At 41.9% G+C, this 144,179-nt stretch overlaps 2 protein-coding genes across 4 annotated transcripts; one reads left to right on the forward strand and one right to left on the reverse strand.

Moving 5' to 3' along the window:
• The first annotated feature begins 7,925 nt into the window (after window positions 1-7,925).
• LOC144269231 (guanylate cyclase soluble subunit beta-2-like) lies at window positions 7,926-45,438 on the forward strand. Its single transcript, XM_077825160.1, has 16 exons — window positions 7,926-7,982; window positions 8,668-8,741; window positions 12,437-12,531; window positions 15,159-15,319; window positions 16,106-16,205; window positions 19,428-19,624; window positions 20,183-20,297; window positions 22,890-22,993; window positions 23,923-24,139; window positions 26,846-27,166; window positions 28,251-28,399; window positions 28,920-29,066; window positions 30,576-30,730; window positions 32,864-33,027; window positions 38,047-38,142; window positions 45,317-45,438. The coding sequence occupies exons 1-16, from the start codon at window positions 7,926-7,928 to the stop codon at window positions 45,436-45,438; spliced, it is 2,274 nt and encodes a 757-aa protein (XP_077681286.1).
• Window positions 45,439-65,712: 20,274 nt separating this feature from the next.
• On the reverse strand, window positions 65,713-111,185 carry RNASEH2B (ribonuclease H2 subunit B). Of its 3 annotated transcripts, none has more exons than XM_077810976.1 (11): window positions 111,144-111,185; window positions 97,619-97,690; window positions 95,434-95,541; window positions 92,260-92,336; window positions 87,276-87,393; window positions 80,070-80,134; window positions 78,162-78,267; window positions 74,716-74,797; window positions 71,777-71,819; window positions 69,310-69,390; window positions 65,713-66,177 (listed from the first exon to the last, which is right to left on the reverse strand). In XM_077810976.1, the coding sequence occupies exons 2-11, from the start codon at window positions 97,668-97,670 to the stop codon at window positions 66,070-66,072; spliced, it is 840 nt and encodes a 279-aa protein (XP_077667102.1). In that variant the 5' UTR covers window positions 97,671-97,690; window positions 111,144-111,185; the 3' UTR covers window positions 65,713-66,069. The 3 variants fall into 3 exon arrangements, with proteins under 3 accessions (XP_077667102.1, XP_077667085.1, XP_077667094.1); XM_077810959.1 differs by lacking the exon at window positions 111,144-111,185 and adding an exon at window positions 110,816-111,067; XM_077810968.1 differs by lacking the exon at window positions 111,144-111,185 and adding an exon at window positions 107,241-107,428.
• Between the last annotated feature and the right edge of the window lie 32,994 nt (window positions 111,186-144,179).

Raw genomic sequence — 144,179 nt, forward strand, 5'->3', positions numbered from 1 at the left:
GCCTCCCCAGTTTATAACAAAAATTCTAGTTGTTAGTCCCTACTTATATGACCTTGCACTTTGCACTATTAAATTTCATCCCATTTCTTTTACTCCAGTTTTAAAGGTCATCCGTATCTTCTTGTATGATATTCCAGTCATCCTCCATATTGGCAATACCTCTCAACTTTGTGTCATCTGTACATTTTATTAGCACTCTCCCACTTTTTGTGCCAAGGACTGTAATAAAAATGTTAAATAAGATTGGTTCCAAGATTGATCCTTGAGGAACTCGTCTAGTAACCTCCCTCAAGACTGACAGTTCACCTTTCAGCATGACCTGTTGTAGTGTGTCCTTTATCCACCTTTTAATTCTCATATTAATCCCCATTTTCTATAATTGGATAATTTCCCATGTGGAACTGTATCAACTGCTTTACTAAAATTCAGGCAGATTAGACCTACTGCATTTCCTTTGTCTAGAAAATCAGTTATCTTCTCAAAGAAAGAGATCAGGTTGGTCTGGCACGATCTACCTTTTGTAAAACCATGTTGTATTCAATCCCAATTACTGTTAACCTCTGTCTTTAACGACTTTCGCTTTCAAAATTGGTTCTAATACAACTGAGGTTAAACTAACAGGCTTGTAGTTTCCCAGATCACTATTTTTTTTTCCTTTTAAAAATATAGATACTAGATTTGGAATTCTCTAGTCATAGGGTACAATCTCCAGGTTTACGGAGTCATTAAAAAATCCTTGCTAGTGGGCTTACAATGTCATGTGCCTTTAATATTCTTGGATGGAGATTATTCAGGATCCCCAATTTGGTCCCATTAAGCAGTTTGAATTTGGCTTCAGCCTGGGATGTGGTAATTTTTACTTCCACATCCTTGTTCCTATTAGCCACCCTGCCATTGCCCCCAAGCTCCTCATTAACCTCATTAAAAACTGAGCCAAAGCATTCATGTAGGTTTTGGGCCATGCCTAGATTATCTTTGATCTCCACCCCATCCTCAGTGTTTAGTGGTCCCACTTCTTATTTCCTTAGATTTATATATTGGTTTTAATTTCCTTTGCAAGGTCCAACTCTGGTCAGCTTTTGGAAGTTCTTATCTTTTCCCTACACTTCCTGACCTCCAAGAAGTAGCTTTCCTTGCTGAACCATTCCTTCTACCATTCCTTTTAGGCTTTCTGCTTTTTCTTAATAACATATTTGAGATGCTCGTTCATCCAGTTTGGTCTGCAACACTTTCCTATGAATTTTTCCCCTTGCTTGGGATGTAGGTAGTTTCTGCAACTTTGACTTAAAGTAATTCCAAACCTCCTCCATATTCAGATCCTTGAGGTTTTCAGTCAGGTCCACTTCCCTAACTCATTCCCTTAATTTCTTTAAAGTTTACATTTTTGAAATCAAGAACCCTAGTTGCAGATCTGTTTTTGTTTATCCTTCCATTTAGTTAAAACCAAATTAACTCATGATCACTCAAACCAAGGTGGTCCTCTACAGCCAGTTCTTCTATGAGATCATTGTTACTTACCTGCCCCACCACGTTGGCACCTCCCATATTGTGGCCCTGCCCACTCTTTAGAGAAGGATAAAACTGCTTCAGGGCCGCTCTAACATCAGCTCAGCTGCAATGGTTTCCTAGGCACCATTCAGCAACCAAGAAGAGGTGGAGCACAGGATGCTTCTGCCACACACCCTCTCTTCGCAGACATAGCCCTTATGCTGGGGGTCTGGGAGGGTAGCATAAAGTCACTTTGGCAGCTCTATGCCGTCCCAGGAACCTGCAGGAGGCTATTCCCTGGGGGCCATTTCCACTGGGCTTCTGACCACCTCAAGCTGCTAGGGTGTGTTTAGGAGGCAGAGCGTGATGGAAAAGCCAACCCATAATCTTTCTGAAGAACAGTAATTAAAGTACATTATGAGACACACACACACATTGGTAACATGGATCATAAAAAGGCTTTTAAACAATATTCAACTCCTCTGTATTGGCTTCAGTGCCAATTTCAGAGATTTTACTCATATACTGGTCATTTTGCTTTTATTTTAAAGATGCACATGGGTGGGCAAAACCAGACCAGTTGAACACTTCCCACTCATACCATCTTCTCTCTCCTTGAAAGGCTACCATGTCATTTTGTTGCCACTGTGCTGTGGAGGTGCTCCCACTGCTGGGCAGCACATAGTCCCTTGTGTGATATACGGGCTTTAGTTTGATGACTAAGAGAACAAAAAGGCATCCTAACAATTCTTTGGACTAATTTTCTTAGCCTTTACTTTAAATCCCCCCTTCATTAAACTTAGGGAAATTTAAACTAAACAAAAAAGCAGCTTCCCTAATTAAAGCCCCTTTCAAAGTTTAAGATAAGGTCTGAGTGCCTCATTTCCATATTTAATGGATCACTTCATTAACCTGATTGCAAGGTGCTGCCTTTCATACTTTCACTCCCAGAACTTTTCTGTGGGGCAAGTGCCCTTCAGTACCAGTGCTGTTAGCATGAGCTTGGTCATGCACACAACATACAGCTGTCACGGAGTCCCTGGGCGATGCTCTGGAACTGCTCCCCATGAAGCTAGTCAGGACTCTGGGGAAGTCTCCTCTCTGGCAGCAGACTGTCTTCAGGACACAAAGCTCACACAGCTTCCACCTTCCTGGGTCTGACCTCGGAGCATTCAGCATCCTCTGCCCCTCCGTGCGCTTCCCACAGCGAGTCCGCTCAGGCGGGGTCCTGGGGAAGCCAGAGGGTCCTGCAGCCCAACTTCACAGTCAGATGTGACTCTCAGCCAGCCAGTAAAACAGAGGTTTATTAAATGACAGGAACATGGTCTAAAACAGAGCTTGTAGGTGCAGAGAACAGGACCCCTCAGCTGGGTCCATTTTGGGGGGCAGTGAGCCAGACAACCACATCTGTCCTTCACTCCATGTCCCAGCCAGCCCCAAACTGAAAACTCCCTCCAGCCCCTCCTCCTCTGGGCTTTGTTCCTTTCCCGGGCCAGGACGTCATCTGATTCCTTTGTTTTCCAACCCTTTCTCTCTCACCTTGCAGGGGGGAAGGGCCCAGGCCATCAGTGGCCAGGAAACAGGGTGTCGGCCATTCTCTGTGTCCAGACTCCTGCACACACCTGCCCTCTAGGGCTCTGCAGTGATCATACACCCTTATCCCACCACCTAGATACTTAAGAACTGCATAGGGGAAACTGAGGCACCCCCACACTATTCAGAGGAAACATTAAGAACAGTCCCACTTCGTCACAACAGCATTAGGGTTTGAGCTTGCACCATTGACTTCAATGGGTGTGTTAGCAGTGACCTTAGTAGGTGCAAGATCAGACTTTTCGTGTCTATTGCTAATATCATGAAAGAACTGTGCACATGCAAAAGAGCTCCTTCATACTACTGCTGAGTACCAGAGCCCTGGAAGAGTTTACTGATGCGCTCCTTTAATCAAACCAGTGAGACCCAATAGCAAGGTAAAAAATGAGGAGCTTTATTGATCGTATCTGCACTATATGAGTATTCACACAACACTGATCTCCCAAAGCCCTGTCCCAGCATGCATTCGGCTCAGTAAAACCTGGGACAGATTCTCAGGAGAGAGTCTCTTCTTTTGTTGTTTCAAAGTCCCAATATTCCCGAGGCTCACTCCGAGTGACTAGCACTTGTGACACTGTTGGGCCATAGTATCACAGGGATTCTTTGTATTAATTGCTCTCACACATACACACCCCTTGGCTGCTGTGAAATGAAAGAAATAATACACTAAAAATCAAATAACTTCAGGGGGGAAGAAGTCTTCTGAAGAAATCAAGCCTATGGGACGTAAAACCACTTTGTTTAGATCATCATTCTGCATAAATCATTGGCAGATGCAGAAGTAGTTCAGATGGTGGGTGTGTAATGGAAGTTGGCAGCTGGACAAGATGTCCACTCCAATTTGAATATTTCAGTGCTGTACAGTTACAGTTAAGACAGAAGGTGTCAGCACAGCCATTGTAAAAGCATGTCTAGGAGAAGTCCTACGCACAAGGAAATACGTTATTAGTTTACTGGGCTAGCAACTTTATATGTTTATAGGAATACATTTATACCAGTACAACTTCCCCCCTCCACACCCCACTCCTGTGAAGGGGAAGAGGTACATGAATTTAACTGTATCCTTTTTTCAACTATTACATTATTTGATACATGATGGAACAGCTTCAACAGGAGAGGCTGGGAGAGCTCCCCCATACCAAAATATCCCATATCCCAGTGGGTAGGACACTCACCTGCAGTGAAGGACACCTCAGTTAAAATCTTTGCTTCCCATCAGACCGAGGGGGAAATTGGCCCTGGGTGAGTGCACTGACAGTTATAAGGTTGGCACCACCTCCTCCAGCTGTCTTGTGACGTTTTTTTCTGGACTTTTATTTTAAAGAGTGCCCTAAAATAAAATGAGGCAGAATTTTCAGTTCAGGACAAACTGATTTTTGTGCCCGAGTTTTTGGAACTGCCAGCCAACCAAACGATAAAATAAAATAATTGGCTATTCACCCAGCTCTACTCTGCACCTCTGAATAAGTCAGGACACTATTTAAAGCGCAGTGAATGCAGCCCACAGAGCCAGGGCACAGGTCATTCCCAGAGCCACTACTTCAGAGCCTGCCATATAGCCGTAGGAGAGACGAGGGAGTTGGAAGAAGGAGCAAGAGCATGTGAAAAGCAAGAAGCTGGCAACATGAGAAGACAAACTCTCAGACATCAAGAAATGCCCAAAGTTCAGGAGTGAAAGTTGTTCCAGTAACATTAATGCAGCTGCACAGTGCATCCTCTTTTTAAGGCTATGTTAATAAGGAGATGTAAGGGACAAACATTTATGTACAACAAGAGAAAGAGGAATGAAAAATACTCCATGTACGCAATGTCACTGAGTTAGTTGCCAGAAAAACTTTCATTTTAGGGATTTCCTTTGTGGCACTTGATCCTGAACCCTTGAGATTGCATTAAGGTTAGTTTCTTTACATTTAATTTCCTAGGGGTGTGTGTGTGTGAATGCAAGAGAAAGACAGGTGCGAACTCAAAAAGAAAAGGAGTACTTGTGGCACCTTAGCGACTAACCAATTTATCTGAGCATGAGCAAAATCTCTCACTAATTGATTTGTCCAATTTACAAGCTCTGTTGTGTTGTGAATTCCTTGCTTCACAGTTGTGTATTTTTCACAGTCTACAAACTCTCAAGATGTGGGCTGAAGTCAGTGGGGTTGATCCAGCTTTTTACTGAGTATAATATGAACAGTATCTTCTTGAGCAATGGGCAGCACAAAAGATATTGCCCATGTTGCTTGATTCTTTCAGATTGGCATGACACAGCAGATAAGGTCTATTACCAGATTAGTACTGGTTTCTTTTGTGGTGGGCAAACTCATTCATAATCTATTAACAGGTAGCTCCACCATACACTCTTCCACTGATAAGTAGTTTTAATACAGTAACTACAATTCATCATTACTTTTATCATAAAAATGTGGCACGTTTCAAGACTAGAATAGAGAAACATCCTTTAGGGATAACTCAGGAATAGTTATAAGACCCTGGTACAGGGCAATAGACAAGAGGACCCATTAGAGATGCCTTAAAACCAAACGGAGTCTATGGAATCAAAGTTTTAAGTTATATTGTTTTCTTTAAAGTGAGATTGACGGACCTTACTAAAAGCCTGCGCTCATTGAAAGTGACACTGCACAGCAAGGACAGATAGAATGAAATGCGTGAATGAGCTTTAATAGCCAATGCTATTAGCTGACAGCACCCTGACCCGCTAGACATGATCTCATAGCAGCTCTTGCGGGAGGTTTCTAGAACTGCAGCTTGAACTGTCCCTCGGCCACACGGTGGCACTTAATTCCTAGCAATTCCGCAGTCGTCATATTTCTATGATCAGCAAAAGAAAAGGGAAATTGAAGTGTTTTGTCCTACTTGGTCAACAGACATTCAGTGTGTGTGTGTGTGTGTGTATAGATGCATAAACACATACACTACTCATTTTTAATGTCCTTAATTCATAAACGTTTATTTGGCAGTTTCCAATTTACTTTAGTTCTTTAAGTGAGTTTCCTCATTCTTCCACGGAGATTTCCCTTTGAAATGAATGCCTGCGACACCACAGGAAAAACTGGAGACATCAGCAAATCCTGTCTGAGCTGCTGACCAGGCACCTCACCACTCACTTTGCTGGGGAAGTGCACTGGACATAGTAAAGGCATTTTTAAAAGTGATTTTGTGTTCTCAGGGAAGAGAGTTGGATTAAAAATAGGGAACCGAGGAAGGATTAAATCCTCAGAGTTTAATGTCGAGATGAGACTCAGCCACAAGATTCATCCCTGGCTCTGCAGTTCCCCGAAGTCCAGAGCCAGAGTTTTAATTGAGACAGTTATTTTGATATGGGAGAGGCCTAGTTAGCTTAAGAGCCAAACTTCCCAAAAGTTTTGGGGCTGTTCAAATCCAGGGTTTCAGTCTGGGCTTCCTTCTAATTTAATATATGAAGAATTATGTCCTTGTTAAAAAACAAAAAAATTACTATTGTCTGCAACTCTTGTGCCATGGGGAATGACAAAACGGAGAAGGGGATTGATGGCAAATAAAATACCCAGTTTTATTTACAAGACAGCTGTAGCTTAAGCATCCGGTTAGTTATTTAGACTGATCCATCACATTAAAGTAAAAATGTGGTAGATCAATCCAAATACCTAACTGATGCATCACTTTTAATGCAGTTTCAAAGATACAGGGCTGGTTTTTGTCCTCAGTTCCAGTGGGCTAAATCTGGAGTAATTTAATTGTGTCAAGGGAATGGAACAAATGGAATACATCCAGCAAGAGCAGAATTTAGCCAACAGTTTCAGCCATTCAGTGCATTGACATTACACATTTAGGGCCTGATTTTCAAAGATATTTAGGTGGCCAGTGGGAGTTTCCAAAAGTGAGTAAGCAGGTTAGATGTCTATCTGCATCTTTAGGTATCTAAATACCTTTGAAAAGCTGAACTGTAAGACCAAATCTAGAGCTAGCGGAGACAGATGCAATTGCATTTATACCCATGGGATTACACTCACTGACAACAGGTTTGATTCAGGCCAGAGCTTCAATTGTCAAGATGGCAAATGCAAGTTATGTGAGCAACATAATGCTAACAACAGCCTATCCTGCAGCCTTGTAAGATTTCTACTCTCTTTGCACAAGGTTCCTGCTGATCACCCCATCCCTGTAGGGCAGCTATTTCTTACTGATGCGCCCAAACAATAGGGACACCTCAGGATAAGCAACACTTCTTGGAATGACACGGCAATATTAGAAATGCTGCTGCTGTGACATTCTCAAAAGTGCCTCTGGCTGCATCTGTTCATCATTCATAAACTGTATTGTCGGACAGGGGGTGCCTGTACATGGCAGCATGGCATTTTCGATGGACATTTCCCTGTGATAAGATCTCATCACTCATCTCTTCCCTCGTGGTAAGATTTCAAACTTGTTATTTCACATCCAAGTATGATTTAAGGGGCCAGAGTCTGATCTCTGTTACGCCAGTGTAGGTCTGGAGTTATTCCATTGATATGGTGAGATGAGACAGAGTCGAAGGAAGAAGTAGACCCAGCGTGGACCAGAGTAAGGGGAGACTGAACATACTGTCTTTGCAGGCACACACTCACTGCTACCTTTGGTTATTGCATGGTACTTGGATATTAGGGTGACAGGCATTTCTAGGGCACCTAAGACAAATACAAACAGATAGCACTGATCCCTATCTGGAGAGGGCTTAAACGAGTGATCAACAAACTCCCTGAATCTGTAGTTCAAGTGCATTGTATGAGAGGCTGAGCCCGTGGAACAGTTTCAGAATTTTACATTAAAATAGTCATTTCCACCTCAGCCTAAGCACCACTTTTCCTCTGATTACCTCCATGCTGGACTTTCTGCGCTATAATGCAAAGCTCTGTTTGGAGAGGATCCATGGCCAGGTAAATGATTAGTTTCTGATTTCCCTGTGGATCTTTCTGTTTTGTGTGCGATGGGCTCTTGACAGTCCAAGTTGATCTGTTAAAAGAACCAGGCTCTCACTGCTGGTGTGATGAAACAACTCACTCACTCCAGCACAACCTAGAGCACCTGCCCTGCACACTCAGCAAGCAGACAGCAGCACCATGGTAAGTGTCTTTCAGCATTACTCTTCTTTTTATGTTCAATACCTAGTTTCTCAGATCAGATTTAGACACTAACTATACTGTATTTTACAACTAAAATATATTTGCCTTTCAATCAAGTCTTGAGGCTGACATAAGCGCTGTTAATTTCCTGCTTTCATCTATCCTTTAACCATATCAGTGCTGCATGATCCAAAAGAATTCAGCGTAACTGAAAACAACGTTCTGTAACCATTCTTAATTGCATGCTGGCTTTAAAGTTTAGTTAATATGTTTTCTCTATGGAAACCAGAACTACTGCTGTGTAGAGAACAAGTCTCAGGGAGTTTTGCATGAAGGCAGGAATGAGCAGTGCTATTAAATAAACAAACTTAACAAGAAATGGGGGAAAGACATAATTGTTTCCCCAAAGGGGTTGTCATTTCATTTTACTTAACCAGCCCATTAAGGGATCTTTTCCCACGTTCCATTAGGCATAATGCTAATGTCTTCTCTCCCATAGTACGGATTTATCAACACCTGCCTGAAATCTCTAATTATAGAGAAATTTGGTGAAGAGACATGGGAAACACTCAAGTAAGTATTTGATCCTTTAAAAAGAGCAGTACTGATGACTTGGGGCTTCCATCATGGGAGCCAAAGAGGATTAAAATTTGATTGTGTCCTGTTGACCATTATAAATACAATTCAGGCCCACACAGCTCTATGTTTCACTGCTACAATTAAGTATGAGCCGAGCGTGCCAAATTCTGGGCTGAGTTACATCCCCGCTGCAGCTGAGGGAGTGGTGTTCAGCATAAATCAGAACAGAGCCCATGAGAGGCAAATTCATCCAAAATGTTATTTACTAACGCCAGTGGAGTTACACCAGAGAGCGATTTGTCCCTGAGACTCAGAATGCCCTTACCTTCTGCCACCTTAACCTTCTCCCTCCGGTAGTTCATTTCTAGTATATCATAATGTCATTTATCACATATTGTAAAACTAGCCCCACGTAATTTCAATGGAAGCACGAGACTTGGTTTTTTACCTGTTGGATTAGGCAACAATAAAGAAGAACATAAGAATGGCCATACTGGGTCAGACCAAAGGTCCATCTAGCCCAGTATCCTGTCTTCTGACAGTGGCCAATGCCAGGTGCCCAGAGGGAATGAACAGACCAGGTAATCATCAAGTGATCCATCCCCCTGTCGCCCATTCCCAGCTTTTGGCAAACAGAGGCTAGGCACACCATTCCTGTCCATCGTGGCTAACAGCCATTGATGGACCTATCCTCCATGTATTTATCTAGTTCTTTTTTGAACCCTCTTATAGGCTTGGCCTTCACAAGATCCTCTGGCAAAGAGTTTCGCAGACTGACTGTGTGTTGGGTGAAGAAGTACTTCCCTTTGTTTGTATTAAACCTGCTGCCTATTCATTTCATTTGGTGACCCCTAGTTCTTGTGTTATGAGAAGGAGTAAATAACACTTCCTAATTTACTTTCTCCACCCCAGTCATGATTTTATAGACCTCTATCATACCCCCCTTTTTTATAGCTTAAAGTGAGCCACTTTTCATGTTGTTTTATGGACTTTCCACGGCCTTTCCTCTTTTGTGTGGAGGAGGAGCGCCAGAGGCGCCAGAGTGGTGGACAGGGGCAACTCTTGGAGCATCAGACCACTAGAGTTGTGTGGCCATGGGGTAGGGAGCGAGGAGCCAGGACTTCTTGGAGCCAGTGCAGAGACACAGGGTCTCCATGCAAATGGTCCTGCTGTGCTGGGCCTCTAGCAGATCTCCCAAGGTCTAAGCAGATGCTGGGATATTTGTGACTAGGGAGTGGTGATCACATCTTCCCCAATGGAATGAATGGGAAAGCCTCCATAATGGAAATCTCATGCAGGTTACCTCCATACAGCCCTATTTCATAGCTAGGAGGAATGGTCGTGCTATGAGATTACAAAGAATAAATGTATAATAAGGGAGAAACACTCACAAGCTTTACAGCATATTATTAAGAGAGCTCATTACCTTGTCTTTGGAAGTGGTCGTGTTCATGAGGAGTACTAAATTATAAAATACCACAGCAATGAGCACCATAGAAATGCCTATACTAATGGAAACATTAATAGTGAGGTCTCACACTTGTAGTTTCAGAAATGATAGATCAGGTGGTTGTTTGTTAGGTGGTTTGCATGGCATGCACTTCCATTCCCTTGAAAAACATTCACATTGACCTGAAGTGCTGCTTAACCTAATATTAAGATGAGACACACAGCCAAATTAACTTAGTTACATAGGTGTAAATCTGGAGTTATTTATACTGGTGTAAGTGGGAGCAGAAGTTGATCTGAAATAATAGACAGGGCTCTTGATGCAAGTTTGAACTATCACAATTTGCACAAAGATCCAAGAATCAACTTCTTGGCCTCTGATGCCTGCTCTAGCAAAGCAGAGTGTACTGTGACATTTGCAGAGTTTTTTTGGCTCTCTTCAGCACACACACATGCTTATGTTGGGTCTCACATACATCATTGTCTAAATCTGGCAACTCCTCTTATGTTGGGCTGATAACAGTTTTATCGTTCAGAATTTACTTGCATTCTGCCTGCAGGCCTGCCAGAAATACCCAAGTTAGTCAGACTGTTCTCCAATTTTCCACTATTAGCTACTAAAATGGTTTTGCTTTAAAAGTTCGCCACACAGGGCTCATATACAATAATGCTAATGCATCCTGTGAAGTGATACAATGCTCTAGAGATCTCCCAGTGCAGTGGATTACTGTATAGCAGTCCACAGAATAGAGGACCGGAGACATGCTTAACACTCTGGAGAATGAGCAGAAAGAGGCGGAACTAGCGTGAACACTAATCCATGATCCCAAATAAAGCACTGGAGAAGCTTGAAAGACCATTAGGACAGGGACTGTCTCTTTCTCTATTGTTTGCATAGAGCTGAGCACATGTATGGTGCTCACTAAACCAACAGTAAAAGTCAGAAACGCAAATTAAACCAACCCTTGGTGGCTGGGTGGGGAAGAACATTGAATGCACTGGGCATGTCACCAAATCTGACTGATATCATAACTAGAAAGACAAGTCGGGTGTGGGAATATCTTTTACTGACCAATTTCTGTTGGTGAGACAGACAAGCTTTCAAACTGCACAGAGCTCTTCTTCAGGGCTGGGAAAGGTACTCCCAGTGCCTACTGCTACTGGCTGATTTATGGAGGGGAGTGATGTTAGGTCCTGTTTACACAGGGAGCTTTCCCTAAGAGAGAAAGGCTTGTTGTGTGGGCTAGGATTGAGTAGACACAGGTTCAAATCTCATCCTCTACCAGAGGCTTCTTATGTGACTATAGTCAAATCACTTAAGCCAAGAGCTTCCAAAAGGCACTAGCGATTTTCAGTGTGCAACCTGAGACACCTGAAAATCAGGCCCCTTTGAAGTGTCTTTAAATTCGGCACCCAGAGTGTAGAATTCCTGAAAATCTTGTCCTTAATCTGTGCCTGAGTTCCCCACCTATAAAATAAACAGGATTATTATCTTCTTCTCACTCTTTGTCTATGCAGGCTGCAAGGTTTTCAGGCCAGGCACTCTCTCTTACTATGTGCTTGTACAGTGCCTGGAACAATGGGGCCCTGATCTTACTTAGGGCCACTAGCTGCTACTGTGATACAAACAGTCCCTAATCATGGTAGCTAATAACATATTTTGAATATAGTAATTGTTTGTTGGTTTCTGCATTGTTTTCTTAACCAGAGCGGCCAGGGATTGCCCTCTCCTCTTGTCTCCCCCCACCCGAAGAACAAGCATCTAGCTCTGCACTGGTGAGGAGAGGGCCTAGGATGAACTGGCTTGAAGCCCCTTCTCTAAAATATTAAGCATTAATAAAGTTTCCTTCCTCACTGAGCATGTGATTATCTTCTTCCACCCGCTTTCAAGTTTTAATAACCAGACTTCTTATGGCCAGCACAGAGGAACTCTTCCCTTGCATTCAGGTTCCCCTCTGTGCTCCTTCAGACCCTGCTCCAGGAAATTCTAGGCTCACGTGCCAAGGAACAATTGGGAGCATTCAGTGACTTTCTGCTTTGCTGTTGCAGTTTCTTCTTGGGGACTTGCTCACATAACCATATGGAGATTTGGAATATGCTGGAACCTGCTTTCTCGGTAACTCTGGCCTAGTTTCACTGTATTCAGTTCTGTTGATGGATGGATTGGTTTCAGGCAGTGACCAGTCTGAGTGGTTTCCCTTCTGTGTTATCATAAATCTTAATTTTCTGGGTTTTTTCAGAACACAGGCAGAGGTCCAAGACACCTTCATGACTTACACTGTGTATGATGACGTTATTACTCTGAAGCTGATCCAAGAAGCCTGCAAAATCGTGGGTAAGGACTGCTCATTACCTGATTGCTGGCTTATTGAGCACTGACCATTTACTCAGTGCTCTTCACACTGACACTGTCCCTGGCTGGCCAAGAGGCCAGATCATGGCAGTAACACAATGCGCCCCCCACTGGATGCACTGTGGAGCTGCACTATACAAGGGGAAGCTCTGGTAGGGCTCATGCAACATCTCCTGGGGGCTGCATAGCATGAGGAGTGTGCAAGGTGTGTGGTCGAGAAGGATGAGGCAGCGGGTGCTCCCTTCTTGCCCAGCTAGCTCTGGTCCATGGCCCAGCCCCCTCCCTTTGGAGTGCCTGGCTAGGGGTGGTAGGAGCCCTGCAAGTCTGGTAGCTTTTGCGCTGAGCCTGCCTGCTGCACATTGCTGCATTTGCCAGCACTTTGGAGCTGATTGTCTCCGAGCACTGAGTGCTCCCAAGAGCAGCTGCGTTAGGGGCCAGCCAGGGAGCAGCCAGTCCTGTGGAGCTTTTCCACTGCGCTGGGGCTGAGAGAGATCTGCAGCAGTTTGTTTACAAAGGGCTTCCCAAACTGAACCTTGCTATTTGTTTGTAGAAGCGGGAAATGACCCCATAAATGCACTTGGAGGCTGGAGATCAGTGACCTCCAGGAATCCCCAGAGCTGGCCCCTTGTTATCTCCAGCCTCCCACAGAGGATACCCCAGTACAACCCTCCTGCTTACATTAGAGGGCCTTGGAGATGTCCCTGTGGCTTCTCCAGAGAGAGGCCGTTGTTGGGGATGGAGGGGAGAGAGGACAACTGGAGGAAAGAGGGCCACTGGCTTGTCAGGTCTAAACACAAAGCTTTACCCCCATCTGCCCAAACCTTCACGAGAGCTGTGACTCCGAGGTTCTCGCCAAGTGAATTTGTGATGAGATGTGAGGCTTTCACACGTCTAAGTTTTGCAAGCTTTGTTGTCATGAGACACTGATCAGATGGTACACTATTCTCTTGGCATTTGGATAAGAGGTGCTATAGAACAGGGTGGGCCTAGCTGGCCGGTTACTGAACACTACAGTTCCAAAAGAGAGTCATCTCTCTCTCTCTCTTTTTTTTTAAATGTAGAAAAATTCACTGCGATCCCTGGTCTAAAGCATGGCTGTTGCAGGCAGCTGTATTGGGATGTAGGATTTGTAGCATGGTATTAACCCCAGGAGTCAACATGGTCTTAAATTACTCCATCCTGATACCTCTTATCTGTTTTCCTTGTCCACAAAAGAGCTGTTTTACTCTTGGGGATTAGGGAATCCACAGCTCTGTTTAGTACCAGCCTTGACAGTACGGCTTAATCAACATGGCAACAAACACAGGGATATTAAGGAAACAGTGGCCTGATAAAGTGGAGCGCAAGCAGCATAAATTAAATGAACTAGATTCTAGAGCCTGATTTCAAACTCATTTACCCTAGTGTAAACCAGGGTTAACCCCACTGAAGGTAATGGATTCCACCAACATACACTGCAGCCAACATTTTCTGCTGTGGGTGTGGCCATAATGCCTCTTTGCTAGCTTCATTAAGGTCTGGTTTATTTAAAGTCAAAAATAGACATAGCTCTGAAAACTGTTCCCACCAGTAGATCTGGGTGCATAATGGATCTTTTGGTTCACTGACGTCTCAGAGTAGGTTGAACCAAATATGAGAATTTTGAAAATTTCTGATGAATTGAAATGTTGGAAAAAATGTCAAAAGCCCAATTCAACATTTTTTGTTTCAGTTGCAGGTATTTTAACAAATGCAAAGGCAGATTAGATCCACAAACTAGCTAGCGGAAGAGGAGGCAGTGGTCTCCTTACAAGCTTTAGCCCAGGAGTAAAGGCACTTTCCCGGGATGTGGGGAAACCTGTCTTCAATTCCCCCTCTTCCTAATGTGGAGAAGGGATTTGTAGTCGGGAGTCCTGCATTGCAGGAGTAGCTCCCTAACCATCAAGCTATAGAGTCCTTCTCTTTCCCTGGCCCAATGGCTATTTATTGTCATTCACAGTGGCAAGTCATAGTTACTTATGAATAGTCATTGGGCCAGGGAAAGAGAATGACTCTTTAGCTTGGTGGTTAGGATAGTCACCTAGGATTTGGGACAACCAAGCTGCAGTCCCTGCTCTGTTGATTATTTACAAAAAGTGGAACAGGAACGACAGGGAGACCCATAACAGTGTAACCCACCGCCTAGGGTACTCTCTTACAATGTGGGAGATACAAGTTCAAATCTCTTCTTCATATCAGGCAGGGGAAGGAATTGAAGCCACATCCAGAAGAGAGCCCTAAGCACTAGGCCATAGCTTCTAAGGAGAAGCCAACCACTTCTTCCTCCATCCGTTCTGTGACTCCAGTCGGAAACATTTTTTCAATTTTTGGTTCCATCGAAACAATCTGGCAAACTCGACACAAATTTGCAAATATCTTTGGGTTGGCCAAAATGGCATTTATCAGCAAATAAACTTGTTGCCAGAAACATTTTCATCCAGCTCTACCCACCAGATCATAACAATTTTTGTAATAGGTCACGTGGGGGCCTTGGCCATTTGCCTGTGTCCGTTTCAGACCTTAAAGCTTGGGTCAGGTCACAGGGTATAGATAGCATTGCACAGTTGTAAATCCGAATATCTTTTACACAGATGTTTCAGAAGACGTAGTGCTGAAACTTTTTGGAGAATATTTCTTTACTTTCTGTAAGATGTCTGGCTATGATCGAATGCTACGGACTTTGGGAGGGAATCTAACCGAATTTATCGAGAATCTAGATGCCCTTCATAGTTACCTTGCATTGTCTTATCAGGTACTGTCTTCTTTCTGTGGATGTAAATTGCTCCGCTCCCTGGCAATTTTTCTAGTTCTGTGCTTTATGGAAGAAATCCTCTCCCTACCATCCTGCTACTGTAAGAAGATGGGGAATCCTCCCCATCAGCCCACGTGCTGGCAGTGGAATTGAAAGTCTCAAGCTATTCCACCCTAAAGGGTTTTACAAACCCATCTCTGCATGGCATTGCCAGATCCTCCAGCTTTGCCCTTCTCGTGTCCACTCTGGTCCATCCCAAGTCCCCTTGGAGGTAGCCACCCTGGAAGCCCCAAGGGAGCTGTACACCCCTCTCTATGTTGCTTTCCCAAGGCTTACCTCTCCCCTTTGCAACAGCATTGCAGTGGTTCCTCTGCCAAAGGAGTGTGCTTCTATGTGTTGGAAGGATTTGCCCCTAAATGCCTAACAGCAGATTTGCAGGTACAATTGAGAGAGTTCAAAACATCCTGTGGCCACCTCTGGTTCTTGTGTTCACTAAAATGGCATGGCAATGATGGAACGTGCCGAACCTACCCCAGCATCCCATGAACAAATACTCAGAGTGCAAAACCAAAAATCCCTCAAGCAAACAAGAGACAATGCCCTAGTCCAACAGGTTAGATTTTTTTTCATGCCAGTTTTCAGTTTGCTGATAAGTCTTTATGTCTTTGAAGTAATTGATGAAATAGTGGGCCAGACCCTCAACTGGTGTAAATCAGCATAGTTCAGTGACATCTCTAGGACAGATGACTATGCAGGTGTACTGAGGTCTCTCGTATCCTTACTTAGGAAATGAATGCACCATCATTTCGCGTGGAAAAGAGGACCGACGGGGCAATGTTACTTCACTACTATTCTGACAGGAGAGGCCTGTGTCATATTGTCCCAGGTAAAACCAATATTATTTCATACTAGGCCATAGTGTGCTCTCAGATATCTGTCACTCAGGGCTCCCTGGGACTTCAGCACTTTGAGTCCTCACCTTCAAGGCCATGTTCAGCTTAGTTCCTGCATCTCTCTGCTCCTTTCTCTTTTCCCTTTTGAAAAGTTAGCCCCTTCATGCTTTTCTCCATCTGCACGTTCCTCTTCTCCTCCTTGAAACCCTTCCTTAAGACACGCTTCTTCCAAAAGGCCCATGACTCTTAGTACTCCCGTACAATGAAGCATTAACAAAAGGATGCTGGAATATTTAGTTTAAAAGGGAATTAGACAAAAATGGTGGGACCAACAGGACATGTATTGAATGCCACCAGTCACTTTGTTTTCCATGTTGCTTTAGCAGTACATTGTCTGTCTAGATTGTAAGGTGTTTGGGGCAGGGACCTGTCTTCTTGTTTGTAAAGTGCCTTATTCTGTTGTGTGCAATTGCTTACTTACCTCGTCCAACATCAGATACAGCCGTGCCTCAGTTTCCCCTCAGCAACTGGATAGTTAATGTGGTTTAGCCTGCTGGCCAAACTACAAGGGCTTCTACAAGAAGATTACAAAAGTCCAAAACAAAGGGTGTGTGTGTGTGGAAATTGTCACATGGTTCCTGGCCTACAAATGAATGAATTAACTTAATTATGGGCTGAACCAGAACCAGGTCCTTACTTAGTCTGTAGGCTCCCCTAAAGGGCCAGCATATCTAATGACAGTGCTCTATAAATAATAAGAAGAAAACATTTCAGTGCTCAGCCTCAGCTTCTGAATTCAGATGAAGCAGCTTCCTTTCCTTCTGCTTTAGCAGATCATCTCCAGTGCAAGTTGGTGGATCCATATTTGGCTGCTTAATATGGGAGGGAGGAGACTAATGTGGGACTGAGGTGGGCTGGAGATACAAACTTCAGCTGTGAATCCATCTCCAAATTTCCCTAGTCTCCAGGTGCTCAGATTGAGGATTTTGGTCTAGAATCATCTCTATTTTGTGAGAGTGGAGATGGTCAGAAAATAGGTTTTCTCCCATAGAAATGCTGACGTGGTTTCTCATGCCCCTAGTTTCTTCAATGGGCCAGGCTCCCTGGCTGGACTAAATCTCCCATGATACACCATGGTCTCTCTTCTTGCAGTCACCTCAGTGCATCATGGGAGATGTCCACCCGATAGAGTAGAAAAGAACCATGAGGCATCCAAACTACAACTCCCATGAGGCACTAACGTGGCATGGAGCCCCATCCAGTCTGCCTGACTCCAGTCCTAGGCTTTATTGCTGAGACCACCCTTCTTGGCTTATTTGGTGCCCTTCAAAGACAGTATTTGGACCCTCCAGGGTTTTTATGTACTGTTTTGAGTTGGGTTAAACCTTGTTCCAGGTTGCATTAAAACTGATGTCTGAATGCACCCTTCACTTGAGACGGTGGAAAGAGACAATTAAGGCAGGTGGGTTGGGGACACCTAAAACAAGGCCTAATAGAGTCTGCCCAGAAACTAGCCCCAGCTGGGTGGAAGCAGCGCTTAATTTGTAATGAAAGAGGTGCTGGGGCTCAAGCAATTAGGTGCGAGGGCTCAAGCAATTTTTTTACATTCAAAACTGATGCAGCAAGCCCAGAGGTGCCAGGGCTATGAACTGTCAAGCCTAGAGGTGCCATGGCCCTGGCACAAATTAAGCACTGGGTGGAATGTTCCACTGGATAATAGTTCCAATCAGATGAGTATGTGAAATAGACAAGCTGGGGTACAGACACAGAACAAAGTGACAGACTATGAGGCAAAAAGCACAAAAGCAACAGCCAGTTGTGTGTATGACCTGGGAAAAAGCTAGAGACGAGTGTTTTAGATCTGGTGTTGGCTAGGGAGGCTTGGAGCTGTAAGTTAAGAAACTATTCTTTTGTTTCTGGTTCACCCTGCATTTGGAAGAGCAGGACCTTTCCCATTGCTTGTAAATAAGCAAGTTTGCATCAAAGAAAATACCAGACTCCATCATCAGTTTCTGCCCCCAACTGGCACATCCCCATGCCTCTGAACTTTGATTAGGTGCTTGGGTAGAAAATTGACAAGAACCTTAAGCTGTTTCTCCCCACAGAGAAGAAAAGCACAAATGCTTGAGGGATGACAATTTTATGAGTTGGAGCATTCCCTAAGCTTCCTGTCAGGAGATCCTTTCAGAGCAGCTGTGGGGCTCCCTTCCTCTCATGGAAGGGAATTGATGGGGGCCATAGAGTGTGTGCAGGACTTTAGGTTTGATCTATGTGCAAAGTTGCACTGGTTTAACTAAAGGTATATTTTTAAACTGATTTAGTTAAACCAGTGCAAACCCCTGTATGGACACACTTAATTTGATTTAAATCTGGTTTATAACTGGTTCAGCTTGCATTGGTAAATTGAAAAACACCTCTTTAGTTAAACCACTGCAATGTCTGTATTTAGGCCAGACCTGAAGTACAGGGTCTTATGAAGTGTGTAAGTCCCATGTCCCACCCACTTTTGAAGAGACAGTAGTAATGAGATACTGGGGTTTTAAAGGGCAACATTGTTTCCACATGTAGGAATCAACATGGGCACATATGATTATTAGTTTGTGTGTGTATGTGTGGCTTTGTTAACTTGATAAAATCCAAATTGTTGCAGGGTCACACAACTGGTGCCCAGCGACTACTAGGATGGGGACTCTATAAATACCACAGACAGACAGACAGAAATCTGAATAGATCTAACACGTCAGCTGAACATTATGCTCATTGGTTTACATTGGGGTAGGACACCCATTTTGCTTTTTCCTTCTAGAAACAGAACAATAAAAGTTACCTTTACCTACAAGGTGCACTTTATGAACAATTTTAACTCCAGAATTAATTTTAAATTCAGAGTCAGAGACTGATCTCAGTTACAATGGTGTAAATTTGGAGGAATTCTGCCTACACTGAAGTTCTTTAGGATTTATGCTGATATAACAGATTCAAGAATATGGTTTTCAGAATCACTGATGTCAGTGGGTTTGCAGCAGTGAAAGTCAATGTAGAATCAGGTTATAATGTTATGTTGTATGGCATCTTTCATACCAATATATTAGAGTATAAATAATACAATTGTGGAGATTGCTGAGAGGTACAGCTTAGGCAAGGAAGAAAAGAGATACGGAGCCGAAGAAGTTTTGCTAACACGAATAGGTCACCATATAAATCTTCTGATTCAGGTATCATAGAATCCGTTGCCAGAGACTTCTTCAACAGTGAAGTGACAATGGAAATTCTTACTCAGAGTGAAGAAAAGGAGCACACTGGGGAAAAGGAGCATGTGATATTTCTTGTTCTGCAGAAGGCAAAAAGGCCAAAGAGAAAAACCAAAAAGACAACAAATCCAGAAAGCGGAGACTCCCACAAAGATAAAGAGGTGCAGTAAATCATGTATGGAAATGAGGGAGGTTTACTTCCAGTTTTCTGTGCCTGTCCGGTTTCTCTTAATTTACAAGAGATATTTTTAAGGCAAACAATCCACACATTCTCCCTTTCAGTTTAGAGCTGGATTGAGGATGGTGAGTCTGAGTCTATCTTGCTCCTATGTAAAATGAGGGCAAAGTGGATGTATTTCACGGAGGAGTAAGGTCTACACCAGGTGCAAGGCAGTGGGGCATCAGGCCTGTAAAGCTCTGGATAAGTCACAGGTTAGAGTTCACGTCTGAGACTGAATAATCAATTCAATAAATAATAATTTAAAATGATGTGATATATTGTATTTGAGAAAGAGCACGTGATCATGTAATTAAAGACGGCCTGTGCACAATGAAGCAAAGTGAAGGTTATATGTGCAACCTTAGCTTTAGCATTTCCTGTCTTTTAAGTGCTTAACAATTCAGCCTTAATGTTGTCTTAATATAGAGTGTTAAAATGGACTGTCTGTATGAATCGTTCACACACAAACATTCTCCTCTCTTTGACTGCTGCTCTCCAGAAGGCACTAGACGTAGCTTTTCAGACAACGAAGGAGAACTATTCTGCTCTCTTGTGCTGCCCAGAAAAGAAATCCCACTGGGATATTGTGAAAAGTGTTGTGAAATTTGGGAAAGGTGAGTGTACTAACCTCCGTTACAGTGATCATAATGAGATATGGGGCTCAGCTGTGCAGACAAATGGACACATTCCCAGGAGGATGGCAGCCTGTTGGATATAAATACTGGAGGCAGTAAAACAGTCCAGATGATATCACTGATTTATGTACAGATAGCAGAGTTTGGACTTGGTGAGAGGTTTTCTTCTTTAAATATGATCAGACCATAATTTGCAATTACTTTATTTGCCCCAGACACTTTTCTTCATTTTCATTGATGTGACTTGATGCCTGGGTCTCTGTACTCATTGTGGGACTTTTATGATGTTTTTTTCCTGTTTAAATTATTTTAAAAATACTATAGTGCAATGGGACTGGCCACTCAGCCATAGGGGCTGGACCTAGAGGTACCGGGGGTGCTACCACACCCCCTGGCTTGAAGTGGTTTCCATTATAGACAGGCTTTACAGTTTGCTTCACTGGTTCTCAGCACCCCCAAAAATTTTTTGAGCACCTCTGCACGCAGGAGACTGATAGAAGCATGGAAAGGCTTTCACTTATAGGGGTGTTTTTGCGGCCAATGTGAAGAGACTTGATCCCAGTCTACTGTCCCGGTGTGAAGTGGCCACACCACAACAACCACCGGCACAACCTTGCAGGCAGGCTCTGAAGAGAAGTCAAGGACTGGAATAAACAGGAAGAATTAATTATCTTCCTACTTTGGCAGGGTCCCACCCAGGTCAGCTCTGAGGTACTGTTGGGTAGATTATTTTACTGCTGCCCACGCTGTACCTGTTCCGTGGATAAACAGAGGCCCTCGTTCTCGAGGACTGTGAATATGGCACCTTACAGCATGTCCAAATTCATACGCACTGAAAGCATTGTGAATGAATTTAATGACCATGGCAGTGAGGCAGTAATGCCGCTTTAGCCAGGCACAGTAGGGGCAAGGGCTGTGCACACTCTCCGTATACCGCTCTGCCAGCACACCACTCTCCTGGCCTGTAACACATTGATACTCCAGTCTAGCTACTCTCATAAGTCAAGCCAGCTAATTGTGCAGCAATTTTTAAAATGTGCACTGCTGGTAACTAGGATGAAACTGCCCATCTTGTTCGCCTTTAAGTCAGGATTTGAAGAGGTGAAAGGCTAATGTGCTAACCTGCTCCCCCGCCTCCCCCCTCCACTCCTGCTCCATTCCCAGCTGTGTGGCGGTTATAAATGTCTGGGAGAAGCTGTGTGGTTCCAGTCTGAGCTCTTTCACTGACAACTAGAAAAACAGGCCATTTAGTCACACTTCGTCATCTGCAGGATTCTAAGCACCCCTTCCAATTGCTGCTGCTGCTAGCTGGCCAAATGCATTGTTGACAATGTTTCTCTGTGCTATCCAAAAGGTTTTGTTATGAAAAAATGTTGTATCAAAAATGACTGAAGTAGCCTTCAGCATTACACAGTGCAGCTTTGTATAGCAACGGTAAGGGTAGTTATGGTACTGTGGCCAAGCGCTTTGTCAGCATTTTCTTCACAGACGCTAGTTCAGGGGGTTAATATATTGTCCATAAAACACTGCTGTGGGCAGAAACTTGGCCTCTGAGGTGACTTTTCCGTTTGATAGCGACTTTTTTTCTTTAATTTGGGAAATTAAAATCCATTTGGCCAGTGTTCATTTATAAGTGACTGTGAGGCAGTGAAGAAGCTCAAGCAACACACTTAGACACTCAATTCTCCTGTTCCAGCGAGCGAGGGCTTATGTTTTAGTCAAGGAAAACAAAGCACAACAGACAGTTTGGCTCACATTCTCAAAGGTATTTTGGTTCCTAATTTCCACTGATATCAATGGACACTGAGAGCCTAAATACCTTTGGGGCTCTGGGCCTTTTTGTCTAGATGCAAGGACCTGCTTTCTCTCAGGCAGTCTCTGACTTCCTCTTCATGCAGATGCCTTTTTTGGTTTGTGCCTGGAGCACCTATGTAAGACTGTTGCCAGGATCTCTGTATTTGCAAGGGACAAGGTAAAATTTATGCTTATTGTCACAGGGATTAAGTAATGAAGTTCAGCCTATTTCAGGCGATAATGAAAACCTCATCATTAGACTGTGCTTCTCTCCATATTAAAATAGATTAGAGCTGGTCGAAAGATCTTGGATAACATTTTTTGATGAAAAATGTCTTTTTGATCAAAAAAACTGTGAAAAAATTTCCATGTTTGTTGAAATCTTTCAGGGTTGTTGAAAGTCTGACAACATAAATATTTCTGTTTTTTTGACCAAAAAAAAAAATCCACAATAAACGTTGATGAAACATAAAAAATATGTTCATCAAGGCTTTTCACAGAAAATAAAGATACGTTTTTGACCAACTGTACAGCAGAGTATGATGGACTGAGGGCAGTGCTTAATTTATGCCAGGGCTGAGCACCTCTCGGCTTGCTGCATCAGTTATGAATGTAAAAAATTAGCAAATTAAGCACTGACTGAAGGGGAGTTTTCCAAAGGCAGAAAAGGCATGTATGCTCCCAACTCCTGTTAACATTCCATGGAATTTTGGTGCCCAGATTCCATTTGTGCCTTTGAAAGTCTCCCCCTTATTCCTTGTGTTTGTTTTTTTGCAGGGAACCTGTCACATACTTTTGACCCAGTTTATCCAGAGAGGCTTTGGGTGGAAGAGAGAACATTCTGCAATGCTTTTCCTTTCCACATTGTGTTTGATGAAGAAGTAAGACAGCCTCCCTGGTCGGAAGCTTGTAGCTAAAGATGTTATGGCAGAGAAAACAATCTAAGGCCTGGATCCTCAGCTGCCATGGACGTCATGGAAGCTGGCGTTAGACTGATGTACAGCAGTGGAGAATCTGACCTTAATTGTTCTCTCTCTTGCCTTATGTTGGAAATGAAGGAACATCACATTTTGTCTTGATATTTGCGTGTGTATAATTAAAATTAGAATTGACAAACACCTGCCGTCCTCGTCAGCGTTCCCACTGGCCAATGGTACGTCAGGACGGTGTGTCTGGTACCCTAGGGGCACCCATTGTTAACCACCACGAATCTCTGTGTTGGGCTCTCCTGTGCCATTGCTGCCTGCCTCCCACGTAACTGTGCAAGAAGTACTACTTAAACTGGGCTAAATACTGCTGAAGTTACATCATTTTACCCCATTGAAATCTATGGATCTGGGCATACGGATGAGTTCAGATCTGCTCCCAATGACACCTGTGAAAAGATCTGACTTTATCTGTATGCCCAGATCCATAGACTTTGCCCCCCCCTCAGCAGCTGTGGAAATGCTAAGACTGCACATTTCTTGAGCTCCTGTCATCTCACCTTGAGTCCTCCCAGCCCTAGGTCTCTATCCCCTCCTTGAACTCCCTAAGTTAGTTTCTACTGGGCAGGGGTGGGGAGTGGGCTCAGACAGACTCAGGCTAGAAGCTTGGACTCTGAATGTGTGACTCCGGATGCTACCCTGAGCAGTCTTTCTTGAGATATCAAAGCGGTAGCCCTGGTCTCAGACTAGTGAGGAGCTGGACACATATTTACTCAATCCAAAATTAAACAGGTTTTAAAATACCTTCTCCCCTCCACATTCCTTTGTTTTTGAAAGAGTTTTTAGCTTTAACCCAGGTTTATGATTTTCCTTCCTGTCCTTAGCTAAGGATCAAGCAGGCAGGTGTGAACGTTCAAAAGTTTGTGCCAGGACTACGGCGACCAGGGGGCAGAGTGGATAAATACTTTACTGTCATCCATCCACAAGTTACCTTCACCATTTTCAGCATAAGGAAATTTATCAACAGTCAATTTGTCCTCAGAGCACACAGAGAAATGTTGCCTGACTCACGGAGAAACCAACCCATGCTGAAGCTCCGAGGTACTAACTTATAGCTGCTTTTTACTGCTGCCCAGCGTGTGTGTGGGATACTTAGGCAGAGAGGAGTAGCTGAAAAGCCTGGAGGTTGAATTTTCTTAACTATACGTTTACTTTTGGAAAACTGGGCTACATGTCCCTCAACTAATGGCTAGAGCATGGTTTATCAAATCGGTCATAGTGTGGAGCAAACCTTAGGGAGAGTTTCTCTCGTAGGCCACTTTCTGTCCCAATCAAGCTCCCAGTCAATTTGGGACTATTTAGAAAAGCTGGACGAGCACAAGTCCATGGGGCCGGATGCGCTGCATCCGAGAGTGCTAAAGGAGTTGGCGGATGTGATTGCAGAGCCATTGGCCATTATCTTTGAAAACTCATGGTGCTTGGGGGAAGTCCCGGACGACTGGAAAAAGGCTAATGTAGTGCCCATCTTTAAAAAAGGGAAGAAGGAGGATCCTGGGAACTACAGGCCAGTCAGCCTCACCTCAGTCCCTGGAAAAATCATGGAGCAGGTCCTCAAGGAATCAATTCTGAAGCACTTAGAGGAGAGGAAAGTGATCAGGAACAGTCAGCATGGATTCACCAAGGACAAGTCATGCCTGACTAATCTAATTGCCTTCTATGACAAGATAACTGGCTCTGTGGATGAGGGGAAAGCAGTGGACATGTTGTTCCTTGACTTTAGCAAAGCTTTTGACACGTTCTCCCACAGTATTCTTGCCAGCAAGTTAAAGAAGTATGGGCTGGATGAATTGACTATAAGGTGGATAGAAAGTTGGCTAGATTGTCGGGCTCAACGCGTAGTGATCAATGGCTCCATGTCTAGTTGGCAGCCGGTGTCAAGTGGAGTGCCCCAAGGGTCGGTCCTCAGGCCGGTTTTGTTCAATATCTTCATAAATGATCTGGAGGATGGCGTGGATTGCACTCTCAGCAAGTTTGCAGAGGACACTAAACTGGGAGGAGATGTAGATATGCTGGAGGATAGGGATAGGATACAGAGGTCCCTAGACAAATTAGAGGACTGGGCCAAAAGAAATCTGTTGAGGTTCAACAAGGACAAGTGCAGAGTCCTGCACTTAGGACCGAAGAATCCCATGCACCGCTACAGACTAGGGACCGAATGGCTAGGCAGCAGTTCTGCAGAAAAGGACCTAGGGGTTACAGTGGATGAGAAGCTGGATATGAGTCAACAGTGTGCCCTTGTTGCCAAGAAGGCCAATGGCATTTTGGGATGTATAAGTAGGGGCATTGCCAGCAGATCGAGGGACGTGATCGTTCCTCTCTATTCGACATTGGTGAGGCCTCATCTGGAGTACTGAGTCCAGTTTTGGGCCCCATACTACAAGAAGGATGTGGAAAAATTGGAAAATGTCCAGCGGAGGGCAACAAAAATGATTAGAGGACTGGAACACATGACTTATGAGGAGAGGCTGAGGGAACTGGGATTGTTTAGTTTGCGGAAGAGAAGAATGAGGGGGGATTTGATAGCTGCTTTCAACTACCTGAAAGGGGGTTCTAAAGGGGATGGAGCTAGACTGTTCTCAGTGGTAGCAGATGACAGAACAAGGAGTAATGGTCTCAAGTTGCAATGGGAGAGGTTTAGGTTGGATATTAGGAAAAACTTTTTCACTAGGAGGGTGGTGAAGCACTGGAATGGGTTACCTAGGGAGGTGGTGGAATCTCCTTCCTTCGAGGTTTTTAAGGTCAGGCTTGACAAAGCCCTGGCTGGGATGATTTAGTTGGGGATTGGTCCTGCTTTGAGCAGGGGGTTGGACTAGATGACCTCCTGAGGTCCCTTCCAACCCTGATATTCTATGATTCTATGACCTTTCTAAGGCAATATGCAAGGCTGGGATTTTTGTAAGCACTGGCCTAACTCTGCTCCCATTGAAGTTTTACTGTAGAGATTAAGTGTTTTTTTTAAAATCCTGCCCCTAATGCTTATTTACAGCTAGGGTGGCTTCTTTTTGATTCCAGCAGTTTTTACTGGCATCCAGGCTCATATGTCTATGAAGACCCTGGATGCTTGTAAAAACTCCTGGCAAAAAAGGGAAGAAGAGCCAAAAGCATTTGACCAGCCTGCTCTCCATGGATCACCAGCAAGTGCTGTGCTGGCCACCAGTGTTCTACAGCTCATGAGCCACTCAGCTAGAGGTCACAATGAGAGCAATTTTTTAGGAATATCCTTTTGTTTCTTTTTGCTTCATGCCCAACCATTGTATATTCCACAATCACATACTAACCCTGGCTTGTGCATGCAGACTCTATGTTAGTTTATAAAAATGCCAAGTATTTCAGGATTTCACTAGGATTTTTCACTAGGAGGGTGGTGAAACACTGGAATGCGTTGCCTAGGGAGGTGGTGGAATCTCCTTCCTCAGAAGTTTTTAAGGTCAGGCTTGACAAAACCCTGGCTGGGATGATTTAATTGGGGATGGGTCCTGCTTTTGAGCAGGGGGTTGGACTAGATGACCTCCTGAGGTCCCTTCCAACCCTGATATTCTATGATTCTATCATTCTATGATTTCCCTCAAAGTGTCTCAGTGTTTTGGGGAAAGTAATACTGCACGTGTCTGAAAAATTAACCTTAGCTGAATTGTTTGTTAATTTTATCGTAGACTCATGTATAGGTTGGGAAAGCTTTCAGGCAGGGAATATGTAGGGAAGTAAATCAAAATGTGTTGGAACTGCTTCATGCCTTTCTATTCAAAGGACAAATGATCTGGATGGAGTCCATACAGTGCATGATGTACCTGTGTTCACCAAAGCTCCGCAGTTTAGAGGAGCTGGAGGAACAAAAGATGCACATTTCTGACATTGCACAACATGACACAACAAGGGACCTCATTCTCCTGAACCAGCAGCGTCTGGCAGAGATAGAGCTGTCCAACCAGCTGGAGCGAAAGAAGGAAGAGCTCAGGATCCTCTCAAAGAACTTAGAGGCTGAAAAGAAGAAAACAGAAACCTTGCTGTATTCCATGCTGCCGAAACATGTAGCCAATCTGCTCAAGGAGGGCAAAAAGGTGGAAGCAGGTACTGGACTTTCATTATCACTTACACTCTTCAGGTTCAACTAGTGTGGCTGGCCTTAAAAACTTTTCAGTTGCCTTTATAATTGAGTATTCCATGGGCATTCCCTTCCCCAGTCACTGAATAAGAAGCTGCTGGTGATACCACCACTACCATTCTCTAATCCCAAAGGCAAAATTGTGCAGTTCTGAGAGGGTGAATACTCCATCACCAACCAAGAGCAGGGCTGGTTTCATGTGAGGGTAAGATGTGCACTTGTGGATTATATGTTCTTTTGATTTTAACCTGGTAACTGCTAAAACAAGAAAGGTTGATTTCATAAGCCCCATGTAGCAAAACACTTAAGCAGGTGCTTAAATTTAAGCAGGTGGTCAAACATTTGCCGCTGTATGAGCAAAAAACATTTGCCCATGCAAATCAAATAGCCATCTAACACTGCCTTTAACTTCTGGCATCTGCCTAATTTACATGCACCAGTTTAGTCTGTGCCTCTAAAGCTGAACTTCTGAACTTTACTGCACAAAACTGCGAACTTGAATTTAGAGTTACTTAAACTCTTCACTGAAAAATGGATATTTTTAAAAACAAGGCGTAAAAGACATTCTGGGTCCAGTCCAGCAGTCTTAACGGGAGAGGGCTGTTCACAGTCACTGGGGTATTTGCATGGCTTTATAAGAGTACATTATAGGAACCATATTTTTTTAAAACACAGCTAATGGATTAGAAGAATGTTGCAAACAGATAGAAGATACAGCTGAAATGTGGCCAGCTATGACAGTATAGCTTTAAATATTAAAATATTCAGGCTGGGATTTCAGTGGAGCCTTCTGAAGTGAGGTGCCCACATCCCATGGAAATTCAATGCAATTTGGGCATTTTAGGTTCTTAATTTTAGGCCTGATCTGATGCCCATTGAAGTCAGTGGGAGTCTTTCCATTGAGTTCTGTGTGCTTTGGCTCAAACTAGTCAATAGGATTTTGGTTGGCAGATTACAGAAATCTATTGTCAACTTTTATTATTGACGTAGTCAATAACAGTGGATGCTTTTATAAAGAAATATGCATCTCATATCTGCTTTCTCTTTCAGGGGAATTTAATTCCTGCACGATTCTCTTCAGTGATATAGTGACATTCACAAATATCTGCTCAGCCTGTGAGCCTATCCAAATCGTGAACATGCTGAATTCAATGTATTCAAAGTTTGATAGATTAACCAGTGTTCACAACGTGTATAAAGTAAGTGTTTCTGTTACTTGTGTTCAGTGCTGTTCTTTACTGCATTTTTGTTTCCCACATTTGCTTTTGTTTGCTTTTGTTTCCCACATTTTGTTTCCCACTTTTGTTTCTCACAATTCTAAAGAGAGGCTAAAATGTAGAAGAATGGCTATCACCACAACATGCAATTTGACTTATTGTCAAACTTTTGAATTGAAAATTTGGGGGAGCATCCCACCTCCCTACTCTCCCCACCATGAAGATTCAGGAACTGAGAGTTTGTCACTGGAGAGTTTATAAAGTATATAAAACTAATGAAAAAAGATTTCATACACAGCTAGGCCCTAGATTCATCCCCAGTCCTGTGACATGATGAATGAATCCAACCCCCAGTTACTTCAATGGGAGAGCAAGGCACTCAGCACCTTACAGAACTGGGCGTTTTGCTTTCCAGTGAACTCAACAGGAGCCTTTCCATTGACTTCAATGGGCTTTGAATCAGGCCCTTTCTGACTACTGCATTCTTTCCCTTGTCTGTCAGGTTGAAACAATAGGCGATGCATACATGGTAGTTGGAGGAGTCCCAGTGCCTATTGCCAGTCATGCGATAAGAGTGGCCAATTTTGCATTGGGTATGAGAACTGCTGCCAGAGAGGTGATGAACCCAATCACTGGAGAGCCTATTCAGGTATGAAACAGATGAACTCAGTTTGATACAAAGTACTGCACTTAAGTGCTTTGCTGAATCACAGCCTAAGTGTACGAGTAGCTTTAAGCAAGAGTTTAAGTCCCATGCTGTGTTTGTACAGTGCCTGGCTCAATGGGGGCCTGGTCCGTCACTTGCATTCTGAGGTGCTACGGTAATACAAATAATAATGCATTTATGTGCTTTGCTGAATTTGGGCCTTTAGGCCTCAATCCTGCATGGTGCCGAGCACTAATCTGGACTTTAACAAAGCACTTAGGCACATGTTCATTGAGCAAGTCCATTGGGATCTGCTGTATCTTTATTGGCATCTGTGTCTGTACATAATTAGCAAGTCAGTTAATGGCTCCAGAACAAGAACAAAAGTAGTTGACCCTGATTTATTCCAACCTTGCCTCTCCTTTGTCTGAGCTGCTTAACACAGGGCAGGGCTGTGGCTTTTTTCCTGTTAGCTGAGAAAGTATAAGCCATTTTACAAATCATTACTGCACAACTATAAAAATGCAGTGTGAACTATTACCAAAAAGGACCAATTCCTAATCTAGAGGAGGGAATAGTATTGCAGAAAGAAGAATGCAGGGCGTTGTCTATAACCAGTTTTTATTAGCATTTTCTTTGACAATAATTTACAGCAAAGTAGTGAGATAACAGCCAGTTTACAGAGGACAAAGCTAAGTGTGGGTAGATTGAATGACGTATGTCGTATACGTAGAGGTAAGGTTTATTCTGAGACACTGATGCAACTTCCATTAGGCAATGGGCTACTGTCCATTGGTGAAATTTAGCCCTTTGCATGGGATGAATTTCACCCTAGTTGAGCAGCGTGCATCTGTTCTCTGGTGGAAGAGTGCTCTGGTTTGTTTTCTTGTTTCAAGTCTTATTACAGACCACAAATGCTGGTAAAAAGCTACACCTTTTACACTGGTCAATGGTTAAATCCCTTTGGGTATATTTTCAATATGATGCTACTGATGGGAGTTGTACCAGTTTAATTGCCACATGGCAGGTTCAGGCTTTACCTAGTAAGATGCAAGATAAAGTTCAGCCCTGGTGTGAACAGGTGCCAATTTCCCACTGAAATCAACAGGATCCTGTGCCCACTGTATGCCTGGATGGAACTTGCCCAGCTATCCACCCAGTCTGGCAGTGCCGGAAATAGAAGCGTGCTATATAGAGAACAGCAGAAGATGCGGCCAGTCCTCCTTCCATTTCATTGTTTGCTGAATTGTAATATCAGCTCCTTTTTCTGGAAACCCGTAAGACAATTTTTTAGACTTGCTGTACCTTAAAAGCAGAGTTTCCAAAATATACTACACATATTGTCTTCAATGGTCTTTCTAGCACAGCTACTTAGTTCCCCGAATGGGGGAGAGACTGCTCAGTACTATCCAATGGGGCGGTGGATGGGGATGGGCTGCTGACATCTTACTGATGATCGCAATGAAGAGCCAATATGATTTTCAAAATATCATGTTGGGTTTAAACTGACAGATCAGAGTTGGGATCCACACAGGACCAGTTCTGGCTGGAGTGGTTGGTGAGAAGATGCCCAGGTATTGCTTGTTTGGAGACACTGTCAACACAGCTTCTCGGATGGAAAGTCATGGACTTCCTAACAAAATCCATCTCAGCCCAACAGCGTTCAGGTAGTGTCAAAAGGTTAAATAATAATGAGACCCCCAAACAACCCAGAATTCTTTTCCTCCTTCTCTTCTGCTTATAGCATTAATAACACAAATAGTTTCTCTCTTGGATGAGAGCCAATGTAGGCATAGAGCACCACTCCACTTAGCTCACAGTACTTTTCAATCTGGAAACACACATGATAAAGTTTCATTTTCACACTTACTAATAATCTCAGAACAACACTGAGGGATACAGTTTAAATCTGAGTGCCTAAACTGTGACGCAGCAGTGCCTGTTGCTCAAGCAACACCCACACAAAGTGCCTGTTTACAAGCACTTTGCACATACAAGGTTTGATTGTGGCATATAGTCACAGCTCTGCAATGACAGCGTGAAGAAGGTGCAGTTCCCAACTAGGAGCTTCTTTTCAGCCACACTGCCTCTCAGAGCAACAAGTAATTTACATGAATAGCTTTTTAACATGGCAACGCTTCCTGCCCCAAAATAATAAATAAAGTGTCTTACCTTTCATTGCTACCCCCAGCAAAATTCTTGTGGTATTTAATGACAGCTTTTTCTGAGTAAGAGTTGAAGGATTGGGTTGACAGTCAACATAAATGTGATGTTATGGACCATAATCATAATCCAGTCTACTCTCTTCTATGCATGAAAACCAAAGAGGTTCACAATCAAATAAATATCTGAAGTCCCAATCCACTTGCATTACCCAAATACCCATCAGGATTTTTATGCATTCAATCCAAGAAGATTTTCCTGCCAGAAACCAACAACAAGCAATTTTGTGGGATGAAGATATTTGCTTGTTTTAATGTAACACAGGAGAGATGCTATCAAATAAGCTAAACAACTAGGGGATGTTTAACTCTGCATTCTGCATTCCTGATACAAATTCATGTGTGGCTTCTAATTAAATATGGAACTTTGGAAACTCTCGTGATGAACATTCTCCATTTGAAAGACTCAAAACGTCCCACCCTGTCAATAATTACTGTAAAGAACAGTTATAATCTGAAATGTAACTTTATACAAATGGCACTGTCTTAACTAAACAGAACTGCTCCCTCTACAGTACATCCTCAGGAACTCACTTGCTAACTGTACTAACCAAGTATATTCTATTCCTTTTCATACTGGAGAGCTAACCAGTTTCGGTAGTGGGAGCTGGATTCCTTTCTGACTCATGCATCATCAACAGATTCGTTACATTTCAGCTTCCAAATCTTTATTACTGGTGATGATGCATGAGCCAGAAGAGCAGAGGCTAAGTATGCAGGATTTGCCCGGAGGGAAAAGATTTACTTGTGAAGTGAGCACAGTTGATTTCGAGCCACAAATATTGACTCTCACATTATTTTCACAGGGTCACTTTTCTGTGTTTAACTGCACGTTATGTTAACAGGGAACTTTGCCCACCATGGCCAAAGATGCAACTGAAGACAGACTGGTTAGGTCCCAATCCTGTGACATGTGCAGTGGATGGGCAGGCTGCTGCCCCTGGGTGGAAGTCAGGTGGGGTTCTACCCATTGAAGTCAGTGGCGTTTTCTGGGATGCAGCTGGCTACTCAGGCACTACCCATTGCAGGACTGGGGCTTGAGTACCTTCCTGTTCGGAGAAATGTCTTGAGTAATTTTGAACACTTGTGTAACATTTAAACAGCGCCTTTTCTGTTCTCTACTTTCCCAGTGTAAACAGCCTTTACAGAAGAGCGTCTAAGTTAGGCTCTGATTGCGAATATTCATGTGTATAAAGTTAAGCATGTGCGTATATATTTGCAGGACAGGGGTCTAAGCTTGATGCTCCTATGTAAAGGCCAGGGGAAAGCACAAGATGTAAGAGAGGCTGTTCACATGATAAATATCTGCTCATTGTGACATCAATGAGACTAATAGTCTGTGTCAAGCTAAGCATGTGCAAAAGTGATTGCAGGTCAGAAGCTTAGCCTCTAGGCCAACCCTAATTAGAACAATGAACTTGTGCTTTGATAGTGTTGTTCTGTTTACAAAAACAGCACTAAAAATGCATCCAACCCTACAAATATTGTTCTGCAAAATGTTTCCTTCATCCTACTCACCCCAAATCCCCGCCTGGACTTCTTTGTCCTAATGGTTGTCCCATGTCTTCCATTGTGCAGATATCTACAAAATCAAGGCTTCGAAATAGTTGAAAGGGGAGAAATTGAGGTGAAAGGCAAAGGAAAAATGACCACCTATATCTTGAGGCAAAATCTATATGCAACTGAGAATGAAATCATGGGGAGAGCAGAAAAGCAGCACTCCAGTCACACGGATCAGATGGGTAAGCTAAGAGAAATGTCTTAATCCAGATATAGGATGCACAATGACATTTCTCTCTGATCAACATAAAGCTCATACTTCACAGAGAACACCTTTGCCTCCTACAGTACACATACATCACATACTTATATCCTTGCCTTAGGTTAGAAATCTATGTCCTCAAACTAACATTTAATACAGCATCTCAAACAGTTATTTAGTCCCATAGGGCCTGATTTTCAGAGGTGCTGGGTACTTGCAGTTCCACTGATGTAAATGACAGTTTTGGTGCTTAGTATCTCTGACAATCAGGCTTAAGGTCAGCACAAACTACATTTTCTAGGGAATAACTTTAAACTGACAATACGTATATGACTAAAATACAATTATTTGTAACCAAATGTAATGGACGTTGTCTTTATATTCTTGAAAATTATATTATAACCTGCTCAATTCAACTATGAAACAAATAATCCAAATTTTCTTCATTAGAAGCCCAAAGGAAAGAACCTCAAAAAATTCAGTAATTTACATCATTATGGCCCAGTATCTTTTTTTTTTTTCCGTGTGTGTGTGGCTGCTAATGAGGACTTCAGACTTAAGATTCTTGCCACTTGGAAGTGAGATACTAGGGCAGGGGTGGGCAAACTACGGTCCGGGGGCCACATCTGGCCCTCCGGATGTTTTAATCCAGCCCTCGAGCTTCCACTGGGCAGCGGGATCTAGGGCTTGCCCTCACTCTGGCACTCCAGCTAAGGAGCGGGGTCGGGGGCTTGCCGCACTCCGCATGGATCCCGGAAGCAGTGGCATGTCCCCCCTCTGGCTCCTACATGTAGGGGCAGCCAGGTGGCTCTGCATGCTGCCCTTGCCCCAAGCGCTGCCTCCACAGCTCCCATTGGCCGGGAACTACAGCCAATAGGAACTTCAGCGGCGGTGCCTGAGGATGGGGCAGTGTGCAGAGTCGCCTGGCCACACCTCCATGTAGGAGCTGGAGGGGGAACATGCCGCTGCTTCTGGGAGCTGCTTGAGGTAAGTGCCACCCAGAGGCTGCACCCCTGAGGCCCTCCCATGCCCTAACCCCCTTCCCCAGCCCTGATCCCCCTCCTCCCCTCTGAACCCCTCTGTCCCAGCCTGAAGCAACCTCCTGCACCCCCAACCCCTCACCCCAGCCCCACCCCAGGAACTGCACCCCCAGCCGGAGCTCTCCTCCCTCTCCCCCTCACTCTAACCCCATGCCCCAGCCCAGAGCCCCCTCACACACCCTGAACTCCTCATTTATGGCCCCACCCCAGAGCCCGCACCCCCAGCCAGAGCCCTCACCCCCCCTGCACCCTGACCCCCAATTTTGTGAGATACAATTTCCATACCCGATGTGGCCCAAAAAAAAGTTTGCCTACCCCTGTAATAGGGTGACTTTTAAAAAATAACGTTTAGATGCTATAATAGTGATGGGAACCAAGAGTTAATTTAATCATGAAACAAGCAGCAAAGAATAATAATAGAAATAGAGGAGTTACAGATGGCAAATACCTAGAGGTTAGAGATGGACCTAGATCTAGACCTTAGCTCTAAAAGACTGAGTAGTTAGAAATGGAAACGCAGTCCCTGTCCTGAAGAGTTTGCAACCTAAATAGACAAGACAGACAACTAGGGTGACCAGACAGTAAGTGTGAAAAATCGGGACAGGAGGCGGGGGGTAATAGGAACCTTTATAAGAAAAAACCCCAAATATTGGGACTGCCCCTATAAAATCGGGAAATCTGGTCACACTACAGACAACGGACTTGGGGATAAAGGTGTAACCTATAAGCAGAGGGATTAAGGTGATGGCTGGCAAATGGTACAAGTTCTTTTTAATCATTTGGGGTTTTTTTAAGTGAATATAGAAGGGTGTGGTGTGAGGGCAAAGGGGAGAGTTAATAGTTGCAGAGGAATAAGAGACCAAAGAAAGGGGAGGGTGGGAAGGGGAAATGGGCAGCATAGAGACAAGGAAAAGTGGGGAACAGGGATTACAGAGATGGAAGCTACAGCAGAGAATTGGAGATGCGGGAGGGAACAAACAGACAATTAAAAAGGACCCATTAATGTTTTGAAACATGACTTAAGCAGTAGATTCAAATTGCCATCTCCTCTCCCCAATTATCACCAAAATGGCACCACTGCCTCTTGGGAAAAGTCTCTTTTCCTGAGCAAACACTCCAGCCTGGGACGTAGAATGGGAGCAGTCCCATGGCTCACACTGCAGTGTTTGTTTGAGCAGAGGACTTTTCTCAACAGAGCCATGAACTGTTCCCATTCTACAGTCCACTGCCCTGGCTCCTGCAAGTGGGAGCCAAAGAGAATCCATGACTAACACAGCTCAACCATCACAGGGAGTGGAGTTAGCTGCAAAATAAGCTTGTCTGTTTGTCTTTACAAAGCCCATCAGCTGAATAGTTGTTTCTGTGCTGCGGAAACCATGAAAAACAAAACACAATGAAAAGGAGTACTTGTAGCACCTTAGAGACTAACCAATTTATTTGAGCATAAGCTTTTGTGAGCTACAGCTCACTTCATTGGATGCATACTGTGGAAAGTACAGAAGATCTTTTTATACACACAAAGCATGAAAAAATGGGTGTTTACCACTACAAAAGGTTTTCTCTCCCCCACCCCACTCTCCTGCTGGTAATAGCTTATCTAAAGTGATCACTCTCCTTATAATGTGTATGATAATCAAGGTGGGCCATTTCCAGCACAAATCCAGGTTTTCTCCCCCCCCCACAAACCCACTCTCCTGTTGGTAATAGCTTATCTAAAGTGATCACTCTCCTTACAATGTGTATGATAATCAAGGTGGGCCATTTCCAGCACAAATCCAGGGTTTAACAAGAACGGTGGGAGGGGGGAGGGGTAGGAAAGAACAAGGGGAAATAGGTTACCTTGCATAATGACTTAGCCACTCCCAGTCTCTATTCAAGCCTAAGTTAATTGTATCCAATTTGCAAATGAATTCCAATTCAACAGTCTCTCAGTGGAGTCTGGTTTTGAAGGTTTTTTGCTGTAATATCGCAACTTTCATGTCTGTAATTGCGTGACCAGAGAGATTGAAGTGTTCTCCGACTGGTTTATGAATGTTATAATTCTTGACATCTGATTTGTGTCCATTTATTCTTTTACGTAGAGACTGTCCAGTTTGACCAATGTACATGGCAGAGGGGCATTGCTGGCACATGATGGCATATATCACATTGGTGGATGTGCAGGTGAACGAGCCTCTGATAGTGTGGCTGATGTTATTAGGCCCTGTGATGGTGTCCCCTGAATAGATATGTGGGCACAGTTGGCAACGGGCTTTGTTGCAAGGATAGGTTCCTGGGTTAGTGGTTCTGTTGTGTGGTATGTGGTTGCTGGTGAGTATTTGATTCAGGTTGGGGGGCTGTCTGTAGACAAGGACTGGCCTGTCTCCCAAGATTTGTGAGAGTGTAGGGTCATCCTTTAGGATAGGTTGTAGATCCTTAATAATGCGTTGGAGGGGTTTTAGTTGGGGACTGAAGGTGACGGCTAGTGGCGTTCTGTTATTTTCTTTGTTAGGCCTGTCCTGTAGTAGGTGACTTCTGGGAACTCTTCTGGCTCTATCAATCTGTTTCTTCACTTCCGCAGGTGGGTATTGTAGTTGTAAGAATGCTTGATAGAGATCTTGTAGGTGTTTGTCTCTGTCTGAGGGGTTGGAGCAAATGCAGTTGTATTGCAGAGCTTGGCTGTAGACAATAGATTGTGTGGTGCGGTCAGGGTGAAAGCTGGAGGTATGTAGGTAGGAATAGCAGTCAGTAGGTTTCCGGTATAGGGTGGTGTTTATGTGACCATCATTTACTAGCACTGTAGTGTCCAGGAAGTGGATCTCTTGTGTGGACTGGACCAGGCTGAGGTTGAATGTGGGATGGAAATTGTTGAAATCATGGTGGAATTCCTCAAGGGCTTCTTTTCCATGGGTCCAGATGATGAAGATGTCATCAATATAGTGCAAGTAGAGTAGGGGCGTTAGGGGATGAGAGCTGAGGAAGCGTTGTTCTAAGTCAGCCATAAAAATGTTGGCATACCGTGGGGCCATGCGGGTACCCATAGCAGTGCCGCTGATTTGAAGGTATACATTGTCCCCAAATGTAAAACAGTTATGGGTAAAGACAAAGTCACAAAGTTCAGCCACCAGGTTTGCCGTGACATTATCGGGGATAGTGTTCTTGACGGCTTGTAGTCCATCTTTGTGTGGAATGTTGGTGTAGAGGGCTTCTACATCCATAGTGGCCAGGATGGTGTTATCAGGAAGATCCTGAGGAAACTACAATCCATCGGTAATCTTCCTAATTGGTTAGTCTCTAAGGTGCCCCAAGTACTCCTTTTCTTTTTGCGAATACAGACTAGCACGGCTGTTACTATGAAAGTAGGCACCCTACTTTGGTCCAGAAACAAAACTCTTTGCACCTTCATTTGCTCACATGTCACCTGACGCAGCTTTAGGCCACTGTCTTATTTAGCTTATGAAATATTGACAGATGGTGAATGTCAATGACCAAAAAGGGAATAAATGTGATCCCACTTCACCTGTAACTAGGTGAAAAGACAGATTGGTTCTGGCAAGAGCTAATTGTTTTGAACTTTGGGAACTTGAAAACTACCACAGATTTATGGCGTCCTCCTAGATGTGTGCCACCATTAGTCAGCACACGGTAAACAGCAGAGACTACGCATGCTATGCATTCTGGGGAGACAGTTAGGGTCAAAGCATAGAAAATGGAGGGCAGTTAAGGAACATACCCACTTGAGTGCCTAATTTGCACATGCCACTGTGGTACCTGCACACACCAATGCAGCCAGACCACTGTACATACCTTTTTTGTGAGTGCAGGTGAATTTCCAGTTTTCAAAAATGTAGCCCAGAAAGTCTTCCCTTCTCCTCTTCGCACTTTCAGGCCTTTGTTTCAAAGCTCCTCTTCCTATAAATGCCTAATATAGACCGTGCACGTTATCACACGTGTGGTCTCTTTCCTCCCCCTTCTTGTAGAGGCAGATGCTCTGGGAAATCTAGCCAGCAAGACTATTGCTGTTATGAAATACGCTGACAGCCAGCAGCTGCTCACCAGCAGCAGCCTTGCATATGGTGAGTACATCAAGGATTTGTTTCAAAATACTCCTGCTACTTTATTTCACATAAGGAGAGGAGAGGATGATCCAAAACAGTCTGCTGTCATGTCTCATCTGCTCACCATGGTGATTAGTGACATAGACCATGTCCACACTGGGGATTTCAGCCTTTTGTATTGAGGCGGCTACGTGACTGAAAACCCCTAGTGACTTGCACTGGTTCAGCTTTCCCCTGCTTGCAACTGGAGTAAACTGCACCGGTGCAGACTGTAGCTTACAGTGGCTTTGCTTGTCTACACTAGGGGTTTGTACTTGTGCAGAGGCTGTCCACTAGTGTTGTACCCTGGGCAAATCACTGTTGTAAACAAAGCCTTTGAAAATCTAGGCATAAATGTAGTTGAGTCATTGACAGGCCTACACAAGGCAAAGAATCAGGATTTACAGCTTATGCAAGGTTTAAACACAATTCTTGTAGCTAACCCAGATCATCACAGGCTTTGAGCAGTATTAAATTGTGTTAAAGCATGTTCTATTCCAATCTCAACCTATGTTAAAGCAGCTTCAATAACCTGATTTGGCCTCATCCACTATGCCTGGCCAAACAGTGTTATAACTAGTTTTATCCACAGCTTTATTCATACCCTGATGATGCTGAAGTACAGCTGTTAAAGCAGTCACGTTACTGCACTTTGTGCAGCCAGAGCCTTCCGCTGTCACATTATAGGGGGGTGTCTCTAATCAGCAGTACTGCTTTTAGTGATGCCATACAAATGTACCTTGCAGCCACTACCTTCATAGCCATTTGCATTTCAGCATCCCCACTTTGAGGAGCAAGAGAATTCTTCCTCCCACATGGAGCTTTGTGAATCTCTTTGTTTTCTCTTCACTTCAACCCTCCAATCCTCTTTCTGAGCCAGGAAGGCCTCCACTAAGGGCTCCACTGTTATTATTAGAGTTACGTGGAAGGTGCTCCCATGTTATGGTGGCAGTCTGCAGTACAAAACCCTATGACAGACGGATTGACTAGCAGCCACCATGCTCCTAGAGCATAACTTCCCAGGCCAGACTCACTGCTTTTAAACTGCTGGAAGGATGGGTGTGGAGTGGTACAATGCATACCTTAGGGATTTTACCCTCCTTCAGCTCCCTTTTATCCTGTGCTCTCCTGCTAGCCACCTTATGCTCATTCCCTGACTCCGGGTATGTTCCATTTCTCTTTTATTTTCCCCATCTCTCCACCAGTTAGTTGAGCAGGTTTTAGCACACTTTGATTTAGAGGTTTTAGCTCTTGTTGGTGTTTTTCTTACACAGAAGTACAGAACTCGATACGTATCAAGTGACAATAGAAGTTCAGAAACAAAATAGCCGCTCTGTCAGATAAAGCAGAACTGAATGCATCAGCTTTGCCTGTGAGAATATCTGCTCTCACGGGACAAAGCCAGAGTTTAAGAAAGGGTATCAGCAATTTTGTCAGTGTTTCCTCCTGGGATGGCTAAAAAGCTGGCTCTGTTCACAGCAGGGGACTCCTTGGCGATTTCATTTATTTTTTTTTCACACCTCTTTTTGTTCTCACTTGTTATCTGTCAGAGGCTGAAGCCAGGCTGTGTAATGGAGAGCATACAAAGGGGGATGCGGAACAGCAGCTTTCAGATCAGATGAGGACACAGCACTTTAGCGACGGCAATGCCCATTCTAGGTTCTGTGTTTTGTTGTAATAAAAGGAAAACAAGGAACAATAAAATTCAGAACATTTGTTATCAAGCACTGTAATGAAAGATAATAAAGTTTCATTCCTGATGTTTAGCAATCCAATACTGTAGTAAGTACGGTGAATTCAGTGCTTTTGCTTTCAAGGGAAACAGTTGAGCTTTTGTTCCTTATTAAAAAGTAATCTAATACTGTCTGTGTCCTCCCCAGTTGGCTCTTAATTTAAAAATGTGATATTACCTAGGACACAGCAACTGCACCTTGGATGAAAACAGCGCTCTGGTTGCTTCGCTTGTCAATAAGACTGAGTAGCAAATTTAGTCAAATAGTATTTTGTAATATTAACAACTACCCCATCATTTGACAAAATTTATAACCTACCTGAATACTTACACAAATCAAATCCTTTGCATTATCCTGAAGGCACAGAGGTAATACTGACCCAGACTTCTTGGGTTCCAGCATAGCAATTATGTTAAAAGTGAAGCTCAGTGATTCTGAGACCCAGTAATAATTGGTGCATGTAAGGTGCTGGCTAAGTATCTGTGGTCATGTCTCCCTCTAGTGGCTGGCACGTATAGTGACTAAAAAGTTGCTACCTACTTCTGTGGGCGTTTATTCCTTTAGCTCAAATAACTGGGACTGAAGATCCTGGGTTCTATCCCCACTGGATAACAACATGGTAAGTTCATGACAAAGTTGCAGTCTTCAGATTCCTGAGCGGCTCAGACGTTTGCTGATGTAGAAATCATTAGTTAAGTGTGTGCTCATATTTCCCTCTAGTGGCTGGCTCAAATGGAGGGTAAGAGCCTGAGACGGCTACTGTGGGCTAACATAGCTAACCCCTTTCGCTGAGCATTGGCTGCTTGTGCTTTTGCTGCTGTTCCCATGAACAGCCTGTGGTGAGTTGGTTGCCCAGTGACATAATGCAGCATCTTTCATTGTGAGATCTCCCAATGCAGATAATTATCTCTAATTAACATAAGAGGAAACAGGGGTAGAAAGGTGAAATGATTCACCTAAGGCCACAGAGTGAATAAGTGAGTGGGAGAGCTGGGTCTCCGAGCTCCCAAAATTCCCTATTCTGGCATGTCAATCTAAAATGAAAGTCCCCCTTGTCTCTAAGCTCCCTTCCCCCAGTTCTGGCTCTGGGAGATGTTCATGAAACACAAGCATTCACCACTAGGTAAGTGATTCCGGGGGGTGCCTCCCATATTGGAAGTAAGTGACAGTTAAGGTCTAAAAGCCATACTATGGCCCATGTGAAAGGAGTTGGCAGTCCCATTCCAGGTCCCAGTACCACCACCAGAGAGTCCAAACATTTGTTGGGCACACAGACTGAACTTCCTTCTTACCCCTAGAGCAGAGGTCCCCAAAAGGGCCCGGGCCAGCCTCCACGGGGAACGGGGAGTGAGTGCCACCCAGCCTTGCTCCTCCCCCAACTCTGCTCCGGCCCCACCCCCAGCCGTGGCCCTGGACCCAGCCCCAACCCCATCCCCATCCTTGGTCCCCCACTGAGGCTCACCCATGGCTTCCGCTCCTGGCCCTGCCCCCAGCCCCGGCCCCTAGCCGCAGGTCTCTTCCCATTCCCAGCCCACCCCAGCTGTGGCCCCAGCCTCAGACCCTTACCTCTGTCCATGTCCCCCCACCTGAGCCCTGGCCCCACTCCCAGCATGGCTCTGGGGTGGGGGGGCACAAACAGGGTAAAGGGAGGCTTGACCGTGAAAAGTTGGGAACCACTGCCCTAGAGGAGGGGGTTTGAAGAACCACATTGGCAGGGAAGCTCAAGAGTATTTACTTTTCTATTGTTTATACTCAACATCCTAATGAAAGGTGTTGAATGATTAGAAGTTGTCTTGCAGCGTATTACTTCTGCCACATATAAAAGAGCTGGGACGAAAGCTAAAGAATCCCTTTTCTTATTATATCAAATCCTCTAAGCCAGCGAGCATACTAAATCCACTGAATATAGTCATGGCCCTTTTGTGAGGGAACAAGGGCCTTTCAAATCCCATTTCTACCCAGAGTCATCCTGAGGCTTCACCTTATCTGGGGTCAAGAGGGATGAATTGACACCCCCCCCCGCCTCGCCCCCAAGTCCGTCAAGACCTCTCATATTTTTCATCAAAGGGGGAAATGACACAAATTACATGAATTGTTCGCTCTTCATGGGAAATGAATGACCTTCTCCCTCTATGCTTGGGATTGAGAATGAACATGTTTCTACACATCTGATCAGAGAGTTGCCTCAAGTGCACTTCAGGAAGAAGAGGGAAGATGAACATTACATAGGTAAACAACGGGCTCTTTAAGACACAATACAATAGCAAATTTCCTACCTATATTGACTGAGCACTTAAATCTGTCATTTATATGGGGTAATCCACATGCCAAGCCATATAATTCATAGGAGGGAATGTGAACACATCTGGGTGTTTATTTAATAGTCTCGTGGCACAGGCTTTCCTTTCCTGTGCTGCTTTTGAAGATACATTTCATTTTGTGCCCAGCAGTTTTCCTGTTACACATTATGTAGAAAAATCAACAACCACACAAGCTTGATACCATATTGTGTGTAACAAAGCCAGTCTTTTACATATGTTATATATTCACCTTTTCTCTGACATCTGCATTGCACTTGGGAAAACACTCACACGCAAAGGGATGGGCTCCAAGGAATGTAGAAACATTATCTAGCACGGGAATACTCAATTAATTTGCAGCAAGCAGCTTGTATAATACATAACATACACTTAACATAATACACTTTGGTCATTTGCCAGAGATTCTAAATGATTAGACTGTATCAATTTACTCTTCAAACACTGATTAAAATCTCAAAACTTTCATAGCAAATGATGCATGAACCAGAGTCAGAAATGTGATGACTGAAATACTGCAATGTCACAGATTCATCACACAGCCTTTCCAAATCCACACACATTGCATTTCAGCTGGCCCCTTAAATGCTCCTCTCACATGTCCTGCTGATCTGCTCCCCCCTCTCCCCTTTGGAAAGATAATAGCTCAGACTTAATTGAAGCAAATAGGTCATTAAAACGGTAATTTTTTGTAGGCATTAACATGATAGACATTCACTCACTGCCAAAGACAGGCAGAGAATGAAGGGGTGGATACTCTAAGCACATTTAGCATTAGCATCTACATAAAACCAAATGTAAGGTAAACATCCAAGGAACTAGGGGTCCTCATCTGTCCCTTCATGTTCCAAGGAATCCTCATTGGGTGCAGAATAAACAACAACCCAACTGCACCAAGCTCCATCCTAGGTAGAGGCCTTGACCCACTCTCCAACTGAGAGCAAAAAGACTCTCTCCTACTCATTGTATCTAACAGCCAGACAGTGTGTAGCAGTCACTCCGATTACTTCTACCGCCTTTCTTCAGGGGAGCTCTCATTACAGCACCCGAGGTGTGCTTCATTTCCACTGGAATCCAGAAATTCTAGGCCTTCATACCTGTTATGCAAAGCACATTGGCCAACGCAGCTGTCTGCTTAAGTAACTGCCTTATCAGAAATTTATTGAAACAATACTTGACTAGCAAGGTGTTCCTGTAAATACAGTACTCTGTTCTCACTTCTCTTTAGAGAAATGGACACTATGACCGTGATTTTAAAAAATGGGCGCCTACTCACCTCATTATAAACTGTCTGATTTTCAGACCTGCTGAGCAGCCTTAAATCTCTCCGCAATCAATGGGAGCAGGCACGCAACGCCTTTGAAATCAGGCGAATTTTATTAACTTGTCAAAAAGTTATTTGTATGACAATAGAACATTATGGCGCCAACTGAGCCCAAGGCCCATTGTTGAAGGTGCTATACAAACATACAGTAAAAGTCCGTCCCTGCTCTGAAGAGCATATGGTCTAAATAGACAAGCTTGAGAAAGGTGGAAGAAAGAAATTATTATTATTTCTAGGTGAGGATTTGAGGCAGATAGGTGTTCGGTGGCTTGCCCAAATGCATACAGGATGTCTGTGGAGGTCAGCCTTTGAACTCAGGCTACCCGAATCTCAGGCAGGGCTCTAATTACAAGACCAACCTTCTTTGCCGCTATGAATTTAGAAGCCTAACTTTTGGCAGCCAGTTTTGAAAATGATATTTTTTGGCACAAATTTCCTCAATATCTTCCCCTCTATGAATATAGATTTCTAAACACTGCAGTCTCCCCAAGCTTTGGTCTACAGCATTAAATCCTGCAGCGCAATGTTGGCTTAGCACTTTCAGGAATATCACAAGGGTTTTCTCCACCTTTACTGTCACTGCGTTTATGTTATCCTGTCTGAATGCTCGAATGCCTGACTTTGAGCTCTCCTGGCCCCTGCCACTGAATTATAAATATAGTCTAACACATCATTGTTCAGGTACGACTTCTGTATTCGTTTCAAGCTGCCTCCTTCACTTCAGCTTAAGCTGTACATAGGCAAGAAAACAAAACGAAACAAAAAAACAGCGGAATGAGCTCATTTTTTCCCTCTCATCTCAGACATTCAGCCTGTTAGGCAGGGTTACTGGAATAAAGCAGGGAAGCTCTTTTTCCACAGCAAGCCATCTGGCTGACATAGACTCACACTGATGCTAATCTGTTGGTTTCGTTCTTTTTATTATTTTTTTTCCTGAGGAACACTTCATCTGCAGCTGTAAATTCAGACCTGCTCCCTCTGTGCACAGAGCATTCATTTTGCACACATATTTATTACCACATTATGGCCCATTGTAGGTGTCAGGAAATCATTGTTATCCTTGGTGCGTCTACGTTGTTCTAATGTCAGGGATGTACTTTCAAATGGAAATTAAGCAATTATGTTTCACATGGGGAAACCTGACAGATGCATAGATTTTTACACCACTGGCAATGTCGCTGTCACAAAAGCAGTCATTGCTCCCGGCAGACTGCCAAAGAAATATAATGTATTTCAAGAACAGGGGAAAAACGCAGGAGTAATTAAGTGTGTGATGAGAGTTCGTAGATCATGTAGCTGTTTAACTTCAAAATGTGATAATGACATGACAACGAGATCACTTAACTCATCCTTGTAAAGGAGGCTTAAAGGAACCTATTAAAATACAGACAAATGCTTTCCGCGACATCTTCGCCCCACTCCAATTTAAATGAACACGATCAAGTATGTTTAATATTTTTTCTGTTAGGAATTTGTTTAAACAGGCTCCAGTGCAAAAACAGGCACTGTAAGCAATGCTGCAGATCAGACTTATTAAATAATGCCTTTTACTTTTATCATACATCCTTCGGCTTTGTAAGTTTCTTGGGGCAGGGAGCATTAATGTTATTCGTCTATAAAGGGCCATGCACAATTCTGGTCAGTATATAAAATAATTAGTGGGCTTTCAACTCAGCTGTATGTGTGTTTTTTAATTGTAATGCGATGCACACAGTATACGTTGGCTGAAATTCATGCTGTACAGTCTTCCCACTTGGTTTTTTGTTTGTTTGTTACAGGGTTTTATTCAGCAATCTTTTGTGCAGCTCCCAAGTGCCCTTGCTTAGTAGGCTCCTGCTGCTCCCAGGTTGTAACAGACCAACAGCAGTACGATCCTGGCAATCAGCGAATGCAGACATAAGGGGTTCTTATCACTCCCCTGTTGAAATCAATAGGATTGAGAACAGGATTGGGCCCAAAGAATAGAATACATTTTAAAAGGTCTGCTTCTAAAATAAATATTTGAACCAACACAGACCAGTAAATGCGTGTGTATTAAAGCAGGCTTATGTGCAAAATGATCAGTTTAAATTGAAAATAGTAAATATTCTATAAAATGGACCTATTTAATAGATTTAGAGACACTCACATCCCATAGCACTATCCATGGGAGATGTACTCGTTTAATGGGCATTTTATATGGGCAAATCTTGCAGTCCTCACTCAGGCAAAACCTCTCATTCTTTGTATTACAGTAATAGCGAGAGGCCCAAGCAGAGATTGGGGCCCCATTGTGCTAGGAATTGTAGAAACACAACAAGGTCCTGCCCCAAATCCTTTACAATTTTAATGGACAAGACAGGGTTGGAAAAAGGGTTGGAAAAAGGAAGGATTGCGATTGCTGTTTTACAGCTGGGGCACAGAGAGTAAGTGACTAGCCCAAGGTTTCACTGGAAGGCTGTAACAGAGCCACGAATTGAACATAGCTCTCTCCAAGCCAGATCCACTGGCTTAACCAGCCTCACCCTCTCAGAGTTTTGCCTGTATAAGGGCTGAGTAAGACCTGACTCTGAAACCTTATAGGAATCAGGCCCAAGTGAAGTTTGGGTGCTCAGTACCTTGGCTCCTGTAGATAGAATTCTGCTATTATGAACTGTTTATTTGTAAAAGAAACACTTTCTGTCGTTCTAATGCATTCTAAAGCATTTCAGTAGCATAAAGAACTTTATTATTATATTCAGGGCCTGTGGCAATCCATAATTTTATGGCTGTATAATTGTTTCTGGCTTCACGATATCTGGGATGCCCACATCACTGACCTTCTCTCCTTCAGTACTCCCTCTCTCCTCTCACCCTCCCAGTAATGCTAGCCCTGACCCCCCCTTTTATTCCTTCTCCTACTGTCACCTCCATGCCTTCTTCCTTGCTATCCCATATGCATGGAAGACCCATTTTCACTAAACCACCATGCTCTTCCTTTTTACGTTTGCTCTTAGCATGTCACAGGAAACATGGGTTTGACACATCCTGTCAAACTAACTTGATTTTTTAAAATTAGATTACAAATTTGGTTGATAAAAGTAATAGTATTGGCAAAATAGACTTCTGTCTTAAGACATCTGTCTTAGTACTGCACAACATTTTGATTAAAAACTAGATTGATACAAAATCAACATGGCACCCTTTGAGTGGATTAAAAACTGGCTGACAGGTATCAAAATGTAATTGCAAACAAGCAATCACCCTCGGGGGTGGTGGTATTTCTAGAAGGGTTCTTGGCCTAACACTATTTTACATTTTTATCAATAATCTGGAAGAAAATATAAAATCATCACTAATAAAGTTTGCATACGACCCAAAGATTAGGAGGAGTGGTAAATAACAAGGAAGACAGGTCACTGATACAGAACGATCTGGATTGCTTGGTAAACTGGGTGCAAGCAAACAATACGGCCAGCTTGAAAGTTATACATATAGTAACAAAGAAAGCAGTCCATATGTGCCTATACACTACTGTAATAATCTTTGCACAAAATATGCCTTGTGAGGAATCATTTGAAAATAAATAACTCACTGATCATTAATATTCTTGAGTGATGTATGTACATAATGGGTATTAAGGTTATGAACATATGCTGGAATTAAAACTAAAGTGTGTGTAAACCGGGTGTGTCAGGGGAATTGTAAAACAGGTCTATCCTAAACAAGGGAATGTGTGTTTTCCTCTATTTACATATAAGCAGTAAACAGATATCAAGCTAACAAGGGAATGGAGGCAAATTTCACACTAACAAGTGGAGGAGAAGACAGTAAGAGCTGTCCCTTGGGTACAGTGAATTGGGGCTACTGTCCCAGGCCCTGCGCTTTGTGGGACCCCATTAGCAGGGAGGGGAGGGGAGGTGGGAGGCAGGCGGGCGAGCAGGGTGAGGAGGCAAATCGGGAGGCAAGTGGCAGGCGGGGGGGGGGGGAGCCGCCCTACCAGAATCTCCCCCTCCCCTCCCCACAGCACCTCCTGCCCGCTGGCAGGTCCCACCCATCAGCGCCTCCCCCTCCCTCTCAGTGCTTACCATGTGCCACGGATCAGATGTTTTGTGGCATCAGGAGCCATTGGCGGGGGGGGAGGGGAGAGGAGGGAGGATGCAGCATGCTCAGGGGAGGGAGCGGAACTGGACGGGGAAAAGGTGGGGCAGGGGTGGGATTTTAGGGGAGGGGGTGGAGTGGGGGCGGGGCCTGGGCAGCACCGCGCAGCGGATTAGAAACTCTGTGCCTATGTTCCGGGCCTTGCACCCCTTAGGGACAGCCCTGAAGACAGCATGGTGTCTATACCCAGCACAAAGAGAAACTTAGTCTGGGTTTTATGTTACAGAAGAACCCATTTCAAAGGTTTACTGGTCTCTAAAAACAGGGCTGAAGCTCAAGTGATAAGCAACTGCATCAGCTGATTTATAATACAGTAATATTGTATACAAAGTGTACGGAATGAGGTCTTTCCTGAAAGCTAGTGACACACTAGTGATTACTATCACTGTGAAATGTATGAACACCAGAGGAAGAATTATGAATGCTGTGACAAAGTTCCTCCTTTACCTTGGTGAGTCTTGTGCTAATTGGCGGATTTGCTCGCCTTGGAGCTTCACGGCAGCCCTCAGCTTGGGGGACAGTCGAGGTCGACTGAACCCACAGTCCAGGTCGACTCCTCTTGTGTCTGACCAGGAGTTGGGAGTTTGGGGGGAACCTGGGCCTGCCCTCTACTCCTGGTTCCAGCCCAGGGCCCTGTGGAATGCAGCTGTCTAGAGTGCCTCCTGGAACAGCTGTGCGACAGCTACAACTCCCTGGGCTACTTCCCCATGGCCTTCTCCCAACATCTTCTTTATCCTCACCACAGGACCTTCCTCCTGGTGTCTGATAATGCTTGTACTTCTCAGTCCTCTAACAGTCTGCGTTCTCACTCTCAGCTCCTAGTGCCTCTTGCTCCCACCTCCTCGCACGCGCACCACAAACTGAAGTGAGCTCCTTTTTAAACCCAGGTGCCCTAATTAGCCTGCCTTAATTGATTCTAACAGCTTCTTGATTGGCTGCAGGTGTTCTAATCAGCCTGTCTATCTTAATTGTTTCCAGAAGGTTCCTGATTTTTCTGGAACCTTCCCTGTTATCTTACCCAGGGGAAAGGGACCTACTTAACCTGGGGCTAATATATCTGCCTTCTGTTACCCTCCTGTAGCCATCTGGCCCGACCCTGTCACATAGCCCCCCCCGCTGCTCAACACTACAGGGTTGGGCAACTTGGGACATCAGGCAGTGTACTCGTGACAAGCCATCTGCATTGCCATGGTGGCTTCCAGCCCGGTGTTGAATGGTGAATTGGAAAGGTTGTAGGGACAGGAACCATCTGGTCACCCTTGCGTTCTTCTCTTTATTTTGCTGCATCCACTGGAGGGGTGCATGGTCGGTCATAAGGGTAAACCGTTGTCCCAGAAGGTAATAACGTAGTGTTTCCATGGCCCATTTCACAGCTAGGCACTCTCTTTCAACCACAGCATACTTCTGCTCTCTCGGGAGGAGTTTCCTGCTGAGGTAGAGGATTGGGTGTTCTTCATCTCTGACCATCTGCGATAGGACAGCTCCCAATCCTACTTCAGATGCATCTGTTTGTAAAATGAATTCTTTGTTGAAGTCTGGGGCTATAAGCACGGGGTTACTGCATAGGGCTGTCCGTAGATCCATGAATGCTTTCTCTGCGGCATCTGTCCACTTCACCATGTCTGGACCCCGGGCTTTTATCCGGTCTGTCACGGCACTCACTCTGGTGGCAAAATGGGGAATAAATCGTGGGTAGTACACCACCACACCCAGGAATGCCCGGACTTGCTTTTTCCGATTCGGCCGGGGCCAATTTTGTATAGCCTCTAGTTTGTTTAGTTGGGGCTTGACAATGCCCCTTCCTACAATGTAGCCAAGGTATTTAGCCTCGGCTAGCCCTATAGCACACTTGGCCGGGTTGGCTGTGAAGCCAGCCCATCTTAGCATGTCCAGAACCGCTTCCACCTTTTCTAAGTGGGTTTCCCAGTTGGGGGTGTGAATAATCACATCATCCAGGTATGCCACTGCATAACTGGTATGGGGCCGTAGGAGCTTGTCCATAAGAGGCTGGAAGGTGGCAGGTGCCCCAGGCAGTCCAAAAGGAAGAACAGTATATTGAAACAGACCCTCTGGTGTAGGAAATGCCGTCTTTTCTTTCGCATCTTTGGCAAGGGGAATCTGCCAGTATCCCTTTGTTATATCAAGGGTGGTCAAAAATCGGACATTGCCCAGGCAGTCAACTAACTCATCGATAAGGGGTATGGGGTATGCATTGAATTTGAATATCTCATTCAGCTGGCGAAAGTCATTACAAAACCTAGTGGTGCCATCGGGTTTGGGCACCAACACAATCGGGCTTGATCACTGACTGTGGGACTCTTCGATGACTCCCAGCTCCAACATCCTTTTTACCTCTGCCTTAATCTCCTCCCTTTTTACTTCTGGGACCCGATAGGGCTTTAAAGTTACCTTTGCCCCAGGGTCTCTGATAATGTGGTGATATGCTTCGGTGGTCCGGCCTGGTTTGATTGAAAACACGTCCTGGTATCGGTTGATCATTTCAGTTACCTCCTTCTTCTGGTTTGGTGTCAGATCAGTGGATATCCTGATCTGCTCCTGCATGTTACTTCCTGCATCGGGGTCTCTTGGGCCACTACACATGCCTCTCGTTGGTGCCAAGGCTTTAAGAGATTAATGTGATATATTTGTTCTGGTTTCCGGTGTCCTGGTTGCCGCATCTCGTAGGTTACTTCCCCCACGGATTCAACCACCTCGTAGGGCCACTGCCATTGGGCCAAAAGCTTGCTTTCTGCCGTGGGTACCAACACCATCACCTGATCCCCTGGTTGGAACTGTCGGACTTTTGCCTGGCGATTGTAATGGGTTCGCTGGGCCTCTTGCGCCTTTTCCAAATGTTCCCGTACAATGGGGTGACCCGGGCTACCCGTTCTCGCATCTGCAAAACATGGTCAATTATATTTCTCCCCTCATTGGGTTCCTCTTCCCAGATTTCTTTTGCGATATCTAGTATGCCACGGGGGTGACGTCCGTATAATAATTCAAAGGGGAAAAACCCAGTTGAGGCCTGAGGTACCTCCCAGATTGCAAACATAAGGTAGGGTAGTAGGGTGTCCCAATCCTTCCCGTCCCGACTTACCACTTTCCTTATCATTGCCTTGAGGGTTCGGTTAAACCTTTCTACCAGCCCATCGGTCTGCGGATGATAGACTGAAGTTCTCAGGGTATGTATATGGAGCAGCGTACAGAGGTCCCACATTAGCTTCGACATAAATGGGGTACCTTGGTCTGTTAATATCTCCTTTGGTAGCCCCACTCGGGCAAAGATCCCCACCAACTCTTTAGCTACCGTTTTAGAGGCCGTGTTCCACAGGGGGACGGCTTCTGGGTAGTGAGTAGCATAATCCAGAACAACAAGTATATATTGGTGGCCCCGAGCTGTCTTCTCCAGGGATCCCACTAGGTCCATGACTATTGTCTCGAAGGGGACCTTTATTATGGGAAGGGGTACTAACGGTGCCCTCAAGTGGGGACAGGGACTGTGCAACTGACACTCCGGGCAGGAGGCACAGTACCTCCACACTTCTTCATGTACTCTGGGCCAGAAGAATCGTCGCAGGACCCATGCCAGGGTCTTCTCTACCCCCAAAAAGATGACTATGGGCCAGACTTATTACAGCATTCTGGTGTTTTTGAGGTACTAGGATCTGCTGTACCTTCTGCCCCTGTACTGGTGCAATCCGGTAAAAGAGATTCTTCTTCATTATGAAGTAGGGTCCTGGTCCCTGGGTTTTCCCTTCCACGGGGACCCCATCTATTTCAGTCACCTCTTTCCTAATGTTGTTGTACCTTGGGTCTTCAGCCTGGTCCCGTCCAAAATTTCCTCTCCCAGGGCTAATCTGCCCGAGATCTAGGGGGCCAGTCTCTGTTGCCTCTACTGGTTCAGAGGCATTAGGGTGTGGGTCAGACTCGGGTGCTTCTCCCTCCTGGGTGGCCTCCTTTTCAGTTGTTCAGGTCCGCCTACCTACAAGAGCGACCCTCTAGCTTTGGGCCAGTATTCAGGTTCCCAAGGCCTTAGCGCCCCTTCTTTCCCTTTTCGTCTTTCTACCCTGTCTGGGAGTGGAGAACAAATCTGGGGATATTTCGGAGAAGATTGGGGGTTGACAGTCTACTATGGATGCCTCACTTACTTCAGGGCTTCCCCCTTTTTCCAATTCCGCTACCGGGAGTAAGTCTCCAAACCCTGGGAAGTCCCTCCCTATGAGCACTGGGTATGGGAGTTTAGGGACCACCCCTGCTGCTACCTCAGTAGTGTTCCCCTGAATCTCGATTTTTACTGGGATGGTGGGGTAATAACCAACTGTCCCATGGATGCATGTTATCCCCGTACACTTAGCCTACAGCAACTGACTATGCTTCATGAGCTTCCCCGAGACAAGCATGACAGCACTCCCCGAATCAACCAGTGCTGTGGTCTCTACCCCATTTAGCTTCACTGGTCTAGTGTACATATGTGGGGTTAGTGAGACCCCCACAAGGTGGATTAGGGAGCATGGGTCTGCCCAGTTCCGCAGGTTACACTGCATAGGCTTCTCGGCATTGGGACACTGTGCAGCTATGTGTCCCCACTCCCCGCAGGCATAACATCTGTATGGAGCCCTAGGCGTTCCCTGGTCCTTTGGTTTGGGGAGTCTAACATCACGATCCTCTTCCCCCTTAGTGCTCCGACTCTTTGTGGCTTCTGGTGGGCCTTCAGCCCCTCTCTTTTTCCACCTGGGTTCTCCTGGCGGCCCAGTCACCCGAGCTTTAGGGCTTGGTGCTGCTAGTTTAACCCAGGGTGCTTCTTCCTTAACTGGTCGGGACATCTCCCTTGCCGTCCTTCACCTTTCTACCAGTGCGACAACCTCGTTGTAGGTGGAGGGTTCATTCTGGCTTACCCAGGCATGAAGGTCTGGCGATAGTCCTCTCATGTACCGGTCGATGACCAGAACCTCTAGTATTTCCTCCGGACTCTGGGACTCAGTTCGTAACCACTTTCGTGCGAGATGGATGAGGTCATATAATTGGGACCATGGGGTTTTGTTTTCCTGGTCCCTCCACTCATGATATCTCTGGGCCTGCACTGCGGTCGTTACCCCAGATCTGGCCAGGATCTCTGCTTTCAGCTGGAGGTAGTCTAGTGCAGCCTCTTCAGGCAAATCATAGTAGGCCTTTGGGGCCTCCCCACACAGGAATGGAGCGAGGATGCCAGACCACTGTCCTGGGGGCCAAGCCTCCTTCAGGGCTGTCCTCTCAAAGGCCAGGAGGTATGCCTCTACATCATCCTCCCACGTCATTTTCTGCAGCCAATTGCTGGACCGTATGATCTGCGTCCCATCATGGCCGCAGTTCAGCTCTGTAAGGGCCTTTACCTGGTTTACCAGTTCCCGCAACATAGCCCGGTCTTGAGCAGCCTGCTCCATCAGCAGGCAATTAGTCTCTTGCTGCAGCCGCACTGCTTTCTGTTGGGCGGCTGCCTGGACATGGGTAGCCTCCTGCTGGGCAGCCGTGGCTTGTATCAGTGCCCAGACTACCTCCTCCATTGTGGTGAAAAAAAAAAAAAATAGACCCTCTCCCCCCCTTTTTTTTCCCCCAAACACTCCTTCTTCCATCACGCTGTGTACACCAAATCCCACTCTTGACACCAAAGTTCCTCCTCTACCTTGGTGAGTCTTGTGCTTATTGGCGGATTTGCTCGCCGTGGAGCTTCACGGCAGCCCTCAGCTTGGCCATTTTTCTGAACCCACAGTGCAGGTTGAATCCTCTTATGTCTGACCAGGAGTTGGGAGGTTTGGGGGGAACCCGGGCCCGCCCTCTACTCCAGGTTCCAGCCCAAGTCCCTGTGGAATGCAGCTGTCTAGAGTGCCTCCTGGAACAGCTGTGCAACAGCTACAACTCCCTGGGCTACTTCCCCATGGCCTTCTCCCAACACCTTCTTTATTCTCACCATAGGACCTTCCTCCTGGTGTCTGATAATGCTTGTACTTCTCAGTCCTCTAACAGTCAGCGTTCTCACTCTCAGCTCCTAGTGCCTCTTGCTTCCAACTCCTCACATGCGCACCACAAACTGAAGTGAACTCCTTTTTAAACCCAGGTGCCCTGATTAGCCTGCCTTAATTGATTCTAACAGCTTCTTGATTGGCTGCAGGTGTTCTAATCAGCCTGTCTGTCTTAATTGTCTCCAGAAGGTTCCTGATTGTTCTGGAACCTTCCCCTGTTATCTTACCCAGGGAAAAGGGACCTACTTAACCTGGGGCTAATATATCTGCCTTCTATTACTCTCCTATAGCCATCTGGCCCGACACTGTCACAATACTCATTGATATTACATTTTAAAGCATGGGGCCAGTTCCTACCCGGACAGTAGGGGTGTGGGAAGCTTTTTACCTGTCTCTTATGTGAATTAACATGGTAGAATCAAACCAACGGAAGCTCCATTTACATAGAGGGGTATGGGGAGCCCACAGGAAGGGATGAACTGCATGAGGCCAGCTTCCTGGTGGACACAGCAAGCTGAGCACACCCGGAGGGCTTCCTGCCTCCTGAAGCAAAGTCACTGTAATTTGGGAGATACAAGCAAGGACAGAAGCCATCTTTGGCATCCATCACTAGACAGACACAGGAGACCAGAGCTGTTGCAAAATAAGAAAGATGGTCCTTCAACCAAGCGGGGTTGAATATTGGTGAGAAACCTGATTAGGAAAAGATCTTTTACCTACGATGAAAAGGGAAGCCAGGACCTTGTACTTTTGTGGAAGGTCCTAAGAGAAAGTCAGCCATAACTGTGGAAAAGAATGACTGGTAAGAGAAACCATCTTGAACAAAGCCTGCATCTTGCTAGATTGTTTTAGACTTTTAGAAGTGCGTTTTGTTTTGTTTTACTTGTAACTTTCTATCTTCACTCCTTATACTTGAACTCATTTAATCCTATGTATGTTTGGTTAATAAATTTATTTCAGTTTTACCATAAACCAACGCTGTGGTGTGTTAAAGGGAAGGGTGTATTTACCCCCAATTAAGCTGTGATGCAGTTTTGTCTCTTTACAGGAGTAACAAACCTTAGTATGTCTCTGAGTTGTCCAGGAGAGGGGTGGACGCTTCAGGGCATATGGTTTGGAGGAAATTTGGGACTGGGCGTGTGTTGTGGTCAACTTGCTGGTTGTAACCAAGGCTAGTGAAAGCCAAAGCATGACTGGTTTCTGGCAGGCAGGCTGCTGGGGACAGAGCTGCTGGCTAGGGCTGCAGCTTTACAGATTCTCCAGGCGTGACCTGCATGCTGGTAGGCTGGTTGTGAGACGCCATGTTGGGAGCTACAACAGCAAAACATTGTGAGGCACCCAGGACAGGCAGTGGCACAATCCCTCACCAATTTGGATTGCACCCCCAAACCCTGACCGGACATGACACCGTACTTACAGGATGGAGGAATCTGCCCTGGGAAGGAGAAACTCTGAAAAGGACTGGGGGGGTCAGGGTGAATAATCAGATGAACATGAGCACCCACTATGATACTGTGGCCAAAAGGGCTACTGTGATCCTTGGATGCATAATAAGGGGAATACTGAGTAGTAGTAGGGAGGTATTTTACCTCTGTATTTGGCACTGGTGCAACCACTACTTGAATACTGTGTCCAGTTCTGGGGTCCACTATTCAAGAAGGATGTTGATAAACTGGAGAGGAGTCACAGAAGAGCCATAAGGAGTGAATAAAAGATTGGAAAAACCTGCCTTACAGTGAAGGACTCAAGCAGCTCAATCTGTTTAGTTTAACAAAGAGGCGGTTAAGGAGTGACTTGATCATGGTCTATAACCACCTACCTGAGGAAAAGAAATTTTGTAATAGATGGCTCTTCAGTCTAGCAAAGATATAACAAGATCCAATGCCAGGAAGTTGAAGTGAGACAAATTCAGACTAGAAATAAGGTGCGAATTTTTGAGACAGAGAAATTAACCATTGGACCAATTTACCAAGGGTTGTGGTGGATTTCCCACCACTCGAAATCTTTAAATCAAGATGGGATATTTTTCTAAAATATATGCTTGCGTTCAAACAGGAACTGATTCAGCCCTATTCAGGAGGACGGACTAGATGATCACAACGGTCCTTTCTGGCCTTATCGTCTATGAATCCATAAACCTACAAAACGTGAGTTAATTCACAACCCACATAGAATCAGGTATTTCCAAAGCTCACTAGGGGATTCAGCCATACAGCTCCCATTAACGCCAGTGACAGTTACGTGGCCAATTCAGCCTTGAAAATCTCAACTACACACACACATTTAGCAGAATGTGTGCACCAGCACATCCCAGATTGCCCATGTTTTAAGCCCCACTGTGTCATCCCTTTCCCTATTTTGTTTGTTTACTACTCTCATGCCTTATGTCATGTCTAAAATTAGACTGCAAGTTCTCTGGGGAGGGGGATCATGCCTCCTATCTGTTTTTTCAAGGGCCAAGCATGACTTGGGCAACTGTAAAAATAAACAGTGCCATGGAATCAGTCAAAAAGCTACAGAAAAGGGACAAGAAAGGCCTGGGAAGTGTGGTGGCCCCAATTATAGTAAAGAATCACTGGCAAACTCCTTTATTTTGATTGGCTTATAAGTTTAAACTAGAACCCAACCATCTGTTCCAATAACATATTAAGTTCAAGCACAGGATAGTACAACTATTGTAATGAGTTATGGCTTTTTAAAAAGCAGTGCTAACCTACTACCTAATGCTTTTCCCATATTCTAGACATGAGATTGGAGAAATTGCCCACTGTGGTTTGATTGTTTCCTGATATAGTAAAATACATGGAAAAATTGAGGGCTGGAAGCGTGTTGGACCAGGAAGAATTCTATGGGGAGAATTGGATCTTGGATCACTTTTTATGCAACCACCCCCAATCCTGCCTAGGACACCTCTCTTCTCATCCTCTCACTCCTTCTATTTCATCTCTTCTCTTGCTTGTCTTCTTTCTTGCTGCATAAATGCTCCTGTCCCTGAATCACAACTTTTGGCAAGTTCTCCTGGTCACTGAACAGTGGCACTGAAAGGGAAATTTAAAAGAGTCTTAAAAAACAATCACAACTTGCCTTTGAAAGGAAAACCACACTAGACAATCATCCTACAGTTTGCCTCTTGGTCTAAGCTGTGCTTTCCAACCACTTGGCTAGCAAAAGAGAGACAGATGGCAACGGGCTACGTCAGCAGTTCTTTGTTGTAATGAATCCATTACAGACTTTTCTACTGCACTCACTCCTTCCCTGTTTTAATTTCCCTACAACTCTCAGTCATTGCCACCTAGTGACTAAGAATGGAATTGTAGCTTGGCATTTATTGATGCCTGTGTTGGAACAGCATAAACCAGGTAGGCTAAGGTTATGCTACACTACAGGTTATGTCGGGATAATTTATGTTGCTCAGGGGGGTGAATAAATCACCCCCGAATGACATAAGTTATACCGACCTAAGCGCCAGTGTGGACAGGGTTATGTCGGTGGGAGAGCTTCTCGTGCCGACATGGCTTCTCTCACTTGTGGGGGCGGGAGTAGTTAAATCGATGGGAGAGCTCTCTCCCGTTGACTTAGAGCAGCTACATTACAGAGCTTACAGCACTGCATCAGCGCTGTGCCGCTGTAAGCTCTCTAGCTGTGCCCTAAGATTCTGCCCTGTGTTGTGCATGTGTTGGATGGATGAAATGGAGAGGGAAGTAGGCAGAGAGAACTACTGTATCTACTGGAGTTCTTGCAAGATTCCAGAGGTTGTGGTAGCATCCAGCAAATTCTGATCCCATGGATGTGTTTGGCTAGCATGGCCCTTTGCCCCTTATACATACCATATACTGCAACTGGCCGAACACATTATGACCTGGGAGATAACAGCAGTTATACTTGCTGTTTGCTAAAATAAAAATTATACAGTAGTAACTTCATTTGTAAAGAACTGCAGCAATTTTTGGTTGTGGAAACAAACTGAGATATTAATCCTTCAGTAATCGTATTCTAGATACAAGCCCAACCTGCAAACTTTGACTCTGGCTCTAGATCTAAACTTCCCAATCTTAAGGGTTGTTCAGGTCTGGGATATTGGGTCAGCCTCATCTATTGTGAGCCAGGTTCTACCCCTCCCCACTCCACCCATACTATTTATAGCAGCAGAAAGGGGAGTTTATATTTCATTATCATTTTTAAAAGGGCAAGAGATGATGTCTCCAGCATCTCCAGTAGGGTTTGCATGTCCTATGCAGATGAAGTTTGGTAAAGTTCAGGCTGAATTAATTAATTTTTAAGAAATATTTTTAATTTCATTTCTGACATTGTGAGTTAGTGCTATGCAGACTAATGACTCAACAATGTACTGATTGTCTTATTGCTTAGTAATAAATCAAACTGGGGTAATTTTGGACTTATTGTAGTGACCTATATATTGTTTGTCTTTTTATAAATCAGTCAGACAGAATATGCCTACACCTTCAAAGATGCAAGTTTCAGTTACCAAAACTCAGCAACTTGATCAGTTGCTACCAATTGGTTTAACAATAAAAAGAAAAATATTTAAAACTAAAACATTGGTTATTTTTGGGGTCATTAAGATATTAATGAATCAGGATGGAAATATATTTACAGTCTCATATTGGGTCCACACACACCAAAAAACCCCATCACTTTTCAGCAAGATGTTTGCTTCCAGTACTAAGTACCAAAATGCCAATTACAACTAATAACTTATAAGTTTATGGCAAGAAGAATGTGTGTGAGTTCTATTCCTGACCCTGACTCATCATGCATGCCGGGGCAAGCTTGGGCCAAATTTTTCAAATCAGCCTCCGATTTTGGATAACTCAATATTTGAGTGGCCAGCCTGAGATATCTTGTGCTGAGCATCTACAACTCTAGCTTAAGTCACTGGGGGCTGCAGATGATCAACACCTTTGCAAAGCAGACCACAAAGTATGTAACACTGAGCACCTGAAAACCGAGTAACCCAAAATTAGAGGGCAATTTTGAAAATGTGGCCCTTTCCTTCTCTATCCATTTCCTACATGTGTAAAATAGGGATAGTAGTTGCCTACCCTCATAGGAGTATTATTTTAACTACAATACAATCTCTATTTTCCAAATGTCCTAGGAGACACTGAGTAAGTTCAAATAACTGAGGTTGTGGATAATCAAGGCAATTTTCAATGTAACAGACATTGGGAGACATGACCTCGCTTTGGATAACAGAGAGTTTCAGAAAATTGAGCTTTGGATAAATGAGGTTGCATTATAAGCCTTTGTTATAGTGCTTTGAAAATGCAGAACAACGTAAACAATATATTTTTTTTTTTTGTTCCTGATGGGCTAAGCACAATGTGGGTGTTGTTTTCCTTTAATGTTAGTGATCACACTGATTTCTTGCTCCATCCTTTATGGGAATAAAAGCACATATCGTAAAGAAAAACATACACAGCTGAAAGATGCATAGGCGAAGAGATCTGAACCTTGTTTACTTTCTTGTTTGGTTCTTGTTAACTCTAATACATAGATTTGGCCACCAGTGAACAATGACACCTTTGCTTAGCACCTTGTTCTCTGGTGTCTGAAAATGGAGTAAATTAAGTCTCCTGATAGTTCTGATAACTTCTTGTCAGCATTTAACACATATTCATGGAGACACCAAAATAACGTTTTGGCAAACATACAGCTCATCCCCTATGTCTAATTAACAGTTCCTTGTTAAAGTCAGAGAAAAGAAACCGGCTACCACTTCAGTACAGGTTTCAGAGTAGCAGCCGTGTTAGTCTGTATTCGCAAAAAGAAAAGGAGGACTTGTGGCACCTTAGAGACTAACCAATTTATTTGAGCATGAGCTTTCGTGAGCTACAGCTCACGAAAGCTCATGCTCAAATAAATTGGTTAGTCTCTAAGGTGCCACAAGTCCTCCTTTTCTTTTTTCACTTCAGTACAGTTGTGTATGTACACATACATACATTTTACCATGCATATGGTGGTGATATCTATCTGATAAATTACATGGATATCATATGACCTCCTCCCATCCATCCACCTCAGAGGCACTTATTCTAGCATTCCAAAGCCCTGACCAAATTCATAAATAGACAGACACACACACACTACGCAGGCATCAGTACAGAAAAGTACATAAGCCTGGTTCTAAGTGTATTACTGAATTTGCCTTCGTGAACCTTTAGATTTATACCCACTTAAACCATGATTACTTTTTTTCCTGTATATGTTAATAAACTTATTTTTTACTCCACTCAGTTCAAGAATTGACCACTTCATTACCTGGCACAGACTAATATATTAGTTGACTGTATTTTATTTTCCATGTGAAACTACTGCAATGACCAACGAAGGCTATTCCATAAGGTTCCATGGGTAAGGATATTTATTTCTTTGTCCTACTTAAATTAAAAATACAATCCAACACACAAACTGAACCATACCCTTTAATGAAGTATACATCTCATATTTTGAATACAAGTTAGCAAAAACAGAAAATGCAGTTTAGACTCTCATCAAATCGCGGAATCCTCCACACAAGAATATCTTGAAATCTGTATTAAAATTCACATTAATTACCCATGACAAGTGATCAGTGCTAACTAGTCCAGTGCAAAGCCAATAAAAGAGACAATATCAGTATAAGAATTCTAAAAGGAGCGTTCATAAAATAACTTATTTCATAGAAGAGTCTTAAACATTTAGGGGCTTAGTCCTGCAATCCTTTCCTTTCCAATCCTTCTTTCCTATTCAAAACTAGAGCTGGTCAGAAACTGAAATGAAAATTGAATAGTCTCCCCTCCCCTCTTCACCCCCCCCTTTTGGTTGTTGTTGCTGAAATGTAGTTTCTCAGAAATATCCCAATCAACTCTACTCAGAACTCTCATTGACTTCCCTGGGCATGACACATGACTGCAGAATTGGGCCAAAATATTTTCCCCCTCAACACTACATTTATTTGCAATGTTGTTGCAGTCATGTTGGTCCCAAGATATTAGAGAGACAAGGTGGGTGAGGTGGTAACTTTTATTGGACCAACTTCTGTTGGTGACAGAGACAAGCTTTTAAGCTTACAAAGAGCTCTTCTTCAAGTCCGAGTAAGGTACTAAGCATGTCACAGCTAGACACAAGGTTCCAAGCTCAAAAGCTGGTCTCTCTCACCAACACAAGTTTGTCCAATAAAAGATATTATCTCACCCACCTTGTCACTCTCATACACATATTTAGGCTTTATGTAAACATACAGGTCATCTGCCTAAGTGCTTTGGTCCATTGGGCCCATAGTTAAGATTCACAGAAATATATTGCCAGTCATTTTAAAACTGTTGTTAATTACTAGTTTACAACATTTATTTTGCAAAATTTAATGTTAACAGCAGATTGGTACAGGCAATCATTTTTGCAAACATATACCATATGCCTGATAGAAACAATTACAGTGCATGTTACTAAGTAGTGGGTTTTGGACCACGTATGGCAGTTATGTCCTCTCATATAATCCCGCTGCTATTCTTGCACATACAATCTACGTTCTAAATATTCTCACAAGGATAGTTTGGTTGAAATTTAGTCACCTAAAATGTATCATGCATGCACAGAAATTAAGATTCTCTCATTATTTGTTGGCTTTCCGCTGCTCCCATATAATGCAACAAAATGGACTAATCTGTAAAAAGGTAAAACCATCTGTTTAGTTCTAGTATCATAAAATGCACATTTTCAGTATCTTATTCTTTTCCAAAAATATTAGCTCTCAGCCTTCTTATGATCATATTTTTTAACTCCTGCCTTTATAACGAAAACACTGATTCAAGCCTAAACACTGTAGAATGATGTACATCAAACTACTATAATTCCAAGAGGTGAGGGTGGAGCTTACTCACATAAAAGATTCTTAAATTATTCGCAATTCAGAATTTAGCAGCAAGGGAATTTTTTTGCCCAATTTTTAATGCTTTCCTATCTGTAATGAAAATTCTGCTTCCCAGCAGAGTTTGGAACCTACAACATAGGAGATGCTCCTCAACAATGTATGTAGATATATAACCGAATCTTCTTAAAATTGAAATTGTCACCACTTAATCAGAATAAGTATAAGTATTTTATAATCTTTATAAAAAGAGTGAAAATCATTTAAAATCCTATAGAAACACGGCATCTTTTAGGAGCGGATTCTCAAACCTCTGGCCTTGATCCAGCGAAGTACTTAAGCATGTGCTTAATTGTACACATGAATTTTATGGATATCACAAATGCAAAGTTGTCAGTGGGACTGCTCATGTATTTCAAGTTAAGCATGCGAGTATGTGCCTTTGCTGGATCAGGGTCAGAGTGCTCAGCACCTTGTAGGCTTGAGCCCTTGGGCCCTCCCCCAGCAAAGCATTTAACCATATGAACAGACCCATTGGACTACTCACATGCTTACATTTACACATGTGTTTAAAGTATCTTCCTGAAAAGGCTTTACACAGCAATATTGCATTAGCTATAAAATTTTAAGCTGCATATGATTAACACACAGCTTGTTCAACAATGTTATCTGTTGACATTAACTGTTTCTTAAAGCTTAGGGTTGCCTTGTTCTAAGAAATCACTTTTAGAAAGCACAAAAGAAAAAGTTTTAAAAGCTGCTTTGAGAGTATGAAAAGTGATATAACCAAGCCTCATTATGTTCTTCATTTCCTCCTCTGACATCTTTTTACTGACATCTAGAGAGAAAAGAACAAAAAACAAACATCAATCTATTCAAATAAGAATCAATGCATTTTATTTTCTCTCTTAAAAAAAGCTGGAGAAAGCCACAATCAAACGTCTGTATACAAACAGCACTGAAGTTTCTTAAATTTCAGATCCAGATCCAAGCTTTGCTGTTTAAACGTTCTTTTCCATGGAAAATAAAATAATCAAATAAGAAAAGGAGTACTTGTGGCACCTTAGAGACTAACCAATTTATTTGAGCATAAGCTTTCGTGAGCTACAGCTCACTTCATGTTAGTCTCTAAGGTGCCACAAGTACTCCTTTTCTTTTTGCGAATACAGACTAACATGGCTGTTACTCTGAAACCAATAATCAAATAGTCACTTCCCAAATTAGAGCTAGTTTTATTATTTTAGACTGAAGATAATGTGAAAGTCCAACCCTGAAAGGTCCCTAAGAGCTATCATTTCCATCCACAGGAGATTTTCCACACTCAGTGAGGTCACTCCATTTGTGATATGCATTCTTAAAAAATCGCCTATCCCAAACAACAGCTATAAAAACGGGGGGAAATATCAGATACTTACATGCAAATTTAGCAAAGACATATTAATCCAGGGGTAAAGAAAAAAGGGAAACCACGTTTCTGTAACAGTGCTGGCATATTGTTTAGTATTAAACTAACCAAGCAAAAAATGTCACAGCAACACTTCATAATGACCATTCTGCTACTGCTGGCCTTTCATTGTTACTATATTTAAATCCTCACTGTGGTCGGAAACATTATTTTATGTATTTCTTACAGCTTCATATTAAGGAAGTTTCAAAGTTGCTAAATGTATTTTATTCTTTCCTGAAGGGAAAGGATATTTTTTAAAAAAATTGTCTTTTTTTTTTAACCTGAAAGCTCTACTGCTTTTGGAAACAGCTTGGGTTTTTGTCATGCATGAATTTCTGCTGGACCAAAGACATTCACTAATAAAATTACTATTGTTATAAGTTACTGCATGGCTGACAGCTGAAGTTGAGATGTGACATACTAATGCAGAATGCATCTGTGCTCACAGGAAGAACTCCAGACTTGTCCTGGTGAGCAGGGATGAATGTAGAATTCATGTATAGAAAATTGGTGCACTAGATAAGAAGTCAAGATAGATACTTTCCATCTGTACCAGACTTGTTCTGTCTGTGACCTATCCCCCACCCATTCAGAAGAGTTAATTTGACCTGTTTTTTAAGAGCAAAGTTCACAACTCATTTAACTCACGTAAAGGTTTGCTTTTAAAACTGAATTTTATTGGTGCTCTGACTTTTAAAACTTCAAAGTGTAAAACCCAGAATCAGTGTTTGCTTTAGAAATCCATTCTCCATGCTTCTGCCCTTACATCTCTATCCTCAGCTTCTCCTATAACACCTTCCTATCTCTGTGTTCCATTCAAGCCTTCCTCCCGACCATTCTCTTCATTCACTCCCAACTCTGTGCCTTCTTCCTCACTGCCTTTTCAATGCCTGAAGCAGACTTCCAGTTAACATAAACCAATTTCCGTCACGGTCTTCCAAAATACTTCTAAACCACCACAGATTGCATGCAGCATTCCAGTCATAACAGCCATAAAAGTTTGCTTTTCCCATTTGGAACTCAAGGGTGGGGTTTTCCCAAAGCACTCGTCATTGGCCTAACTCTACTCCCACTGTAGTTAATTGGAATTTTAGCATTGACTTCAATGGGAGCAGTTAGGGTAATGCTGAGTGGTTTTGAAAACAACATCCTTAGACTCTAGGGCACAATTGTTTATGTTTGAAACTCTTACCAATTCACAAGAATGTTTCCTACAAGATGATCTTTAGTATTCCATATGGTGCCACAATGCTGGAAATTACTTACACTCCCAGGATAAAAAATTAGTACAGCAACAAAGTGACAAGGGAGGTCTCAAAAGAATTGCTTATAACCAACTGGAAGAACACAGATGTGACGACATCCGGTCTTAATTGTTAAGAGTTGTTTAGCTGACAGATATTGATTTCAGAATGGTACAGGAACCTCTGCTGATGGGTCTGGTGAAAAAGGGCTGAAGACAATTATAGATCAGAGTAATCAGAATGTCATGGCTCTGCATGGTTTTCTTTCTTTCATTCAAACCCACCACGTTCTGAGATTTATCTTTTGCCTTGTTTCCTACAACTTATTTGTAAAGCAGTGAATATGAACTATGATCAGATTAACATAGATTATATTATACATGTCTATGCATTATTTCTTTATTTCATTGTCATGTCAGTCCTTCCATCCCAACTTCCTTACACAAGAAAACAAAAGTTGAGGCACCCAAGAGTGGAATTTTTAAAAAGCATCTAAATGATTTAGGAGCACAATTTCAATTAAAAATCAGTGGGATTTGTGCTCCTAGATTAGGACTGGGGGAAGTTTATTTACTGAAAAATGCAGTTATGGGTCCATCAAAATGTGTGTGTGTGTCAAGTTTGCTGAACACTTTTGACTGAACTGAAAAAATCAAAAACATTTTGGTAATGTCAAAACAAAATGTTTCATTTCCACTTGAAAAATTCTGTTTTGATTTTAGGCATTGCAGCAAAGAGCTGGATCCACAAAATGGCTGGGGAGGAGAAGGTGTTTCTGCCTGACTTGGATGCTTTAGCCAAGTGGCTCACATGGGAGACTGGGTTCAATTTCCTTCTGTGCCTGATATGGTGACCTTGAGTCTCCTCCATTACAGGAGAGCACCCTAGCCACTAGGTTATGGGATGTTCTGGTCTGCAGCTTCCTCAGTTTCTCCTGATGAAGCTATTCCACTGTTTATAAACTACATGAATAATCAGTGAGCCAGAGAGATAAAGTGACTATTGGCTGGTGGTTAGGGCACCCACCTTTTGCTTATTTGGATTTATTGAGATTTGGTCATTAGGCTTCTTTGAAAATCTCAGTCTTTGTCTTTAAACAAACATTTGGCAACTTATTTTGGTAAGAAGCCATGATTCTTGGAAACAAACAGTGAAAGATACATAATTTTTTTTAGCAGATTTATACTGCTAAAAAAAATTAGCAAACTTTTCAGTGATGTCATAATTTTTAAAGATGGTGTAGAGGTGTATACGCAGGGAAGCACTATGAGGGTACGTCTACACAGCGATAAAAGACCCACGGGCCAGCCACGGCTGACCCAGGTCAGCTGACTCAAGCTTGCGGGCTAAAAATTGCTGTGTAGATGTTCAGGCTCAGGTTGGAGTCCAAGCTCTGGGATCCTGTTAGGATTTTTTATCTCTGGATAGACATATCCCAAGTGCCACAGCTTATCTAAAACTCAGCATACTTCTATGAATACAGAAAACACAACAAACATTTGTTTCATACATCAATTTATTATGCTATATTAGTTTTGTTATTTATTGCAATTACAACAAAAACAACGCAGGAATTCTGGGTGCAAAGATAACCTACCCTAAGCAGCTCTCCCATCACGTGTTTTGACCTGGGCTAATAAGGAAACCTTAAGAAGCTGCTCCAGTCTGATTTTATACAACATGTAAATCTCAGAAATGTAACACACTCACTAGATCCAGAAATCCTGCTTTAAAATCCTCATTAGCTGACAGACTAAATAAACCAACAACAAAAACAGAGGAAAAGAGTTAGCTTTAGAACAATAGTAACTACAAAAATAATTATGTATCAAAAATATGTTTTAGTTTCAAATCTTTATTTTGTTGCTTTAGGTTTTGCGCTAAAGAAAGCAGAAATGGTTTTCATTCCAGTTTTGTCAACTTTGGCCAGAGCTTTCTGAGCAGCAGACATCTTGCTAGTTGTCTGTTAACGAAATGAGATAAAAAGAGAAAAAAAAGAAAAAATTACTGAGCAAATCTGCAGGAGGGGATGCTAATCTACAAACTCACACATACTGAAATCAGTTAAAGGTTTGCTTGGTTTCTTAGTCTACAGTATACAGCAGGGAAAGATGATGTGGGATAAAACTGAAGGAAAAAACCTTACAATTTTGAGATTTTTCAACAGAAAATAGTTGTCATGAATTATTTAACCTCAAAGACAGAGAATCTGTTAAGAGGATAAGGAAGCAAAATATCTCTCCCTCCTGCAGAATGAAGTACCCTAACTCAAATGCTTACTTTGGATAATCCTGGAGTGTACATTAACAGGAATAATGCACGCAATACAGCAGACATATACTGTACCCTGTGACTCAGTCTCATGATTATGTTGTCAGCCGGCTGGATTACAGCCTTGCATTACAGATGATGAATAATTCACACTGATTTACTATCAAAATCTTTTAGAACAGTGAAATAAAGGGAAAGAGAGGAAAGGACACTAACGATGAAAGAGGTAACCAAGGTTTGAAAAGCACGTTGAGGCCACTGGGACAGCTTCCTAGAGACTGTTACACCTAAAACACATTTTATGTGCCACATTTTATAGAGCTGACCTCCTTCGCTTCTTACATTTTAAATTAGCATGCTTCACATCTCTAGCCATTTTCCCTATTAAGAAATCTTTGCATTGACCTTTCCTTCTGTTAGTCCTCCTACTGTAGGACTTCACAATGTCACTCAATTTGGGTTTAGCTATGATGTTATGGACAGAATAATGATATGCAACCAACAGTAAGATTATCTGCATTACTTACAGTGCAAACAAAAACACTGCCAAAGTATTTTAAAAGTGCAGTACACTGAACAGAACCCACGAGCCAATTCATCCTTCCCAGATGCTCTTAACTACATATTTTGTTATTTCAGAAGTAAATCAAATTTAATATTAAAGCTTTCTTCAGTCCTTTTTGTGCCAAGATTCAAAAACTGCATGTACATGGTATGGGAGTGGGGAAAAAATGGAGCTTTTGAGTCATTTATCACAAGAACATAGGGGAACTCCTGTACCGTCTTTTAAGGCTGTGGAATGCCCCTAATGGAAGAGGGTTTGTGGGAAAGGGTGGTGGTGGGGGGGGGGAATGGAACAACCACTAGGACAGAGGTGGGCAAACTACGGCCTGCGGGACCGTCCTGCCCAGCCCCTGAGCTCTTGATCGGGGAGGCTAGCCCCTGGCCCCTCCCCTGCTGTTCCCCTTCCCCCGCAGTCTGAGTTCACTGTGCCGCCCATGCTCTGACACGCCACTCCTGCGGGGCAATGTGGCGGCATGGCTTGCTCCTGCATGGTAAGGGGGCGGGGAGCAGTCAGGGAACGGGGAGCAGGGGAGGTTGGATCGGGGGTGAAGTCCTCGGGGGCGGTGGTGTGGACAGGGGTTGGGGCAGTCAGGGGACAGGGAGAAGGGGTGGTTGGATAGGGGGTGGGGTTGCGGAGGCCCCAGGAGCGAGGCGGTCGGGGACAAGGAGCGGGGGGGTTGGATGGGTTGGGGTTGTGAGGGGGGCAGTCAGGGGGTGGGAAGTGGGAGTGGGCGGATAGGGGGTGGGGCCAGGCTGTTTGGGGAGGCACAGCCTTCCCTACCCAGCCCTCCATATAGTTTTGTAACCCCGATGTGGCCCTCGGGCCAAAAAGTTTGCCCACCCCTGCACTAGGAGGACCCACTGGCCACGGCTCCTGGAAGAGTAGAGGTGCAAAGAGCAGTAGCTATTACAATAACAGCATGGAGTGGGGCTCTATTGCCTCCCTATGGACTGGAGAATTCCTTCTTCTTCAGCATCCAGAGAACCACTCAACACCAAGCCTGGCTCCTTAGGCTTGGTGCAGACAGAGGATCTATTTATTTTCATATCTCTGCTTCTCCCCTTGGAGTGACAAAATGGTAGACTCCACTGGACTTCCCTGAAAACTTACATTGAAGTTGGCAAATTAGGCAGCTGGTATTGATTTACTTTATTAACCCACACAAACAACTGCACAATACAACATCTGTGGGCAAATTAAGACCTGTTTGAAAATACCTGGGAATTTAAATCAATGTTGCCTCCCTTGCCCCTTTTTTAAAAATAATACAACAGCAAACTAATTGCACTCCCATTTTCCATAATAAATAAATAATAATCCTTTACACTGCTGTAGTAGCTTTCATCCAAGGGGCTCAGAAAGCTTTATAAACATTCACTAAGCCATATAACATTAGTTAAGTAAGTGGCTATCTAAGGCCCACCACTAAAACACAGTCACCTTTGCAGTTATTTAACATTACACTGCAACACTACACAACAGTTTAGGATGGGAAATTAAGACTATCATGTCAAATGGAAACTGCAGGTAGAGTTTAAAGAAGGAGAATGCAATTGCTTTCACTACATTTTTTCCAGGACTCTGGAATCAACACTTCTATGGTACCTCTTATGAAATGTGCCATGATAAATGGTGATAATATATGGTCACGACCTTCATGTCAAACCTTTTTGATTGCTTCAAAAATTTCTGACCTGCCTTATTCACAAACAATTAAGTACCTCAAAAGAATACTGACTGCTTTAGAAGACTTGGCAGGATCAATATATTCAGGGGGTAAAATACCAGGAAGAGTAAAAAGACAGTGCTGACATAAGAACAAATGGATATAAACTGACCAAGAGTAAATTTAGGCTGGAAATTAGAAGAAGGTTTCTAACCATCAGAGGAGTGAGGTTGGGGAACAGCCGTCCAACTGGAGTAGCGGAAACAAGGAACCTAACTGGTCTCACGATGGAGTTTGATAAGTTTATGAACAGGATTATATGATGGGGTTGCCTGAGATAGCAGGGAACTGGACTCAATGACCCAGAAAGTCATTTTCAGTTTGGTTCTTATCAAGGTGAACCCACCTACAATACAGTACATTGATTCTAATTCAGAACATGTTGAATATACTTTCCGAAAACATCCATTTTACATTTGCTTTTCTGACTAAGAGGCACATTGCAAAAAATGGGCACCCTGTGTAACTATTTGACCAGCATTAAAACACGCTTTAACAAAATGTGGGCATGCACATGCATAAAGCACACGTACCTTTTTGTTCTTGAGATCACTGCTGTTAAACTTAGTGTAGTCTTCTTCTGCTTCCACAGGTGCATCTGAGAATTTCCTTTTCTGAAATGTTAAGAGTGATGAAGTCGCTCTGTCAACCACTACTGTGATGTACACACATTGAACGTTAAAGCTGAAAAGGCCCTCGGGCTTTCTGGTGTAAGCTAGACACTGAAATGGCACAGGCAACCAAACAAGTACTATGCAATAGAGTACTGGTAGGTCTCTTTTCATAACAGTCTCCTCAAGAAACAGGAAGATAAACAGTATCTCTTCACTATTCAGAGAAGTTTGGTTAGTTTTGTAGGAAACACATTTTCTTCTCTTTTGCCCACAGAAGACTGATTTATAGAATCACTTACATATACATTTCAATTTCCATCCTTTGCCTTTAGTTTTTAATTCAGAGACTATTTGACTCATCTTTATGGATTAGTGCTGAAAAGTATTATCTACTGGCCAAGGAACAGGGGACAAAATTCAGGTCCTTGTGGTCTCTTGGGACCGGAAAGCACAAAGCAATCCTACATTTGGAACAATGTCTAATCTGTGTGTTGCATACAACCTCTCCTGGGATCGCTACTTTCCACAATCTGGTAATGTTCATATGTTGACTTGTTTGACATACATTGACTTGTTTTTGCTCAATGCTCTCTAATTTCAGTTCAGTGACAATCTAAGAGCCTAACTGTTCAAGTTGCTAGCTATCCTTTACTACTACTGAAGTCAATCGAACTCAAGGGAGTTCAGCACTTGATATGATCAGGCCTTAAGAATGCATGTTTCTTTCCCTAAGCTGTGTGCATTTGGCATTTCACAAATGTAATGAGTGCTTTTTTTTTTTTTTTTTTTTTTAATTTTCAGAGACAATTACCATTGCCTTAATATCCTGTGAAATCTGAGCTGCAGCCTTTCTAGTTTCTTTGCCAGAGTGAGTGATAGTGAAAGTAACCTGAATGGTAACTGTTCTATTTTAAATCCTTATTTTTCACTCTATTTATTGGCACTTGTGATCTCTCTCACTGGCACAAAAACCAGGTCTGCATCTTAGATTTCTCAGGCCCTTAGGACCAGATCCAACAGCAGCCGTTTTTTTAGTTCAATCCAAGTTGGAGCAGGCCCTTTGGGAGGTAGTTTTCTTAAATGCTACACTATAAGAACATTTTTAAATGACAGCCTAACAATAAATTATGATGTCCCTCTTTTGGAATCTTCATGTTTTTAACTTTCAGTAAAACTTTTGTAGTTCAGCTTTAAGTGATCTCAAGTATTTTGCGTGGCTATGTATTATGATCTGACAGCACCAGACTTCATACTCTGAGAAGATATAGTGATTACAATGCAAGATTGGTGGTTACAATTAATGGGATGGTTGGCACGTGTCACATGAAGAGTTCAGACTTCCTCAAAAAGTCTTGTAATAGAAGAGTAAGCTTGGTAATATGCTCCAGCTAGTGGACATTTGTAGCTATACTCTAAGGCTCCTGTGTCTCTCTCCCTTCAGAAATTTATTTCAGATTATTATTTAAGAAGCAATTACTTTGTATTAGTAAGAGACATACATCAGATCTGTCTTGATTTGTAGGAACCATACATTTTGTCCTAACAACTACCTTGGTTTCACATAAGAGAAATTTTAAAATAAGCTAAAACAGAAGGTTTAAAGCAAATCAAATTTCACCTAATTTATGCCTTGATCCTGTAAAGCAGTGAGATAAAACATATTAAAGTAGCATTTTAGGCCCTGAACCTACAAAGATTTACACATGTGCTCAACACACCATGAGCAGCCATGTGGAAGTCAATGGGACCGCAGACATTATTTCACAGTCAAACTATTGAACAAAATTCTAAAAATGGCTTGAGTTGTAATCACACTGCTGATTATTTTTAGAAGTCACTAGACCTTTCTAAAAACAGATTCTCAGCACTATCCAAACAGCATAATAGACATTCATACACATTGTATAATCCACATCACAAGAACGCTCAGCAGAGTTAGTGTAACACCTAATGAATATCACTTGGCTCAAGACAGAATCAAAGGAATAAATTGTGGCCACAGTTACTTCCATGTGGTTGGGCAGGTGTAACTTTTATGAAAAAGACATGAGGTCATATAGTCCCATCAATCTATCAACAAGAGATGCTCAATTTTTTTGATTTTTCATTATAAAAACAGGAAAAAATTATTGACAAAGATGACTGAAATTTTGATGAATAAAAAATAGAAAAATATTTGGCAAAATTTTTGGGATCCGCCTCCCCCTACATTTCTGATCAGTGCTACTACAATGCAGGTTTACTCCTTACTGCATATTTTTTAATACTTTGTCCAGTCTAGTTTTAATTGCCTCAAACATTTGAGAGAGACTAATCCACAACAAAACAGACATCCATCAAGAAGTTTTATTAGTTTTCTACCTTAAAATTTTTCCTATTTTCCTACCTTTAGCGGGGGGTCTGCTTCTGGACTTGTAAGTTCTGGAAGCCTTCAGAATAAAAGATTTTAAGTTACAGTTTTCATATAGAAACAAATCAATATATTGGAATATAACTTTTGAATATGTTAACCTGAAAGTACATTCCTCTCCCACAAAGAGGGCATCAATGCTAATCCCATCAATCACCCTCAAAATATTTTCCACTTCATTTCATATTACTTTTATGACACACTAACGATGAGAGCCAAGTTTTCGAAAGAAGTGGCTAGTGGGATGCCCATTAGGTTTAATCATCTTAGGTGACAACTGAAAGAGGCCTGAGTTTCAGAAAGTGCTGAGCAAACACCCTCTGAAAATCAGTCCCCTTTAATGGTGTCAAGTCAGATACCTAAAACAGAGGAAAACCCAAATCACTAGTTACTTCTGAAAAGCTTGGCTATGAGCTGTGAAAGGATATTTTATATATATATAGCAGCTGATTGAGTGAGAATGGAGAGGCAGTGTAGCTTAATCGCTAGACCACTGCAGTGGAACCCAGGAGTTCTGGGTCCTATTCCTGGCACTGCAACTAGCCTACTGGGTGACTTGGGAAAGTAACTTCACCTCTCTCTGTCTCAGCATCTCCTCTATAAAATGGTGATAACAACATCGACCTTTGTAAAGCACTTTGAGATGAATGGATTAAAAGTGCTATGAAGGGCTAGGTATTATTATTATAATTATTAGTATATTTCTACTTGCAAAACATGCTGTTTACATTCACAATGCCAACCTAGACTTAATAAAGAAAGTTCCACTCTTCCTAAGAATGGCCATACTGGGTTAGAACAATGGTCCATCTAGCCCAGTATCCTGTTTTTTGACAGTGGCCAGCGATAGATGCTTCAGACAGAACAGGGCAATTACTGAGTGATCCATCTCATCACCCAGTCCTGGCTTCTGGCAGTCAGAGGTTTAGAGGCACCCAGAGCGTGGGGAGGCATCCTTAACCATCTTGGTGAGTAACTATTGATGGACCTATTCCCCATGAACTTACCTAATTCTTTTTTGAACCTGGTTATAGCTTTGGCATTCAAAAAAATCACATGGCAAACAATTCCAAAGGTTGACTGTGCGTTGCATGAAGAAGAACTTCCTTTTGTTTGTTTTAAACCTGCTGCCTATTAATTTCATTGGATGACCCTGGGTTCATGTGAAGGGGTAAATAACACTTATTCACTTTCTCCAAACCATTCATGGTTTTATAGACCTCTGTCATATCCCCTTGAGTCATCTCTCTTCTAAGCTGAACAGTCCCGGTCTTCTTTAATCTCTCCTCATATGGAAGCTCTTCCATACCCCTAATCAATTTTATTGCCCTTCCCTGTACTTTTTTCCAGTTCTAATATCTTTTTAGGATAAAGTGACCAGAACTGCACGTAGTGTTCAAGGTATGGGAATACCACGGATTTAGACAGTGACATGGTATTTTCTATCCCCTTCCTAATGGTTCCTAATACTGTTAGCTTTTTGACTGCTGCAGCACTTCAGCAGATGTTTTCATAGCACTATCCATGATGACGCCAAGATCACTTTCTGAATAGCAACAGTTAATTTAGACCCCATCATTTTGTATGTATAGCTGGGATTATGTTTTCCAATATGCATTACTGTGCTCTTATCAACAATGAATTTCATCTGCTATTTGGTTGCCCACACACCTAGTTTTCTGAGATCCTTTTGTAACTCTTCTCAGCCAGCTTTGAGCTTAACTGTCTTAAGTAATTTTGTATTGTCTGCAAATTTTGCCATATCACTGTTTACCTTCATTTCCTGATCATTTATGAATATGTTGAACTACACTGGTGCCAGTACAGATACTTGGGGGACTAATTCTCACCATAGTGAAAGCTGACCATTTATTTGTAGCCTTTGTTTCCTATCTTTTAACTAGTTACTAATCCATTGAAGAACTTTCCTCTTATCCCATGACTGAAGAACCTTTGCAGAGGGACCTTGTCAAAGGCTTTCTGAAAGTCCAAATACACTAATCCACTGGATCACCTTTGTCTACATTTGTCGATACTTTCAAAGAATTCTAATAGGCATGATTTCTCTTTACAAAAGCTGTGCTGATTCTTCCCCAATATATCATGTTCATCTACGTGTCTGATAATTCTGTTCTTTGCTATTGTTGGCACTGAAGTTAGGCTTACTGGCCTGTAGTTGCCATGATTGCCTCTGGAGCTTTAAAAAAAAAAAAATACTGACATTACATTAGCTGTCCTCCAGTCATCTGGTACAGAGGCTGTTAAGTGATAGGTTACATTCCATTCCATAGTTGTTCCACAATTTCATAACTGAGTTCGTTCAGAGCTCTTGGGTGAATACCATTTGGTCCTGTGGCTTATTACTGTTTAGTTTATCAATTTGTTCCAGAACTTCCTCTACTGACACCTCAATTTGGAAAAGTTCCTCAGATTTGTCACCTAAAAAGAAAGGCTCAGGTGTGGGAATCTCCCTCACATCTACACGATAAAGACTGATGCAAAGAATCAATTTAGGTTCTCTGCAATGGCTTTGTCTTCCTTAGGTGCTTCTTTAGCACCTTGATAACTCATTGGCCCCCCGAATTGTTTGGCAGGCTTCCTGTTTCTGATATACTTAAAAAAAAAGTTTTGCTGTTACTTTGTGTGTCTTTTGCAAATTGGTTTTCAAATTCTTTTTTGGCCTGCCTAATTATACTTTTACATTTGACTTGCCAGAATTTATGTTCCTTTCTATTTTCTTCAGTAGGATTTGACTTCCTCCTCCAATTCCTACCCTCCTCGGATATTTAATAAGTGACAAAAATATCTCTATCAGTCCCTGTAACTTGATGGTCAAAGTTACAGTATTCAGTAGAAAAGGTCATCTGCAGAGCAATGTGTGTCATATAAAGCTAACAAATAATTAAAATACTTACTGTAAGTACTTAGATAGCTCAACACTCAGATCTTCAGAAATATATTCTGATATTAAACCATGGGCATATCGTACATAGTCATCTGAAAGTTAAAAACAAACAAACATGATTCGGGGAAAGAGAGTGTGCATCCATGTTATACAGTCACAGGACTGCTTTTCAATCCATGCTCTTGTATGTCACTATAACCCATTATGATGAGCTAATGCTAAGAAACTACTAACAGACACGTGATGTTTCTCTTTGTTGAGTAGTTTATGTTATATGACACTTGTAGGTTTAATTAAAAAGCAAGGAGTTACTATGCTTACTTTGTCAGCACAGATGTTATTAATCTCTGTGGCATGTACTTTATAAAATCTGTTTGCTTTCTGAGAACTCTAAATATAATGTATTTTTTCTGCACAATTAATTTTTAAAAAATGCTGCAGAAGTAAAAAGCTGACTCAACAAAATGTGTAATCATTAATTTTAAAGCATCTGGATCCTACAATTATTTGGCAACAGTTTCAGTACTAAAATATATTTCTGGCTTCAACTGAAAACAATTAGATGAGACAATGAGTCTATTTCAAAGCCTTGTACTTAATGTCAGTATTTTATGAAAAATGCCAAGGCATATCTAAACATCACTGGCAAGACAGGATAATTATCTGTGGAAATATGAACTACTAGAAGCTGTTTTCAGGACAGGAAACTCTTGCTATAAAAGTTTTTCTGGAAATCAAACCTTTGGCAACATTAAGTCCTAAAACATCTCTTTTTCTGTCCCCCTCCCCACAAAACGGCAAAACAAGGCTTAGCTCCTGCAAACTCTTCTGTATATGAATAACTTGATGTCAATGGGGCTATTAGAGAGTAACTTTACTCACATGCATAAATGTTTGCACAAGCAGACCCCAAGCCAATACCTTGCCTCTTAATTAGCCTTAAAACAGCCAAGCACTTCAACCCCCTCCCCCGAACTATATGGAAGCATATGGTAAACCAGCCCCCAGAGTAGAAAAGATATATTTCTCCTGGGTCAGAGATGGTTTGCCACACACGATTACGTGAAGTTTTGTAATAGCACAAAGCAAATTGGCGCCAAAACAGATATAATTAATAAACTGGCCCCAGTGTGCACATTTTAGCTCTACTGGCACCACTTTCCTGTGTGCTTTACAACAACAAAAAGCAGATTTGTTTCTCACATATTTCCTCCTTCCTTAACCCCCTTTGGCATCCAAAACCATAAAGGAGTGGTCCAGATCCAACACACTGATTCTGAACTTCACCCTTATACCCCATCTATACCTAAATAGAGATGTTCTTGTTATCTTGCTCTTCTTTTTATGGCACTGAATTGTTAGGTCAAGTCAATTACTACAGCAATTCTTCACTTCTCTCAGACTCAGATATGAAGCTGCATCATCCCCGTCCTCCAGAAATCTTCACTGGCTTCCTTATTTAAAAATCCAGTACAGAGTTTTCCAAGGAGTTCCTACTGCCACCCTAACCCATACCCTAACTCTTAACCTGCCGTCAGCTTTTCCGTTTATTCAAGATATTTGCTTCTCTTCTCAAATGTCAGAGAATTTTGTATCTCCCTTCCTTGTCTTTTCTCAGTGGGCTTCTCCCACACTGCTCTCACCATATGAAATAGCCTCCCTAATAGCAAATCTCATCTCAAGATCCATCTCTTCTCCCTGGGTTATATGACTCCCAACCTTCCTCTCTAATAAAACATTCAGATCCCACACGCTAATCCTTCCCTGTTTCCCTTGTACTCATTCTCCCATTGGATGCCCTACAACACTTCTGTCTTACCACACCAACAGATGCTACCTGGCGGTTATTACTGTAATCTACACAGCTGCATTTACAGGTAGACTGTGAAGATTACTGCCATACTCTTGAATCAGCAACTGTATGCAAAAATCAATTGCACTCTCTTATCATTGAATGATGATTAAAAATAAGTGTTGAGTAAGTTCCCTTTGACTTTCTGCCAATCCCTTTGCTACATACAGTAGTTAGAGACACTTCAGAACCTCCTCCAAAACTGACCTAACTTTAACCCACACTATGCCCTCCTTCAATGTTGTTCTTTAAAATCTAGACCCTTTTCAATGGCAAATCTATAATAAAGAATATACACACCTTCCTGTAAGGTGGGAGGATACAAGAGAAAACATTGTAGATTGAGACTAACAATAAATTTACCAAAGATAACGGTTAAATATAGTAAAGATGGACCTGATCTGACAGTTCCAATTTCCTTTTATTTATTTAATCTTTTTGGAAGTAATAAAAAGTTACTGTAAAGTTAAAGGCACGCAAGTCTCTCAGCACCACCTCCTTTTTGAAACTATATATTATAATGCACCCCCTATAAAACTGTCTAGATATCTCTTAAATCTCATTTATGCTTTTTCCTTCATATCATTACTTGATAACTGGTTTTCCACATACTCAGTACTCAGAGTTCAAGAAGCCTGCCATGATTACCTGTTCACTGTTTCCTCATTTTTAGATTGCATGCTGGCTTCTGAACCTCTTAGTAAAGTGAATAATTTACTTTGCTTAATTTGCTCTAATCACTTTCTGAATTTGAATTTCTTCTCTTAAAATTTTGATCTTTTTCTTCATCATAGTGCATATTCTGAAGGGCATATCTAGGATATTTCATAATCCAACCCCTCATTGACCTTGTCCTCAGGAAAAAAGGTGATCAAAATAATGGTGAAACCTTACAACTTAATGATTATGGTAATAACTCTAACACTTTGGGTGGAATTTTCAAAATCATCTAAATGATTTAGGAACACAAGTCGTAGTGACTTTCAATAGGACTTGTGCGCACAAAGGCACTTTTGAAAATCCCCCTTTATACTGTGTGTATTCAATGTATTATTAAATCATAATTTATATTATGTGAGTATACATAACATAACTATGCCTATACATACTGTATAGAGAAAAGGAGTACTTGTGGCACCTTAGAGACTAACCAATTTATTTGAGCATGACATGAACATACTGTATAGAGATAATTCATATCTATTATACTAAGATTACACAAGATGCATATTCTCTCTCTCTCCCTCTGCATAATCATTGCACAGGAGTACGATCCCAACTTGAGTATTTGTTCTCCGAGCACATCAATGAATAGTGATGGCTTGCTGAATTGGCGCCTCAATTAGATCTCACTAGAAGCTATTCAGAACCCTTCTCCCGGTATATTTGGTGCATTATACAATTACCACATTTCAGGCACCACAGAACTCAAAACAGTCATGGCACCACTACAGTAACTACACGAAAAACATTTTGGGCAAGAAATATTTTTAAATGTTTACAAACCATTTAAAATTATTGCTAGATTCTAGCTGAGCATCTAAGCTGCAGGTATCTTATCACATAAAGATATATTTAGTTAGAACTACACTTCGTTTTCTTACCTTCTTTAACATCTGTGATTTGTTTGCTGCTGATAAATGTAGCTGATTGCACCCTTCCACCCACACATACATTGCTGCTTTTAAGTACTTTCACTGTCTGGCTGACCTGTAAGGAGCCACAGATTGAAATGTCTAAATCAATGTTGTTATGCACGTGTGTTAATACGGTGACAAAGCCCTTGTAATTTGGTTTAAAGCACATAAAATGCTCAAGTTATGAACTGTGATGAAACTTAATATACATCTGTAATGACTAGCATATGATCTCAAAAAATTAAGGATCCAGTGTTTCGGCCTGCTGCCTTTGAGACATGGCAGCTAGATTTGCAGCTCCGCTGAGACGGGCTGGAATTTACAGTTGGAGCAGCTATGGATTTTACAGATGATTCATGCACCTGCTCAGAAAAGTAAGGGTTTTTCCATTTCTATTGGAATGGGAATGGAGTCCTGAACAGGAATGGAATGTAATCATCAGGATTCTGTAGGCCAGGGCATTGTCAGATTCAATATAAGAGAGAGATTGTCAATAGAGAAGGATCCAATTTTGTTTTGGAGGTCACGGAATCCGTGACTTTAATGGACCTCCATGACTTCTTCTGCTTCAGCCCATGGGGCTGGAGAAGCTGACAGCCCCTGCCCAGGAGCAGCAGTGGGGCCGGAGTAGTGGTCGGTGGTCAGCCCCTGCCACAGGAGCAGCAGTGGGACTGAGTCAGCCCCCGGGGCTGGAGAAGCTATCAGCTCCAACCGAGAAGCAGAGGCAGGGTTGGAGCAGAGGCCAGCCCCCGGCGGGGCTCCGACTGTTAGTTCCCGCCCCCTCAGGTATTTTTAGTAAAAGTCACAGACAGGTCACAGGCTTCTGTGAATTTTTGTTTATTGTCCATGACTTTTACTAAAAATACCTTGATAAAATCTTAACCTTATCAATAGATCAAGAACATTATAATTATATAACAGGCACCTGCAAAAACATAAATATTCAGCCATGGATGTGAAAATTAATATCAGAGATGTGAAACTATATGGACTCTTCCAGTGATATTTTTCCCTTATACCAGCCTTGGAAAAATTCCACTTAACCCAGACCAGTACTTCCTTTAACAGGCAAGAACACTACTGTTATCCCCCCCACCCCGCCCACGATCATGGCAAAAGGTGGGAAGTAGTTTTTGTGCTTGGGGTGGTAAACGTTAATGACAATCTTTCAAGGCTCCCTTACATCTTGTGATTGACATAGATTTAATCATTTTCTCAGATGGATGATGTTGCAGTAGATCTATTCTGATTGAAAGGATCTGCTTCTTTGTGTACAACAGCTTGGACAAGTACAGCAGCTTGGACAACAGCTTACCTGACACAGTACAATTTCTTTTAGGCATAGAGAGTGTGGGCAGGCTTGCTTCACGGGTGATACATAGTTGCACGCCCCACCAGTATTAGGGGAGACAATGTAGAGAGCTCATGAGGAACACTGTTGCATCAAATCACAGCAGTGTTCAAGTGTATGCTTCCCTCCATGTTTGGCCGGCCGCTATGGGCTAGGGAGTGAGAAATGGTCATAGCCTTGCTTCCTTCCCATGCTTTAAGGCAAAGAGCAGTCCCTCAGCTCAGGGACAGCATAGAAATAGCAACTGTAGCCTACTCTGGACCTTTCTGTGCCTGTGCAGGGACTAACCACAGTCTGGTTCTGTCTAAGAGGGAATCTGCTAAAAATCTGCTATTTCCTTAACACTTTATATTTGTCACATTCTAAAGTATGACAGCTTTACTGATGTGTTTACTCTTGTTCAACGGGATATGGATTTCGAATATACTCACGTTTTGTGATTCAAATATAATGTGAAGAAAACTTCTTACTATTTTAAATTTTGCACATAAAAGCTCTTTGAAAGCAAAAGAGAAATGTAATACCTTTTTCTTTAACCACTTCAATGTCTTCTCTTGGCTGTATTTATAAAATTTCTTATTGTCAATTTCTAGGATAGAACAAAACAAGGGAATAAAGTCATAATTGGTTTTCATTTTCAATACATTAAAAACTCAAAAGATGCACATAAGGCATGGAAGTTATTTCATAGTTTGCACATGTCATCAGGGTAATAATACTGAAAAATATTGGAAATGTGGAAAAACAACACAGCAAGCTGATGTTCACAAGACCATGCAACTTGACAATTGTCTCTAATTAACCCTGATTCAGGAAAGCACATGTGTTATTTAAGTATATGAATAGTCTCAGTCCAATGGTTTCAAAAGTGGTGTCAATGAGACTATTTACATGATCAAAGTTGAGCACATGCTTAAGTGCTTTGCTGAATCCCTTTTGACACATGCCAACAGACGGTTACATTTATAAGTGATATGGTCACAGCTGTTTTTTTCATCTCAGGTTCAGTTCCTAGTCAATTTGTTGTTAAGCCTCATGTCTTAAACCTGGACTTTGTAAACAGATGCATCTGGCACCAAAGGCAGAAAAAAAGAATAGTTTATAAAAAATATTTCACTGCTCTTCCAAGCATTCTCCCCCAAAGACTCATAGGATGGTGCATAGCAACATTTTCTTTTTCATCTCCTCCTCCTGCTTCTAAATAATTTAACATAAATGTCAAAGCAAACAAGTTGTAGTTCTTAAAAAAAAAAAAAAAGTGAAACATGCAAATTATTTGGGGATGGTAATATGTCTTATCTATTATTTGTTAAGCACAATATAAATTAATTATGATATATGTATTAAAATATTTTCCATATCTGCAACTATGAGAGCATAAACATTCATTGCTGATGAATGATTAGTTATCTGCGTGTGCTGGGGCAAATGGAAGAGGAAATTACAAAGATTTCAGGAAAATTTCAGCATAGAACTGCACACTAAATTAATAGTGCATAAATTCCAGAAATTGAATGAAATGTGTAAGATGTGAAAGATGTGAATGTGAAAGATGATATAGGAGACTTTAGAACACACCACATTTCAATCTTGCTCTTTAACAGGTATTTCAATAGGGTTTAATAACCTATATAACATTACCATTAATACTTACATCTGTTTTATGTAATTTAAAAGGTCTGATACCATACTCCAGCACTAGGCTCATGGAGTTTCTTTCTCTCCCTGCAAACAACCAACAACGCTTTATTTATGGTTCCTTCGGCATTTCCTTCTTTGAGGTTTATTTTGGCTCTTTCAAACTGCATACAAATATCTAATTGTTATGTACTTTTTGTGTGCATAGCAGGGGACGGTGAGGGGTTGGGGAATGTTACATACAAGATATAGTTTAATTTCATCTCAACCATGGTAGAAGAGTAAAAAAGTAAATATTTTTACATAGCAAAAAAGAAAAGAAAAGGCACCTTAGTGGCACCTTAGAGACTAACCAATTTATTTGAGCATAAGCTTTCATGAGCTACAGCTCACTTCATCGGATGCATACTGTGGAAACTGCAGAAGACATTATATACACAGAGACCATGAAACAATACCTCCTCCCACCCCACTCTCCTGCTGGTAATAGCTTATCTAAAGTGATCACTCTCCTTACAATGTGTATGATAATCAAGTTGGGCCATTTCCAGCACAAATCCAGGTTTTCTCACTCTCCGCCCCCCCCCCCCCACACAAACTCACTCTCCTGCTGGTAACAGTAGCTCACGAAAGCTTATGCTCACAGTATGCATCCGATGAAGTGAGCTGTAGCTCACGAAAGCTTATGCTCAAATAAATTGGTTAGTCTCTAAGGTGCCACAAGTACTCCTTTTCTTTTTGCGAAGACAGACTAACACGGCTGTTACTCTGAAAAAAGAAAAGAAAACTCCAAATACTATGCTTCATTTTATAACTGACCTGTTGCAGATTAAGTAGTTAGTTGCGATATTGTTGGCTACAGCCTTTTGGGACTCAAAAAAAAAAGCTTTAAAATGGTTCTTAAAAGAAAAAAAGTTTGATAGAAGCACAAAAGGGATACACGAACCTATTTGTTGCTCAAAGAAACTAACATGATTTGGGTCCAAGAATATAATGTACAATTTTTGGATTTCCCTTATCTGAGAAAGTTCGAGGAGAGGACACTCTCTTGCCATCCTCCCCAAATCCATGTTGAAAAATAGTTCAAGTCCAGATTTCCCGGCAGAATCTCCAAACAGCATGAAACAGAGTGACTCAGTTAGGGAAGGAAATATAGAATGTGAAGCCATTTTCATTAAAACATGAAAAATAATTACACTGAACCCTTCAGAGATCACTTTGTTTGAAAGTATTTTATGCACTTGACAGTTTGTACTATTACATACTAGGAACTGACAATATTTGAGACCTCTGAAGAATTGAAATGAGTTGTGAAAGTCACAAACTGCTGACAAAAGGATTCAGTACTGGAACATGGATTTTACGTGTAATCCACATTTGATATTGGTGAGAGTTAACAACTATGTTTGATAATATGAGAATATATTGGAAAGACTTTTTTTCCCTAATGTGTCTGGTGCCTATAAAACTGGTCTGAGACATCTGGAAAGATTGGGTTTGAGAAATACAAATGGAATATAAGTGGTTCTACAATTAAATAATATGTTCAGCAATTGGGTAATCGCTATGTAGGCTTGGAAGTTTCCCTGATGTATTGTTGAGCAAACTGCCTAAAGCACATTTTAACATCTATTTTCTCAGTACTTTCCATAACTCAGAAACTCATATGGCCCCTTTTTTTCCTACCTTCTGGGAATATAAGCTTGGCAATATTACTTAGTTATTCTAATCAGGTAAGTTTTCTTGGCTTTTCATATTAATCACATCAGACAAGATCACAATGCAACTTTTGCCTTGCAAAATGAAACAAAGAGTAACACTCACAAACTGAAGTTCATAACCCTTTATTAATCCTTTTCTATCATAGTGTCTCCCTCATACATGAACTTATTTTGAAACAATCCTCCTCACCCAGATCTAGTGAACAGAAAGAAGTAATTTCCTCTACCAACGAAGCAGGTGAATGCAAGTTCAGTGTGATTTTTACACAGGAACAGAACTCTGACTGCTTCAGTGCCCTGGCTGCTGGGTGCCAGGCAGGGGGACTTCTTACTGTTAGCCCAGCAAGTGTAAACTATCAGTGCTCTAGGTTCAGAATTTACTACCCAGATTCCCAGTGCCAGTTATGCTTTTTTTTTTTAATTTGTTAAGCACCACTACTATGTTCAGTGCCATCTATGACACAAATACTTCTTGCCCCAAGAAGCTTACTCTCAAATAAGGCAGAGTACACAGAGCAATGAGAGGCCGTAGTAGAGAAGTACTAGGTTCTTTTAGAAATGCATTAGTCATAATACCAGTAGTCCTTGTGAACACTAGACAAAGTAAGTCTTTAAGAGTGATTTGAATGACAAGCGAGTAGTGGGTTGGTGGAAAGGAAATGTGAGACGTGATTAATAGCCCCAAGTGTATTTGTTACATATTAATGTGTGTGGTGCTGTAAAAGAGAAAAAATAGCTGAAGTCCTTGCTCCAAGATACAATCCATAGAACAGGCACAAAGGGGACAAGCAGCACTTGGAGACCCAGAAATGGTTATGACTAAGAATGGTGTATAAAAAACACTGAGTTAAAGTCAATCACATTTTTACATATTTCAAAACAAAATATAAAGATGCTGGCTTTCAGAATTTGTGCCAGTTGCTGAAAAGGCTATACATTATATAAAAGTATATACATATATATTTTATATATAAACAAAAGTAAATAATTCCCATTTGTCTAAAGGAATAAAGGAGCTTCCTAGAGGTTGCTCTGTTGTACTATAACTGGATTATTATTTACAGAACTAGCACTGAGATAAGGTTAAGAAAGAAGAACTTTTTATGGTAACCACTATTATATTTTTGCTACGGAATTAAAAAAAAACCAACGATTTCCTAAGGGCTACATTGCGATTTGTACTAGGCATCCATGCAAGGGAGTAACCCACCCCCCCTTAATTACCCCTACACAGACTTCCTAGTCTGGGTGGCTCCGGAGTAAACCACATTATTCCCTCAGTGGAGCAGGTGGATAGAACATTGGCTTCTCCTCCTTCACTTGCTGACCAGCATGGGGGTGGGGCTGAGGGGACTGTAATTTACTTTTGGTACAAACCAGCAGTAAAATTACTACCACTCCAGAGTAAGCAGGGAGAAACAGTGACCTGGAGGCGTATGTGTGTGCCTTCATGGGGCAGTGCAGATTTTGCGCCACCCCTTTGTCTAGGCTGTGCCCAAACTCACACTCTAGCTCTAACGTAAACAGTCATTCATATCTGCTAAAACTATGTGCAACGTGAGCCTTTCTGAAGAGTTAGTTTTGAAACCAAACAAAATAATCTGCAACTCAGAACGGTAAATCTGAATGCTGACCTGGGACCCAATCCTGTGAGATGCTGTGCACCTTCAACTACCACTGAAAGGCCTCTACAGACAAGGCTTCCTGCTTTCATCCTTTGACGTGTGTATCATTTCTTTAGTCATTTACCCTCTTTCGCAAGCTAAGCACAGGTTTCTGGTCAGGCCCACAGCTGGGTTACTCTATTCGTTGTACATGTAACTGGGAATAGTAAGGACACTTTCTCCTTTCTTAATGAAAGTTTACTTTGTGTCCCAGATTTCTTTCATCTTCGTCGCCAGGCTGAGGCTAAGGAAGATAGAAATCTAATCTCCTTCCACCCTTGCTTTATAATTAAATCCTCTAATTTCTGGCTACAGTCAGTATCCATTCAGCATTCCTGGTCTCAACACGTAGGTAGTAACTGTGTTATCAATATGTTCTCCTGCTTGCTCACTGCAATAAACGTGACTATTTTCAATGGAAGCAAGTCCTACTTTATGTTCAAATGAAGCTTTTTACGAAGAAATGGCTGAACACATGCAACACACCCCTTACCCATACAGGACACAACATCATCTCATATTGTGAGAATATATCCGGTTCCCTAAAAGTTCAACATGCCTCTCCAGGTTACTGTTAAATTCCATGAAACAATACGTTTTTAGTTTTCTTCTGTTTGTGGTGCTTATTGTTCCATTGTTACTTTTCAATTATTTGGTAGTTATCCTTGTAACACTGCCTAAATCTTCCCTCCCAAAGGTGTCAGTGACAACTGCAGCCTGCCATGGCTAGCAGGAATTGGTTCAAACAAACCTTCTTGTTCGCATACCTTAGTGCCTTGTAGGTGCTCTACACAGTACAGAAATAGAAAAACTGGTTGATTTTTTTTAATGGAAAAAGAAGGCCAATGTGGAAGATTCTGTTTTCTCTAACTTCTGTATCCTTCTTGAATGATTACCCTCTCCATTCAGTCAGGAGGTCAGTGCAGGACCTTTCGGGATTTTTACAAGTCTTACATTTTCAGATGATATTGCTATGAATTATGAAGCCTCTTTTCCATGTCTGTCAAGCTGTGCTATGAAAAAAGCCATGCATTTAAATGTATCTAACAAACATTTAGGGCCATATGTTGTCCTCAACTGCCACATAAACTCCCAATAATATCAATGGGAATTCTGTGTAAAGATCAAGGATAGTATGTGTATACCCTTGACAGATAGAGTTGTTTCAGGTTTTCTTTAATACAGTTTATCACCAAATGCCCCTTTCAGAACAAAGCTTACAATGGCAGATAACTGCTGACTTTTTTAAAATAAATTTTTCTTTTTACTTAATTTTAACACTACACTATAAGCTTATGGAAAACTGCAGGAACTTGTGTTGTCTCTTCTCCTTTCCTGAAATGCCTTTCACAGTCATTCATTCTCCCTTTTCCCCATCCCAGCTTGGGCCTGCTTACTCTCCATATACCGTACTGGTAATTCACAGGGAACGCTGGTGCCACTGCTCCTTAGTGGACCGTCCACCTGGCAAAAGAGTCACTCCAAGACCCATGGGATACTCACCAACAGAAAAAAAGAGATATTGCTCACAGGATAAGGGAACCACTTGGATTCCTTTACAACTTTAATGATATATCATTTTTAATATCAAATGGTGGAACTGTATGCTACTAATTTAGAGCTGCAGTATATAATTTCAGCCAAGTGCAACACCTTTTAAAATACTGAAATAAAGACCACTTCTAACATCATTACTTAAACTTAAACAATCACTAAAGACAGTTCTACTCGGAGCCAATGACATTGAGGGGGTTACATGTTTATTGTCTCAATGTTTTTCAGACCAAACATTTATAAGTGAAAAGCTGGTGTTCTACTTGCCAACCCTGCACACTCAGCCTGGGATGTAAACACAAGCTAGGTTCTTTCTATCACACGTATCACCCAAAGTAACAGAGCCTCTACATGCTCAATTAGGCCTTCAGCAATACCTGTGCAACTGCAATATTCAAGTGTAACTGAGTAAACAATTCTGTTGCTGATGCAAAAGAAGGAATAAAATCCAGCTCATTCACTCATAACTTGGCAAAAACAGCCCAACTAACTGGAATAAAAGCAATAAAAAAAAATTTATTGCTAAAATCAGCAGATACAACTCTAAACACACAAAATGATGAGCCTGGTGGTGCTATTATCACATAGTCACTTTTCAGCATAAACTTGCACTTTTGAAAGTCTTCAAGTCTTCCAGTAGAGTACAGTTTTGATTAACCTTTGGTTAGACCCCTCCTCTACTGAGAGAGCACTCTTTTGCTGATCCCTGATTTTACTGTAGTTGTGGTGGTTACAGTTGCAATCACAGAAACGCACGTACATACATACATACACAGTAAAAAAAAAAAAAAATTAAAAAATAGAGCTGTAACTGAGATACAAGTTATAAACAAAAGAGAAAGGCTTAATTTGCCAAACATGGCAGTTACTTTATTGAGGGAAAACTTTTTGCAAATTTAGGAGACTGATCAACTACATGAATGGACTCCAATAATAAAATGCAGCAGGACATGTGGCAGATTACATTGGCACACCAAAGATGCTTGGTGAAACAAGACGTAAAAGCCAGTGCCTAGTGCTGTAGGCTTAGCAGCAGAGTGGCTTCTAGTCCCACTGTGCAGAGGTCAACGGAAACAAATAAATACACCCTTCAGAACCCAATATTAGCTGAAGTATTAGTCTGTTAGCTAAACTGATATCCAAAATCATGTACCTTTTTCTTCTATAACATGATGTAGTGAGTCCATAACTCTTGCACACTGTAGCAACATCGTACAGCTAGAAAATTCTGAATCAACCACAACTTGATCCAGTGGTTGGAACTTTCCTTGCTGAAAAAAAAATCAAAAGGGATTATAGAAACATTACTGTCAACAACAGCAAAAATATAATAAGCCATTAAACTTTTTTAAGGCTAGAGCCTTAAACCAAGGATTACAAAGACTGGATTGCTAGTAGTACAACAACATATTCATAAACTGTTTACAGAGCAACAAACTATGAAGAAAGATTTCAAAACCGTAAATACTTACAAAGCACTGAACTTTTCAATTAGTGTACTTTAAAAGGTCCAGTTTTAAAATATCATGGAGAACAAACAAATGCAAAGTACAGAGGGTTTACTTTGGAAGATGACAGCATGTTACAGTAGTTCATGTGTGCCAACAGTTTTTCTAGACACAACCTGCTGGATTAAATTTAGCATCATAATTTTCATTAAAATTTTGCTTTTTTCCCTTCCATAAAGAAGAATCTCAGAGGAGCAGTGCATCTTAAGGAACATAGTACTAACCTTTCACCTCTGGAAAGTGAGTTCCAGTTTGGCCTGAAGTCTTACATAAAGTGGTTTTGGCACAGCTTAAATAGCACTGTACACGACAGCACCATCAAACAAATCTTGCCTTTGCCAGGCATTACAATGCATAATTATTCAGCACAGTTTGGCACAATTGACAGCTTTCCCTTTGGAAACCTCCCTGAGCACATCAGTACAAAGGCTCAGTTAGCTCTCCATCCTTAGAGTGAATGGTTTCTGGGGGCCAAAACTGAAGTCATTATGCTGGTCAGGGTGACAATAAAACACTTCGGTAAACCACATTCATTATTAGAGAATAATCTCATTGGAGCAATCAGAGAATTCATAAAACAACCAACTGAAATTTACAAGGTACAAAACAAAACAAAGGATTTCATATTTGTTTCTAGCGCAGAAAAAAGTAGAGGTAAAAATCAAAAGAAGAAAACGATTACAAGAGTAAAAAAATAAATGTATATTAAAATTAATCTGTGGATAAGGTTTTCAAAGGGCAACCAAATCTGAATGAAGTGTGGTTCATGGAAAGCCACTGAAAGTATTCTTCTGTAATTGTTTATAAGAATGTGGACTACTATAAGATTGGGATGGACTACAATACTATAAAGCAAACATGTTTATGGTTACCCTTTATCATAAAATGATGAAACATTTCCAACACAATATAGGTTAAATTACTGGTTAGAAATATCAAGCAGGTGTTCACTGCTAGAAGAAAATGCATAAAAGTAAGATTTTGTATCCTGAATCCACTACTTAAAAGCACAAAGAAAATAACTATCTCTCTCCATATACTTTTTCTTCCATGACACAGTAGCAAGGAATCTTGGAGGGAGAAACAAGAAACAGGTACTGAAGGAAAGAGAAGCCTTTCAGATAAGTAAACCTAATTTACTGCCTCCATTTGGCATGAATGAAGAGTGGCATTTAAATTCTTCCAGTTAGATAAGCTAGTGTCCTTTGGCTCATGGACAAGAGATTACATTAACTAATTAAGTGCATTTTTCTATTCTTCCTGATGTATTGTACTTTTAAATTACACGTGAGAATTTGCAGAGCCATGTGATCAATTCATTTATTATCTGCCTTGGATTACTTAACCATCCCTTTGCCCATAATCTGCAAATTCCAGGATTTATCTACATTCTAACCCCTGTAACTACTTCAAATAGCCACCTTTTCCCTTTAAGTTCAACCTGCCATAGAAATGTTTCCTCCTCCTCCCCACAAACATGTAGGTTCCCCACAAAAGTTGCATCTACCCCTGGCTCAGGAAAGGCACTATTCAGTCCTACACAAACAGCTGCTTATCAGTTCAAACTCCAATACCTCTCAGCTCTACAGGCCTAGACTCAGGTGTTCTATAATGACAGGAAAGAGGAGATTCTCTGTTTCCAGATGGGAACTAGCATTCACTTCTGGCCCTGCAGGGTGACAATTACTTTAAAATGGTAGTATTTTAAAGTTATTTTAGGTCATGTTTGGAGGTGTTTCATATATATTCATTTTAATTTTTCTCCCTCTTTGAGCCCTGTGCAGTGCGGTGTGACACTGACAGACCGATTGACTGGTGGATAACCCGTAACAACTCAACAGAAGGTACTGAAATGATGAACAGGGTCATTCCCTGTAGATAGTTATCAAAGCCATGTTAAGTAGACTAGAAACTCTGATATGTTTGCTTATACTATTAGAGAACAAGAATAGATAATAACTGTATTGGTCTGTGTTTATTTATATCTTGTTAGAAGTTAAACAATGTGATCTAAGGAACCTTATAGACTAACAGACGTATTGAAGCATAAGCTTTCGTGGGTAAATACCCACTTTGTCAGCTACCCCTCTGATCTAATTTGCTTGTAGATGCTAAAATTCTGTTTCTATCTGTAATGATTCATTACTGTATTCTATTGATTCAGAGATCAAAAAGGTATATTATCATCTAGACGGGACTTGCAGTTTAATAAATATTATTGGCTTCATTTTTCTTTGAAACTTGTAAATTCCACATAAGTAAATTAGCTGTGAACTGTTTGAATAGTTAATTGCCTTATGTAAATGAATACAACTAGTAACCAGGAAACAGAGATTAGCTTCAAAGCAACAATATACATTAGCTATTCCTCATCCAAGAAAGGCCCTGCTGTGACCATGGCTGGTTCAGCTACAAGAAAAGACCTGGGCCTGATCCTTATGTTATTTCAGATCTGCTTAAACTTTGACAAGGTAAGTCTAAGCGCACAGGACTGAGGTCTCCAGGTTACTCTGGATCCATCCTGAAATTCTAATGGAAGAATTTGAACAAGCTCTGCGCATGGACTGCCTATGGGACTATAGGATATTGAACTGATTCTAGAAGAACTTTTGCAGATCAGCAGCCTCACCATCTCTGCAATGACACAGACATAAGAACTTTACTCATATCCGTATGTATGATCTTGATCTTTTAACCATAACAATTCTCTTCTTTCTTTTTAACCGTAACAATTCTCTTTTTTCTTTTTATTAATAAATCTTAGATTTAGTTAATAAGAACTGGCTGTAAGTGTGGGTGAGATATGAAATATTCATTGACCTGGTGGGCAATGCGTCTGGTCTCTTGCGATTGGTAGAACTTTATATATGGTGAATAAGGTTTTAGTAACTGTCACTATATTAGACTTGGCTGTCTGGGTGGGAGTCAAAGGCTGGATTGCTTAAAGGGGACCGTATTTTGGTTTCTTGGTAACCAGTAAAGTATTACAGAAGTTGTTTGGTTACTGGTTTGGTGAAATCTAAATATAGAATAAACCACCAGTTTTGGGGATTGTCTGCCCTATCCTTTGCAGTTTGCCCTGAATAAGCATTCTCAGTGTAGTTCCTCCAGGTACCACAGTCACAGGGACTCATAGGAATCAATTTCTAGGAACAAAGAATGTAGACCATCCTTATAGGATGGGGGGAATCTACCCAGGGAAGCAGTGACTCTGAAAAAGATTTGGGAGTTATGCTGGAAAATCAGCTGATCATGAGCTCCCAGTACAACCCTGTGGCAAAAAAAGGCTAATGCAATCCTTGGATGCATAAACAGGGGAATCTTGAATAAGTGTAGAGAGGCTATTTTACCTATGTATTTGGCACTGGTGTGACTGCTGCTGGAATACTATATCCAGTTCTGGTGCCATCAATTCAAGAAGGATGTTGGTAAACTGGAGAAGGTTCAGAAAAGAGCCAAAGGAATAATTAGAGGATTATAAAACATGCCTTACAGCAATAGAGTCAAGGATGTCAATCTATTTAGTTTAAATAAAAAGTTAACGGGTGACTTGATTAAGTCTACAAGTGCCTTCACAGGAACAAATATTTGATAATGATCTCTTCAATCTATCAGAGAAAGGTATAACACAACCCAGTGGCTCAAAGTTGAAGCTACACAAATTCAGACTGGAAATAAGGTGTACATTTTTAACAGTGAGAGTAATTAACCATTGGAACAATTTACGAAAGGTCATGGTGGATTCTTCATCACTGAAAATTTTTAAATCAAAGAATGGATATTTTCTAAAAGATATGCTCTAGAAATTTTTTCAGGGATCTTCTATGGCCCATGTTATATAAGAGGTGGACTAGACGATCACAATGGTTCCTTCTGACCTTGGAATCTATGACTCCCGCAAAGTACTATGCAACCGGCCCCAATCCAGCAAAGTACTTAAGCATGTATTTAAGTGCTTTGTTCGACTGAAGCCAAAAAACTTAACTCAAATTTTAGGGGGAAACCTTGTGCTGAGCAGTCACAAAGTGGATTTTTCCAATGATTATAATTCAACTTGTTTTGTTAATTTTTATATTTAGTTAAGCAAACTGGCTTAGAGATTAGTCCTCAGTAAGGACTAGACATACGGAAATTTCAACTTGTGAAGGTCAGCCATTTTTAAACTCATGAATAAGCAAAGCAGCACCTTCACATTTTCCTAGAGTGGTAAAAGTATTTTTATTTCCCTCACCTTCCATAATCAAAAATGGATGAATGAATTCATCTCAAACTTTCCAAAATATTCACCTTTGGTATGACACCAAGAATGGAACATTTCAGATGAAATGGAAAATTTTTTAGATAATTATGAGCAGAGAGAAAAATATAAGGCTTATATCAAAGTCAAAATGTAACCTTAACTATAACATCCTTTACTGACAACACACTACATCTCTGATCACCAAACAACAGTGGCAAAGATGACAACAACCTGTCTGGGACATGTATTTATGCTTCAGTGATATATAATGCAATATTCATTTAGTGTGGGAGTCCCACTTTAAAGAATTAAAATAACTTTTAGAGAAAATAAAGCAATAAATAGCTGTTTCCCCTAAAATTTCTAATGCCAGAATCAAGGACACTTACCTCTTTCTCTGCCTTTATGAGGTAGAAAAGCACCAGAAATAAAGGATCCATTGGTGTTGCAAACAATAGGCGTCCATCTATGGAGAGAAAGATGAAAGAACATTTTATTCTCAGAAGCATAACATAGGCAGATTGATTATTTCCTTTTAATTTTACTGATGGGGTTGCAGCGTTTTCATGGAGCAGTTAAGTATATTCTGTTATTTTGTTTTACAAATGCCTTAATATAAGAGGGCTTAATTCTTAATTGTGCCTAAGCCACATTAAAATACAGTGGGACAGGTGTCTTGATAGGAAGCTGACTATAGCTTAATGATTCTGCTCTCCCCCTAGTCCTCGCGTAACTTAAAGCTGCAGGGGGCTAGCTCCAATGCACGGTGCAGAGGAAATCCCTTCCATCAGCAGAGAATCAGGCATAATGAGACCTCGCTCTGCTGTGGCCCCTTCCCCACTTACATCAGGCAGAAAGCTCTGCAGTAGGAAGCAGAAGAGGAGTTGTAGCTGAATTCTGCGTGTTTTACAAAGGCCAGAGATTCCCTCTGCATGGGGGAATTCTCTGTTGGTTTCTTATGTGACACAAAGTGAACTCAGTAGATCAGAGAATATGGCCCAGTGCGTATGTTTAATAATATATACCAATTGCAGGATGGAACCTTCAATTAACAGAGCCTTCAGTATAGAGAATTGGAAACAACAATGTAACATTCATTAGAAATTCATTAGATAAGATCTAATAATTGATAACCATTTGACATTAGAAAACCAAAAATGAGTGCAGATATGTGGACTTGACAGCTAGAGGGAGGTTTTTGTTTTAATTCACTAAGAGGGAATGAAATTTTAACGTACTTTTCCCATTTTGCATTTCCTAAATCTTGCTAAATCAAGATCAGGTTATTGGAGAATCATTTGGCTTACAACTAATAATTTATTCTTCATATTTCAAAAAGTGTTGATTTTCCAATGGAAGACTTAACAACAGAACTAACAGTCCCAATGGTAAATAATAATTTGTGATGTCTTTAATTAATTTGCATATTTATTTCCAAATCTTCTCCATTTTAGAGTAAGACCGTTAAATAAGTAAGAAACCTCATTCCCCAAGTTCTGTCTTACAGTCATCTATTCCTTGTCATTGGTACTTTTTAATCTGACAGCTGGAAAGTACCACCACACCACTGAGAAAGCAATTTTATTTTTAAAGACGCTTTTTTGTATTTTGGGGACACAAAATTCTGAATGTATTTCTATTTCTCTACACACTCTTTTGTTCCCGGAAAAACAACATTTTCAGTAGCAATGAATCTAGTAATGCGTTATTGTCACTTGGAAAATATGAGAAAAATCCAAACAATGAGATCATCATTAAATATTTAAAAATAAATTATAAAAAGGCAGAAAGAAAGACAGGCCTTTGGAAGCCAGCAGGGAACGCAGGATATGTCTACACTACAAGTGCTACAATGGCAGAGCTGCAGTGGTGTAGTCAATCCACTCCCTTGAGAGCCACTAGCTAGGTTGACAGAAGAATTCTGTCAACCTATCAGTCTAAACCGGGGCTTTGGTAGGCTTAATTTTTCACACTCCTGAGCAACGTAGCTAAGTCAACCTATGTTCTAGATCAGGTCTAAGTTTCTGGAACAGCTGAAGATGACATGCCAGCTATCAAAGGGAGGTAATGTTATGCTTTTCACACAGCAGTTTCTGTAGTCTAGATCATTAAGAGCCACAACAAACATGTTACTGCTTGAGAGGCAGTTCAACCCACCTTCCAGGTAATGCATTTGCATGAGCAGTGGGACATAAAGAAAAAAAAAAGCCAAACAAGAGAAGATAACATGAATTACAGGGAATTGGAGTAAGCTCCTCTTTCAGGGGATGCAAGAAATCAAGAATCAGAGATTCCATGCCACCGATATGTCAGACAAATGGGAGAAAAGACAGGGAAACTCCACTCAGGAACCTGAAAGGCTCACTAACAAAACTAGGTTTAACATGGACCCATTTTACAGGAACTGAAAAACTAATGAATTTCAGAGTTATACATAGTTAGAATACTCAAACAAAAACAAAAAGCTGGAGAATTATCTTCAGAAGAATAACCTTTTCAGAGATACAGGAGTTAATTTTATACACGCCCCTGCAGCACTCAAAGAAATTAGGAACATCTTTCCAGGCTTCTAAACAAAATGCAGGTGATGGTTCCTGAGGACAGCTATTTCTCAGGGGCCAAGGCAGAAGGTGGGAGGAGAAGGGACATAGAAAATTCAATATAATCAACAGCATGAAGCATGCACACTCCCTCAGCTCAACACCCACCCACAGCAAATCAAAGCTTACAGCAGCATTACTTGCAGTCTGGTTATTCCTATATGCACCTGTGCAAAGGAAATTTAGAATTAAACACACAGCTAGGGATAATACAATTAAAGAAGATATACAGTTTTTAGAAAAATTGTGTGTTCCCCTATCATTAAATGATACTTTTTCTACGGAAAAAAAATCAAATAAAATAGGATGCAATAATTGACTGGGCAAGAAACATTTCTCTAGTGACAACCTCATTGATAAAAACATTGTTAGATCCTTGGTGAGAAGGTGCAGAAAGTTGTCTGCCTTCTATTTAAAAAGATAGGCTAGGATGATGAGAGGGCTGTGAATAAATAGGGGAACTTGCTCCAGGTCATGAAATTCCTAAATACCAGCCTCAGGAAAAGAACCATCAGCTTGAGATCCCAAAGCTTTTCTGGGAACCAGAATGGTAGGTTAAAGGAAGAGGGACCAAATGTTTCAATGTCTGAAACTATATTTCATTGCTAAAATAAGTGGGTCCATTTATGCTTTCTTCCCTAAAATTAAAATATACATATGTTCCCTGAGGACTTGTCAGGTTGATTGACAAGGAAAGCTAAATATTTTGTGGCACTTGAGTTTACGACAATTTGATTTTTTTCAAGACACACGAACATCTGTCTAATTGAGGCTGCCAAATGCAGTCTTCTAAGAAACCACAAAGCCCCACCCCTGGTTAAATCCAGATGGCATGTGAGTGCCTCAGAAGGTGGAGATACTGTGTGACTGGACTCTAAAATTAGGAGATACACCAGTAAATTTATGGGGGGGAAATGTATGAATATTAGTTACACTTAGGGGTAAGGGAAAGGAAACACTCACCATGCTGAACAGCCTGACCTATAAACCAAGAACGATATTCTTCATGAAAAGCTTTTACTTCAAACAGTTGCTGTGCACTGCTATTGAATAAGTAGAGGGCAGCTTCTCCTGTTAAAAGAAATCTGGTTTGTATTTGTAAGCTTTCATGAAAATCAAAAGACCATCCAATATGTCTGAAGAACTTGCCTAATATATACATAAACATACATACATTCTACACACACTGTAACTACAAAGAAAGCTTAGACAAAGAAAACTATTATATACAGATGTTCGTTTACCAGCTCTATAATCCCTACTCAATTTTGAATCAATAAATAAGAAGTGTGAATAGTTCATCTTACAATGAAAAGCCTTTGATTCAAACCCAAATCAGATCACACAAGAAATTAGCTTTTGTCTGTACGGGAGGGGTTGGTGATAGTGAGAATCTCTTCTTTCTTTGTGTCTGTCTCGGAGTTATCTGACTCAGGGATAGGGAATGAGAGTCCCAACTCTTTTAAGCGTCATTTTGTTGTTTGTCATTTATTTTTGTGTGTTGGTACAGATGTAGGGAGATTATGGGTTAAATGAATTAGGTGACTGAGGGAGCTGAACAAGTGGGTTTCATTAGAAACTTGAAATCTTGGAGATGACAGAAATTGCTTTGTTTTAGGCCCCTTCACAAAATCCCCCTGCTTGTCATTGCTTCACATGGACAAAGTGGAATGGATCATTCTTATGCCTCCCATATTAGTTTTGATTTCCAAATGCCAAATACATTATGAACAAGGCTGACAATCTCCATTACTATAATGGAAAGTCACTAAGACTTTGCTTTAGAAGTTGTATGATTTTGCAGACTTGGTTAGTTCTGGCTGATCTCTCAAGAGCACACATTGCATGGGTGTTTATACAATATTTGGAGACAACAATTTATTTATTAAAACATAAATATTCTAAAAAGATGCTAAAAGGGTGTTTTCTTCTCTATTTCAGACCCTGCACTCATACATAAGGTTACATAACCAAAGGTTTGCGCATTACAGATCTTTAAATAGGCTTCTGGTAATTCTATAATAAGTTACCCAGCTTCAGTGTCAACAACTACACTTAAAGGTTTTCTCTAAAAGCCTTCCCCCACACTTTTCATTCTACAAATTAAAGAGATCACTTCCTTCCTTGGTAAAATATAAATTCTTATCTACTTTTTTTTCAATTCTGGTGACAAATTGGAAAGCCAATTCAGTACAGCAGATGGAAGTTGTGCATTGCTTTATATTCTGAAGCTAAGTTCTGAATATTTTTAAACAGAAGTAATAAACTCTCTTCCCATTCTGCATCTCTTGTCTTTCACTAATCTCTTCCCTTAGGCACAAAGCAGAAACTAGCAGATTATCTGCACCTGTAATTAAGGTTCTCAGATGTGTTTTAATGTTATAAACATGAGTGGTGACATTTTAAAAAACCCAATGATCCTACCAAAAGCAAATGAATTTATGGATTGAAGAAATAACCTGAACCAGATTTTTTCAAACAAACTACTTTAAATGTGAAGATTTTCTGTTTAAATAAACTAAACAGGGTTTAATACTGTATACTTTCATGAAAAGAAAGTCTTAGACAAAGGCAGCTTTAAGATACACTAGCTATACAACCAAAGAAGAAAATGATTGTTTTGGAGATTGGAGGGAGGTTCATTAAATTTTCTACATATCTGTTTTTCTAATATGTTTCTAATTAAAGGTAAATCATCATCTACTGTCAAGAAAAGAGATACCACACTTTGGACTGAGTAAAAAGAAAATCATAGTTAAAAATGAAAAGGCTCAAAAGTTGGCAAGTGTAATAAAAGCCTCTCCTAGCTGAATGTTTATTTTATAGGTGACTAGCTGAAGAATCTAAATTTGGATTTATAAGAAAGGCCTGTGGATCCCCAAAAAAACTAATGCATTTAAAAGACACACTTGAAATATACCACTTTTTTGTGCTGCCAATATTTCTGATGAACAGTTCAACCAATTAAAATTATAAAACAAATCCTAAATGTTTTAACTCAATTAACTACATGGCATCCTCAACAAAATCTCTGGCACATGAGATTAACCCTATCATCATTTCAGCTTGCAAAATATTAATTCTCTGGTAGAGATAAGGAGAGAATTAACCATAATATTAACAATGTCCTTAACTGTTGCAAACTTGCCTGTACTTGGATTACGCAGTCTTGTAAATAAAGGTCCACCATCAGGTTTCATAGGAAGATCAGTAACAGGCTCTGAAAAGAATTATAAAATTATAAATTGAGAGATCTTTCCCACCCCATCATACTTCACCAACATACTTGTCTGTATTAATTGGATTTACCTTTCAGGTACTGGTAATTTCCCCCTGAAAGCCACCCCGTATGTCAATTACATCAGAACACACAAATGGCCATGCTGGACAAGAACAATGGCCACCTAGCCCAGTATCCTGTCTTATGACAGTGGCAAGTGCCAGTGTTTCAGAGAAAATGGACAGCACAGGACAATTTCCAATCATCCATCCCCCCGCCGTCCACGCCCGGCTTTTGGAAATTGGAGGTTTAGGGACACCCAGAGCATGAGATTGCATGCCTAATATCTCTTATATATGCTCATATATCTTTTTAGAGATGGGGTGACAAAAACTGCACATAGTACTGCGGGTGTGGGTGTTCCATGGATTTATACAGTGGTGTTATGATATTTTCAGTTTTGTTTTCTATCCCTTTCCTAATGGTCCTAACATTCAGTTAGCTTTTTTTCCACTCCTTTGATTGCTGCTGCACACTCAGTGGAGGTTTTCAGAGAACTATCCACAGTGCCTCCACAATCTCTTTCTTATGCAGTAACAACTCCTTTAGACATCATGGTTTTGTATGTATAGTTGGAATTATGTTTTCAAAAACGCACTACTTTGCCCTCATCAACACTGAATTTCATTTGCCATTTTGTCACAGTCACACAGCTCTGTGAGATCCCTTTGTAACTCTTCAAAGTCAGCTTTGGACCTAACTATCTTAAGTAATTTTGTATCACCTGCAAATTTTGCCACCTCATCATTTACCCCCTTTCCCAGACCATTTATAAGTATGTTGAACGGTCTGGTCCCAGCACAGATCCTTTGGGGACCCTCCTATTTACCTCTCTCCATTTATTCCTACCCTTTGGGTATGCCTATACTGTCATTAAAAACCCACAGCAGGCCAGTACCAGCTGACTCAAGCTCAGGGTGCTTGGATTAAAGGGCTGTTTAATTGTGGTGCAGACATTCAGGCCTGAGCCTGAACATCTACACCACAATTAAATAGCCCCTTAACCTGAGTCCTGGGAGTCAGAGTCAGCTGGCATGGGCCAGCCATGAGTGTCTAATTGCTCTGTAGAGATACCCCTTGTTTCCTAGCTTGAAACCAGTTACCGATTCATGAGAGGACCTTCCCTCTTATCCCATGACTGCATACTCTGCTTAAAAGCCTTTGGTGACGGACCTTGTCAAAGGCTTTCTGAAAGTCCAATTACACTATATCCATTGGATCACCCTTGTCCATGTTTGTCGGCACCTTCAAAGAATTCTACTAGATTGGTGAGGCAGCATTTGCCTTTATAAAAGCCAACGCATTGTGTTCATCTATGTACCTGATAATTTTTTTGTTACCTAGAGATTCAACCAATTTCCTGGTACTCAAGTTAGGCTTACTGGCCTGTAATTGCCAGGATCACCTCTGGGGACTTTGTTAAAAATTGGTGTTCCATTAGCTACCCTTCAGTTATCTGATACAGAGGCTGATGTAAGTGATAGGTATATCACAGGTAGTCGTTCTGTATTTTCATATCTGAGTTTCTTCAGAACTCCTGGGTGAATACCAAGTGGTCCTGGTGGCATATTACTGTTTAATTTATCTATTTGTTCCAAAACCTCCTCTACTGACTTCTCAAGCTGTGAAAGTTCCTCAGATTTGTCACCTAAAAAAATGGCTCAGATGCAGGGATGTCCCTCACATCCAATACAGTGAAGACCAATACAAAGAATTCATTTAACATCTCCATAACGGACTTGTCTTCCTACAGTGCTCCTTTAGCACCTTGATTGTCCAGTGGCCCCGCTGACTGTTTGGTAGGCTTCGTGCTTCTGATGCACTTAAAAAAATATTTGCTGTTAGTGTGTCTTTTTCTAGTTGCTCTTCAAATTTTTTCTTGGCCTGCCCTAGTTTACGCTTGACTTGCCAGAGTTTATGCTCCTTTCTATTTTCCTCACTAGGACCCAACTTCCACCTGTTGGACCAGATCCTGTGTATCACTTAGAATTAAAACAAGAATTGGCTCTCCCTTTGTGGATTCCAGGACAAGCTGTTCCAACAAGCAGTTATTTATGATGTCTAGAAATTTTATCTCTGTGTCCCTTCCTGAGGTGACATATACCCAGTCAATATGAGGATACCTGAAATCCCCCAATCATTAATTTGTTTTCTGTCTTTGTAGCCTGTCTAATCTCCCTGAGGATTTCACAATCACTATCACCATCCTGGTCAGGGAGCCAGTAGTAAATTCATACTACTATAGTCTGATTGTCCAAGCACTGAATTTCTATCCATAGAGATTCTATGGTACACTTTGATTCGTTTAAGATGTTTACTTTATGTGACTCTAGGCTTTCTTTCACATACAATGTCATGTCCCCACCAGACCTACTCTGTCATTTCTTCCATTGACTAGAAGTAATTTTCATTAGAAATCAGTTATGCTTGAAAATCAGGTTGGCATGCAGACGGCGAAAACATTGCAATGGTGCTGTCTTGCAGAAATAGATACCAAACCAACTTGGCCTTGAAATATTAAGAACCCCCTATTTAAATGGAACACATACAGGAGAGAATACTCAAGAATAAGAAGTCAGGGTAAGAAAGCATTACTTTTGTGGAAAGGGCATCAGATATAAGAGAAAAAGACCACATTTTGCAAGCCCTATAAAAGGCACAGAGATCTTTACTTACAAAGTAACTGGATTGCCTTTTTTTTTTTTTTTTTGAGGTTTTCAGCCCCATATTCAGTGAAAAAGATAATGTTGTTGCTAAGTTAATGGGCTTTCTTAAAAAGAAATATCAAAGCAGCTTTGTTGTTTCCAGGAAAACTAAGAATTAAAATGTGTCTTTTGTCTTAAGGTCTAAGACCCATAATTGGTTAAAAAAATTGGAGAATATAACTAAAAACCAAACCAAAGATGCAAGAGGTCTCTTGTTAAATCCTAAAGGAAGATGGATTATTTGCCACAATATACAAGAATAGTTTTTATAAACTCTGCCCCAAAGGGTTGCTTTTATATGAGCAAAAAACAAGTTAGTGAGTGTATGCAAGGTCTTTTGATTAGAAATTATGCCTTTCAATTAATTATACTGCACCTAGACACTGTACCAAGATGGAGGCAGGTAGACAAAACTGCTCACCCAGTAAAGGTGGGTGTATTAGCAACAGATAAACTAGACAACTGTTCATCCAGCACAGCATTTAGAATATGACTACATTACACAGATTCACTCAAATATATAGTGCCTTTATAACCCTAACAAGGTAATTAAGAAGTAAGCATAATGTGTTTATGGGGCTGTTTAAATAAATGTTAAAACTGGTTTTATGCAGCATTGTTGTAGCTGTGTTAGTCCCAGGGTATTAGAGAGACAAGGTGGGTGAGGTAATATCATTCACTGCAGTGGCTCTCAACCTTTCCAGACTACTGTACCCCTTTCAGGAATCTGATTTGTCTTATGTACCCCAAAGTTTCACCTCTCTTAAAAACTACTTGCTTACAAAAATCAGACATAAATACAGAAGTGTCACAGCACACTGTTACTGAAAAATTGCTTACTTTTTCAGTTTTACCATATAATTATAAATCAACTGAAATATAAATACTGTACTTACATTTCAGTGTATAGTATATAGAGCAGTATAAACAAGTCATTGTCTGTATGAAATTTTAGTTGGTACTGACTTTGCTAGTGCTTTTTATGCAGCCTGTTGTAAAACTAGGCAAATATCTAGATAAACTGATGTACCCCCTGGAAGACCTCTGTGTACCCCCAGAGATACACGTACCCTCGGTTGAGAACCACTGTCTTATTGGACCAACTTCTACTGGAGAGAGAGAGAGAAAAGCTTTTGAGCTTTTTTTATTACCTTTTTTATATTACCTCATCCACCTTGTGTCTCTCTAAAATTGGTTTTGCTATAAATCATTTAAGATATATGCTACGGTAATCTTTGCAGTATTCATCAAGTAACACTAAACAGTTTTAAAAAAATGCTTTGAGATGGACACGTCATTTTCACTGAAGTCTACAAAGTGAATTTCACAACTTACTCTATCCTGAACCTGATTTAAGAGAGGCTATAAAAGCTTTGAAAATGTGCAGCACAGCAGGTACACTAAACGGTAATCCCAGCACCCTTACTTTCTATCGTCATGCATTCCCTCACATGAAAGCCTCTCTCAGTTTAACACAGGCCAAGTCTAAAATAATACCAGAATAAACAATTAAAGCTTTTTAAAAGTGTCCAGACTTCTTTCACATTTAACGAAAACGCTCAGGTCATCTGATGACTTTCACTTGCCTGACTCATTCCTAAAATCTTGCGGGAAACCTTATCACATTTCCTGGAGGTCAGACATACAACCAAATTCCATATTATATAATGGTTATTGTTACATGACTAAATTGGAAGTGCATTTTCTTTTTCTTTAATTCAGGCTGGTGAAATTGACCCTTGATGTTCTGACAGCTGCTAATCGCTAGCTCCACCTTTCATTTCATCACAGCCCTTGAATCCCCCTGGCAGGCCAGTTTCTCTCCGTGCCAACACCAGGCCCAATGCAGTTCTGCGTTATACTTCTACTACATGAAGGAGCATAAAACCCCACCAAGCTACATGAAGCAATAATGGATGACCCAAAATCTATTTTTATAAGCACATTTTAGAAATGAATACTCTGTTTAACAGACTGGTATCAAAGGATATGGAATTCTCAGGCAAAGAGATGCCATTAAGGTTAGCCTTAAAAGAACATTGAGGGCTTTTTTTCAAAAAGAAAGGCTCATTAAAAAGTCTGGAACTACAAAGTTAAGATTTCATTTAAAAACAGATATTAAAACATATGGATTTATCTAGTTTAAAGTCATCTACATAACTGTATTTTCTTCCATTCCCAGCAGTACTGCCAGCCCATGCAGCCTTTGCACATTGTTTATAACATGGGAACATTTTGATGAAGTCCTTTTGATAGATATTTTAATAAAAGCTTTAAATAAAGACAAAGTGACATACTAATACTGCCGATATTTTAGATCTAATAATCTCGCTTCATCTGTGTACCTCGTGGAGTCAAGGAATTCTGAAGTACATGGCTTTAGCTCAGTACCAACAACTCTATGGTACATAAGTGTGATGCCCTACGACTCTGCAACCCAGGCTTATAAGTAATACAGACCTTTTAGAAGGGCTGAATAAGATTACATAGGATTTATGACACTTTACATCATCCAAGAGTTTTACAAAGTTTAATTAATAATCAATATGAGGAATGCATTAGTTCCAATCAACAGAGGAATCAACTCAGTTACACAGAGGATAAGTGACTTGGTAGAGGTCAGAAAGTCAGTCAAGTATCAAAGACAGGACTATAAACTTGATTTCTTGACTCCCAGTCCGATACTTCATCTTCAGAAAAACCTCAACTACTTTAGAAAACAGGCATTTTTGCACAGACACATTCTGTAGGAGCATCCATTGTATGTTCTTTGAAAATTTTGCTTTTGCATTCGATTTCTCAACTATGTTCAAACATCAGAAAGTGCTGGAGAGCTTACATTTCTGGCTTTCTTCATAACAAATCTGTAATACTATCTTCAAAAATTGAGCGAGGACTTCTCCAATGCTTACTGTCAATGCGCTAATGGTTATCAGTCTGGCAATTGCTGAAACATTGATTGGTACTCTCCAGCAAAGGACTAAATTCAGAAATGATGTTTAAGGTGGTACAAGTTGCACTCCTCAAACTCACACCACCTTATGTATCACCTGTGAATTGTAAGGTGCAGTCACGGACAAACATGAGTTATCTTGAGTGAAACTTCAGAGAAAAAACTACCAGATGTTTTGGTTAGTCTTTTGCCCCTATTCCCAAATGGAATGACTGATTTTGCCTATGAGGACCACTATAACCCTCCTCTGGCTTCACCCCGTTCAGGCATAATTCACCTTTTTTAAAGCAACTAACAAGGAGTAAGTCTAAGACTTGTCTACAGAGAAATAGCACTAATTCAGCAATCGGTGTAGCTGTAACCATGCTGAACCCTAGGTGTAGATAAGGGCATGCCAGAGTTTGCACCCACTGAAGTATGAGTAAACTGATTAGCGTAAGCAAGGTTAAATCCTGACTAGCTTAACTGATGCAAACCCCAGCTTCCTCTTGTCTATGCTTAAGTGTCAGCGTTGGTGCAGGTACACCAACTGCTGAATCAGATTTATTTCTGAGTGTAGACAATGCCTAAATTGATGTAACTTGCTCACTCAGGAGCCAGAAGATAGGAACAGAAGGAGGGGAAGGTCTCACATCTCTTTTCGGTTATTTTACTTGCTATACTCCTCTCTTCTGGCCCCTCAGCTTATGAGTTACATCAGAGTAGTCTTCCTTATACTTAGTGGACCATATTCAGAGATGACATATTAGAATGGGTGCAAATTACCTGTTGGTAAAATGTCTTAAGTGTAAGGGAATCTAAGCTGATATAATGTACACATTGGGGGAAGCACAGGTAAATTATGCCAACAAAGCCGCTCTCTAAACTCGCCACTGAATTTGGCCTGGACACTTAATCCACTAACTTTTTAAGATGACTTTAATATTAATATATATTCTGCAGTGTTTTTATGTAATATGTACAAAGTTCTTATTGGATTTTTTTTAAACCTACTTGTTCAGGGAATGTTGTTGAAGAGACAGATAAATATGAAAGTCCAAATGTCTCTCTGAATTTCAAATTCTAAGCAATTCCTGGATCCTGTTTTATAACTCTACTACTGTGTTTTGCTCTTTGGCAGATGAACAAATTGGGCTAAACAGCTTTTATTTTAGGTTAAACAGAAATGAACAAAACCAAATGTTTTAAAAGGCAGGATCTTAACATGCTGCTCCTGGGGGAATTCTGTACCACTGCGTAATGCAGAATTTTGCAGAAATTAATGTTTTGCACACAGAATTTCCTTTCCCCCACAGAAATGGGCTCTACTGCTGCTAGCTGCCACTAGGAACCAATGGACTCAGCAGAGACCAGCTTGCACATAGAAGACACTGCTTGGGGGGAGGGAGAAAGAGCTAGAAGGTTCCTGGAAGCTGCAGTTCCCAGCATTCCCTGAGGGAAAGAGAGGGCAATATGCAGGAAACTCTGTGCAAGCCTGGGACCAAGCATCAGGCTGTTTCTCCATCTGGATCCCTGGGCTCTGAGGGAGGAAGTGTGTTTGGGCATGGGGGGCCCCCGCAGCTGGGCTCTGGGAGCGGACCGGGCTATCTGGGTTGGGGGGGCCTTGCTGCTGGACTCTGGGGAGGAGGTTTGGATATATTGGCTGTGGGGGGGGCCCCACAGGTAGGCTTGTGGGCGAGGGGTTGTGGGTGTCTGGCCCCCTGGCTGGGATCCGGAGGGGGGGCAAAGGGGACAGAGAAACAGGAACTGGGTTGTCATAGGGGTTTCTTTAACTCTCTACTCCCGGGGGAATTTTTGTGCATGTCTGAATTGTTACAGATATATTTGCTGACAGGTATTTTGAAATACATTACCAAAATAATTGGAATTGGCGTGATTAACTTGTAGTGTTATTTTGACAAATAAAATTTGCAGAATTGTGCAGAATTTTAAAATATTGTGCACAGAATTTTTAAATTTTTAAATGCCCCCAGGAGTAATGACATGTAAAAAAATAAATATAATCTGTCTAAGTTGTTAATATAAATTATATTTTACATACTATGTGTCCTAGAACTTATTTTAATATGACTACTTTTCCAATATGATCCAGAGTTTTCAAGTTGGTCACTCTCCTTCTCTTATTCCTTAGGCTAATATGAAAGCCCCACATATTCAGTTATGCTTGCTGATGCCCTATGGGTTGATAGCACAGTCTCAATCTGATAATTTGGTAAACAACATTTGCTCAGGAAACATGCCAAGTATCCTGCAGATGAAAAAGTAAACCACAAAATAACGGTTCCTTTCATTATTAAACGATGAAAACAGGCTTTTTCTTTGCTCATGTGATTACTTCAACTGAAGACTCAGAAATTGCACCACTCAGCCTTCCAATTTAACTATTTGGCATTCCACTGATTTCTGTTGCAAGTACTGACAATATCTTGCCATTTCCAATGCTGCATCACAGTGATCAGCCGGGGAAAAGCATGTCACCATTAACTGAAGTGCAAAAGTTTCATATTAAGATTTACTATCAGTCTGAATGATGACTCAGGAGATGGATAATGGAATAACAGAGCTTTTTATTTCTAGCTAACTGTTTTCAATCCAATCTGCCATTAGCAACTAAAAATCATGCTAGGTCTGTTCAATGGTCCCTGTGACATTAATACAATAATAATTCTCAGTACAATGGGACTATTCACATGAGAAAAGTTGTGCATGTGGTTAAGGGTTTGCAGGGTCAGGCCCTAACTTTGTAGCACTCTATTTCACACCATTTTCAATATAGCAAGCTGCTGTCATGCTGCTTGGGGCTTGACAGATATCAAGATACACGATTTAGGTAGAGTTTCAGTTTCACTTCTGAATACTTGCTGACAAGTCCCCTAATTTCAGTTTCCCTTCTCTATCTGGACTGATTCCAAGACATCTGCTTCTTTGCAGAATTAGCCCATCCTCTCCATTAATGTTAAAATAAGGCATAATCAAAGCAAGATGAACTATTCATGTCCAGGTGAAAATAATGCTACTGAATATATAGGGTGGTACATGATATCAACACCCATGTGAGATATTCTAATGCTAAGATTACTCATGTGAGCAGCTACAGGTGTGCCTTAGTGTTTCTAGGATTGGACCCTTTGGATGTACCTACTTTCCAAGAAGAAAAAGTAACAATTAGCTCTTTTGTGCTTCTTGTTGTAACATTAAAACAAATCTTTTCTCTCCATAATTCAATGTTTCCCTGCATAAGATCAGAAACTTGTTACTAACCTACCCCACAAAGGAGTTGCAAAGGAGTTCTGAAATATGGGACTTCAAAAAATGGTATTCAACTTCTTGTAATTTCTCAAAAACACTTAATCAAAAAACATTACATTTATTATATTCAGTGGTCTTCAATTAGACCTCAACCATAGGACTATTTCTGATTATGTCAGCAGCAAAACCTTGGAGCTGTTTGCTGTGGACTTTTGAAACTCCATATGTGCTTTCAGGTTCTACTGAATTTAATAAACTTTCCTATACATTTGATGAACTTTATAAACTTTGCTGGCAAAGTTGGCAGCTTTGCCAGTGCAGCTGTTCCCACACCAGGAGCACTCTGCTGGTATATTATACCTATACTACACCAGTAAAGCCCCCCTAGTGTACACATAGCCTCTGTAAGGAAACCTGAGTTCCTGGAATTTACAAGCTCTGGCTCCACTTCTGAAAATGCTGATGTGAGAGATTAACATTTTGCACAGAACTGACTGCTCACATGCATAAAGTTAAGTGTGTTAAAATTAATAGGAAAGAGGCATTTTTTGGCAAAGTCAGCTGTTTGAATACAGTACTTAACTTTAAACTGAAGTTTGCATAGATGTCAAAGTAAGAAGTGGCGAAGAGTCCTGTGGCACCTTATAGACTAACAGACGTATTGGAGCATAAGCTTTCGTGGGTGAATACCCACTTCATCGGATGCCTCATCCTATACTGGAATTCAGGAAATCTGGGTTCTATTCCTGGTTTTGTCACTAGGCTGGTAGGTGACCTCACTTCACCTCGCCTGGTACCTCAGTTTTCCCATCTGTAAAATGAGGAGAATGATACTGACCTCTATTGTAAACTGCTTTGAGATCTGCAGATGAAATGCATGATATAAGAGCTAGCAGTTATTATTAGGGCTGTCAAGCGCTTAAAAAAGTTAATCATGATTCATTGTGCTGTTAAACAACAATAGAATACCATTTATTTAAAATATTTTTGGATGTTTACTACATTTTCAAATATATTAATTTCAATTACAACAATACAAAGTGTACAGTGCTCACTTTTATATTACAAATATTTGCACTGTAAAAAACAAAATAATTGTATTTTTCAATTCACCTCATACAAGTACCATAGTGCAATCTCTTTACCATGAAAGTTGAACTTACAAATGTAGAATTATGTAGAAAAAAAATAAACAACTACATTCAAAAACGAAACAATATAAACTTTAAAGCCAACAAGTCCACTCAGTCCTACTTCTTGGTCAGCCAATCACGCAGACAAAGTTGGTTACAATTTGCAGGAGATAGTGCTGCCTGCTTCTTATTTACAACGTCACCTGAAAGTGAGAACAGGCATTTGCATGGCACTGTTGTAGCTGGCATTGCAAGATATTTATGTATAAGATGCGTTAAAAGTTCGTATGTCCCTTTATGCTTCAACCACCATTCCAGAGGACATGGTTCCATGCTGATGATGGGTTCTGCTTGATAACGATCCAAAGCAGTGCAGACCAACACATGTTCATTTTCATCATCTGTGTCAGATGCCACCAGCAGAAGGTTGATTCTCTTTTTGGTGGTTTGGGTTCTGTAGTTTCTGCATCAGAGTGTTGCACTTTTAAGACTTCTAAAAGCATGCTCCACACCTCATCCCTCTCAGATTTTAGACAGCACTTCAGATTCTTAAACCTTAGGTTGAGTGCTGTAGCTAGTTTTAGAAATCTCACATCGGTACCTTCTTTGTATTTTGTCAAATCTGCTGTGAAAGTGTTCTTAAAACAAACATGTGCTGGGTCATCATCATCCAAGACTGCTATAACATGAAACATATGCAGAATGCAGACAAAACAGAGTAGGAGACATATAATTCTCCCCGCAAGGAGTACAGTCACAAATTTAATTGACCCATTATTTTTTTTAATGAGCATCATCAGCATGTCCTCTGGAATGGCGGCTGAAGCATGGAAGGGGTATATGAATGTTTAGCATATTAGCATGTAAATACCTTGCAACACCAGCTACAAAAGTGCCATGCGAACGCTTGTTCTCACTTTCAGGTGACGTTGTAAATAAGGAGCAGGCAGCAGTATCTCCCGTCAATATAAACAAACTTGTTTGCCTTAGCTATTGGCAGAATAAGAAGTAGGACCAAGTGGACTTGGCTCTGAAGTTTTACACTTTTGTTTTTGAGTGCAGTTATGTAACCAAAAAAAAAAATCTGCATTTGTAAATTACACTTTCATGATAAAGACATTACACTTCAGTACTCGTATGATGTGAATTGAAATACACTATTTCTTTCGTTTATCATTTTTACAGCACATATATTGGTAATCAAAAATAATAATATAAAGTGAGCACTGTGCACTTTGTATTCTGTGTTGTAATTGAAATCAATACTGAAAATGTAGAAAAACATCCAAAAATATTTAGTAAATTTCAATTGGTATTCTATTGTTATTAGTGTGATTAATCGCAATTCATTTTTTGAACCGTGATTCATTTTTTTGAGTTAATCGCATGAGTTAACTGCGATTAATTGATAGCCCTAGTTATTATTACTATCAGCAGCAGCATCTTGTACACTCTGTATCTCAGATCCAAGTGTGGAACAGACAGGGAGGAATCAGCAAATCCAGAAGAAAATAGGGTTGAGAAATGCATCTTTTCTCCGTTTCCTACAGTTTGTGCACATTCTCTCTCAGCCACCTTCATTTAAAAATTAACCAATCTTTTGTTTGGAGATAACTGAAGGTAAGAATCAGATGTACTTGTGGCACCTTAGAAACTAACACATTTATTAGAGCATAAGCTTTCGTGAGCTACAGCTCACTTCATCGGATGCATACAGTGGAAAATATAGTGGGGAGATTTTATATACACAGAGAACATGAAACAATGGGTGTTACCATACGGTAGCTCACAAAAGCCTATGCTCTAATAAATGTGTTAGTCTCCAAGGTGCCACAAGTACTCCTTTTCTTTTTACGGATACAGACTAACACGGCTGCTACTCTGAAACCTAAGAATCAGATGACATTTTAAATCCAGACACTGCAAAAAATTAGCAGTAATGCAATTTTACATTTACAAATCATACTGAATGACAGTTGTGGAGTGGAGGGAAATACAGGCCAGAGATGATTTCAGTTTTTAAGGCCCTCATCTGAAACATTCTTCCATCAGATACAGGGAATTCTGTTTTATCCTATAAGGATGAAGGGTTGAGTAGACCCCACCAGGTTTAGAACTCTGTGTTTCAGAGGGGTCTAAGTGTTTCGAATCTGATGTTTATGTCTCTACGCCATTCCCTTTAGAAAACAGAAGACAGAATAAACTGTGAAGTAAGTAAGGCTCCTTCACGAGAGATCATCAAAAACAGGTGAGATCAAGCACCTGCGAGAGTACTCTAGAAATGATATTTTGCACTTGCACAGCACCTTCTCTCCAAGGATCTCACAGCAATTTACTAATTCTAATGAGTTAAGCCTTATGACATCCCAGCGATGTAGGAAAATATTGAGTATGGACTGAGAAGCAGAATGGTGAACTCTGTAAGACTTTGCTTAAGGTTACACACAGGAAGGTCCAGTAGATGATCCTGCTTCTTAGCACGATAGGGGTTGGCTGGATATACAGAGAGGTCTTGACTAGGGTGTAAATCAGCCAAGGAAATCTAAGTATTTGATAAGGGAAGATCTCTCTCTTTCTGCAGCATCAGTAGCCTTTGAGATGCATCTAGCTCACTCGTGAGAGGGAAGGGGCAGCAGATATAGACCATCAAATCCTGCCTTAAATACGCCTCCTGCCCCCTGCCTTGACTGCAATACAGCTGCAAAGAATTTAACCTTCTACAAAGAGCAGCCCCTCAACCCCGCTGGGTGCTGCTCCCGGAGACTCGATGGGGCACAACAAGGGAAGCGGGTGTGGATCAGGGGGATCAAATCTCACTGCACTGAGATCGTGCCCCTCCTTGCCGAGATGGGGCAGGAGGCTCCAGTCTCCCCAGGGGCAGCTCGTGGGGGCAGGGGGCTCAAGTCTCCCCGGGGCCCTAGTGGCGGGGGGGTGGTACCTGGGGCGCTGAGGGAGGTCCAATCTCCCCCGGGGGCGCTGGTGGGGAGACGGGGCGCCGGGGCTGCCCCGGGGGAGGGGGGGTTACCTGGTGCAACCAGCACCCACTGGTCGGGGCGCGAGTCCGCCGGGCGCCGCCGCCCGCTACCCAGCATGGTCCGGGTCCCCCGCGCTCTTGGCGCTGCCCGTCTCGGCCTCCGCGTCCGAATAACGGCGGGGCCCGGGCGGGCGCGCGGGGCGGGGGAGCCGCGGGCGCCGCGCCCTCCCGCCAGGGCTGCCCCAGGCCCGGCGCGGGCCCGAGAGCCCGGGGGAAGGCGGGGGCCGCGCGGTCTGCGCGCGGGGATCAGAGGGGAGTCCAGTCGCTCGCGCGGCAGCCAGGGAACCCCTGGCTGGGGTTTGCCACGCACCCCCCCTACCAGCGCCGCCAAATGGTACGAGCCCGGGGGAGGCGGGGCCTGACACACTGCAGCGCCTCGCGCTGGCTCCCTCTGCTCGGCCCGAGCTTGGCGCGGCGAGGCCGGGCCCCCTCGCCTGAGCCCTCCGCTCCGTGTGGGGCGCTGCCGGGCCCCGCCTTGAGCTGAGGGACGGACTGACGTCCCCTAACCCCTCCCCCCGCTCCGCTCACCACACACCCGGCCTTCCCCTCCTACCCGCCAGCCCCAGGGGCGTGACAGGGGGGTGGCGTTAAATTCGTCTCGCAGGCTGCGGGTGCCCGCTACTGCAGGGGCGCCAGGCCTGCGGCGGGGCCGCACTGTGCTGCCCACCCACAACCCAAAGACCATTCCCGCCCCAAAGAGCCGGTCCAGACCACTGTTACTCGCATCTGTTAAGGCGGGCATTAAATAGCAGCGCAGCGCACGGTGTTTGCCATCCTACAAACCCAAACAACCAAACAGCGGCAGGTCAAGACAAGGCCAGGATATGCCAAATGGCTAAGTTCATGTTACAGAAAACAATTCCCTGATGTTTGGCTATATATATTTATACCCTTAAAATTATGTTAACCTACGTTCATTTTAATTTTCCTTGATTTTTTTTTTAACCTAAGGAGGGACAGGGACATAGGAAAAGCCACGGGCTGTATTAGGGCATGTGTTGCAAAGCAGAAATCACTGGAAAGTTCTGCTTATAAACTGATGGCCTGATATGGTTCCACAGTTATTCTCTTTAGGGCCTTACAAACTACCCACGCTACCGGATTTGCAGAATTCACCAGCAGAGTTTATAAATCCCGCTGTTTGTGTTTGCTGTGATTATAAAATCCACTGGAGCTGGCTGTGTTTGTTATCTCTGCCAGAGCATCTATATCTCAAACAGAATTGGTTACTGTGTTGAAACCTGTCTACAGCGAAAGTTTTTCATTTGGAAAATATTCTCTGTAAATATTGGCAACAATAATAATTTGGGCCTTGATCCTGGAAAAACGTAAGCCGTGCTCAAGAATATCTAAAGAAACCATATATCCAGTTTTACCAAAGCAATCCTGATTTTTTGTATAATGTCCTAGGATCCCAGGACCTTCTTTTGGGGCACTTGAAATGTCCTGGTTTTTCATTTCATCAATGAACATGCTCATTTTTAAAAATGTGTTTGTATCAAAGGTAGAATTTGTTCTGTTTACCAGCAACAGTCTAATGGAAAGCGTTCTTTGTGATGCATAGTGTTTGGAGAGAAAAGTTGAATGAGTGTAAACTCTGTCAAGGCTGTTACTTTGCTCAAAGTGAATGTTAACACTTGTTCAATACTTCATGATAAATTTATTCTCAACACTAAATTACTGCAAGAACTCCTCTGCTCCAAGAAATATGAGCAACTTGAGTCAGAAGCTGGCTGTAGGGGGCACCAGCACACATTGTTAAGAATGTACTTTTGCCTCTTGCATGAGTGTTTCCACCAACCTAAAAGATATAGCCACAAAAGTGTCCGGTTTTTATTCTGAAAATATGGTTACCTTAGCCTTATCTTCAGGATTTCAGGGGATTTCTCAGACCCCTACCATCCTGAGGAGTGCTTTAAAAATGCAATGCCTTTTGGTGGCCCAGACCTCACAGATGCAGCAGCCAAAAAATTACACTGAATAGAACAGATATGCAAACAGGGAAAGATTAAGAATGAGCTCTCAAAACTGGATACTCTCATAAAAAAACAACCTTCCACACAAACTTCCTCGTGGCTGGACTTTACTAAAACTAGACAAGCCATTTATAACACAAACTTTGCTTCTCTACAAAAGAAAAAGGACACGAAACTTTCTAAACTACTACATGCCACAAGGGGCCACAGCAATGGTTCCCTCAACCCACCCAGCAATATTGTTAACCTGTCCAACTATACTCTCAGCCCAGCAGAAGAAGCTGTCCTATCTCGGGGCCTCTCCTTCTGCCCCTCCACTCCCACGAACATGATACAGTTCTGTGGTGACCTAGAATCCTATTTTCGACGTCTCCGACTCAAGGAATATTTCCAACACTCCTCTGAATAACATACTAATCCACAGAGACCTTCCTACCAACACTACAAAAAGAAGGATTCTAGGTGGACTCCTCCTGAAGGCCGAGACAGCAGACTGGACTTCTACGTAGAGTGCTTCCGCCGACGTGCACGGGCTGAAATTGTGGAAAAGCAGCATCACTTGCTCCACAACCTCAGCCGTGCAGAACACAATGCCATCCACAGCCTCAGAAACAACTCTGACATAATAATCAAAAAGGCTGACAAAAGGAGGTGCTGTTGTCATCATGAATAGGTCGGACTATGAACAAGAGGCTACTCGGCAGCTCTCCAACATCACTTTCTACAAGCCATTACCCTCTGATCCCACTGAGGGTTACCAAAAGAAACTACAGAATTTGCTCAAGAAACTCCCTGAAAAAGCACAAGATCAAATCCGCACAGACACACCCCTGAAACCCCGACCTGGGATATTCTATCTACTACCCAAGATCCATAAACCTGGAAATCCTGGGTGCCCCATCATCTCAGGCATTGGCACCCTGACAGCAGGATTGTCTGGCTATGTAGACTCCCTCCTCAGGCCCTACGCTACCAGCACTCCCAGCTGTCTTCGAGACACCACTAACTTCCTAAGGAAACTACAATCCATCGGTGATCTTCCTGAAAATACCATCCTGGCCACTATGGATGTAGAAGCCCTCTACACCAACATTCCACACAAAGATGGACTACAAGCCGTCAGGAACACTATCCCCAATAATGTCACGGCAAACCTGGTGGCTGAACTTTGTGACTTTGTCCTCACCCATAACTATTTCACATTTGGAGACAATGTATACCTTCAAATCAGCAGCACTGCTATGGGTACCCGCATGGCCCCACAGTATGCCAACATTTTTATGGCTGACTTAGAACAACGCTTCCTCAGCTCTCATCCCCTAACGTTCCTACTCTACTTGCGCTATATTGATGACATCTTCATCATCTGGACCCATGGAAAAGAAGCCCTTGAGGAATTCCACCATGATTTCAACAATTTCCATCCCACCATCAACCTCAGCCTGGACCAGTCCACACAAGAGATCCACTTCCTGGACACTACGGTGCTAATAAGCGATGGTCACATAAACACCACCCTATACCAGAAACCTACTGAACGCTATTCCTACCTACATGCCTCAGCTTTCACCCAGACCACACCACATGATCCATTGTCTACAGCCAAGCTCTATGATACAACTGCATTTGCTCCAACCCCTCAGACAGAGACAAACACCTATAAGATCTCTATCAAGCATTCTTACAACTACAGTACCCACTTGCTGAAGTAAAGAAACAGATTGACAGAGCCAGAAGAGTACCCAGAAGTCACCTACTACAGGACAGGCCTAATAAAGAAAATAACAGAACACCACTAGCCGTCACTTTCAGCCCCCAACTAAAACCTCTCCAACGCATTATCAAGGATCTACAACCTATCCTGAAGGACGACCCATCACTCTCACAAATCTGGGGAGACAGGCCAGTCCTTGCCTACAGACAGCCCCCCAACCTGAAGCAAATACTCACCAGTAACTATATACCACACAACAGAACCACTAACCCAGGAACCTATCCTTGCAACAAAGCCCGTTGCCAACTGTGCCCACATATCTATTCAGGGGACACCATCACAGGGCCTAATAACATCAGCCACACTATCAGAGGCTCGTTCACCTGCACATCTACCGATGTGATATATGCCATCATGTGCAAGCAATGCCCCTCTGCCATGTACATTGGTCAAACTGGACAGTCTCTACGTAAAAGAATCAATGAACACAAATCAGACGTCAAGAATTATAACATTCATAAACCAGTCGGAGAACACTTCAATCTCTCTGGTCACGCAATTACAGACATGAAAGTTGCGATATTACAACAGAAAAACTTCAAAACCAGACTCCAGCGAGAGACTGCTGAATTGGAATTCATTTGCAAATTGGATACAATTAACTTAGGCTTGAATAGAGACTGGGAGTGGCTAAGTCATTATGCAAGGTAACCAATTTCCCCTTGCTTTTTCCTCCCCCCCAGACCCCCTCCACCCTGTTCCTCAGACATTCTTGTTAAACCCTGGATTTATGCTGGAAATGGCCCACCTTGATTATCATACACATTGTAAGGAGAGTGATCACTTTAGATAAGCCATTACCAGCAGGAGAGTGGAGTGGGGGGAGAGAAAATCTTTTGAAGTGAAAAACACCCATTTTTTCATGGTCTGTGTGTATAAAAACATCCTCACTGCATTTTCCACTTTTATGCATCTGATGAAGTGAGCTGTAGCTCATGAAAGCTTATGCTCAAATAAATTAGTTAGTCTCTAAGGTGCCACAAGTATTCCTTTTCTTTTTGCGAATACAGACTAACACGGCTGCTACTCTGAGAACAGATATGGACAATTCTTGAGTTTAATTATTGTCTTTATTCTCATAAAGTAAGTGATGCATTATTATTAGTCATTATTATTAGCAGACAACAGCTTCTTGGACAGATTTGGCTATCAATGTAGTCACCTACAGAGTGCTCTCTTGCCTTCAACAATTTTTTTGCCTAAAAATCTGGTAAATAGAACCAGTGACCTTAATTTCTACAAACTGAAAGCCTCATACCCCATATGGCTAGCACACACACACACAAAGAATTTATATCCTGCAAATTCTTGGACAGATAAGCTATGAGAGAAGTATCAAATTTGCTGCTCTTCTGTAATGAGGGATCTATAATAGTGCCAGTCAGTAACCCCATTACAAAAGTCTGTATTATAATTATATTATACTTCAAATTTAGAAAAAAATACATTTTTAAGGCATTTTCCACCCATATGACAGAGAAACTCAGGCCCGTAAGGAGGGAATTAAAGGTTATCTTGTAACTCCTGGTGAATATATATTGTTAAAGCAGATTACAAATTCAAATAAATAATTCTATTAATTTTAAAGGAATGTCTTCCAAAGAAATATGAGCTGGGATGCATTTTCTTCCACATCATAGAATGCTGCTCACTGCGGGTGTTGTCCAAAGTTCCACCCACAAGTTTATTGGTGGCGGACACTTAGTAGCAGCTCTTGAGGGCCAGGCACTTTAATAAAAACTCTCCCTGATTCCTAACATTCCTGTGGTCATTCTTCACTTTTCTTCCAAGCTTTCTCTTGTCCATTTTGAGTGGGAGGATGTTGGCATGTCTCAAATTACTCTTCTCGGGCAATTTTTCTCTACAGTAAGAGTTGTGTCACGTGAGAGCAGATAACAGAGACTGTATATAAAAGGCCCACCTGATTACCCCAACCTGCCAGAGGGAGCTAAAGGAAAGTTAATCTTCATTACATTCTCATCACTGAAATTTCTCCCCATTCATGCTGTCATAGTGCAAAGAGCTACTGGTAGGCAAGTCCCAGCCATAATGCTAGTGTTCTGCCCCAAGCCAAATTCCTCCTCCTCAAATTATGTCCAAATATGAGTGAATTGTGATACAGATGAGATATAAATGAAACAGTTTAAAACACCTAAAGAGAATTATTTAAATTACTTTCCTTCAAAACTCTTCTCTTAGTCTTCCCCCAGTGATACTCCGACATCTTTGAGTGTTGTATACCAGGATCAATTTCAACCATAACCTTTGCTCCCCCCTTGGAGTAATGCACATCGAGTCAGACTGCCTGTCATAGTTCCAGGGCTAGCTGCACCCTGACCCCTGCACCTGTGACCCTCTTTTAATGTACCCTTCAGGTGACTGGCCTCATGATTCTTCCACTCTTAAATGGGGACATGGGTTGACTGCTCCGTGTATACCAACCATTTATCAACCTGTTGGTTTGACTGGGTTTCGGGCACCTGCATTTCAGGAACCTGTGACCAGTGATATCGACCAACAGACTTCTTGAAATACAGCTTTTTTATTAGTGAGTTGGAACAAAGCATTAGAGAAATAAAGATTTTAAAACAACAAACAGCCTATGCTTGTAGTTAGTTTCACTTAATCTTACACATCATTACACACAAAATTAGATCAGCTTTTGTCTTAAGTTACTGGAAGAGAGCAGAATCAACTTATATTCTACTAGCAAGTCCCAATCTTCCCTACCTTGCCTCTTTGGGACTCTCAATCTGCTTCCCCCAGTTTGACCAGCCCTGTTCAGGCTGGTTACCGTTCTCCCCCTGGAGAGCTGGCTAGAGTCATTAAGGCTACTTGCGCTAGCATAGCCTCTTAATGGCCCTTATGTGTAAGCTGTTTGGTGACTATTAGAAAGGGCCTCCTTCCTCTTTTCCTAAGTGGGATACATCCGTAGAGTGAAATATCCATCCCCATTTATTGTACAGACAACCTTTGTACTGCCAGACCAAGAGACAGAATAATCACCCAAGAGTACCCTTGCATTTGTCCCACTGCCTATGATAGTGCACAGTTCAATTTTATAAATGGATACAAAGGTTTTGCACATGGATGATCAGAACACTTTTTAAAGTTAAATGCAAAGCTGGTCTGAGGCCATCAATAGAATATATTTAGATTAAAAACTATAAATACAGTTAAAACAGACTATTTGAAGATTGAGTGTCTTCTTACTCTGAAACATCTTGCTTACTATGGACCCAACTGGCAAAATCCACACTGACTTCAGTGGAACAGGTTTAGGGACAGTGTCCTCAGTCCAGGAATCCATGTTTCCAGTGAAACAGTTGATGCAAAAACAAACACCTAAAGTACAATAGGCAAGCAATCCCCTCAAGTTTTAGTGGACTGTGAAACTGTAGCTCTTAAAGGGAAAACACTGAGTCCTGATCTCAGAATTCAGCATGCAAGTGATTTTCACAGTGCACTGTGAGGGAACTGGAGCTGCTTTGTAAAGAATTCCGAAGACTCTGTGTTGACCAGGTTATTGGTTATATGAATATGTTGGTTTAGTAACAGGGGTGTGAAAAATAAATAGGAAGGGAAACAATGACTCACAATAAGCCAACCTTGGTAAACACTTAAGGGTTGTTAGGAGACCTTGCTGGACTAGAAAAGACCTGGGAACATGAGATCAAAAGGACTATGGGACTCAAGAGAGAGGGAGGCAGCAGTTGGGGAGCTGCTCTGGGAAACCAGACTTACATACAGACATCCACTGGAGTGTCTGAAGAAGCTAGGCTTGCCAACATTATCATCGGGAATGGTAAGCTATCGGTAAGATAGACGTTGGGAGACTGTTTTAAAATCCTTTTTCGCTGACGCTTTGTTCCTACTGTTAAAATAAACAATACATTGGTTCAACAGGACTGTCTCATCACTACACCACTGGTCACAGACTTCTGACCGGAAGAACTGGAGGTGCCAAACCTGGATAAACACGGTTGATGCACAGTGTTGGGAAACTGGGTAATGAATTGTGTTAGTCAAATATACACTAAATACTAAATATACACTAGAGAAATGAATATTATTATAGTATTATAGGAAAATATAAAGAATGTTTTGCTTTTTGTATGTGTTCCTGCTGATGCAGCATTTCAGAAGTTAGCTGAAACATCTTCAGGGTTGTGTTGTGTAAACCATGAAAGCTGGTGTGTGTGTGTGTGTGTGTGTGTATGTATGTGTGTTAGTTGTAAAATCTTGATCTGTGGAAATAGGGTGAAACAGAGTGTCATGAGGGAATTGTTAAACTCAGTTGTGCCCTGAACATGCTAACAAGCACATACCCAAGGCCACCAAAAAACAAAAACAAACAAACAAACAAACTAAAACCTACACAGACCAGTAAGATAGAAACAACTGGAGGGAGCCAGTGGGGTTAAGAACAAAGAATAGATGACAGAAGTAGGCAGATTAAAGTAGGTTTTTAGCAGGATAAGCAAAAATGGATAAGTTTGCATTAGTTATTGGGATTTATGTATAAGAATGTTTTAATTGGGGTTTAGAAAGGACATGTGTAGAGATTAGGTAACTGATTAAACTGAGTCTGCCTGAAGTTGCAGAACAGGAGGTAAAAATAGGTGATTGGTAATAGGAAAGTGGTGAAGAAGACACAGGAAAGAACAGAGATTTGAAAAGAGTCATTTGAAAAGTTTCTTGCCTTATCTGTGTTTGCTTGTACATGTAATTCACAGGTGGTAATACCATTGTCTTAAAACATACAAAATAAAGCCTGAGCCTAAATTGGAGTGGATCTTGTTTGCGGCATGGGTCTTTGAAGTCTTTAAACCATGATTTGACAACTTCAGTAACTCAATCAGAGGTTAGGGGTCTATTACAGGAGTGGCTGGGAGGGAGGGGGTGGTTCTATGGCTTGTAATATGCAGGAGGTCAGACTAGAATCTGATCATTATGGTCCCTTCTGACCTTAAAATCTGATTCTATGAGTCAGCCAACAACAAGGTACTCTAGCCTATGGCCTGGTCTAGGAGGGGGAGAATTGTAGAATTCCATCCCAGGAAAGCCAAAGTTCTGAGGCCTGAAACCTGATGGGGTACATTCAGAGAAACCAGAGGTGCATTGTGACCTTGACATGCATCTTTAAGAAACTGTCATTCCACTCTTTAACCTAATGTTTTTATCTTTATTACAAATTAAATTTTCTTTCAACCAAAGGAGCCAGATTATGCTGCCTTTACTTGTATTGAGTAGCACCTTATTCCACAGTTAGTCCCATTGGAATGCCACTTGGATGGCAGCATCTGGCCCATAGTAATCAGTATTCCTTTTTAAATGCTATGTATTTATGTGTTTTCTTCAGTTACTGACTTTCAAATGTTAACTCTTAATTCAGAATGGTATTTGTATTTAGGGTGACCAGATGTCCCGATTTTGTAGGGACAGTCCCGATTTTTGGGTCTTTTTCCTAAAAAGGCTCCTATTACCCTCTACCCCATCCCGATTTTTCACATTTGCTGTCTGGTCACCCTATCTGTATTATTGAATCTATAAATGGTATTGGAACCAGCTATATTCTAATGTTACTTCTACATCAGACTGGAAATCAGAAAGATCAGTTGAATTAAACATTGACTTATGAAGTGTTGTGTCTTCACTAATGCAAATTAGCCTACTATTTATTGAGCGCTGCTAAGAGATTATATTATGAATATATATAAAAACAGATTCCAGCCAAGAACAGTCTATAGATGAATTCTAGATGACAAAGGGTCCTTGCTGTTTGAAACACCTTTAACAATACTTTGTACCTTGAATGCAGATAACCAGAGAGTTGCCGTGTTAAGGTATATTTACAATATATATATTTGTTTAAACAAAGGGGCTGTGTGAGACGCTCTAGACAGATCAAGAAGTGTTGTCTTTGATATAACCCTTATCCAGAAAACCATACCAGAGACACAGATTTGGCAATAAAGCATCCCCTGTACTGGGCTTGGGAAGAAACCAAACTGATTACAAAGAAATTCTCATATAGTTCATGTTAAAACATTTTGTGAACAAATTAGAAACAATCTAATATTGTCTTTACCTGAAAACAATGTAGTTCAAAAAACATAGGAGTTTGAAGTATGCCCAAAAAAATTCTATTTGGTTGTGGGAACAAAATCTGCTCCATACACCACAAATCTGTTGAACAGATCAAAGCCTTTTTGAACAGGAGCTGCTGGAAAAAAATGATGCATACCAGTTGAAGTCAGCACTTTTATTATTCTGTTTCTAAATCATCTCAACATACCCAGACTGGTGAGTCGTAATTTCTCAGCCTCTCTCAGAATTATGTGTTTAATTTTGGCTAAATGCACAAGATCAGCAGAGATGCATGGTTATATGATTTAAAAGTGCTCAATTGTTTTGGGAGGGATACATCTATTATTAAAAGAAGAAAGTTGGAGAACAGCTAGTTCAAAAGGACATCAAGAGAATTTGTTTGCAATGTTGTTGTAGCTGTGTTAGTCCCAGGATATGACAGAGACAAAGTAAGGAAGGTAACATTTTTATTGGACCACCTTTTGTTGGTGAAAGGTACAAGCTTTTCAACTACACAGATGACCTGAAGAAGAACTCTGTATAGTTTGAAGGCTTGTACAAAGAAATGATGTTGGTCCAAGAAATAATGTTCGCTTACCTTCCTTGTCTCTATCAAGAGAGTTTGAAATTAGAGGGCAACAAATTAGTTTGAATAAAATAAGAAGCAACTTGAACTATCACCCAAACCTCTATAAAAGTTTCAGTTTGAGTTCAGTTAATGTTTGAACAAATGTTGAATTTTTCATTCTGTTTTTGTGCCCCTTTCCAGTTTAAGGTTCTGGCTGGCACAAGAAGCTGTAGTGATCAAATACTCAGAGAGGATGTACTAATGCAGTGGCTCTGTAAATTTCCAGACTACTGTACCTCTTTCAGGAGTCTGATTTGTCTTGCATACCCCAAATTTCATCTCACTTAAAAACTACTTGCTTACAAAATCAGACATAAAATACAAAAATGTCACAGCACACTATTACTGAAAAATTGCTTATTTCTCATTTTAGCATATAATTATAAAATAAATGAACTGGAAATATAAATATTGTACTTATATTTCAGTGTATAGTATAAAGCGCAAAATAAGTCATTGTCTGTATGAAATTTTAGTTTGTACTGACTTTGCTAGTGCTTTTTATGTAGCCTGTTGTAAAACTAGGAAAATATCTACATGAGTTGATATACCCCCGGAAGACCTCTAAGTAACCCCAGGATTACATGTACCCCTGTTTGAGACCCACTGTTGTAATGGCATAGTAGTTCTAACTCAACTGGAATAAGGAAGTAAAGGAAATCTCACAAGAAAGCCTCTTTCCAGCTTAGGTATATTGATTTAAGAGGTTTTGATAGTTTGAAAAAGCATCTGAACTTCTGAGTGCTTCTCTGAAGTGAACCTTTGGAAGCTTTGGTCTGAAGTAAATCAGATGAAATTCAAGAAAGACAAATGTAAAGTACTCCACTTAGGAAAGAACAATCAGTTGCACACATACAAAATGGGAAATGACTGCCTAGGAAGGAGTACTGTGGAAAGGGATCTGGGGGTCATAGTGGACCACAAGCTAAATATGCGTCAACAGTGTAACACTCTTGCAAAAAAAAAAAAAAAAAAAGCAAACGTTATTCTGGGATGTATTAGCAGGAGCGTTGTAAGCAACAGACGAGAAGTAATTATTCCACTCTACTCTGCGCTTATTAGGCCTCAGCTAGAGAATTATGTCCAGTTCTGGGCCCCACATTTCAGGAAAGATGTGGACAAATTGGAGAAAGTCCAGAGAAGAGCAACAAAAATGATAAAAGGTCTAGAAAACATGACCTATGAGGGAAGATTGAAAAAATTGGGCTTGTTTAGTCTGGAAAAGAGAAGACTGAGAGGGGACATGATAACAGTTTTCAAGTACATAAAAGGCTGTTACAAGGAGGAGGGAGAACAATTGTTCTTCTTAACCTCTGAGGATAGGAAAAGAAGCAATGGGCTTAAATTGCAGCAAGGGAGGTTTAGGTTGGACATTAGGGAAAAACTTCCTGTCAGGGTGGTTGAGCACTGGAATAAATTGCCTACGGAGGTTGTGGAATCTCCATCATTGGAAATTTTTAAGCTCAGATTAGACCAGTGGTTCCCAAACTTGTTCCACTGCTTGTGCAGGGAAAGCCCCTGGCGGGCTGGGCCGGTTTGTTTATCTGCCGTGTCTGCAGGTTTGGACGATTGTGGCTCCCAGTGGCCGCGGTTCGCTGCTCCAGGCCAATGGGAGCCGCTGGAAGCGGTGCGGGCCGAGGGATGTACTGGCCACCGCTTCCAGCAGCTCCCATTGGCCTGGAGCAGCGAACTGCGGCCACTGGGAGCCACGATCGACCGCACCTGCGGATGTGGCAGGTAAACAAACTGGCCTGGCCTGCCACAGACTTTCCCTGCACAAGCGGCAGAACAAGTTTGGGAACCACTGGGTTAGACAAACACCTGTCAGGGATGGTCTAGATCAGGGGTGGGCAATGGGGAACTGCAGCCAATGGGAGCTTTGGGGGAGATCTCCCCCAAAACTTTTGACATGGTCTTCCACAGTATTCTTGCCAGCAAGTTAAAGTAGTATGGGCTGGATGAATGGACTATAAGGTAGATAGAAAGCTGGCTAGATCGTTGGGCTCAACAGGTAGTGATCAATGGCTCCATGTCTAGTTGGCAGCTGGTATCAAGCGGAGTGCCCCAAGGGTCGGTCCTGAGGCCAGTTTTGTTCAATATCTTCATTAATGATCTGGAGGATGGCATGGATTGCACCCTCAGCAAGTTTGCAGATGACACTAAACTGGGAGGAGAGGTAGATACGCTCGAGGGTAGGGATAGGATACAGAGGGACCTAGACAAATTAGAGGATTGGGCCAAAAGAAATCTGATGAGGTTCAAGAAGAACAAGTGCAGAGTCCTGCACTTAGGACGAAAGAATCCCTTGCAGCGCTACAGACTAGGGACCGAATGGCTAGGCAGCAGTTCTGCAGAAAAGGACCTAGGGGTTACAGTGGACGAGAAGCTGGATATGAGTCAACAGTGTGCCCTTGTTGCCAAGAAGGCCAATGGCATTTTGCGCTGTATATGTAGGGGCATTGCCAGCAGATCAAGGGACGTGATCGTTCTCCTCTATTCGACATTGGTGAGGCCTCATCTGGAGTAGTGTGTCCAGTTTTGGGCCCCACACTACAAGAAGGATGTGAAAAAATTGGAAAGCATCCAGCGGAGGGCAACAAAAATGATTAGGTGACCGGAACACATGACTTATGAGGAGCGGTTGAGGGAACTGGGATTGTTTAGTCTACGGAAGAGAAGAATGAGGGGGGATTTGATAGCTGCTTTCAACTACCTGAAAGGGGGTTCCAAAGAGGATGGATCTAGACTGTTCTCAGTGGTAGCAGATGACAGAACAAGGAGTAATGGTCTCAAGTTGCAGAGGGGAAGGTTTAGGTTGGATATTAGGAAAAACTTTCACTAGGCAGGTGGTGAAGCACTGAAATGCGTTACCTAGTGAGGTGGTGGATTCTCCTTCCTTTGAAGTTTTTAAGATCAGGCTTGAGAAAGCCCTGGCTGGGATGATTTAGTTGGGGATTGGCCCTGCTTTGAGCAGGGGGTTGGACTAGATGACCTCCTGAGGTCCCTTCCAACCCTGATAGTCTATGATTCTATATCTGGAGGCGTGGCAAGGGCGAGCGCAGCGCGCGGACCCCTGTGCCCCCCTCTTCCCCAGGGGCCAAGCAGGGACGTGGTGCCGGCCGTTTCCTGGAGCAGCACTGCATGGGGCCAGAGCAGGCAGGCAGGGAGCCTGCTCTGGCCCCGGTGTGCGCTGCTGCCACCCCTGAGCCGCTTTAGGCAAGCAGCACCGGGCCGGAGCCCGAACCCCTCCTTGCACTCCACCCCCCAACTCCCTGCCCTAAGCCCCCTGCCTGCACCTCGCACCCCCATGCACCCCAACCCCCTGCCCTGAGCCCCTGCCACACCCCGTACCCCTCCTGCACTCAACCCCCTTCCCTGAGCCCCCTCATACATCCCGCACCCCTCTTCTGCCCCATTCCTTGCCTTGAGCCTGTTCCTGCACACCGCACCCCATCCCACATCCCGTACTCCATCCCACACCCCAACCCCCTGCCCCAGCCCTGCATACAATTTCTACACCCAGATGTGGCCCTCAGCCCAGAAAGTTTGCTCACCCCGGTCTAGATAATACTTAGTCCTGCCATGAGTTTAAGGGACTGGACTAGATGACCTCTCGAGGTCCCTTCCAGTCCTAGGATTATAAACATGAAATCTACAAAAATGGGATATTTATCCTCTATACCATACTTAATCTATCTGTGTATTCTTAATATACTCATTTCATATTCTCTATGCACCAGTTTGGCCAGAATACTTATTCTGGTGAAAAGTCCCATAGATTGTAATGTGATATACAAACTCCACACTGAGCCCAAAGGGGTTAAAAGGCAATACTGGGCCCAGGTAGCACCACCCCTCCAGGCCTTCTGAGCATATGACTACTGGAGGAGTGGGTAAAAAGGAGCTCAGAAGCCCAGACTATTGGTCGTGGGCAGGCTATAGGAGAGACTAATCCTCCAGGAAGCCAGATTGAAGGTTGAGCCTAAGATGGGACCATAAAGAGGGTAAGGCCCACAGGCAATGCCTTCTCAAACCACCAACCACTTTAAGAACCAGCAGGTCCTGCAGAGCCCTGCTCATTTGGACTCCTTTTGTTAAGCGATTGATTGTTTGGACTATAGGGGCAACATCCCAACCTGAAGGGACTTATAGGTAGGAAGTAGCCCAGGGCAGCAGACAGACACTACTGCTTATGTCAATATAACTTATGTTGCTCAGGGGTATGAAAAAGTCATCCCCCTGACTGACACAAGTTACACCGACCTAAGCACCCGTGTGGACAGTGCTACCCCGGCAGGCAAGCATCTCCCACTGACATAGCTACCGCCTCTCGTGGAGGTGGAGTAATTATGCCCATGGGAGAGCTCTCTCCCGTCAGCATAGAGTGCCTTTACCAGACTCACTACAATGCCGCAGCTGAATCAGTGCAGCTGCGCTGACGTAGTGCTTCTAGTGTACACTAGCCCTTAGGCTGTCTGCAGGGAGACCCTGCTGGTGTTGCTCACACAGGCCCTGGTGGAGAGGGAGGGCCCAGGTCCCACGACCACACCCCCTTAAGGGTGAGACCCAGAGGCAAGTGGAGGCCAGAAGATTTATGGCTGATTGATGGACAAGAACCAGGCACCTCTACCACCTTGACAGAGGGGCAAGGGGCCAGAGGTTAGGTGCACTAACTGCTAGGCCACCCAGTCCTCTGAGCATCCTATCACAGCTTGGCTTTATATCTTATCACAGGACAGCATCTGTAGTGGTAGTGGATCCTCTAACATCACACTGGAGCATTGGATCAGTCCTAGCTCAGAAGGAAAAGTGTTCTTTATTGAATTACCAAGATCACTTCATTTAGAAACTAGGTGTTGTTTGGGCTTCTCCCAGCTGTGATGAATTGGGAACATGCCTGTACAATTTATGAATGCTCTGTCAGATGATGAACGGTACATGTCTCTGTCCAGTTGCACACTCCATTATGAATGTGCAGCCTTTTGCCTTCTCTGTGGTCTGTTTGCTTCTATGTTGGGTTGAAAATTCCAAAGGCTGGTGGCGAAAGAACAATAGAAGGTAGCTGACTGTTAAGTACCCACTTGTGTGAAATCTATTCACTCTAGCTAAAGAGATTGATCCCTGACCAAAAAAATTGGTTTAGTGGGGGGAACTCACTTTTTGTCACAACAAGGATGTGGGCGGTCTGACTTGTGGTCAGAGCAAGAGTCAGGCTGGGCAAGATACCAGGGGATTATCATTTGAGATAGTGCCGGAGGGCAGACTGAGAATCAGGTGTGACGCGGCAGGCAGGGGCAGGTTACCAAGAAATCAGAGTCCAGTTCAGGCCAGAGGGCAGAGCACGATTCAGTTGGTAGGCTGGGTCAGGATACCACAAGGTCAGAGTCAAGGAGCAGGAAGTACAAGGGAGGCAGTCCTAAGTAGGACTAACAACTGTTAGTTTTTAATAGTATAGATGGGATCAAACAAAGTATGTGTGGGGGCAAGGGGGGGAGAAGGAGGGCTAAGTGGCATATGGTAGGGTAAATGATGACCCCTGAACAGTGCAAGCAAATAGCCAAGGACTCTCTTCTCTGGATAAGGCCTCTGGGAGATAGATACTTAGCAATTCAAAGATCAATATAAACATTAACTAATGAATAGCAAAGGAGAGCTCATGTTCACTCATTCATGCTTCGATAATTGTAAGCTATGTTCATACAATGCTTCTTGATCAGTGGGACTTAGCTCTACTCCAGCAGAAATCCTGACTCTACCTATATAATTTTAATATCAATGCCAGTTGATATATTAATACTTTCTTTTGCTATGAATGTGTCTGCCCTCCAGCTGATTAAAGAGTTGTGTAGCTCCAAATTCTGGTTGTAAATCTTTGTTTACATTTCATGGGGAAAAAAGGGGCTAAATTTATTTTGTACTCACAAGTTTGGTTTCTCAGTTATGAAAATGGAATCCTGCCTACTTGATATAAGACTGACTTGCATACTGATTTGTGTGTGTGCATGTAATGGGCATACACTCTATGATCCGATTCCTAGTCTAAAGGCGGGGAAAGCTAAATTTATGTTTCATGTCTGTAAGGCGTTTTAAAGTAAATCGGGCCCTTTGGGTCTAATATAATTTGCGTAAGAATCCTGTTGATGATTAGAATAGTTATTTAAGAGTTTTGGTAACAGTCTGTTACATGGAATCCATGGGAAGATTCCAATAGCAGTATGTTAGCTTTCCCCTGTCAAATTCAGGTTACAGACCGCTCACAGATGTTGTAAATAGACATCAATACTAAAAGCGAATATTACATAAATGAAAATCATAAGTGTACTCAAACTGCCAACTCAGAAATTTTGTTTAAAAACATCTGTCACATAAAAGCAAACATTGAAGGCCATTATATTTACAACAATTGTTTTTATTTTTGATATGTGCTACATTTGTCCTTTCTATTATTTACTTTGATTTTTTTTAAAGTATTTACTTTAACAATATTTATGTCCATGTTTATATAAATTATGTAAATATAAATAATAAGGTCTTCTAATCCAAATAAATAAAAAAATCACAACCATAATTGGAGTTCTAATAAGTACTTGGAGAATAAGCCTGTAAAAGTTAACTGACCTTTCTACACTGAGTTCTCAAAAAATGTTATTTGGTATCATAAAGGCAAGTATTAAAATTGATGCCTGATCATTTAAATCTGCTAGGTGCTTATTTCATCTTGTTTGGTATTTCCATCTGAAAAATTAATGTCAAGTTTTGTTAATGTCATAAATCTTATTCTGGACATTCCTATTGCAATATTTTTAATGCAGCTGTTCTAATACTGCAAGGTGCTCACCCCTCCACCGCCTCAGTTCCACTGACATCAAAGGTATCTGAGGCAAACAGCACATTTCAAGAGGTGCTTAGCACTTTTACTACAGGGCTAGCACTCTGGAACGGATTAAGGAAATACTACTTATTCCAGAAAGCAGTTAAGCATGAATTTAAAGTCAAGCACATGCTCAACTCCTGTTGAAGTTAGTGGGACTTAAGCACATACTTAAGAAATTTCTTGAATCAAGGCCTCTGGGAGCAGAGTGTAAATTACCAGAGTTGAAAAATGGCTGGAGCCCCCCGACTTATATTTTATTTAGCATCAGCAGTACACTTGACACTGTACAAATGTATATTAATATACAGTCCCCATTCTGAGGAATTTGCAGATCAGTTCAGACCCAGACAATAGTGTCTAGACATAAATAATACACTGGCTTCTGGTGTGACTCAAAGCAGAGCTGCTCTCATGGAGAGATGAGTAATATGCTTAATAGTACGTGATTATGCAATCAGGCTCTTACACTGCAAGCTCTTCAAGGCTTTTTTATTTGCTCTGTAAAGAGTCATCAACACCCACTGGGCTGTAAAACATGGTATTATAGAATAATTTGTTTAAAAAAATCTTTAAAACTTTCTGAGCATCCTCTGCACTACAGAATAAGGTCCAAAACTACTAAATACACAGAACAAGATTAAATAAGCAGTAATTAAGCTCAGATAAAAAGCATAAACAGAGTCAAGGTGCCATGTAAAAGGGCTGCTGAAATGAAAGGCTTAAAACCTGATTTATAGATTAGTTCCATGACCCACCTCGGGTGAAGAGGGATTAGATATCATAACCCTGATGCCAAAGAAGAAAATGTAAGAATATGCTTTCTGTACTTGTAAACTGCAGGCTCTAAACAACTCTATTTCCCTTAAAGCTCAGAGAGCGTGTACAAGAATCCAAATACTCAGAAATGTTTATGCATTGAAGGCTTGAGCCAGCTTCTCCTGAAAATCAGCAGAAGTCTTTGTTGACTTCACTGGGATCAGGCCCTCAATGGGACTTCAATAGGGGCTGGATCAGGCTGTATATTACTCACTCAGACACTTCAGTTTCCTTGTAATCTGTAGCATGCTAGCTTCGTTCTTAACTGTTGGGCTACAGTTTTTTCGGTCATCCTGGCCCCTCATGTAGACTGTACAGTACTCTGTATTCTTGAATTCGTTACGTTTTAAAGTGTTGAAAATAATTATCTGTTGGAACCACTGTTTGCCTCATGCTTTGATTTCACATACGCAAGTATAAATCTACTGTAAAATATTTCTTGGATGGCAAGAGGTAGAAACAATATTGCAAACTGACAGTATCTCAAAAAGCAGAGGAAATCACATTCATTAAGATCAAATTCTCTCCCCTATTTACATGACAATAAGAGGTATGGGAGTGCCTTACTAGAGAGGAGCAAAATTTTTTGGCGGAAATGTTTTGCAATAAAAAAATTCAGATCAGCTGAAACATTTCATGTATTTGCGTCAATTTCCACAAATTGTTTTGGTTAAAAACAAAAAAAACAAAATTGGAGAAAAATCAGAACATTTCTATTTTTCAATTCAATAGGACTTTTTAATAAAACTGAAGTAAATTTCTAAATGAAAACATTTTAAAAAGCTTAAACAAAAAGATTCGTTTCAGGTCAAATAAAACATTGTTTGACCTAAATTAATTTTTTACTCCCCCTACTTTCCCCGGTATAGGCAGCGAAGGTTGTCAACTTTCTGATTGCAGAGAACTGAACACCTTTGCCCTGCCCCCTTCCCCAAGAGCCTGCCCCTACTCCACGGCCCCATCCCCGCTCACTCCATCCGCCATCCCTCCATCCCTCACTCTCCCCCACCCTCACACACTTTCACTGGGCTGGGGCAGGGGTATGGGGGGGGTCGTCAAGGCTCCAGCTGGGGGTGTGCACTCCAGGGTGGGGCCAGAAGTGAGGGGTTCAGGGTGCAGGAGGGGGCTCTGGGCTAGGGTGCGTGTGTGGGGGTGCAGGCTCTGGGCAGCGCTTACCTCAGGCAGCTCCCGAAAGCAGCTGGCATGTCCCTGGGCCCCTAGGCGGAGGAGCAGCCAGGTGGCTCTGCGTGCTGCCCCCGTAGCTCTCATTGGCCAGGGTTTCTGACCAATGGGAGCTGTGGAGCCAGTGCTTGAGGTGGAGACAGTGCACGGAGCCTCCCGGGCCGCCCCTGCACCTAGGGGCTGCAGGGACATGCCAGCAGCTTCCGGGAGCTGCACAGAACCAGGGCAGGCAGGGAGCCTGCCTTAGCCCTGCTGTGCTGCTAACCAGACTTTTAATGGCCTGGTCAGCACTGCTGACCAGAGCCGCCAGGGTCCCTTTTTGACCGGGTATTCAGTCGAAAACCGGACACCTGGCACCCCTACAGGCAGCAAACCAAAACACTCAGTTATTCGCACAGCTCTGTTTCTTACCACCATGTAATACAGCTCCACACTAGGCTGACAGATGCCAAGGACAATCAGTTCAAGGTGAAGGATGCAGCATTGTGTCCATACTGAGGAGCAAGGTGTGAAGCTAATTGAGAAGATGGGGAAGTCATGCAGCTGTCCACAACTTCCAGACCCTTTTCTCCCCCCACTGCAGCACTCTGTGGCCTAGAACCATAGGTCTGCAGTAACCACCACACAGTTGCCTCTGGAGTGAGATTGGGGAGTGGATCACATAATTTTAAAGAAACAAGTTACCACCTCAGAGTGAGAGATGGGAGTCAACGAAAGAGCCCCCATCTTTGATTTCCCTGGGGAAGGATCTTCAACTCAGTGGAGCTCTGTGTTCTTTTCCATATGACAGCTCCATTGCAGGGATGGAATCTGCGAGTGCTGCATTAGTGGCTGCCTTAGCCCCATAGATTGTAAACTCCTTGGGCCAAGGACTATGTTTATAACTTGTTCTGAAAAGTGCTTGGAACACAGTTGGTGCCACATAAATGATATGATTGAGGTTTTAATGTCACAAAAGTTGGGGTTCCCTTAGCAACCTTTAAGTCTGCCTTCATGTATTTTGATAGACTGTTACCAGTAAAGATGGCGGCCGGCAGGGGGGGCGGGAGCATGTCCTCCATTGAATACCCCAAAAAAATAAAGAAACACCTGAAAGCTTTTGGCATATTTAAACTTGCAGCCTTATTCCTTTTTAATTTTCCTTGGATAATCAATTAAATGTTTAACAAAATTAACATTTAAAGTGTCATAATTTGGCATCAGAGTTAACACTAATTAAAAAGGGGCACTTCTCAATCCTTTTATGGCCTGATCCTGTAAGTGCTTCACCCATGGAATTCAGTGAGAGATCTGTACACATACAGCTTGCAGGATCAAGCCTCCAGTGCAGTTATTTCAATGGATGTGGCTCCTAGCAACACAAGGGCAAGTCTAGATCTATATTGTGAAGGTTATCTTCAAACTAGCTAAAATTCTAGGGCCAGAGCCTCTGCTGGTTCAAGTCAGTACAGCTCTAAGCAGTTATGCCAATTCACAACAGCTGAGGAACTGGCCCCAAGTTTTTAAAATGAAGGTTTAGCATCTTCCCATAGAAGATGGATATTCCTCTCTCTCCAGAATCTAAATTCCTGGATTTTATACAATTTCCATGTCCCTTAATATAAGCAACTGCAACAGGGGTTTTGAATGGCACTGCCATTCTTATCCTTTATGTTCCTTCTGTGATGCTTTTAGAAGTTTTATTATAAATAGGACTTACAGCTTTTAGTATGAAAAATAAATGCCCAAAAGACAGATGCTAGTTTTCCAGCAGTGAATTACAGCACCAAAGAGAATGAGTGACAGAATGAAATTCTATATCTTATGTTTTGTTCCCCAGCTTTGGGGGACACCTAGGTGCATTCCCTACTTGCAGAAATTTGAGAAGACAAGTAAAAAGTTTCATTTATCAGCATCCAAATCTTTAAAGTGTGACTAACACCATTAGGTTTCAGAGTAGCAGCCGTGTTAGTCTGTATTCTCAAAAAGAAAAGGAGGACTTGTGGCACCTTAGAGACAAATTTATTTGAGCATAAGCTTTCGTGAGCTAGCTGTAGCTCACAAAAGCTTATGCTCAAATAAATTTGTTAGTCTCTAAGGTGCCACAAGGCCTCCTTTTCTTTTTGCTAACACCTTTAGGAAAACTATTGTGAACTCCTTCAAGAATATGAAGTTTTATATGCAGTTCATTTCAGTATTAATGAAAGTGACCTTTTAAAAAACATAACATTTATATGCTATCATTATGCATCTGTTCCCATATAGAACTAGATTAAAGTTCACATTGCATACACATTCTGTCTCATATTCCACTGAGAATAGTTTAGGCTCTGTTCTGTGCTCATTTACATGCGGTCATTCGGGCTTTTCCTTAGTAAGTCATCAATGGATGGTAAGTGCAGTGCAGAATTTGGCCCCATCACTTCAATTTCTATGGTGTGTTCTCATGCAAACACATCTCAAGATGTTTAGCAAATGATCCATAATTCATTACAGCCTTGCGACTCATGCTAAGTAAGGGAATAGAAAAGAACCTTTCATTCTCATTTCAGATTGAAGTAGCCTGATATTTAAGGGTGTGAAATTCTAAAGCAGGTGCTAATAGTCATCCAGTATAGCATATCTACATAGTGATGATCTCTGTGAAGATATAAGTAGATTTATAAATTGGAAAGATGTGGTAGTTTTTAAACAGAGTATGCAAGGTTTTATAGGCTGAGATGACCACCTTAAAGCTAGAGCTGGTTAAAAAATCATTCAGATGGAAAATTTCCAAATAGAAAATGTAGTTTCCACAAAATTGAAATTTTTGGAGGTAAAATTTTGATTTTTGCCAAAAAGTTATGATTTTTCCATTAGGAACATTAAAATGAACTATTATATTTCAGATAATTTACTTTAGAATCAGTTCAACAGAATATTAAAAACTGTATTTTCCTATCCTGGTGGTATATTGCCTGATGGAAGTTGTAGTTCTGTGATTTCATATAGACCAAACAGTGGGATGCATCATGGGAGTCATGTGAATCAAAGCATTATGGGAGATGTAGTCCAGCCAGGGAGCCTGGTTGATAGGGTAAAATGGGTGTACCAGGCTTTTGAACTACAACTCACAATGCACCGCCATAAGAAAATGCAATTTAATGTAGAAATTACTCAAAACAAGGCATTTTGGGTCATGTCAGCAAATCAAAACTGATTATTTGGATTTCAGGAGTGTTGGAATGTTTAATTTTGATTGAAAATGTTGAAAGTTTTGTTTAGCTATTTCCAAACAAACTTTTTGGACTTTCCATTCTGTAGAAAATTTTGAAATTTAGGTGTTTTATCCCATTCTGGGAGGAAAACAAAGGTTAAAATTTTCCCACAGGATGGAAATTCTGAATCTCACACAGCTCTGCCTAAATGTAATATCTAATATTCCTTGGATATTAGGAAAAACTTTTTGACTAGGAGGGTGGCGAAGCACTGGAATGCGTTACCTAGGGAGGTGGTGGAATCTCCTTCCTTCAGGGTTTTTAAGGTCAGGCTTGAAAAAGCCCTGGCTGGGATGATTTAGTTGGGGATTGGTCCTGCTTTGAGCAAGGGGTTGGACTAGATGACCTCCTGAGGTCCCTCCCAACCCTAATATTTTAGAATTATATGATATTGAATGCTTATAATGTTGATATTAAGCTATAAAAGTTGTATCCCTGCATTGGTTCTAAATGCCTTTTGTAACCGATCTGCCAGGTAGCAGTGGTGGTCAAGTGGGGTGTTGGGGGCAGCTCTAGTCCATCAAAGCCTGCACCACCAGGTGCTGGTCTGACTGGTGGCTAACCAGTCTGGTTTCACAAAGTCAGCTCCTCCTCCTCAGCTATTGCTCAGTCTGGTCTTCTAAAATCTCCTTCTCCAGCACCAGCAATCTAGTTGCACAAAGTCAGTTTTAACTTTACCATGAGATAAGTCTACGAAGACATGTGCTCTATATAGGGCTCAGAACCTCTATATGGGAAATCCAGAGTAAAGCAGGACCCTAAACAGAACCCCAGTCTCTTGGAGATCATCCCCAGGTCCCTTTGTTGTTTGGGGTCCTTACCTACTTAGGTTGCATACCCATCATCTCAGGGTGACCAACTTCCTACAGGGCATATCTTACGCAATTGATATGCCCCTTCACAAATACTGTTACATTAAGAAGCTATTATCAGTCAGAAAATCAGAATGAACAAAATTGCCAAATAATGCAACACTACACACTATATGGCTACAGGCAAGCAAAATTATAATGATAAATTATGTAAATGAATTCTACCAGCTGCCAAGCTTTCCCCTTTCTCTTACAGAGAGAAGCAGAGAGTTCTGTTCTTCTAAACTTTCTAGCCCCTCTAACTTTTACTGCAATCAAGGGTCATTCATTGCCTCAGAGGAGTGAGGGAAATAGCTCCTTCAAGAAGGGACTGTTAATTCATTGTAATAGATCCAGAGAGCCCATCAGAACTGTAAAGGTGTGAATGAAAACCTTACCATCCAGGTAAATGGATCACGTTAGGGGACTGTGTTAAAAAACCCCAATATTCCCCTAATTATGTTCTAATATGTTTAAGACTTGGCTGTGTGGAAAGGACCAACCATTCCTATAGGTTATGGAACCATGTTACCACATAGTGTAGATTGGTCCTTTTCAGGTATGTTACTTCGATAATGATAAGTTATGTTTTGACAATCTTTTTCTTTTAAAAAAAAAAGTCAGCATCCTTTGGTCATGGACATTGATAAATGAAGTTGTTACTATTAATGTTTTATTATGGTTAACTGTTTCACTGAACGTTTCTACAAATCCAAAATTTAAGATGAGTTAGGTCAAATAGCAGAGACCCAGCAAAAGGACATTTAAATTTGGACTAGCTCGCTTATAAATTAGTGTCCCATTACTATATTAACATTAAAAGCCATATTGATGGAACAAGTGCCATGAAATGGTCTTAAAAAACATTTGAGAGGCAGTTTTGTAAGGGATTCTGTCCTTCAAAAAATCCCACAGGTCTTTTTTTTTTTTTTTTTTTTTAAATATTCAGGCACATAAACCCAGCCTTTTCACATCAGTCTTAAATAGTCTGACCACTAGTCTTAAGTAGTTTGAGCACCAGTCTTCCATACACCACCCACTTGAGAAGTACTGTATAAGAGGAGCCAATATCATGTCTGTGAAGGTTTGTGTTCCATGTATTCTTGGTGGACTACAGATTTAGGCCTTATTCCTGCAACCTGAAAATTTACACATGCACAAAACCCTGCTGACAATAATGGCACTCCACACAGGCTCAGGGGTCTACAGGATCAGTTCCATAGACTGTACAGGGATCTATTCTAAAACCCAGCTAGACCTTTTCATTGATAGGCTTGTACAAAAGAACTCTATTCTAGGGACTTCATTCTGTCCTTCTGAAGAGCAAGAGTACAAACTTCAATAATTCCAGCAAATCTGAGGAAGGCCCTGTCTCAAACGCAAACCATCCAGTTTATCAGTGGATGTTAATCTGAGTTGCTGCCTAGTAATGTTCTTCCGTGATTCAGCCTGAGGGCTGCGCCATGTTTATAACTGGGTTAAAAGATGCATAGTACCACCAGGCAGAGAATTCAATGCTCTCTCAGGGACTGATGAGATAGGGATTTGGATGAAAGTGAACTGGCTGCAATGACATTGTCCTAAAATGAGAAACTGAAAAGCCTGAGCATTTCTTCTTGGCTGATCCTATTCCCCCCTCATGTCCCTAATGTGGATTCTTTCTGCCATTTAAAAAATAATATTCCTTCCTTTGATTTAATTTGGACCATGATGGGCCAAAGAATTCAAGGACTGTCTTTTTGGAGCCTCGCTAGAGAGGGCCACTCTTACTACACTTCCTGTGAGTATGATGCTGAAAAGACTACAACTGCAGGGTCTGTGGTCCACCAACAACCATGGCACCAATAAAAATCCGGAGATTATGGAAGCAAGCCTGAGGTTAGGCAGGTTTGTCTGCAATGGAACCTAGAAAAAATGAAAACCAGGCCTGTCAGTCTGGAGAAGAATTTAAAAGATCAGGAGCTATCTATCCAATTTGTCTGGTCAACTTTCATCAACATGGCACACAGCTGCAAGGTCCAACTGCATTCATCAACTTCCCACCAGAAGCGGTTGCCCATGTTGCTTTTTGCTATCTATAGCTGCCCAGAAAATTATGGTTATTTTTCTCAAAATAAAGCCTCACAATAGTCATCTGCATCTTTGTTAGCTCTAGACATGACTATTGAAGTGCTTAGGGATGCATCCGAAGTTCACTTGGGAGTTCCAGCCAGGGCAGAATCCAGCTACACATTTCTAGAGTGATGTGGGTTGGCCTGAACCCATAACCTTTGTGCTTAACTTTCTGCACAAAACTTTCGTGTTTGCTTCCAGATACAATTCAAGGGGTTGGTGCTGATCATTAAAGTCCTGAGTGGTCTTGGGACACAGTTTTCCAGAGAGACCATCTCTCACTGCATACCTCATCATGGCAGTTAAGAGAAAGAGCCTCCCCGTAGATATCAAAGTGTCAGTTTAAACACTTTGAGCCAGATCCTTGGTTTGCAGCCAACTTCACTTTGTGTTGCTTACATGGTGCAAAGCAAACTTGCCTGAGACTGCCACAGTAGAACGCCCTCCGAGTAGGGGAAATCCCCACTGGGGTAGCCACCTGCTATACCAGCTGCCCCTGTCCCAGCTTGAGGAAGCAGAGGGAGCAGGCTGAGGGCATATTGAAGAGAAGGAGGGGGCACAATGGAGGAGAAACTTCCCTACACCTGATCTGCACTTGCCAGAGGCAGAAGTTATCAATAGGCCCCCTGCTACTCTAACTTCCTCCAGGGCCAGGCAGTTGAGGATCAGGGAGCTGCAACTGGCTCCCTATGGCCACCACTTGTCCCTACGTCTGATAGCATTCAGGTAGGCCGGAGGGCTTTCTTAGCGCAGGAATTCACTGTAGAGACAATGCAAAACACATTGATTTAGTTTAGCACTTGAGTAACCTGTTGGTTTTTCAGTTCTTATTCTGTGTTTTAATCTCTGATTAAAGCACCACTCAGTAACAATGAGAGGCGTGATAGAAATTAGTAAAATTATATACATGTGTGTGGACACATTGCTATAATTTTCTACATCCTGTTTGAATGTTACAAACAAAAATATACACACTGTCCAGGATGGCAATTTTGTATTCTATTCTTTCCTTCACAAATGTGTTCTGAAAGCACTGAAGAATAGTTTTAATGTATTTTAGTAAATTTCAGGTTAAACTTGAATTACTTACTAAATATCCCATTGCTTGGGACATTTAGTAAGCCAGGACAAGACCCCACAAAATGCTCCCTGGGGAAGAATGCTTCATTGGCAGGGAGATAAACTAAATGTCTTAACAGGTCGTTTCTACCAGTAACCTCTGTGATTCTGTAAATGAGCAATGTTATTCACATTGTATCTCACACAGAGAAACAAAACACACAGTTGAGGGTGATCATGTACTGGTTTACAGAACCACCAGGGAGTGTCACAAATCCCAGTGGAGGTCCCTGAGTGCTGGGTTGTGTGTGGGGATTTCTGATTTAGCTGAAAGATGTGTAAAACCTTTAGCCAGACAGCTCCCTATTGGCTACATATCTGTGGCGGCTCAAGAGTATTGTATATTTCGGCAAGGGTCTGGAATAAGTTATGCTTGATAAATTGGCTCCTGATATGCTTGTTTCAAAGAGCAGAATATGAAGAACTCATGTACTGTGGAAGCATGTGGCCAAACTACGCTGTGGATGCAGGAATATGCAATTACTGGAGGATGGTGACATACTGGCAGATCAGGACTTGAGCATGGAGATGTCTGTCATTTTTCTTTGAGATCTTTAGTGGTTTTGAGGGTAGAGTTAGCCAAGAAATATGTACCCAGTGACCCACTCCCACAACTCACATGCATAAACAACACTGGAAGATCATACTGAAGTCAGTGTGTCATGCATGCTGCATATTTAAATATTTGTAAGGTTATCTGTTTGTTTGTACCTTTACCCTCATATTCTCATCCAAAAACCTAACTCACCCTCATTTGCTAAAGGAACACTATTCCCTGTTCATGTTATACCGTACTTCTGACCTTATTCTTTAAAAATAAAAACACATAGGAAGTTAAATGTTATGTAGGTTATCTTTAATGTGAGGTAAATGGCTCTCTTGGTCAAGTTTTCCTCTGTAGCTCTTTAATAGATATCCAGTCCCACATTTGGATGTGCAAGTCAGCAGTTAGTCATAGGCATACAAGTGCTCATTTTCTAAGTGCTGATTTGAGCTCCAAATGCTTAAGAGCTCAATGTTCTTGTAACAAGGTTCTCTTCTTACCAGTGGAGCACCTTCTTGTGTCTGCATCTGGAATAGCTCTGCCTAGTCCAATGCCCCCTTCAGTTTCTCATTCATGCTGCGACCCTTCTCACGTGCCAGGAGTTACAGGGCTTCCTCTTTGTGGCTTGGCCCTCCAGTCAGGTCTCTATACACTTTTTGACTTCTGGGGTATTAAAGTCTTACTGGACTGGTTGGCCAGGTATCATTCCTGGCACTCCTCCACCTCAAAACTATGCCATTTCCCCAGTGGCTGGAAGGAAAACCTGGCCCTGCCCACTACTCCAGTGTCCAGCCCAGGAACACTCAAATTGGCAGCCAAGGTTTGCACCATTCCAAGCCTTGCTGTCATTTCACTGAGCCTTTTCCTACTCCACCTCTATCAGGCTTCTGCTCTACCACCTTTCTAGGTAAACCCTTCCTTTGGGGCCAGGATCCCAGGGCTTCCACTTTCCTCCTGGTTTTCTTCATTTCTTTTTCTAAGCCCAAAGAAAAAAGAATGGAGGAGTACTTGTAGCACCTTAGAGACTAAAATTTATTTGGGCATAAGCTTTCATAGGCTAAAACCCACTTCATCGGATGCATGCAGGGGAAATACACAGAACATGAAAAAAAATGGGTGTTGCCATGTTCTCTGTGTATATCTACCACCTGTATTTTCCACTGCATGTAGCCGATGAAGTGGGTTTTAGCTCACGAAAGCTTATGCCCAAATAAATTTGTTAGGCTAAGTTGCCACAAGTCCTCCTCATTTTTTTGCTGATACAGACTAACATGGCTACCACTCTGAAACCTAAGCCCAGAGAATGACTGCAAGCTTCCACACTGCAGTCTCCTTGTACTCTTGCTCCCTTGGCCATATACCAGCCCCACCTGCTCCTGCCCAGCTGGGCTCCATCCTTAATCATTGCCTGCTCATCAAGGCAAACTCTCCCTCAGACATGACCTATCAGGTTACTTAATCTCTTCTGAGCCACATTAACCCTTTATGGGCTAGTGTGGGGTGAACTCCCATCAGTCCTGTCAAGGCATCCCTATTTGAAGACTGTTTTGTTCAATGTCTTCATTAATGATCTGTAGGATGGCATGGACTGCATCCTCAGCAAGTTTTCAGATGACACTAAACTGGGAGGAGTGGTAGATACGCTCGAGGGTAGGGATAGGATACAGAGGGACCTAGACAAATTAGAGGATTGGGCCAAAAGAAATCTGATGAGGTTCAACAAGGACAAGTGCAGAGTCCTGCACTTAGGACAAAAGAATCCCATGCAGCGCTACAGACTAGGGACCGAATGGCTAGGCAGCAGTTCTGAGGAAAAGGACCTGGGGATTACAGTGGACGAGAAGCTGGATATGAGTCAACAGTATGCCCTTTTACCAAGAAGGCAAACGGCATTTTGAGCTGTAGAAGTAGGGGCATTGCCAGCAGATCGAGGGACATGATCGTTCCCCTCTATTCGACATTGGTGAGGCCTCAGCTATAGTACTGTGTCCAGTTTTGGGCCCCACACTACAAGGAGGATGTGGAAGAGTTGGAAAACATCCAGCGGAGGGCAACAAAAATGATCAGGGGACTGGAACACATGACTTATGAGGAGAGGCTGAGGGAACTGGGATTGTTTAGTCTACGGAAGAGAAGAATGAGGTAGGATTTGATAGCTGCTTTTAACTACCTGAAAGAGGGTTCCAAAGAGGATGGATCTAGACTGTTCAGTGGTAGCAGATGATAGAACAAGGAGTAATGGTCTCAAGTTGTAGTGGGGCAGGGGGAAGGTTTAGGTTGGATATTAGGAAAAACTTTCACTAGGCGGGTGGTAAAGCACTGGAATGTGTTACCTAGGGAGGTGGTGGAATCTCCTTCCTTCAGGGTTTTTAAGGTCAGGATTGACAGAGCCCTGGCAGGGATGATTTAGTTGGGGATTGGTCCTGCTTTGAGCAGGGGGTTGGACTAGATGACCTCCTGAGGTCCCTTCCAGCCCTGATATTCTATGACTGAATTCTGTAGGAAGGGCAGAATGTGAATCCAGAATTATAAACCCTTGTCACAGAGTTTCCCCAAGTCTGTCTTTGAGCCCTGCCTCTGCCTCAGTTTTCCTTTCTTTGCCAACTAAGATGACATCACACTGCAGGTGTTCTCAGTAACTCTTCCCTTTTGGGACTCTGGTTTATTAACAAATTGCAAAACAACCGAAAAATTTCCATCCCACCTTCTTAATTGGCTTGCAACCTCCGTGGCAGGGTCATGTGCCTATCCCTGCTAATGCTTCATCCAGCAGGCTTGTTTCTCCACTCCATCTACATACCTGGCGCCAGGCTCTTGCAATCCCCAGGCCCTTGGCCTAGTAGCACAAAAGAGTCTTTATAGCACAAGCTTATACACCCCTCCTACTCCTTTGAACTTCTCTAGGAATTCAGGTTGCCTCTGATCTCTCCCAGCAGGCCTGGTTCGAAGGTACATACTCCCATCATTTGACCCCACCCCCTTGACTCATCTCACCTGGCGAGATGCGCTACACCTTCCACAGGTGACCCTGAGCCCCAATCCTCTGAAAGAGCCAGTTTACTTTATGACAAATCCATTCTACCTTTGAGTGTTTGAAAATTCTATAAAGAACTTAAGACCAGGGGTGCTGGAACAGTTTTTATAGGCGGGTGCTGAAAGCCATTGAACAAAGCTGTAAACTCTGTATATAATGGAAACCATTTCAAGCCAGGGGGGTGCTACTGCACCCCCAGCACTCCTAGTTCCAGCACCCCACCTAAGATAATAAAGTTTGTTTCTCTTATTCCCATTCTAATCTGATATCTGTCACCCCACATGGACACTTCAGTTTGTGCTGTTTCCTAGTTTACACAAATTAGGCACAATGATCCAGATTCTCAAATCAATGAGGGTCTAGGTGCCTAAATACATTTAAAGATCTGGGCTAATGTACTGCAGAAGGAAGATGAGCTGAATTCTCTTTCGGGTATAACTTCATTAAGTTAATGGAGTTACACCAGGGATAAACTTGGTCCAATGTCTTCAAAAGATCCAGCAGGTTTTACAAAAATTGCCCTACCTCAGCTGTACTAGGTGTCACGCTGTCTGGAGTGGTTCATGACCGTGAGTGCCTACTTCAGAACGGACTGTCAAAGATAGGGCAGATATCAAACATACCACCAGTTTGGGGTAATTAGAATTCACCAACCCAGTAACAAATGTGAACTCCTGGATCACTATAACAGTCTCACCATGGAGAGACAGACAGTCCCCTTAGACTCTGTCTATCTTACCTCCCAGGCAAGCTGGACTTAGTGATATAGTCACTTACACCAAACAATAACAATTCAGGTTGCTTCCAGTCCCAAGAGACCAGTCACTTACCCCAGATTCTACACCAAAGACAAACACCTGTAGCCAATGCTATAATAAACCATCTAAAGGTTTATTAACTAGGAAAAGAAATGAGTTATTTACAGGTTAAAACAAGCAAACATATACCCCCCAAATGAGTTACCACTGATATTCCGAAAGATGACAGCAATGTGCTAATTCGTCAATTCAGGATGCCTTTCATGGCAGACCAGAGGGTAACCCCTGGGGATTTTTGCCTCAGTTTAGAGTCTCTGGCCCTGTGAGTTCAAACAGCAGAGAGATGGGAAATTTTCTTGTGTCTTTGTTTTATTTCCTTCCGTAGGATAAGCTTCCTCACATGTAGGATTTCCAAGGTGTCATAGGGCCAGTCACCAATCCTTGATATAGTGATGTTCCTTGATGGCCCATTTGATTTTGATAGTCCTGCTGGATGGGTGGGGAGAAGCTCTCTTCCCATCTAACGTCACAAGTTTAGCACAAACATTTTCAAAGTTATAAAGCAAAACTTATATATTTCCATACAGCATGGAACACAGATATTACAAATGAGATTAATGAATGCAGCAACTTACAAATATTCTATAGAATCTGAACACCAAATACATTCTTATAAGACGAATACCTATTTTGAGCAACACTAACACAGAAGTGAACTGGTCTGTTCTCCAGCCATGAGTTTGTCAGGTCCTGGCTAATGTCTGCAGCATTACATTAGATTTTATGATTTTTGAAAGGAAAGAAGGCTTCTTCATGAACTAGAAACATGCTGATGACATATGTTTATGGTGCTACTCAATAGTTTAAAAATACAGTGAGAGAGAGTTAATCCAGGACACTAAAACAGTACTTCACCCTTCCAGGAAAAATACCAGCCCTTAGCTAACTCCAACAACAACATATTTATGGAGGGAAGACAACACCCTATGTATACTCTAAAGAATAAAAAGATATGTTGACCCACAAGAATTCTTAATTGCCTTTACTATCATCAGTACAACACAGATGTGGATATTAGAAGAAGCCATTTTAAAAGTCAAAACCACTGCATCTTATTTTGTCATCTGTTTCTAGCAGCGAACCTACATTTGATTACTTTTCCTCAGTCATAAAAATACATTAGTCACCTGCATTCAACATCAACACATCACAGACTAATCGGTGTGCTAGTCCTGTGATGCTTTTAAATTAGCAGAGATGTTAAAACGCAGCACCTGTTAGTCTCAGTGGCATGTGCAATGCATAGTGGGTGTTCTGATATCTTTATAAATATGACCTCCATGCTTCAAAATAGTTGTAAACAAAACAAAATAACTCAAAGAAAAAATTTAGTTGCTATTAGATAAAAATGGTGGTTTGTTCTAAGTGTGGCATGCCACCTCTGAATGACATGCATTAAAGTAAGAGATTCCATTGCCATATCCTTATTATAAGAACATAGCAATTTCCATACTGGATCAAACTATCTAGTCTGACCGTAACAAGTTCCAGACGCTTCAGAGGAAAGCGTTAGAAGCCCGATAAAGGGCAATTATGGAATAACCTGCTCCTAGGGTAAATGTCTTCCTAATCCCAGGCAGTTAGTGGTTGGTTTATGCCTTGATTCCTGAGGGTTTATATCCCTTAGGAATTTTTATCCTATCCCTTGTAACTGTATATACTGCTCCTTAATAGCATTAACTTTTAAAAAAATAATGTGATTTAAGAGAGAGCATTATAAATTTCCCCGATTCCATTTATAGTTTCATGTACAAATTGGATCATGATATTCCGGAAACACATGCTTGACACTGACTCTTCCAAAGCAGCTGGTTGCCTCCAATTATGGTCTCCCACTGGTGTCATCCCAGAACTACTGTAATTGCAAAAATGTTTAACATCAACAGTGTCTTTGCACATAATATTTCAAAGTAGGTAGGTGTGTTCAACATTTCATATAACTGTCTGGAGGAGGTTTAAATGTTGGCAAGCAGATAGAGGCTAGCAGCCAAATTAATTCCTGGTGTAATACCATTAATTTCAGCATAGCTACACTAGGGATGAATTTGGCAATGGGTTCCATTATTGTCCTTTTGTCAATGCAGAAGGAGGGCTTCAAACAACACATAATACTATTTGCAGCCTTCCTGGTTCTTTAAATTGTACTCAGATGTTTATCATGTTGTAATGGTTTTGTTCTTTATTGCTGGGAATAAAAAAATGTAACTCCATTGCTACTAACTACTAAAGAGGATTTGGTTTTGGAGCCAAAAGCTATAAGTTCTATTCCTCATGTCACATGGCTGCAGTTCCAGTTAGCTG

The sequence above is a fragment of the Eretmochelys imbricata genome, chromosome 1 (genome assembly GCF_965152235.1).
Source record: "Eretmochelys imbricata isolate rEreImb1 chromosome 1, rEreImb1.hap1, whole genome shotgun sequence".
NCBI lineage: Eukaryota > Metazoa > Chordata > Testudines > Cheloniidae > Eretmochelys > Eretmochelys imbricata.

Coding starts and splice junctions, on each gene's coding strand:
- RNASEH2B (XM_077810959.1), bottom strand. CDS start 110,882: ATGCTGGGTAGCGGGCGGCGGCGCCCGGCGGACTCGCGCCCCGACCAG. Junction 80,135..87,275: donor TCATGTTATAGAAGAAAAAG/GTACATGATTTT, acceptor GTTCTATCCTAG/AAATTGACAATAAGAAATTT. Junction 71,820..74,715: donor GAGCTATCTAAGTACTTACA/GTAAGTATTTTA, acceptor TTTATTCTGAAG/GCTTCCAGAACTTACAAGTC.
- LOC144269231 (XM_077825160.1), top strand. CDS start 7,926: ATGCTGGACTTTCTGCGCTATAATGCAAAGCTCTGTTTGGAGAGGATC. Junction 15,320..16,105: donor ACCTTGCATTGTCTTATCAG/GTACTGTCTTCT, acceptor ATCCTTACTTAG/GAAATGAATGCACCATCATT. Junction 16,206..19,427: donor CCTGTGTCATATTGTCCCAG/GTAAAACCAATA, acceptor CTTCTGATTCAG/GTATCATAGAATCCGTTGCC.